General features: G+C 44.1%; 1 protein-coding gene across 2 annotated transcripts; it reads right to left on the bottom strand.

Moving 5' to 3' along the window:
- Positions 1–6,645: 6,645 nt before the first annotated feature.
- Positions 6,646–99,521, bottom strand: MYOCD (myocardin). 2 transcript variants are annotated; one of them, XM_036268931.1, is made up of 14 exons: positions 99,172–99,521; positions 59,909–59,974; positions 50,866–50,921; positions 49,344–49,419; positions 47,190–47,351; positions 32,611–32,786; positions 29,580–29,705; positions 24,761–25,005; positions 22,509–22,662; positions 15,223–16,161; positions 12,637–12,780; positions 11,195–11,323; positions 9,268–9,325; positions 6,646–7,261 (listed from the first exon to the last, which is right to left on the bottom strand). In XM_036268931.1, exons 1-14 carry the CDS (start codon positions 99,224–99,226, stop codon positions 6,690–6,692), a joined length of 2,958 nt encoding a protein of 985 aa, XP_036124824.1. In that variant the 5' UTR covers positions 99,227–99,521; the 3' UTR covers positions 6,646–6,689. The 2 variants fall into 2 exon arrangements, with proteins under 2 accessions (XP_036124824.1, XP_036124825.1); XM_036268932.1 differs by lacking the exons at positions 12,637–12,780; positions 59,909–59,974; positions 99,172–99,521 and having other exon boundaries at positions 6,690–7,261; positions 50,866–50,922.
- Positions 99,522–121,896: the final 22,375 nt, after the last annotated feature.

Genomic DNA, 121,896 nt, shown 5'->3' with positions numbered 1-121,896 from the left:
CTACAACCTCCCATGTGTGGGTCTCTCGGAGTGCTGTCCAAACCATCCCGTGAAAGAACATGATTTCTACTGGTAAGACCTCTAGCTCATGGTATGCACTTCCCTCCTGGGTCAGACTATGTGTCCCTCCTGTTTACTTACTTTGGTCTCCTTCACTAGATGACAAACTTGGAAGCAGGGTTTGTGGAGAAGTCCACTGCGTGTGTATTTCAGCATCCATACTCCTTTTTGGTCATTGCTCCCTGATTTTCCCTTAGAAAATTCCACCTTCTCTGTGTCAGTCTGTGAGATTCAAATGATCCCACTCCCTGGCTCAGGGCTGAATAGGGAAGCCAGACCGTGTGAATGAATTGAATGAATGTTTACCTCCTTCCCATGGCCACAGGGAGGGTCATGACTGCCCCCACTCCAGACCACTGAGAAACAGCCATGAGATTCCTATTGGAACTCAGGAATGAGGAGCCCTCCTTTGGTTGGAATTGTTAACTTGGCAGGATCCACATTCTTGGCTGCTGGCAACCTGCTACCTTCTTGCTTCTATGTGGGGAGAGCGCACCAGAAAGTAAAGCCGAAGCAGGAAGGCAGAGCCATGGCATGAGATCAATTCTAGCCCAAGCCGGGCTCTTCTCACAGTACCTCAGTTCTCCCCAGTGTTTGATAGAATCATGGAGGAGACAATGACAGGACTATACTTAGGGGAGAAAAGCAGGTAAAAACTGGGTCTTCAGAAACACGGAAGTAGGGTACAGACTGACAACCCTCAGAAAAGAGGGTGGTGGGGGTGGGAAGAGACAAACCACAGAACTTATATGCATGTACGCAGAACCAATGGACATGGACAACAAAGCCGGGGACGGGGCAGGGGGGGCATGGGAAGGAGGGTGTCAATGGGGTAAAAAAGGAGAAACATCTGTAACAAAAATAAAATTTAAAAAAACAACAACAAAAAACTGGGTCTTACTTAGGGAGCCTCTACCTCTCTTATAGGTCATCATGAAGCCCTATTCTCTATTACTCAGCTCGCTTAGTTGCTAAACTGAGGAAAATGTTGGGTTAGCTGCACGGTGTGCGTGCACAGATTTTAATAGGCAGATGTACACCTCAAGAGACAGTGCTTTTTGTGAAAGTCCTCGCTTTACTCGTAGGACCAGTAGTAAGTGCAGGCGAGATGTGGAGTATTGAGGGTTGGGGGCTTTGACGATGAGCAAAGTTTGCCTACTGGCTCTGCCCTTTTAGGTGTGTAACTTTAACCAACTTACTTAGTTTCCTTGCAACTTAGTTTTCTTGCATGTAAACTAGGAATAATAGTTTCTTGGCACCCTGGTGAGGGTAAGATGAAATAACACACTTAAAGGGCATAGCACAGTGCCTGGTACATAATAGAGTCAAGAAAAAACGCTCACATCTCTTTTTAAAATAAACATTTTATTTAAAAATATATATATATATATTTAAAAAGAACACATGCCAACTTTGGTATTTTAGCCATTGCTTCTTTTCTCTTCCTGGTAACCCACATTTCTTTCTGGTTATGTCTACTTGAGCAAAGGAGACCAACATGAAAACAACACCTCACAGGGTCCCCATAGAGAATGTATGCTTGGTCTTTTGATTTCTTTGCAGAGCACCTCATTGTGTTTCATCAGGGAGGGTTTTAAACACCCAGCATGGCTTTGCCCTCTTTCCACAATGGAGAGGAACACTGGGGGGCAGTGTGGCTTCCCTTCCTTTGGAAAACATTAGAATAGCATCCAGGATCCCCATTGTTATGCTCCCTTTCCATAAACACTCAGAAGTTGTTAACCCATTTATAGAAAACTCATATTACCAGCAGGTGGTTAAAATAAGCACAAAAGACTTTCAGAAGTTCTTCTTAATTCGCAGGGGGAAATTGCAGAATCCTAGAATCAGAAGGAACTTACTGGCATGTTATTGAACTCAATAAATCCTATTACAATTTCCCTGGAAGATGATAGAAAAAATATCCCAAGATCTTTTCCTGTCTTAAAATCATCTTTTCATGCATAGTCTCAACCTAGCCTGGAGTCCTCTGAAAATGTGGATTCTCAAATCAAACCCAGCTCCTTAAAACAACCTGAGCAACTCTTGGGGCTATAGGACCATCTTTTTCCAGGACCTGGGTTCTGAGTGTCTATGAATATTGTCTTTCTAATAAAGAACTAGCGATATCAGCACCTGTTATACTGGATTTATAGGAAAACAAAGACCCCAGACTCTTTTTACTCCAAGTTTTCTCAAATCTGATAGGAAACGGCATGCCAGCGTTGGTGGGCTTCCCCTTGTGAGGGGCACAGCAAAGCTCCAAGGAGGGAGCCCAGGTGCCCCCACCTGCTGCAGCTTTTCTGCTACAGGACAGAGACTCGCCTTGAACACCCTTCCCCTCCAGTAAGTGTCCCTGTTTTCTAGAGGGCTTGTTATACAGATTGAGGATACGCGGTAGGGGAACAAAATGTTTTCTCCCATCCTTGATTTTTAAGGGGCTCTGTTTCTGGAGGTAAAACTCTCACAAATGTTGGAAGTTTTGAGAGATACTGTAAGATTTCCAAGTGATATACTGCTGCTGTTTGATCCTCGAGAAAGAGGCAAGAAAAGAATGTTAGTGTGGGGGATAGCTCTTAGCTAAAAAGGAGCCCTCTGCTCTCCCTTCTGGAAAAATAAAGACCTCCCCCCTTTTTTTTTTCATCATGGCTAAAGGATTCTGGTTTAAGGACTGGGAGATTCCCTGTGTTCTTGGAGCTGCAACTCCCTGGTCACTCAAACTCTGAACCATCTGTAGGGAGTCAGCTTGGTGTTGATACCTGAGGATTTGTGTGTTTCACACAGGTTAGACATCAGATGGTTAGCCACTGGATGAGTGAATCTGATGCAGGGGTTGTCAGCCAGATCATGATCTAGTTCTAGGAGAGCTGACAGAATTTAAATAATTTCTGAAAAGGACTGTCTCAAATGCTTGGGATGGTTTTCGATCGATTCTTTTTTTCAGATTGGAAATGCTTTGAATGGCAGTCTCCAGTTCCCAGACCCTTGACTATTCAGGTGGAGACTCTCTTGGTTTCTTCATTTATGGTGCAATCATTGCATTTTTCCACTGAGCCAAACCGGCCAGGGCAATCATTGCATTTTTAAAGACTTTCTCATCTAAAAATCTGTGGCTCACTTTTCATCCTGCAATGTCTTAGTTGAACTGAGAGATTCATAGATCAGGAAGTTGGGACCTTTCTCCTCCCCTGGCTCGCTCGCTCCCTCCCTCCCTCCCTCCTTCCTTCCTCCCTCCCTTCCTTTTTCCCTCTTCCTTCTTTCCCTCTTCCCTATTTCTCCTTTAGACTAGAATATGTGTGTCACATTAATAACATTGTTAGAAGCAGGGCTACTACTAATGAGCACTGGCTTAATGAAAACATTTGCACAAATGAATTTTCTGACTCGGTTGGATAAGTATGAACCTAAGGGACTATAACAGCATTTAAATGGCTGCAGATGTCTGCAGGTCTGCTTAGCCATGGGGTTCCTAGAGTGTTAAGAACACCACAGGTAGTTATTTTCAGGCTCTAAGAGCACTAAGAAACATGAGCGTGGCCATCTTTACAAGTCTCTGTACATCTTTTCATCAGGCCCAATTTGTCACCCAAACAGATGACAAACTAAGAGTTTAAGAACTTAAAATTAAAATCCCCAATAGGAGAGAGATGTATTAACATGAATTACCTAATCTGTGGGGAGAAGCCAATTTCATCAATTTTCTCCCAATTGTCCCTGGTTTTATCCCACAAATACTCGATCTGAGCTATGAAGAGACAGAGTGAATACATGTGTGGAGACTGTGGAATGAGGCTGAGACCAATAGCACAGGGTCTGCTTTGTGTTCAGTGTATTGGTTGCAGCAGCAAATAGGATCCATTTTTTGTCCATGGTGAGGCATGTATATCAGTACAAGGTAATATCCTAAAAAGATCCCCAAAGATACAGAAACTTATGAAGTACAGAGGCCTCCTAACCAAGCCTCAGAGAGAAATACCCAAAGGCAAAAAATAATGAACACTCAACCTGCAGTCTCAGAGGAGGGACACTATGAGTGTGTTTTCCAAAGGAAGTAAAGGGGAAGGGATAACATACAAATCACACAATGTAACACATGAAAAATGTACTGACCAGCAAGCTTTGTTAAGATCCAAATAGAATTTCAACATCTGAGGAATAAACAAATGTGAGGAATGTGTTCATAAGGGTTTCTTCCCCATGCTTCATCTTCAAAGAAAAGACGGGTCATTTTTCCTTCTTTTGGTTTTGACGACTGACATGACACAATGAAACATTTACCATGTGGATCTTCTAAAGCACAATGCAGATCAGGGAATGTAAAACGACTTTTATGTTCCTTTTATGCTCTTCTATGAGAGACTGTACTGCCATTTCCAGCTACTAAGGGTGAAGCTATTCTGTCTTTCACATCCACATTCATTGTCAAGATGAGTTCGTCCACGGTAAGCAAGTGGCTGTGAGTCATCAGGCTGAAGCCATTAGTCATACACAGAGAGGCAACGTGTAGTCTGGTTGGTTAATTAGAAACTCGTCGTGAGAAAGGCCAAGTATCACTTCACAGCAGATTGAGGCTTAAAGGTTTTTGGTATAGAACTCTGTAACACTGCTTTTCAAGGTACATACACATACACATTCACATATGTGTATGGATATATCCATATGTATGTATATGTGTGTACATATACACACACATACATATATATCCATACACATATGCATGTGTGTGTGTGCGTGTGTGTGTGTACATATACATATCCCCCACCCCAATAAGATCTGGCAGCTTATAGAGTAGCAGTCACCAAAAACACTCTGTTCACACAAGTTTACAAGTTAACAATGGAATGACTTCTAAATCTTTCATTTATCAAAAAGAGAACTTCTAAAATCACAACATTTTTGGTTATTTTCTCCATAAGTGCACAGTGAACAACATTTTTTACAAAATAAGAAAACAGTGCCTTAGTGATTTAAATTAAAACAACAACAAGAACAACAGCAATAGCTACTTTCTACAGCATGCAACACTATAAAAATGGTGAGTTGCAGCCACAGTGAGCCTTAGGGGGACCGTCCCAACATCTGAGTTTTTCAACTCCGAGCACAAGCATGAGAGGTAACAAGGATGCACATGGAACCATGGTCTTTCCTTCCTTCCATCGTTTTCGATGTGCAACTGTTCTCTTTCAGAAATCCACACCTAAAATACTCTCTCCTTATAAATGTATCTCATATTTATCTTTACAATACAATGATTTCCAATTTCCCCAGAGCAATCTCTGTAAATCAAATGAGGGTACAATGAGCTTTGTGACTGATGGGCTAAGTCACCAGTTTCTTCCTAAGGACATTCTCTCAACTTCCTTTTGCAGCAAGTTATGCATATGGAGAATGAGTTTTCCAGGGAAACCTGGAGTGTTAGCTTTTTGAAATATGGCTTTATTAGGAGTATGGCAGATTGTTAGATCTAAGAAGTCCTCTTCTCCCAGGGTTGGGGCAGAAAAATAAAGATATGCAAAAGAGAAGCAAGGATTGGTATGTTGAAAGAAAGGTAGAATGGAAGAAAAATAAACTGAGGACCACACCCATTCCAGAAAAAGAGGTTACAAATACTCTTGTTATAGTAACCCTTGGTCCTTATTTCCATGATAATGTGAAACAGTGTTCTCTAGGGCTGCCTGAATTATCCCTGATATGGCTTCCTGAGGCTAGAGAGATCCTTTCATCTGCTTAGGTGGTCATCACTCGTCTTTGGAAGGAAAGAGGGCTGTGTTGGAGAACCTTCCAAGGCAGGGGTTCCTTGCCTGTTTCACATGCTTCTCACCATAGAGAGAGTGGTGATTTGGCTAACTGGTTGAGAAAGAGGGGAGTTCCAGGTGGAGTTCTCTGCAACAAATGCTGGTCAGTTTCTATCAGCGACTACACAGAGTCCTGGGTAGAAGACTGGAAACCACTCCAACGGGGTGGCTTTGTGGCCAAGGGACACTGAGTTGATTATTTTTCCCTGGGAATGAATTGGTTCTATCTCTATTCTGCCTCAAGAACTCCATAACTGAAACTGGGCCTTTTTTGTAATTTGAAAGACAGGTAATGGAGAGATGAGAATCAGCCTCCATCACAGGTAAACCTTCTATACCTTTTGATGCATTGACTTCCCTGTACTCCCAAGAGTTTACGTTTTCTTTCCACCATCTGTCCAATAAAGTCATGAGAAAAGCTTACAACGTGAGATTCTGCCCCTAACAATGCCTTCATTAAAATTATGGGCTAGAAAAAATATTGGTGTTTGGAAAGGTAGTGAAAGAAATTTTTTGGCATTCTTGATCTGAGAAAGCACATTTTTAAGTGCATTGCTGAAATCAATAACAGTCATCGAATGTTGGTCAATATTACTATATATATAAAAAAGGACTCCTATTGTGCTTGTTGATTGTCATGGAAGTCTCCATTGCTTCTTTTTAATCTCCTCCTTCTCCTCCTCCTCCTCCTCCTTCTCCTCCTCCTCCTCCTTCTCCTCCGCCTCCTCCTTCTCCTTCTCCTCCTCTTTCTCCTGCTTCTCCTTTTGGATAATACAAGTATTTATGGTTGTGGAATTCCTACTGGTCTTCCTTAGCACTTTGGCATCAGGCATTTTACCACTGCTGTAAGTGAAGGTCCATGGGGGAATTCAAATTAAGATCCGTGACATCCAGAAAATCAATGTTGAAGATGCTGGGGCCACTGGTGGTGAGCGAGCTAAAGCTTGGTGTGGAACTTGGTGGAGTGAGATCCAACCACTCCATGGTTTCCCAGGGAGATTCAGTGAAGCTTAACTGCAACCCATTGCTGTCCACAGAAGAAGGTGAAAACTGAGTGTGCATTGGGGAGAGGGGGCCTGGTAACATCTCGTGTGCACTGAAGAGGTCTTCTGCAGCCTTCCCAGAGAATCCATCCATTATGCCGTCGAAAGAAGGTTCCTCACTCCCCATTTTTAGAAGGGCAACATCGCCCACCTTTCCTAAGGGGCTCTGGGAATTTAATAAGACTTCAAGGTGCTCATCACTGTCTGTGCCATAGTGATCGAATGAGAGCTGGCCTCCTGAAGATGCTTGTTCAAAGGAAGCCGAAGGCTTGGGGAGGGCAGCAGTAGGGCTCCGGGAAGACCTGGGCATCTTTGGGATTTTTTGAAGACATGAATGATCCTCTCTGGCATCAGCTGGCATTTCTGTTGTTAAAACACAGTGGAAATTGTCAAGTCACTTCAAATAGAGCAACGTGGACCTTTGGAATGAATGAGTTACATTTAGATGCAGGAGGTAGCTATGCTTCTCTGGTCACTACTCATCACCCGGTCTCATCCCTAGACTGCGCTACACATCCTCAATCCTTCTTCCCCCTCGTCTCTCCCTAAATCCTTTCTTTCTGCAAAGTTCACTCTGTGTTTATCAAATTCTCAAAGCAGGTTTCTTTACCTGCTCCTTCACTGACATCTTGCTGTTCCCTGAGGACACTGCATCCTCTGTTACACCCTCAGTGTGAGCTACCACCCTCTGAATGGTACTTCCTCACCTTCTTACAACTGCTGGTTTTAAGGGTCACGCTGCTCTCCCCACCATCCCACCTACACCAGCCTCCTGGCCACTCCTCCTCATCCACTGAAAACTCCATTCTCTGGTTCATCGCCACTTCACCTCTTGAACTCTTGTCATTCTGTGTAATTATTTCAGCATCTCAGAAGTAACCCATTGCCCGCTAGCCTCTCGGTTCCTTGACACTGCCATCACCCTCAATTTTAGTGATTTCTTCATTCTTACTCTGTGGGACACACCCTGGACCTTGCCATTTCCAAAGACTGCATCCCTCTGTAAGCTCAGTTTCAAGCACAACTTCCCACCCTTAACCCATCCCCTCCCATTCCTCCAGTTCACCCAACGACAACAATTTCTCAGCCACTTGGAGTCACTCCAATTTACTGACTCCATTATTTTATCACCACCCATTAGCCCCTTCTGGTTTTCATTTCTTTCCTGTCGAGTCCACATTCTCTGGCCCACCATAATTGTTATTCTCTTATAGATATCCCCAATGTCTTCGGTCTCTTCTCCTTCCGCTATCCTCCCCTGGCAAACTCCACACCTGGGTAAATCGTACCGTCTGTATTTTCTGAGCCTACCATAGATCAGCTGGTCATTGTAAGAGAAAAATTACACAATGAAGCTGACGCGTTTCCCTTTAAATTCATGATTTTGAACCTACAATTGGCACTTAATGATGCCTAGCAATCCTCCTGCGTTTCTCCAGAAAACAATTTATTCATGATTGATTCATAACTTCCCTTCTTTCCTCGAATCTCCTAGCCACCCCCCTTCCTGCACACTTACTCTCCGCTGACCTTGCCACAGACTCTATTTAAAATATAGAAATGTCTGATATGAACCTTGTCATCATCTTTCCATCATACAACTTATAAAGATACATACATCTGTGCCATCTTTTCCTTCTTCTCTCTTGTTACAATGGAGGGACTACCTGCTCACGATCTCCCTCAGCAGACTGCACACTGCACAAAGGTGGCGACTTGGGGTCCAGTGCAGCCTTGGGCCTACTGCCTGGACACTCTTTCTCTGAAATTTTAGGTGTTGTTACTTCAGGGCTCAGACCTGAGTTTTTTCTTTCTATCTACACCTTCTCCTTAGGTGAGCTATTCATTTGCATAGTTTCAAATTCTAAGCACCTACTATGCAATTAAAAGTCAGTCAATCAATTACATAAAAGGGACAAAAGGAATATGTTGATCATTTGTATTGCTAGCTTGAATGGCATTTAAGCATGAATGGACCACCCAATGGGAGACTACTAACTGAATTTCGTTTTGAGTAGGTAATGCAAAACTTGCTTCACCTGCTCTGTTCTTACAGTGAAGAAGATAAGGACATTGGGGTTAGAAAGAGAAATAGCACTGCAAGCGAAAGTTAGGGGGAAGGGACTGAATTGAAACATGAAAACTGTTAAAATGATTGGGGAAAATGTTCCTGGGACAAAGGGACAATGGCAGTGAGGACTCACCACAATGCCTTCCTTCTCTGCTCCAAAGTGAGCATGAAGCCCAGCTGGAGTAACCACTGTACCCACAGACTTTTTGGTCCCATTTACAGTGAACAGCTGTGTTCACACCCTAGAGTACACGCAGGTGCAGAGTATCCTGATGGGCAGGACACAAGGCAGTCTTACCTCCACTTTCAATGAGGACATCCAGGAGTTCGTCCATCTGCTGACTGCGAGTCATTTGCTATTATAAATTAACCAAAGGAGGACAAGAAATCATTAGAAGCAGCATCACTGGTGTTTGAACTAGGTTTGGTTAGTTATATTGTTCATTGTGGTGAAAGACACAGAACATAAAGTATGCCATCTTAACCATTTCTAAGTGTATGGCTCAGTGGCATTGAGTACATTCACACTGTTGTGCAACCATCACCACTATCCATCTCTAGAATTTTTCATCTGGCCAAAGTGAAACTCTGTCCCCATTAATCAGCAACTCCTCATTCCCTTCTCCTCCCAGCCCCTGGCAACCACCGTTCTACTTTCTGTCCCTACAAATTTGACTGCTCTGGATACCTTACACAGTGAATTCCTATATGGCATTTTTCCTCTGGTAACTGGCTTATTTCACTTAGCATAATGTGTTCAAGGTTCATCCATGTCAGAATTTCCTTCCTCATTAAGGCTGAAAAATATTCATTTCATGTATAGACCATGTTTTGTTTATCTATTCACCCATCGATGGACAGTGGTTTGCTTCCAGCGGTTGGCTTTTGTGAGTAATGCTGCTATGAACATGCGTGTAACTGGTTTTTGGCCCTTTATTTCACTTTGTAGTAAATATGACCCAAGAATGTGGCTCATTTTCCCTAGTTCCTCATTGCAATAGTTTGTGGGACCAATCAACACCTGCCAGCACTTGTAGGGAATAAACCCCCCTGCCTTCAGCTCATCGGAGTTAAGTCAAGTCTTATTTATGGAAGTCCACTTTGCTTGGTCATTTTCTTTTTCTTTTTTCTTTTGAAACTGTGAAGTATCAGTTGATGCTTACATATACTAGAGGAAGAAAATGGGGAGAACTAAGACATGTATCGATCTTACTCCTCTGAGAGCCCAGTCCCAGTGAACACTGGCACTAATAATCAATACCAATGGGAGCACTGCTCCAAGAGCGAGCCCTTTGCCAGTCCAGAAGGTGTTAGACACCTGCAGGGTCTGGCAGGTAGTGGCAGCGGTCCAAGTGTAGAACAAGAGAGAAGGGGAAAGTGGATAACCTGCACTGTGGTTCAAGGAGGCAGTGGGCACTGTGTTTCAGACGACTGTTTTCTGGCAGAAATGTGGCCTCAGTGTAGCCAGATCCCCTAATTTTTCAGAAGTGAGAAAGCCCGCTTTTTGCACCAAATCTCCTAATATTTAAAATGCTCTCTAAGCCACATGAAACCTAACTGCAGGCTGACATGACCTGCGGAAGACCAGTGTGCAGGAAGAGATGTCCGGACTGAGCACATATGAAGGGCTAGCTGATCCTCTGCCCAGACTCAAGCCACATGGAATATGGTCATTAACTGCTTTTTTTTTTTTTTTTACCTTATATTGTGAAAATTTTCAAACATAAATGAGAGTAGAGGATATAACAAACCTCCATTATTATCCAGATCAATATATTGCCAGGAACGGTGAATTTTGAAGCTGGGAAGAACCTTAGAAAGTGTCACCAGACAACTGCTCTCATATATTGGAGTGCCTATCCTGTGCCTGGACAAGGTGGGAAGTACCACATTATCTAGAATCATTACAAAGGAGATTCAGCCCATTTCGTATAAGAGAAGCTGAGGACTTGCCCAGCCTCAGAGGCAGTGGCATCTGTCTGGTGGCCCAGCTGGCACTGTGACCAGTCATCTGGGTACTCGGACACACTTCTCTCTCTTGGCCTTACACAGCTTTCGTTCACATCAGCATCTTTCTACAGTTAGCATCTCAACACCATTTCCATTCTGGTGGGAAGCACCAGACACACGCAACACCAGAACCCACACGCCTGCAGCTGAACCCTGTAAAACAAAGTCCAATTCAGCCAGTCTATTCTTCTATAAAGAAAAAACCATGCGGTTACCTGCTTCACTGCATCTTCGTAGGATGGAGGCTGTGTTATCTCTGCAACTGCTGAAGTTGACTTAGAAAATGTTGGGGATGGAATTGAAAACTTTGGCCCTGCCTTATCAGAAGCATGCAAACCAGCCATCTGTGTGAGCAAAACACAGAAACAGACCATCAATTCACGTGTTCGATGTGGTGCTCCTTCCAGATTAGCAACTACAGGCTACATTTTGGAAAAATTGATTTAAGGGGTAAAAAAAAGCAGCCAGGGCTTAGAAAACAAATCCAGTGTATTAACAATAGTGTGCATCACTACGGACTTATTGCTGAAGGCATTTTAGGATGGGAACCTCACAAACTCATTTCTCTTCCCAAGGTGCACCCTCTTCTGTTAGGAGAAAGCAAGATGAGAAAAGGAAATAAAGTAAAAGAGCCCAGTCCAGTACAAAGATGCTGATCAACCCTGGAGTTTCCAGAGTGATGTATCTCCCAGGCTGTTTCATTCTTAGCTGGTGTATTTGCAGAGAGTTGGAGGCACGGCTGAGGAAATCTCTTCAGGAGCCAGCTGTGGGCACGGCAAGTGTGGTCTGTGGAGCGCCTGGGCCACTTCAGGGTCTCTGTCTTCAAAGGATGCCTGGCCCTGATTTCATTTCTGTCGCACTTCTTTATCATGGCCGTCTTCTGTTGGCGCCTTCTTAGCACCTCTTCACTGCTCTCGGAACTCCCCATGCCCCAGGTCCTTCACACCCCTGACTCTTCACCTCCTGATATGTACCATCTCTTCTGTTTTTCTGCGGAGAAATTGCACTGTGACCCCGACTTTCTGGATCCCTTCAATTCTTTCCACAGATCCATGTACTTCCTTCTTTCTCCAGCATTCTTTTTTTTTTTTTTGGTTAATTGTCACCAGAGGGTATTTTTCCATTGATTTTTTAGAAAGAGTGAAAGGGAGGGAGGGGAGAGAGAGAGAGAGAGAGAGAGAGAGAGAGAGAAACATTGATGCAACAGAGACACATCAATTGGTTGCCTCCCACATAACTCCGACCAGGGCCAGGGATTGAACCTGCAACTCAGGTACATGCCCTTGACAGGGATCAAATCCGAGACCCTTTAGTCTGCAGGCTGATGCTCTAACCGCTGAGCAAAACTGCCAGGGTTCCAGCAGTATTTTTCCATGTGCCCCTATTTCAACCTTCAACTTCACTGAAACTGGTTTGTTTGCCATGTTGTTTCACAAACATACCATGGTCATTTCAGTCATCATGACTTCTGGAATGACCCCAGGAAATGACTCCTTGGAGTACCTCCTAACTTATATCTGTCCATCCATTTCAGACCTTTTCTGTCTAAAATGTCTTTTATTTCTGCCTGTGAACCTCATAACTGGGAGGACAAGGGCCACAGATGAGAGAAGAGGTTACGTCAACCCCAAGCTGAGACCTTTTTCCAGGTGCCTACCTTTTGCTGTACACCTGGGCTTTTGGGACAAGGGTTGCCCCCAGCACCATGACTGCTGTCTGTCTGGGCTCCAGAGAAAGGGGGGTGAAGGCTGGAATGCTGTGGGGAGAAGCTGGGAGGATGGCCCTCGTGTGCCCCTGAGTTCTGTAGAAACAGAGAAGCACCAAGTTAAATAGCCGGCAGTGGTACACTGAGTGCAGCCTTTGCTGCGGCTGCGGCCCTGGTGTCTTATCAGAAATTCCATCACCAAAGTCTCAGTTCTGGTTTTGTATGTGTCACCTACTGCGCAAAAACATTCAGTGGCTCCTGCGTATCCACAGCATAGGGTCCAGACTTTACACAGCCAAGGATCAGTTTCTCCTGCGAGTTTAAATTCCACTAAAGCCCTCTGTGCGTTCTTCCTCCGGCATGCCCCATACACTCTACCTCCCTAGCTTTCTCGTGGAATGCCTTTTCCTGACTCTCCTTTTTCTAAACTTTATACTTCTTTCAAAGTCCAATGCCTTCCCAAAGCCTTCCTGGACTTTTCTAGCCCTTCATGATCAATCTGCCACTTCTATCCCCACCACAATGTCGTAAACACAGGTCAGTAACGTTATCCTGCACTGCTCAGTCTCTCTCTATCATGCCATCATTCCTGTCTTCAGAGAGTTCTTTGTACCCCATAAATCACTGTCAAATGTTGGTTCTTCTCGAGGGCATTGATATCATTAGACTTGAATGTCCAGAGCTATGTAAAAAGGTCTGTTTACCTTTGTTGCCCAGGACACAATTCATTCAATAAATGATGCTCATGTTATCAATGATGATAACAATGCATTTAAGTCCCAACTCCTCCCAGAGTGCCAACTCAGGGGTGGGCGCCATTCATTTGAATGGGTTGTTCCACTAGGCTTGTAAAAATGTATTCGCATCACCTATGGCCACACCTCAGAGAGAACATTCAATGTAAAAAGCATGTACTTTAGAATCAGATAATCCCAGGCCGCTGTGATCCTGGGCAACTGGTTTAACCTCCTTGAGCCACATTTTCCTCAGAGGCAAACGAAGAATATTAAGTCGGAGCCCCAAAGGTTGCTGTGACAATGAACAAGATCACTCATACCCATGCCTTGTCTATGCATACATGGCAGGAATGCATGTAATTTGAGTTTTCTTCTTATTCCCTTTCTAATGACATAGAGCTCAGAACCTTTTCATACTGTGGTTTTTGTTTTTTGTTTTTCTTACATAGACTTAAATAAATGTTCCTAATACTTCTTTGGCTTCATAGGCAAAGTAAAGTATTTGAAGATCACCTTGATCTGGTTGGTCTGTGAAACAGTTATCCTCTGAGCCCTCTCCCACAATTCTGCTCTCATTCTGCTCCAGCCACACTGGCTTTCTAACTGATGCTTGAACATTCCATGCATGCCCACCTCAGGGCCTTTGCACTTGCTGTTCCTCCTTTGCCTGAAATGCTTTTGCCCCAAAGATTCACCAGGCTTTCTCCTTTACTTCTTTCAAAGCTTTGCTCAAATGTCCCTGGCCCTTTTACTTAAGGTGGTAAACTTCCAAACTCCTCCCCCTCCTTCTCTTTCTTCCCATAAGATGTATCATCTCCTAATACATTATATATTTTACTTATTTTTAAAATATGTTTTTATTGATTTCAGAGAGAAAGGAAGGAAGAGGGAGAGAGAGAGAAACATCAATCAGCTGCCTCCTGCACGGCCCTTACGGGGGATCAAGCCCGCAACCCAGGCATGTGCCCTGATGAGGAATCAACCAGGAACCTCTCTGTGCACAGGATAACACCCAACCAACTGAGCCACATCAGCCAGGGTTATTTTACTTATTTTTAAAATTTGCTCTCTGTCTTCTCATGAAAATAGGGATTTATTTATTTGGCTAAGTCAACACTACTCCCCAGAGACTAGGTGCTGGGTAAATATTTGCACTCTGCAGATCACCACACAGAGACCAGTGAAGTCCAGTAGCTCCCCCTTTGGTTATGAATGGGTCTGGCCTATGGTAAGGCTTGATGCCAAGGAATCCTGAAAACAGGGATTGGCAATCAATAGTCCTGTGAGCCAAACCTGTGTTTGTAAATAAAGTTTTATTGGAACACAGCCACGTGCATTTGTTTATAAGTTGTCTAGGGCTGTTTTCGTGAGACAAGATAGAGTTAAGTAGCTGTGATAGAGACCACAGTGCTCACAAAGCCAACAATATTTATTATCTCGCTTTTTTGGGGGTACGTGCTCCTAGTAGCAACCGAACCCGGGACTCTCTGGTCTGCAGACCAATGCTCCAACTGCTGAGCCAAACTGGCCAGGGCTTATCTGGCTTTTTACCGAGCAAGTGTGCCCTAGCCCTGGCCGGTTTGCTCAGTGGTTAGAGCATTGGCCTGCAGACCAGACAGAGCAAGCATGCCCAGAGAAGCAAGTTGGTTTACTCCAAAGGCCTGAGCATCTTGGTGTCTGGGAGTCTGCTTGGACTTTTGGTAAACCCTTCCCATGGAAAGTTCCAGCATCAGCTCTTTAGCATTGCCAATCCACATTCCAGGAAGAGGGGTGTACTGGGCGTGGGGCAAGGAGTTCGTACCTGTGCAGTACCCACCTGGGTGCCCACAGGTGAGGAGACCCCATGCCCTTCTCCTCGGGCGCCTGAAGACGAAGGTAGGAAGTAATGGTTGTTTGGTGAAGGGGGCAAACTGATATGCTGCGGGCTTTTCACAGCCCCGAGCGGCGAATGCTGCGGGGAGCACTGCGGGCTGAGAAAGGTGGAGGAGAGCACGTGGCTTTGACCTGAGGACTCCGCGCAGTGACTGCTCCCGAGGGGCAGGAGGTGAGCGGCTCCGCACGCCTGCACTTGGCTGTCCGAGCCGCTGCTTTGTCTTTTCACAGATGCTTGCTGGGCTGCAAACGGGCAGCTGGAGACGGCGTCCTCCTGCTTGATGGGGGCGCCCAGGAAAGGCGGCGGCTTCTTCTCGGCGCACTTGCTGCGTTTCTGCTTCTGCAGCTGCATGCGCAGCTCCTCCACGTGCCTCTGCTCCTGCTGCAGCTTCCAGGTGAGCTCGTTGATCACCTTCTGCTTCTCCACCAGCATCTTGTCCTTCTCGGAGTCCAGCCCGTCCAGCTCGGGAGGAACGTTGCCCCCGTTCAGACTGCCCACGAGGCTCTCTTCGGGGCAGAGGTGAACGGGGGACGGGTGGAGGCCGAAGGAGGGGGACGCGTCGTTGAAGGTGTCTGGCAGGGACCCGGCCATCGACAGGTCGGACGAGGCGGGTGAGATGGGGGGGCTGGAGCTGGTGCTGCCGAAGTGGTAGAAGCCGTTGGACAGGGCGCTGGTGGACGGGGAGGACTGGTAATTGGGCAGTGTGCTGGTGGGCGTAACAGGAAAAGTGACAGTCGTTATGTCCCCGAAGTTGGGCACAGGGTTCCCCGAACAGTCCTGGAAGGGCCGCAGCCTGTCCATGAGGGCCGTCTTGGTGCCTGACACCGGCAGGCCTCGTATCCGAAGCTGCTGCCTTAATTCAGAGACCTGAAGAAACCAGGGCAGCGTCAGTGTGCTGTTAAATACGATGCCTAAAGAAGTGTGCTTGTTATTGCATGAACTGTAAAATATCAGAAAAGGGTTTTGCAATGACTGCTCCTCTTTTTATTACTTCCATCAGACTTCCTCCCCAGCACCTGATATCAATCGGCTTTGCACAGTTTTATTTTTATTTTTATTTCTGAAACAAACTGGCCAGGGCCCCAAATTGTTTTTTTTTTTTTTAAATTAATTAATTAATTTATTTTTGTTACATATGTTTCTCTCCCCTCCCCCCCACTGATTCCCTACAGTTTTAAAAATGCTCTTAAAATTTGTCACATAGCATGTTTCCATGGTTTCAGAATCATAGACACATCCTGGAAATGCAGAGCTCAAACGAACCATACAGGTGCTTAGAGTGCTGCCTGCCAACCCCATCCTGGTTCTTGTCCCCATTTCACAGATGAGAAAACTGATACCTGCCTAAGTTCAGACATCAGCCAGCAACCAATCATCATGAAGCATGCTGACATTCCCATGCTGCCTGCTACCCTCTGACATGTCCTTTCTATGGGCGATTCTCAAACCTGAGCAAGCACCAGGACCACTGACCTGCGGGTTACTGCAGAGGTAGCTGGGCCCCAGCACCCAGTTTCTGACTCAGTATTCAGGGGTAGGGGCCGAGATTGTACATTTCTGACAAGTTCCCAGGGGCCTTGACGCTGCTGGTCCTGAACCAGTTTTTGAGAACCACAATTGTACTTTAACATCTTGTCCTAAGTTTAACAACTGGCTGGATAATAGTGCTGTGTTAAGAGAGAGTATGTGTGACGATGAGACCATCAGTTAAAATACCGGCCTGCCACTTACTAGTTCAGTGGTCATCCTGTGCCTCGGTTCTGCTCTGTCAAATGGAGATAATCGTATCTACCTTACATAATTTTGTGAAGATTAAAATAGTTTGAAATGTGGAACACTTGGAATAGTGCCTTGTAAATGGTTAGTGCAGTGTAAGGGTTTGTTATTATTATTATGTTGACACACATATAATGATTCCATCCCTGCTTTTCCATAATGTTCATGAATTTTAACCATCAGATAGCTAAAAATATGGAAACTAAATAAATAATAGTGGGTACAAATGATGGAATACTTTAGATCTATTAAAACTGATGCTATAAATATTTGTTGATATTAATGATAGTTTATGGTATATTATTACATTAAAAAGTTGAATTACTTTATTTTTCTAAGAGTTATATAAAAATGTGTGTGTGTACATATAATACATATGTATATATATATTTAAACCTGTGCTTTAAGAGGAAAATAACTGGTTAAAGGCGTGCTAAACTGTTAGCAATGGTTCTCTTTACTTGTATTTCCTTAGTATTTTCCATAAGCATATTACTTTTATAATTAAAATAGGAACCAATAATTCCATAAAACAGCTAGAAGAATATATAGGGAAATATTCTTTCAATATTCTGTAAAGATCTTTTTTTTTATCCTTACCCGAGGACATTTTTCGATATTTTGTTCAGATAGAGTGGGAAGGAGAGAGAGGAAGAGAGAGAGAGAAACAGCGATGTGAAAGGGACACATCGAGTAGTTGCCACCCACACGACCCAACCAGGGCCGGGGACAAACTGCAACTGAGGTACGTGCCCTTAGCGGGAACCAAACCTGGGTCTCTCCGGACCGCAGGTCGACACTCTAACTGCTGAGCCAAACTGGCCAGGGCGAGAAAGATCTTTTTGAACATGAAAGCAAAGAAACTAAACATAAAAGTTGACAACAAAAGTTGAAAATTCCTATCAGTCAGTTAAAAGAAGATGCATATGCAAATAGAATTTTAAGAAAATATTGTTGCAGGAAAAATAATAAAATATTAGTATGCTCAATGTGTCAAGTGTGTTTAACAACCCAAAAGATAAAGATGGACCCAATACAAAAACAGGCAATGGACATCATCCAGTAGAAGAATGCTAACTCAGTGGTGAAGTGATATGCTGCTATTAAAAATATAAAAATTATTGATGATTAAGAGTTACAAAAGTATCCATATGTTAAATAAGAAAAGCATGCCAGAAGGTTATGCTCACATGATTATTTCAAAACAAAATATGTCCATATGCATTTCAAATCTAGAAGGAAATAGAATCTGTAATGCTATTTGTGAGTCTTTTAAAATACTCTTCACTTTTGCATGCCGCCCCCCACTGGGGATTTGGCCCACAACCTGGGCATGTGCCCTGACAGGGAATCGATCCTCTTGGTGCATGGGTCGACGCTCAGCCACTGATCCACACCAGCCAGGCAGCTCAAAGTTACTTTAAAAGGACTGCAACAACTTCCACAGCTGCAAGCAGTAAATATGTTATCCCCCTCCCCCAGTCTCACTGGCATTGTTTTTATTAATTTCTTTTAGATTTGCTGGTTTGAAAAAGTGCAAAGTGGCAACTCATTGTTTTAATTTTGAATTACTTAAAATTAATGAGTTCTACATTTATTCTTAGACTCTGTCTGGCACTGAATAATTTCAACTATATTATTAAATAATGCAGCTCATATTCTAAAATAAAATGAGTGCTCATTGAGTTCATTTACCTTAAATTTCAGAAAATTACGCTGTGTGGGCGTGCCTGGGACAAAGTTTTGTACACACACCTCTGTCCTGCATTCACTGGTGTTTCAATCACTGATAACTTTTATACCATTTACTATGGAAAATTTCAAACGTGCACCAACGTAGGTAGAAAAGGATAATGAACCCCATACACCTGTGAACCGGCTTCAACAGTTATCATCTCATGCCCAATCTTTTTCATTGACACCCAAACCACTTCTTCCCCTACGTTTTCTGAAGTATGTGGCAGCAAATCATAGAATTTAATCTGTATTTTGGTATCTACTTCTACAAGATAAGAACTTTTTATAAAACACAGATGCAATACCATTATCACATCTAAACAATATGAACCATTATTTCTTAATATCCACCAAATGTCCCAGTTTTTAGACTTCCCACTCACGTTCACATCCTCATTCTCTTTCTTCTTCCTGTTTGTTAGCAAATGGATACAGCCCGGCTGGTGTGGCTCAGAGTATTGAGAGTCGTCCCATGGACTGAGAGGTCCTGGTTCAATTCCTGGTCAGAGCACATGCCCAGGTTTTGGGCTTGATCCCTAGTAGGGGGTGTGTAGGAGGCAGCTGATTGATGTTTCTCTCTCACATTGATGTCTCTCTCTCTCTCCCTTCCTCTCTCTCTAAAAAAAATCAATAAAAAACATTTTAAAAAAAACTGGGTACAAGAACAAAAAATGGACTGTGATATTACGACTTGTAAGTTTTTAATGAGAAATGAAATTCAAGTCTCTATTTCTATGTAGTAAAACATGAGCATTTATGGAGAATATCACCTCATTGCCTTTCTGGTTACTTTTTTAATAATATGTTTTTATTGATTTCAGAGAGAGAGGAAGGGAGAGGGAGAGAGAGAAACATCATGTGAGAGAGAAGCATCTTATGCACCCCAACTGGGGATTGAACCTGCAACCTGGGCATGTGCCCTGACCAGGAATAGAACCAGTGACCTTTCCGTGCACGGGAAGACTGGGAAGATGCTCAACCAACTGAGCCACACTGATCAGGGCTCTGACTGCTTTTTTGGAGGGCCATTTCACCAATCCCTCTTATCTCTCCCTCTCCCAAAGTGTGATTACATCGTCTGCTTCCCTGTTCTTCATCTCTCCTCCCTTTTCTCCCTGCTCCATCCTTCCCTCCCACATTTTCCATTTCACTCTCCTTCTATCCCATTCACTCTTCTGGTTTCAACCCTTCCTCCTCTGAAAACAATCCCCACATTTTTGTTCCTGTTCCTGACGACACAGCTGAGTCCAAGAAGGTTGGTGTATTTCTAACAGATGGAAACTAGAGGGACCTTTTCTCTTTGCTGTCCTGCTGGTACCTGCAACTTAGCTTTCCCAGACTGAATGAACATGCCAGTGTCCCTTCAAATCAGCTCCCCAAGCTTCCCTCCCGGATTCTGCCACTGGTGTAGCTCTCCCAGGGGCACCCAGTTAAGGTCTCTTCTGCTCCCCTCTGCTACACGCAGTGGTCACGTCCAGTTAAGGTGTCTTCTGTCTTTCCCTCCCGTTCTTTCCATTCTCATCCGAAGAGCAAAGCCTTTGAAACCAGTCACTCAAGTTCAAGTCCCGGTTTTTTCATTTATTATTTAACCTCGTTAAGATTTTGATTTTCATGTTCACATCTACAACTTATCTTGCAGGGTAAAAATGAAAGCAAATCTACAAGAATGGCTGACTGAGAGTTTAGATTCAAAAATGGTAGTTTCCACTATCATCACCTAATACCTATGCTCACTGTTCTGACTGTAACCAGCCGATGATCCTGAGAACACGGCCTTGGGGGTTCTGACAGCTGGCAGGCCATATTTGACTGTGCTTTCTCTGGGGCCAAGGCATCTCCAGTCCTGCTGGACCCGGCTCCCATCCAGGGATCGACTACTTTAAGAAGAAATCATTTTTATTATGGTAAAAGACAATAACATAAAATTTACCATTTAATCATTTTAAGCATACAATTCAGTGGCATTAGTACATTAACAGTGTTGTGCAAATATCACCACCATCCATCTCTAGAAGCTTTTCATGATCTCAAACCGAACCCCTGCACCCATTAAACACTAATTCCCCAGTCTCACCTTCCCTGGTTCCTGGTAGCCACCATTCCGCTTTCCGTCTCTATGAATTTGACTACTTCTAGGTGCCTCATAGAAATGGACTCATACAAGATTTGTCTCTGTGTCTGGCTTATTTCACTTAGCGTAATGTTTTCAGAGAGAGAGAGAGAGAGAGCCTGCTTTTGTCTCTATGGACTTATGACCTGGGGAGTGGACGATGGTAACCGGCTGCTTTGGGGGGCCTCAGCATACGCTTGGCATCCTCTTCCAGGTCTATGGATGCCAAACTAAAACCTAAGCACTTGTGTTCCAAGTGGAAGGAATAGAGGAACCTTTGATATTAGGACCCAAGATACATTTATGTACCAGTGCTGGCGCTTGAAAGCCATAGAATTTCCTTTAATATGCAGTAATGCAGTCCTACCCACCCAGCCACCAAGAAGATAATGACCAGGACAGAGAACAGGAATGAGGGTGGCAAGTGAGGACTGAGAAAGGGCCATGATACTGGCACAGTGAAGACCAGGGGGACTTCTACGAATTGTCTCTTGGGGAAATGTAAGAGTGCTGGCGCGTGCACAGGTGGTCACTGACAGTGGGCGAGGCACTGGAGGCAGCAGGTGTACGTGCACAGAGCGAAGCTGAAGGCACTGTGTTCACCTGTTCCAGGTCTGGGACCACGGGTGGATACGTATGCAGTCTTGAGGATTGCTCTGGAACACACTAAGTCCAACCCAAAGCTCAGGCTCACTTTAGTGAACTGAGGTCCATGTGGTCTGTGATCCACAGTAAATTGCTAGCACATACATATCATGTAACAAGTTACTGCTACATTTCATAAGGTCTCAGATTGGGGATTTCACAGAATACATTGTTTTAAATTATATAATGGACATAGAGTTACCAACATTTTACTTTATTTTTTAGAGAGAGAGAGACATCCATGTGAGAGAGAAACATCAGCTGCCTCCTGTGTGCCCCCTTCCCCAATGGAGATCGAGCCCACAACCCAGGCATGTGCCCTGACCAGGAATCGAACTGGGGCCTCTCAGTCCATGGGCTGACAACTCAATCCACTGAGCCACACTGGCTGGGACATTTTATCTTTTTAAATAATGTCTAAGCCCTGGCTATTGTGACTCAGTTGGCTGCATATTGTCCCGTGACCAAATGGTTGCTGGTTTGATTCCCAGTCAGGGCACATGCCAGGGTTGCAGGCTTCACCCACAGTGAGTGTGTGTGTGTGTGTGTGGCAGTGATTGAGGCTATTTCTCTTTCTCTCTCCCTCTCCCTTCCTCTCTCTCTAAAAATCAATAAAAATGTTTAAAAAAATAATAATGGCTAATATTCTTATTTAATAATGTTCCTTTTAATAAAAGAAACTCTTTGTGCTAAGTTCTATCATGTATGTATGATTCCATTTATTTTCATGATAAAACATTTATTCAAATGAGGAATCTGAGATGCTAAAAAATTAAGAAACTTTCCCCCGGCTGCACAGCCAGCTGAAGAGCTGAGTTGGGCATTCAACCCCAGCAGTTAATATTCTGCTTGAAATCAGTTGGTGAAACTGTTATTTAAAATATACTGATCTATTTGTTTAACAAAAAAAAAGAAAGAAAAAGAAAAAACATGCCAAACCCTGTACCTTCAGATCATCTAGGTTTGATGGGAGCGGGCCTGGTTTGAGAGAAGAGACACCAGTCTGTCCAGAAAAACTGTTTTTGACAGGAGACAAAGGGGTATTGCTTAGTGGTGTTGAAGAAGAGTTTGGATTTCTGACCATCTGCTCGTTTGGTTCCCTGAAAAACAAACAAAAAGGAGGCACTTGTAGTAAGGTGTCATCTGTGTATGGAGGTGTGATACTGTGATTATAACAGATACATATTTGGTCTTCATATGGTTTCCGGTTCACAGCTCCTACAACCCTGGAATTCCCTCAATGGGGAGAGTGATGTTGATGAGGTGACTTGTGGACTCCAGGGCGGGATGCTGCTTTCCAAGAGAATCCATCCTGTGATTATGTGATTAGAGGGTTCACACTTTCTGTCCCACCCCTGGACCTCCGGGCAGGGGGGGCGAGGGACTGGAGAATGAATTCACCAATGGCCAATGATGTGATCAGTCATCCCTTTGTAATGAAGCTTCTGAAAAAACCAAAAGGCTGGGGGTGGGAAAGTTTCTGGGTTGGTGAACAGGTGGAGGAGCTGGGAGAGTGGCTGGCTTGGGGGTAGCTCCACCCCCTTTCCCTACACCTTGCCCCACACCTTGCCCCAGGCATCTCTTCCATCTGGCTGTTCCTCAGTTCTATTCTTCCATAATAAACCAGTGATCTAGTGAGTAAAAGGTTTCTCTGAGTTCTGTGAGCCACTCTAGCAAGTTGATCAAACCCAACGAGGAAGTTGTGGGAACCTCCTAACTACAGTTGGTTGACCAGAAGCCCAGGTGAAATTTCTGGACTTGCAATTGGCATCTTAAGTAGGTGAGGGAGGCAGTCTCGTGGGACTGAGCCCTTAACCTGCAGACTCTATGTTATTTCCTGGTAGCTAGTGTCAGAATTAACGTTGAGTTGTTGGACACCAGGCTGGTGTCAGAGAATCGCTTGGTGATGTGGGGAAACCTCCCCCTCATATTGGAATCGGGTGACCAGAACCCTTAGGGGGTGACTTGTGTTTAGATTAGGTCACCAGCTAATTGTCTACAAGGATCAGACAAGTAATACGTCAGCAGTAGAACATGGTGAGGAAAACCACAGCAGGCTAGATGGCAAGTGGTAAGAGACCCTCAGGCTGAGTTTGGGGGAGGCAAGAGGGAGTGGTGGAGATTTTGGCATGTGGGTGGGGCATATCCACTCATGATTCAGCAGATTCAGTCCCTTGGAGGCAGAAGCTCACCTGGGATGCTTGGCTGCATCAGCATAATTGCCAGGGTCACCCCCAGCTGAACAGGGGACAGCTGAACCCACAGCCCAACTTTAGAGTTGCAGAGACTGGCCATTGCAAAGGAGACCTGGCCATGAAGTCACACTCCTGGGCTCAGGAGTCTATCTCTTTCTCCTCATTATAAAAGTAATACATCTTTAGTTTAGAAAATTTATGGAGGAAAGAAAAAGATTTTAAGTAGCAAAAACTCCAACAACCCTCAAATCCTCATAATTTCACTAGCCAGAAGTAACTAGTGTTAGTGTTTTATGCATTTTTTTTCTGAGTTTGTGTATTTTTTGTTGTTGTTCAGATAGAGTGGGAAGGAGAGAGAGAAAGAGAGAAACATTGATGTGAAAGGGACACATAAAGTGGTTGCCACACGCACGACCCAACCAGGGCTGGGGACAAACTGCAACCAAGGTACATGCCCTTAGCGGGAACCGAACCAGGTCTCGCTGGACCGCAGGCCGACGCTCTAACCGCTGAGCCAAACTGGCCAGGGCATCGAGTTTGTGTATTTTTAAATTAAATGTATTGCGGTAACACTGGTTAACAGCATTATATAAATGTCAGGTGTGCAACATTATAATACAAAGGAAAAGGGAAGTCAGTCTTTGAGGTTGTCAAACGAGTGCTGAGCCTGTTGAAGGAGTGTGCCCTGGGCTGGAATGCTCCCAAAGCCGACATGCATTCTGAGGTGGCTTCTCCTCTGCTCCACAACCCAGTCTCAAAGTGATGCCACCGCCCTTTTCCCAAGGAGGCCTCTTACCAGGGGCACTGATTTCCTTGCTACCCCTCCCCCCTTGTGTTCCTGCAAAGGTGTGCCCAGTTGAGGACACACATGTCTAGACAAACATGTCAGATGAGGACATGATGCAATCTGGGATTCGCTGGGTCCCAGGTGCTGGCCCAGGGTGCCCCAGACAGAGAGGAGCCACCCCAACCCGAGGCGCAGCCCCGGGCTCTCCCGACTCACTTGAGCTGCGCGCGGTGGATGCCGGGGTAGCTGAAGCGCTGCTGCTGCTGCTGGCTGAGGATCTGCAGCTGCAGGAACAGCTGCTGCTGCTGGAGCAGCCGGGCGTAGGCCGAGTCCATGGGCGGGGGCGACTTCTCCGCCTTCTGGTCTGGGGGGATGTACTGGTGATATTTGAGCTTCTTCACCTTGGGCTTGGGGTCCTTGGGCTTTTTGTGGCGGTTCTTGCTGTCGTTCAAGGACTTGGACTGCAAGAGGATGGAGACGTGCCTGAGATTTAGGTGATGGAGGGAATGAATGGGAGTCATGGGTACATTGGGAGGACGTTGTCCGAGAGACGTTCTCGAATCTCAGAAATACACTACGGCAAAGGCACGGTGTGCAAAGGGATCCTGGGGCTTAGGCGGGGAATCTTGAACCTTAGAAGTGGCTCCCCGAGTGTTTCCTTCCCCGAGTAGAGTGAGATCAAGTCTGTTTCAGTGAGAACACTTTCCTCACCTCAAACCAACCAGCGGCCTAATAAAGGAAACATTCTCACCTTGGGATTGATTCATAGGAAAGTTCTTTCATGTGTATACATGACATCACAATTAGTTACGCACTTGGTAAACTGACTTAGTAATGACATAAACGTAGATGAAATTAACCTTGTCTTTGAAAGTTCAGGATGTGACATTTTGTTGCTTCAGGCTGAAGAGTAAGAGAGACTGTCCCTCCCACCACTCTCCCCAATCCTGAAATGAAGTGAGGAAGTGGTGCCTGGCCGGTGTGGCTCACTGGTTGATCCATGCACGAAGAGTTCGATTCCCAGTCAGGGCACATGCCCAGGTTTGGGGCCTGATCCCAGAAGGGGGCACACAGGAGGCAGCCAGTCGATGTTCTCTCTCATTGATGTTTCTATCTCTCTCTCCCTCTCCCTTTCTCTCTCTCTCTAAATCAATTAAAAATAAATAAATAAATAAAAGTAAAGTGAGGAAGTGGTACCCTCGGAACTAATGATACTGTAATTATTATGGGAAGGGTCAGCCATGCCCTGGGACCCTTCCAGAAGTCACCCTTTGTAGAGCAGGATTTGGACACATTGAAAGAAGTTAAGGGTATAGGCTAGGAACTTAAGAGGAATTTTGAATGTGGTACAATTGTTACCACATCTTAGCTACTCCAACTGAAAGTTGGGGAAAATATTCTCTACTTCCTGTCTCATTGATCAATATAAGAGTGGTAGAAGATAATACTGAAATAGAGGACAATGGAAGATAATACTGAAGTCTCAGAGGACAGTGTGATTGTATCTATAACCTGCTCCTAAAATGAAAAGGCCTGCATATGTTAGGAAGCCATAGGTGCATACTGTGATCAAATGAAAAATCTAAATTTCAAATCGCGATTTTATTCCAGAAGGTTGAAACAAAGAACAGGGTTGTCCTGACAGAAGAACCTTGAGAATTTGGGGGAAAGGGTGGAGGGAAAGTGCAGTACCAGCAGTTCCCAGAAGAGGGGGCTCCTGAATAGCTGGCAGGCATGCTCTGATGGGGCAGAGTCCCATCCCAACCACAAAAACCTCACGGAACCTGGTCTAGCCAAAAAAGGTGGCCGCTTGCTTTCCTCTGACTCAGCGCATCCCACCACCGGGGCCCTTTTTTTGTTTTCTTAAGGTTTCTTCTTGGAGACTAATGAATCATGAGCACAAGTATTTCTCCCTGCTCATTGATTGATTAGCAGTCTTCTGCCCTTGGGGGAATCTCTGCGGGGCCTGGGAGTCAGCTCTGCCCTGTTTTGCTGCAGCCCAGCTTCTGTCCCCAGCTCATCCCAGGACTTGCTTGTCCTGGGGAGCTGCAGGCCTGGGTCTAGCTAAGGAGTTTTCTCTCCATGTTGCCTGAGCACAGGGACTGAGCCATCCAGAGTGCACTAAATTCAAACCTCTTTCTCTGCACAGTGAGGGCAAAGACTACTAACACGCGGAGCTCTGAGTTCATGGACCGGTGTGGCTTCACACTCTTTTTGAGACCAGAGGCTACTGAAGTTGTGGATTTGTTTTTCTGTTTCCTACCCAGAACTGCATGGCCCACCTAAGGAAAGAACATTCATCTTTCCAAAGCAGAGCTCCAGCCGAGGGCCAGTGGCTTAAGACCCAGGCGTGAAGGTGTAAAGCAGGTTAATGGAACTCGATAGGGAGCGGTGTAGCCATGGCCTGAAGGCTTCCTCACTCTAACCTGCGTGCACACGCTGGGCCAGCTCCCTGCCGTAGTCAGTCCTGTCCTGAGAGATGAAGTCCAAACTCATGTCTGCCAAAGCAGGCTGGTCACCAACTGCCCACACCCCATCTCCAGCAGCTCACCCCTCCTGCCGCTGTGCCTTGCCACTTTCTACTGTTTGCAACTCCATCCTCCACTTGCTATCGGACTCCAGCTCATCCTTGGAGTCCAGCTCAAACCTCAGCTCGCCTGGGAAGCTTTTCCTAATTCAGTTATGTCTCTTACCTGCCAGTCTCATATGGCATTTTAAGGCTGACTGATAATGGTCACAGCCCCGCTGAGAAGGGAAACCTCTCTTTATATTGTGGTAAAATGCAAGTACCCCAAAATCACGATAGCGACCGTTTTAAAGTACACAGTTCAGTGGCATTTAGTGCACTCGCAATGGTGTGCACGTCATCACTGTCGAGTTCCAGAACCTTCGCATCACCCCCAAGGGAAACCCCACACTGAGTAGTCACTCCCATGCCCCCCCTCCTTCCTGCGGTCCCCAGAAGCCACGAGTCTGCTTTCTGTCTCTACAGCTTTGGCTGTTCAGGATATTTCATAGCGATGGAATCAGACAATATGGGGCCTTTTGTGTTGGGCTTTTTCACCCAGTGTAACATTTTTAAGGTTCATTCATGGTATATCACATACCAGCACTCGCTTCTCTTATTGGCTGAATGTTTATCCATTCTTTAGTTGATGGGCATTTGGGTTAGTTTTGACTTTTCACTATTGTGAATAGTATTGCCATGAATATTCGTGTACACATTTTTGTTTGAACACCTGTTTGCAGTTCTCTTGGGCGTATACCTAGGAGTGGAATTACTGGGACATACAGTAATTCTACACTTAATTTATTGAGGAGCCACGGCTGTTTTCCATCGTGGCTGCACCAGTTTACATTTCCACCGGTGATGTATGAGAGTTCAAATCTCCACATCTCATCGGCACTTACTATTTTCCGCTTTGTTTTTGTCTGTTTTTTACTCTAGCTATTCTGGTGGGTGTGATGTGGTATTTTGTTGTGGTTTTGGTTTGCATTTTCCTGATGACTAACGACATCAAGCACCTTTCAATGTGATTACTGGCAATTTCTTTATATTTGGAGAAATGTCTAGTCAAGTCCTTTGGGGCACTTGCTCAATGCCCTGTGTGAGTTAGTGGTGGCTGTGATGCCCAAGTAGACTACAGGCTCCGAGGGCAGGAATCATGCTTCATTCAGCTCTGATACACACCCTCTGGAGCCTGCACTGGGAACACCTTTCTCTGCGCAAGAGATTTTCCGGTTGTCAGAGACTGCTGTGCGATCTCTCCTTGGCCTCACACGAATCCTACAAGGTCAACAGGGCAGAGATGTTCCCCGGCTCGGTTGCCTCCTTCTTTGAGAAGCTCACTAGTATCCTCTTAATTGAGAGATGATGAATATTCAACCACTGTGAATTCACAGATTTCAGAAGGAATGTCAGCTCTTAGGTAAACAACCAGTCCTGCTGGGTCAGCTGGGTCTCAGTCCTGCTCTTTATTAACATTGACCTCTCCTCTCTCAGGGCGGGTGTCACATTCTCTTCCTGCACTGGGTCTGAAGGCTTTGCTAATCTGAATTATGACATTCAAATACTTTGGTAGAAATGTTAATAGAATTTCTTTGTCCACCACATTGGAAATAATGTGAATCATCTCCTCCTTCCACCTGCAATGAACATACTTCATCAGTAGCCGCATAATTTCAAAACTGTTGAGCTGAGCAAACTGTAAGCTGGGCTGAAGCTACTGCCGTTTGGTAGCGGAGCTTAGCGGGCAGCTGACATGCCTGCCATCCATCCGCTTTTGTGCATGCAGTGGAGGGGACTGTGGCACTGTTACTTTAAGCTTGATTCTGACTCAGGTTACAACCACCAAAAAATATTTCCTAAGAGTCATTTCCGTCTTCATCAAGGGCTGGTCCTAGAGGTGAGAAGACACGTTCCCAAGCCAATTAGAAGTTATATGGGACAAAATATTATGAAGGCTGAGTGACGACCAGGTGCTAATTGAGGAGAGAGCTACTCTGTGAACTTTTAGATATAATACCGAGAAACATAAACCAAAAATATGCTATAATGCTTATAATCATTTGCTTCCTGGGAATAACCTCCCATCCCCAGCCCGTGTCTGTATTTCCGTACAGAGACAGGCTGGAATGATAGGGGTCTTACTTGTGCAAGGCCTTCAGGTCTGCTCCCCCTGCATAAACTTCAACTCCCCTCTACTTATTTGATGGCATTGCAAATTCCACGTGTGGTACTACCTGTGTCTACCTCTAGGATGGGCTTGGGAAGTCTTTTAAGTCAGGAACATGGTAGCTGAGCTGTGAGACCAAAGCAATGCACACACATAGGCTTCCCTCTGCAGGGCAGACCCATGCCACGCTGCACGGATGACAGGATCTTGGTCCATATACACCGATGGCCCATCGCTCAGCTCCTGCTGTGCGGTGTTCCCAGTGGACTAAACCTACACAGATGGAGCACAGGAGGCTGTGCTCAGAGCCGACGCGGAGCACGGGCTCAGGCAGGCGCTTGGAGGTGGGCCGTCCCTACCTTTACAGCAGCGTGCACGGGGTTGGGGGTGCCGAGGGGGCCGAGCCCCTGCTTCCCCGTGTCTGACTGGTTGCTGGGCTGTGAGACCGAGTCATTCCTGTTATTTTCCGAGCCAGAAGCCAGATCCTGAAATCGAAATTGTAGCATTATTAGGATGTGAGGGTCAAAGCTGTGTGACATAGAAATGTTAAAGTAGAGTCCCCCTACCTACTCCCCCCCGCAACACACAGCTCTGCTGTTGTGGTTTTCTCCAATCCTCACCTGAGGGCATGTTTTCATTGAGCTTAGAGAGAGAGGAAGAAAGAGAAAGAGAAAAACGTCAATCAGTTGCGTCCCACACGCACCCAGACTGGGGATCAAACCCGAAACCTGGTATGTGTTCTGACCGGGAATTGAACCTGCAACCTTTTGGTGCGCAAGGTGACACTCCGACCCACTGAGCCACCAGCCAGGGCTAGCTCTGCTGTTTTAATGCTAGCTGCATATCCAAGTACATGTAAGACTACTTCCTCCAGGTGAAGGAGTTATATACATAACTTGTCAACCAATTGAGGACATTTTGAGGAAAGAAAGGGGTCATTATTAATAATTATTCCACAAGACTGGTATAGAATTAGCCTGTTCTTGGCAAACTGGGACATCTGGTCACCCTGTGTGTGGGTTCCTTCTATCTGTGACAAGGTCCACCTGTTGGACTTGACAGTGGGATTGGAAAAGGAGAGGGAGGAGTGGGTGTAGGAACTGTGGGAAAAGGACAACATGGACTCGATGACAGGGTGTTAGCAGATGGAGGAAAAGATGTGTGCATGCGTATGCGTATATATGTATTTCTATGTATATGTGCATATGTGTGCATGTGTTCTGTGTCTCCATGTACATGTGTATGCAATGTATATGTATGTACGTGTGTTTGTATATATATCTATGTGTGGATATGTGTATGTGCATTCAATGTATATATGTGTCTGTGTGTATATTATATGTGTTTGGTGTGTGTGTCTCAGTATACATATGTGTGTGTATGTGAATATATGTAGGTGTCTTGTGTGTATATATGTAGGTGTGTGTGTGAGCACAGTGTCAGAAAAACGCTTTGTGAGAGGCACGTTTCTGTATGCAGAGAACTTGGAAGAAAATGTAATCGTGTCCTCTCCCTTTCCTTCATTCGACAAACAGGGGCAGGGGCTGCTCAGGATCGCCCCCTGGAACTTCTCTGTCCTGCCCTGAGCCCTGGCACCTGCCCCGGTCTGTGGGATCCGTCCCCCTCGGAGCCCGGGTGTCCTCATCCTCTAAGTGGGGCTGCAGGGTAAAATGACTGGATGGTCCTCCACTTTGCCGGGCATTGTTCAGCGCTGGTTCCCCCTCCCCTCCCGTCGCGTGAAGCCGAAAAGTGCTTGTCTTCTCAAACCAATCTTCAATAAGAAGCTGAGGAATTTGCTGTCACAATAATAGTACAAACGGTCTGATGTACTGTTTGATGTTATCACAGAAGTTTGGCTGCAAAGCCCAGCTGCGGCACGCGGGGCGAGGGGAGTGCTTTGGTTGCGAACTCTTGCGCAACAGACGCATGAATGTTTGGGCTCCGCTTTTCATGTCACCCCTTCCCCTCAGTCCATTTTCTCCCAAAGCCTTAGCTCAGCCTCGATGGAGGGGAGGAGGGCCTGCCACCGAGCAGGATGGGGCGTGATTTTGGGAAACAGGGCCCGGGTGATAATCACCAAACAATCCCTGATATGTGTATGGTGCTGTACCGTGAAAAACATATTTTCCAATGTAATGTCTAATTTCAATCCATAGAATAACTGCTGTGAGGCCAGGAGGAGTCAACGCTGATTAAAGGGCAGGGTCGAAGTTCTGGAGAGTTCTCTCCAAGACTCCCAGGGCACGGCCACCCCAGTGGATCTCCTTCCTCTCACGTGTGGGCGCCCCACACCCCTCTCAGGCCTCCATCAGTACCAGTGTGCTGGCGGAGGGACCCGTTAGGCCTGGCGGCTTCTAGAGGTGGCAGCACCTGGGCTCAGGCACTCTGCAGGGTCCTGGAGACCACAGCGCTCCTGGGCCTCACGGAGCCCCGGTTCCTGCCCTGTGGGAAGGCTGGAGCCCCCAGCCTGGGCGCGGTGCAAGCAACAGCAGCTGCGTCGGAAGTGCCCCGCAGTGGCCTTTGTTAATAATCATCTTTGTTCTTTATACATGTGCTTTGAACAATATTTGCAATATACTTTCTTCACATGGTAAGACTTTGTGGATTCCTCCAAAGGGAGGTGAGTGCTGCGCTTGGTTCGAGGCCCGAAGTGGCCCTTGCTGCTGTTGGGCAGGTGGAAACCTGCCGGCAGTGGAACCAACCCGGGCCACCCTGTCTTGTAACCACAGCGCCCTCTAGTGGCTGCTCGGTGCAAGAAAAGACTGGACTCGGAAAGCAGTCCGGCTCTGGCACGTTCTGTCTGGGAGACTGTTGGCGGGTCAACTAATCTCAGAGAACCTCATTTTTACCTTGTCTGTAAAAATAGAGATAAAAGTTATCTCTGGCAGAGTAGATGCTTAAAAAGTACATCAAAGGGTGCAGACCTGGGTTTCTCCTCCAGGTGTTCTGGAGGTTTTCAGCACAGAACCCTGGACCCAATGGGTGAGAAGATGCAACAGGGTGACTGGCTGTCAAGCCGTCGTCCTGGGTCTCAAAGCGAAACTGACTGTGACAGTGTCATTTTAAGACTATGAAGAGATACTCTGGCCGGTTTGGCTCAGCGGTTTTAGCGCCAGCTCACAGACTGAAGGGTTTCGGGTTCGATTCCGGTCAAGGGAACATACCTGGGTTGCAGGTTTGATCCCTGGCTTCAGTCCATGTCATGTGGGAGGCAGCCGATCAATGTGTCTCTCTCACATGGATATTTCTCTCCCTCTCTCTCTCTCTTCTTCCTTTCCACTCCATATATTTAAAAACTAAAAAAAAATCAGTGGAAAAATATCCTTGGGTGAGGATTAACAACAGCAAAAGACCATGAAGAGATGACAGGCTGAGGTGTGGTTTGCTTACCTGGATTGTCCCCGGAGGACCTGCCAAAGGGGTCTCCGCAGCTTTTGTGTCTAGGGGGGATCTCACTGGGCCCTGGGCGTCTTCGCTTCGAGTGTGGACTGGAGAAAGCCCATCACTACTGCTGTCCTCTTCAAAGGCAAATGCATCCGCGGATTTGGAGAAACTCACCTGGTTCCCTGAGGGAGTGAAATCCAAAACAGGTCAGCGGCTTAGACACAACACAGGCCTTCTGGACATGCTTCACTCACGCCTGCTAAGGCGGCTCCTTGATCTGTCTCCAGTTCAAGGTAGCAGTGAAGATACATTTTACATTCTTCCGTTTCTCATCTATCTACTCGCATGGGAACTTGTGTTGATACAAGTGGTGTGTTTGGCAGGGAAGAATGACCTACATCATTTGTTAGGCTTTGTTTTCAGGTTATCCATTTCTGAGCATTTTCTATGTGAACTCATATCTTTTGAAACCAAATCAGGGAGGATGAAGGAAAGAAAAGGGGCAGCCAGACGCAGAATGAGGCCACTGGAGCGAACTCGGGGTGGGGGGGAGGTGCCCCCTCCCTCAGCTTCACAATGAGACACAGCTGAGATGACAGCGCGTCATCAGCATCCTCTTCAAGTGTGAAGCAGAACACACAGCACAGAATGTTTAGCGAACTAACAGGATAAGCTAGGCCAGCTACTAAGTTTAAATTCCTAATGTCAGAATTAGCTAATGTCACCAGGGTGTCCCACAGCCCCATTCAACTAAGGCATGTCTGTTTCTAGAAACCATAAGCCACAATTGTGTCTCAGCAATGGCAGGGGGATTCTTATTTGTTTGCTATTTGGATTTTCTTTGGATTCCTCATATCTCTCTGTCTATTTTGGAAATTCGTACCGGCTCACACATGCAGGGGTTCCTCCTCAGCAGCCCACATGGCCTTTGGGGGTTGGGGGGACAGATACATTAGCTTGGGGAGAGGGTTTATCAGACCAGATGGGACTGAAGGGACATGTCCCTATGTTTCTTAATTGCTGAATTTCCTCTGGTTTATTGTCCAGTGGCGCAGCACACCGTGTGCTGAGGCCACGCCGCTCATCTGACCCGATTCCAGGCACAGCTCTTCCAAAGGCATTCAGGTGTTATCAGGACGCTTCCAGCCCGGTATTTGCAATCACACTGACAAGAACTTTTGACTCCTGCTCCGTGCTGATAAGGGAAGGGAGCTCTCACCCTGCAGACTGGAAAGGCAATGGGGAGCTGGAAGTAATGGAACAAATGCGGTTTGGGGCTTGTCATCGCCACCAGCGCTGGCATCTGTCACGGCCCTCACTCAGACATCCAAGGGTCGAATCAGGAAAGAGGCCAGACAAGGACAGGGCGGGTGGAAACGCCAGTCGCTGGCCCACTGGGCAGCCTGCTAACCTGGAAAGGCTTGGGCCCATACTGCTGCTCCAGGGAGTCAAGGATCCTTCATGAAAGTCACTATTGTCGTTCCATGATTATAAAAGTAATATATACTTATCATTAACATTCATACCATAGGAAATGTCCGCAATAATCCCACTCCCCATGAATAACTTGTTTCTGCTTCTAGATTCAATTCTGTACACATACCTAGCAAGACATATGCACACACATTTAAGAAGCATTTCATCCAGACAGGACTGGGTGAAAGACACTGTTCTGAAACTAGCTGTTTCACTCTATAATGTTTCCATGTAAGCACATAGAGATTTTCCTCAATGAAAAAATTATGTTTTTTTGGTAGCAGCTGCACAGTGTTACATTGTATTAGTGGGGACTTCTACTTTTCAACTTTTATTTTCTAAAGTGTACCTTTTTCCACTACAAAAATTTGAAAAACATAGACAAGTACAGAGAATAATATAAAACTTCTGTTCATGTATCACCTGAAATAAACACATGCTATCGTTTTCTTATGTTTGCATCAGAAACCTGTTCATTTTCCCACAGGAGCATTTCACTGAGTATTTGATAAATGTCATCTTTTTCTTTGCGCTCGGGGGTCACACCCCACCCCTTTGGTACTCTGGTCTCAAATACCTCCCTCTCTCTCTTAAGAGTCCAGAATGAGCTCGCAACCTCTTCCCCCTCTCTCACAGAAGCCCTGCACTCCGCAAATCACGCTGTTTTGTCATTTTCATGCAGTGTGGAAACGTGTATATTCCCGTCTCGAGGGGAGGATTTGCTTGAGGGCTTCCCAGGAAGGTCCTTCTAGTTGCCTCCATGAACATGCTTCCCTTGTGAACTCAATCTGTAAAGCTCGTCACTTTAGGAACCATGTTTTCTTTGAAATTCCAAATCCTACGTTTATTTGTGGACTTGGAGACGTGTCCCTGTTAAAAAGGTTACATGTGTTATTGAGGGTCAGGTGGGCCTGGGAGCCGGAGGGGCGGGTGGCTGTTACACCTTCCCCACCACGGAACTCACAGCGTTTCTTTGGGGTCCGCCTGGCACACACCCTGAGCCAACACCATTCCCACCTTGCGAACCCCGCATGAGGCTGTGCCGGCCCCTTGAGGCGCTGGTCGTCTCTGCCCAACGGGCCCCCATCGGGGAGCTTCGTTATCTTCTGTTCCCTCCCCACTTCTTCAGTCTACACGAGTGGGTCTCCTCTGGGCAGATGGATACTTCAGGTGACAAAACTCCTCCCACCCCGCCCTGCCAGCCCCATCCACACCCAGAGCAGCACATCTCAAATGTACAACTAGAGGGAATGAGTCGAACGGCAGAGTTGTCCAAGGAGAGTAGTGGGTGGGTGGAAAGGCTGTGGAAAAGGGCTGGGGGCGGAGGGAAGAGAGAGAGAGAGAGCGGTTTCTCTTCTTAGCCCCCAACAGCCCCACTTTTCAAGTGGAGTGTTAGCAGATGATGGGGACAGCAGTTCACTTAACAGTGCAGCAATGACAAAAATAAACATTTGCTAGGCCGCGAATCGGACCAGTGAGTCAGAGGAGGGGACACGGTTTCTCATCTCCTGCGAGGACCAGGCCACCCAGTTGCTCAGAAGCTGGGCTGACCATGGCCAGCCTTCGCCTCAGAGCCTCCAGACGAGGGGGTGGACGATCAGTTACCTTCCCCGGCGGCTGTCAGGGGACAGTCAGACCTGCTGCTTGTTGTGAGGACGGAGCATAGAAACGGGCTGACACCTCTCCTTTTTCTGCACCTGTGTACTGAGGACAGCTCTATATTCCACAACATACTTGACTTGCGTCTTTGTGGTTTAGAGGCTGAATGGGCATCTCGATTGTGACAACAAAAAGGCAGGAGAGCCCTGGCCGGTTTGGCTCAGCGGTTAGAGCGTTGGCCTGTGGTCCCGAGAGACCCGGGTTCGGTTCCTGCTAAGGGCACGTACCTCCGTTGCAGTTTGTCCCTGGCCCTGGTTGGGTTGTGCGGGAGGCGGCCAGTTGATGTGTCCCTTTCATGTCCATGTTTCTCTCTCTCTGTCTTCCTCTCTCTCCCTCCCACTCTATCTGAACAACAACAATAACAAAAAAAAAAAAAGGAAAAATGTCCTCGGGTGAGGATACAAATAATAATAAAAAAAAGGCAGGAGACCCTGGGAAGAGGGAATCTGAGGTTTTACTGGAACTTGCCTCGGAAAAGGGTTGGCGGTTGAGGAAACCCTGTTGTTGCTACCAGTAGATCAGCATGTCCTCGGCACTTAACACTTGCTTTTTGGTGACCTCAGACGGAGGTACCGGAATGACACAGAACAGTCTAGAAGTCACGTGTCTGGAGTAGAGGAGTCAGTAATCTGCCCGATGTCCCCCGATTCCTCAGTTATTTGGCTCATTCTCAGCCTTCCCAGTGCGAGGGAAACAGAGAAGCGGGAGAACACTCACACGTGTGGGGAGAGTGGGAACCCACGAGAAGGAGGCTGTTCAGGCACTGCCGTGGGACCCAGCCGGGACACTGTCCGGGAGGGGCCGGGGAGCGCCGTGGGCGGGAGGGGGAGCCGCAGCGCTTCCCACGGACTCCGGCAGGGGGCAGGCCTAACCTGAGCCCCAAACTGTCAGTGCAGACAGGCAACAGGAGGGGTGTGGCCATAATGGGGAGAGTGGAAGGGAAGGGGCAGGGTGGTGATTAGCAGAGTTGGGTGGGAAGGGTGAGGAAGAAACTCTCCCAACCAGGGGAGAGGTTGGTTTTGGAAGCCCATTCCTGGAGAGACGCAGCTTCTAAGAGACCACTTTACCAAGTGACATCCATCATTTAGAAACGTTCCTCTGCTTAAATCAATGAAGAAACCATTAGTACATCCAACCACATACAGGGAAGTTGTTCATACCTGAATGAAAAAGACAGGGTGAAGGCCAAGGCCCCAGACATGACTTCTGTCTGGTATCTAAAAAGCAGAATGTGCCGGGTCAGAACATGTCGCAGACACGTGAGGACCACTCAAGGGCTGCCCAGACCAAAGACCCCGCCATGGGCCCGGCCCCTCACCACTCCCTTAGGGCTGGGTGGTTCGAGGTTGCGATGCCAGGGCAGAGGGTGAGGAAGGGGAAGAGAGCCCCCACACAGCCCACACTCAGCTCAGACCCTGTGGGTGGAGAAAACCCGAGAGCTGCCCCTGAGCTGATGTAGGGGGTGCTCCGCGTGGTCAGTGGGAGTTGGGTTCTGCAGTCAACAGACTTGGTTTGATTCTGTTCTACCACCTCAGTGGTCAAGCGACTGTTGGCCAGCGGTTCGACCTCAGGGAGCCTCAGTGTGCCCGTCTATGAAACGAGAGGACTAACAATAGCTACCTTTAAGGGCTCTGAGGATGAAAATACCACAACACATGTAAAGCATGGTCTATGTTATTTACATAGCCCCTGATGTGCAGTGTTCCATCATCTCTAGCTGCTGTTATTGTTAGTGTTGCTTGTGTTAGGAGCATCTGCTTGTCTCAAGTTTACCATTATCAAAACACAATAGACCACCCAGGAGGCAGTTTATCCTGTGGTCAGCTTTGCAAAGGTCAGCACAACTCCGGAGACGAAAAACTGGCTTGTCCGGAGTGGTTCCTTCTGGGAAGGCAGACGGGAGTGTCACAGGAAAGGGGTGTCACAATTACTCCCTCTCCTTCCAGGTTCAAGCCAGACTCCCGTGGAGCGGGACAAAGGTCGGCTTATCTGGCTGCCTCTGGAACAACCAAGTCTATCAGCCTTGCGCTGTGAACCTGGGCCTCTGCTCCAATCTCCCCTGCTGCTCGGCTCTCCGGGGAGTGTTGTGCACTGGCTATTGTCCCCGGAGACACTTCGGGCCATGTGATGACAAGGACCTGCTTTGGGAAGCCCTGATATCATCCCTCAGCTATGCCCACGGGGCTGGCTCTGGGCACTGGCCCCCTTGGGGATCTGGGCCTGGTGACTCTTAGCTTTCCCTCCCCCTCTTGGAAGTGATTAGATGAATGAGTCAGTTGTACTTTCCGCTGCATAAACATTTAAAATTCCAAGATTACAGTGAGATAACTGGAGTCCCAGTTACCTTTCCCCGCGGCCCACACCAGGGGCTGGAAGCCACGAAGTGGAATGTGAAAGGGACCTTGCTCGCTTATCGACATGCAGGCTTGAACCGAGCACTGTGTGAGAGCTATTTTAACTCATAGACAGACCATCTCCGAACATCCTCCTGGAAGGTACTGAAGCAAAACCCATTTCCTCAGGGAGAAGGCCACCAGGTGAAGGTAGAGGTAGTGTAAACGTGGGTCTGGCCGAAGGCAGTCAATGCACAGAAGATACCATTGTTGGCAGAAGACGGACTGCCCTGTCCCGCAAAGACAGACCTGCCCCTTTGGAAGGAGATCAGATGCCTTTATTATGGAGATAGGTGTCGGTGGACAGTTGAAGGAATAAAGACTCATTTTCCTCTGATTCCTGGCTAGAAATTTGCCTTAAATCTCTGCATGGATCCTGATCCTAGGACTACATGAATTGGGGGAAATAGTTAACTTGCTTTAAGCACTTGATTTAATGGGACCAAGATCAGCAGGGTGTGAGGACAGTTTAGCTCTGTCTCTAGATTCCTCTCTACAGGACCCCACCCTGGCACAGCTCACTCTCAGGTTTCTAGACACATCTCCCCAGCTGCAGACCCACCTGGGCATGCCCTGCCCACTCTCAAGGATGCCTGGGGTCACGTCAATGGGCAGCAAAGGCCAAGGCCAGGACAGCCGCCTTCTCTTAGAGCTAGCTAACTTTCCTTCCTGCACTGCACCCCAAGTCTACTGGCTCCCTGATTCTTTTTTCCCACCCTGTTTTCAGAACCTTCCTCAGAAAAGCATTTTTCCCATGTGCCTCAGTGTGTTATTCCCCCCCCACATCATTTGCCCTTTGAAAATTATTGCTCATGGAATGATAGATTTTGTCCACGAGAAAGTTGTACTAATGCAAACCTTTTGTTTTTATGACAAAACAAATAACTCTACCATCTGGTTTATTGTCTATTTGCCTTAAAAGTGAATGATGCCAGGCTGGTGTGGCTCAGTGGCTGAGTGTGATCCATGCACCAGGAGGGCGCAGGTTTGATTTCCGGTCAGGGCTCATGCTGGGTTTTGGGCTTGATCCCAAGTAGGGGGTGTTCAGGGAGCAGCCGATCAATGTTTCCCTCTCATTGATGTTTCTATCTCTCTCTCCCTTTCTGTCTCTGAAATAAATCATATATATGATATATGATAAGAGAGTGTCAAGACTTCCAGAGTCTCTGAAGATGACTGGATTCTTAATAAATATGATTTTTTTGTTTTGTTTCATTAAGAAGTCTGAGCCTGGGGAATGTAGGTGAGCAAAGACTAGTGTAGGATTTTTTAGAGATGCACCTGACAGTTGTGAATGGATGACTTCTGGACCAGCCCTTGTGGACTAGAAATGTTGCTTCCTGTGTTAAAGGACTCTGGTAATAAAAAGAACTTATCAGTCTTTGATAATGAGGCTGTATATTCTGAATCCCATGTTTTATATTTTTAGAAGTAGCTGAAAAGCTGACTCGGGCATTCAGGTGGGAGGCCTGGCTCAATTCAAGGAAAAGATAGGAACCTGTTGGGAGGAGGCGCTTGTCTATTGGAGCCGATCACCAGGACCTTTTGTTGTTTGAAGAGTTGGGAAAGCCAGCTGGGGTTCTGTTTTACTCAAGCAGAAGCTAGGATTCTGGACAATAAACAACTTCCTTGGGATCTAAGGGGTGCTCCGTCCCATGAAGAAAATGCTCAGACGACTAGAGAGAGAATTAACGAGCTTGGAGTAAGCTCCCAGGGCACTCCAGACTGAGGATCGCTGAGTAACAATGACCCACGCGGAAGCTGAACCAGGCCATACTACGCTCTAGCATATAATTTCTGTTCTCGTAAATCGTCACCCCTGTGAACATCATATTTGTGGTATTCAGTATTCAGAGAGAGGGTGGCTGTTAGTGGTTTTCTGGGAAAGAAAAACAGGCAGTCAGGTGCATGCTCTGAGGTGTAGCCCCTCCTGCTGTGGAAGTCAGATGGGAAAGTTCCCTGATCGTCCACATTATGTCACTCTAGTCACACAGGCCTATGTTGCCTCCAGCTGGAACCTGCAAAGTTCCGCCTGACTCAGAAAACACACTTGCAGGCTGGAAGTGGGGCTGATCGCTGGCTCCACGGAGGAGAGGCGGGTGTTTGGGAGAAAAGTTGCTGCCTGCATTGAACTGATTGCAAGAGGGCTGACATCTGGAAACGAGAAGAAAAATCCCACAGTGAGAACTGGTTCTCTGTCAAGAATATTGTGTTGGGAGCGGTTCTAGATTATTTTATCTTAGGGATGGAGAGTGGCTGGCCTTTAATGAAACCTGGAGGGAGCAAGACGATGACCGAGCATTCCGCGCAGCGCTTGGCAGAAACACAGAGACACAGCTGCAGAGAGCTGGACAATGTAAACACATCTGGAAAGGCACGTGGATGGGGCAAGGGCGGGGGTGGGGGCAGTGGATACACAGATGCCAGGAGAATGATGCACAGTAAACTTCAACCCTGAGTCACCGCTTCACCAAGAGAGATGATCTGCTCACGAGAAGTGACAGAAAGGTGGGCTGGACCCTCTTCACCATGGGAAGGGCTACTCCAAGTGCAGTCTCTACAGCTAGTCTCTGAGCAACTCCATCTTGATGACATTTCATGTGATGACATCACCCTGCCCAAAAGCACTCAGGCACACTGAAAGATCACCACTACAGAGGCTGATGCATGGGTCCATGACAGGTGCTCAGTTCCCCATTACTGGTGCCCATTTCTGGACTTTCCTTGGATTAGGTCAACTGGTAGCCTCCACCTCTTTCTGCACCATTCCTCTCTGCATTCTTCACAGAATCCCTGCCTCTACCCTAAATATTGCACGAGAACCTCCTTTTAGCTCCCTTCTTTCCTATACATTCTCCATTCTCCCCAACCACCCTCTAGTGGGCACTCTCGATTCTTTGTACCTGCACTACTTCTATTTTTTTTTTTACAGCATTTATCATCTTTTATTATGATATATAATTACTTGTTTTTGTTTATTGTCTGTCTCCCCCCTAGACTATAAGCTGATAGAGCAGAAATCTTTGTATACTTTGTTCACTGAGACATCCCAAGTGCTTAGAATAATGTCTGACACATAGAAGATGCTCCATAAATATCAAGACATAAATTAATAAAAGGGCAATCTTGTCGAGTCCATCAATGTAAATTACCATATACACCAACGTCTCTCAAGGCTATAGCTCTAGGCCAATATTTTCTTCTGAATCTTGGTTTGATAGCTCCCACTGCTTACTTCATCCCTGCCTCTGGGGTTCTTGGGAGCCTTTCAAATCCAAGAGTTAAAATAAGAATGCATCAACCCTCCCCAAATCTCCTCTTAACTCATGACACTTATCTTGATAAATGGCTGCCATTTACCCAACTGCCCCAAAGAGAAACCTACGTGTCATCATTGACTCTTCCCTTTGTCCAAATTGATATGCCCACTGATCATCTAATTGTGCAAAATCAATGACCTCTCACATCCTCTTTTTCCCACACCTGCAGCCATGACGCTTGTTCAGATTCTCATCAAACAAGCCTAGCAGCTTCCTAATACAGTTCTTGAACTCCATTCCACCTCTACTGCGTCCGTGTCACACGGCAGCCGGCAGGTCTTCCTACATGTCCAGTCCCACCTTGTTCACACACAGAGCGCAGCTCCGACTCACACCAGAGGCCCTGCCAAAGGCTCCGCACTGCTTATTATTGGTATTTGCATTTTAAGTGATGTTCCCCCTTATTGGGTAATTACGGGTGCTTATATTTATTTCCTTAAGTGATCAAAGAAGTTTGAATCTCTCTTCTGCTTTTAAGAAACAATTTAACACGCCTTTAAAACCTGACCAATACTGTTTCTTGGTCCTTATGACTCATTTCTGCCTTCTCCTTGGTTAGGCACACATGCACACTCCCACTGTGGCTTTAATCTATTTCTTGCACAGGAATCATCACAAGAAATGACAATTTTCTTCTTTCTGCCTCTTTGGTTGCTAATGTGGAAAGTCCTGGAAGTCAAAGATGAGACTAATTTGCTCACATGTGGCTAGCTAGTTCTTTACATACATTTTAAAGAAATCCACCTTGAAGAAAAGCCCCATGAGGTAGCCATCATTATTGTTGGGATTTCAGAAGGAAGAAACAGACACAGTGAGATTAAAGAACTCAGTGGCTAAGTGGCTGAAGTCATAGAGCCCGGCTTTGAAAACTAGGATCCTGCTATGCTGTCTTCAGGCAGCTTCATGTCCTGTTCATTATTATTTTTTAGATAGCCCTCATGCCTGGCCAGTGTGGCTCAGTGGTTGAGCATTGACCCATGCACCAAGAGGTTGCCGGTTTGATTCCCGGTCAGGGCACATGCTCAGGTTGTGGGCCAAATCCCTAGTGGGGGGCATGCAGGAGGGGGCCAATCGATGTTCTCTCTCATTGATGTTTCTATCTCTCTCTCCTTCTCCCTTTCTCTCTCTTTAGAATCAATAAAGAAAAAAAAGTTTTTAAAGATAAATAAATAGAAATAAATAGCCCTCATATTTGTTGCCTTCTATCTATTTCTATTGACCTTGACCATGCTCCTGTTTATCCCTCCTGACTCCTTACCTGAATGGGTGCATAGTTTAAAAAAATTTTTTTTTTCTTTATTGATTTTAGAGAGAGAGGAAGAGAGAGATGGAAACATCAATGAGAGAGGACTTCGACTGGCTGCCTCCTGCATGCCCTACCACTGGGGATTTGGCCCACAACCTGGGCATGTGCCTTGACCAGGTATCAAACCAGCAACCTCTTGGTGCATGGGTCGACACTCAGCTACTGAGCCACACAGGTTGGGCTGGGTGCATAGTTTTAACCATCCCCCTGTCTCCATCTCTTCACCTGCACATGAAGCCAATTAATATTCATAACCCTAAGCTCTCCTCATGGAGATTCTCCTGCTCCACAACCTAACTTAAAGCAAAACTAAATGAATTCAAGGAAAGACAAGAAGCCAGTACAATGTATGAACAAGTCAATGAACTGCAACTGCTTCTTTAAAATAGTAATCATTGGAACAAAAGACTTTCAGCAAGCGTAATGAAAGAGAGAAGGAAGAAGGGAAGAATACACACATTCAACATTCGCAATGAAAAACAGAGTCCAACCCCTGGTTCAGAGGCGCTCAGAACAGTTGTAAGCCAATTATTTTATACAACTTTAGGCTAACAACTTTTACATCCTGGGGGATAATGAGAATTTTTAGAAAAAGTTAAATTGTACAAATTGCCTTAAGGAGAAAATTTGAATGTACAAAGGACTATGAACAAAACTGAAGAAAAACTATGAAGGAACCACTCCTAAGAAAAGTACTGAGCCCCCGTGGTCTTCCTGAGCAATGTTTTCAAGCAAGTAATCACCGTGATCATATTAAAGTATCTCCCAAACATGGAAAAATATGCAAAGGGAATTACAACATTTTGTGAAGCACCTACCGCTTTGACGTTTAAAACAGAAATATAAAACAACAACAATATAGACCGATATTATTTATGAACGTTGTAGCAAAGAGGACTAGCTATTCATAAAAATGTATGTCCCCCCTTCCGTAGTATAGACGTATTGCTAGGAAATCTCCTTTTATCTAGGAAATAAGTTCCCCAGCCATGTGTACTATTTTCACAAAGGAATACGAGTGAACGCCATGTGTCCATTTCCAGGTTGAAACTTTTAAAATATGTGTCTGGGCCTTTTCATTCTTTCTTTCCCGTCACTTCGGAGGACGGTGGTGCTCCAGGGCACAAGTTGGCAACGTATGGCCTGGGAGCCTGCTCTGTTTTTATAGATAAAGTTTTATTAGAATGCAGCCATGTTTGTGTTTTTACTTGTTGCTATGGCTCCTTTCATGCCGCGACAGCTGAATTGAGTAGTTGTGACAGAGAGCTGCAGTAGGGTAGCTTATCTACTATCTGGCCCTTTAAGAAGTTTGTTGCCCTGCTCTGGGGATGGGGGAGCAGTAGGGCTGAAGGTGCCTTTGTGCCTGAAAGAATTCCCACTGAGAAAAACTCTGGATTGTTTGTAAATAAGACACACTTTTATTGCTAAGCTGCTGAGATGTTGTGCTTAGTTTAGCAGCTACCAGTATTCCAACTAATAATAAGAGATGCAAAATCTCAAATAAAAGACTATCAATTTCTAGAAGAAAGAACCTATGTAAGATTTTTTCCCGGACATGCAAGATAACTAGGAAAGAGCAATGGCTCATACGAGGTCTAAACAGAAAATCCACGCCATCGTCTTTTCATGCATGCTGAAAGCATTTAAAAACAGCATCCCATCTTGCAAACTATTCTTAATGGAACAGGAGAGAGAACTACTTCCTTAGCATATCTACCTGTAGCTAAAGCTAATATCATAGAGAAAGGTGAATGACTAGAGAAATTTCCATTCGTGATAGAAACAAAGCAAAAACCAATGTCATCAACAATGTAATAAAAAACATAACATGTATGTGACAGTATAATACTGCTTTTGAAGTACCAGCAATGCAGCAATAATAATAATTTTCTACTATGTACTATATTAATAGTTACTAAATTAATAATAAAATATTTTTGCACAATATAAAGTAACAAATTATATGTGCTTCATGTAATCATGCATATAATTTTACATATGCTATGCATCTACATATTATGTAAATATTTTATATACAACAAAATACATTTAACTAGATTTGTATAATACAATATATTATTCTTTATAATTTACAACTCATGCAAAATTCATATAATTTATAAATGTAAATATATAATATGTAATTTATAAATAAAACAAAGTTATGTACAATTTATGCTATAAATATACTGTATATAATTTTTAAAATTATATGAATTATATAATACATGAATAAAATCATAATGCTACTTCTCAAGTATCAACCTGTGTAGCAAGGCAGAAACAACCTGTGTAGCAAGGCAGAAACAATGAAGCAGGAGGCACAACGTCATCGTTTGCAGACAATATGACTGTGTGCCTAGACAATCTAAAGTAAACTGAGAAACTATTGAAACTATTAAGAAAACCTTCAAAGTTATAAAATAAATGTACAAAAACCAATAGTTTCCCTACATATCAGCAATAATTGATTTTACTTAAATAAAAACATATTTAGAAAAATAAAAGAAGACTCAAATAGGTAGACAGAAACTATATTTTCTTCTCAGAATTAATATAATTTAAACATATGACTTCATCATAAATTAATCTATAAATTTACTGCAGTCCCAAATGAAATTCTAGCAAGACTACAACTGGCATGTGACAAAATGATTTTAAATTTCATCCAGCATATACCTGTGAGAGCAGCCAAGAAATATTCTCAGATTAGACCAATGTAAAGAAACTTGTGAAGATAAATTGTAAAATATATTAATGAGATTGTGTAAAACTGAAGTTAGATCTTTCTCTTGAATCATGCACTTAAAAAATTTCACATTTACTAAAGATTTAAATATAAAAATAAAGTATATCAATGTTAGAAGACAGTATAGGAGAATGACTATATTCTTGAGCTAAAAATGTTTTCAGTAAATAAATTCAGAAATCATAAAGAAAAAGATTAATAGATTTAACTATATAGAAACTAAAAACTGCTAAAGGTATAATATACTCTACACACACACACACACACACACACACACACACACGCACACAGGTCAAGGACTAGCCGGTAACAGGATGTGCAATACCTAAGCCAGACTGAGGATTAGCTATTCCCCCTCTATATAAATAACTGCTACAAAGCAGTAAGGGAAGAAGATGCCCGGTAGAAAAAAGAGTAGCCACAAATTGCTAATGACACAAAATCACGTAGAAAAATATAAACCAAATCCAAAGAGTGCAAATTTAAATGAGATCTTTTGCCTATCATAAACATCAATGATAACCTTACATGCATGGACTAGAACGGTCAAAGAAGTGGTACAGGTGCCCGATGGAGATCTTTCCCTGTCCTAGACCTCATCAGAGTAAAGATGGAGGCAGTGTAGTCCGAATGCAAAGGCACAGGATAAAAAGCAGGAAGGGAGCGAGTGTCGAAGATGGTAAATCACAATGGCATGTTGAGGGGTACCGACAGGTTAGCATATTGCCTCTCCTAGAGTTGATATTTTCACATTTACAGGTTCTAGGTTCAAAATTCATGTGGCCTTCGAAGGGTTGAGAGCCAGATTTCAGAATGTGGATAACACACTTAAGGATATGTTTAATAATAAACTTAGTGTTGGATAAAATGTCTTCATACATACTTTTGGGCAGTATGTTAAAACATTTAAACGTGTATTGCTTATTAAATGTTTAATCCTTTGAGCACTTTGTGGGCATAACTGGAAGGAAGTCAGTTTGCCTGGGGGGATGGTAAGCTCTCCTTCACTCCGGCACCTCTGTGGATGGATTCAGCCTGCTTCGGCTGTTTGGCTCCATTTGCTCTCAATGGTTCAAAAAGCCGACAACATGGTTGTATACAGTTGATGATGGAATTATGATGTGTGTCTCCTCCTTAAGTATTTGTACTTTAATTTTTTTTTAGCACATCTGCGGGTCATCAAAGAGTTTTCACATGCTTCTGTCACCTGAATTTTGCTCCAAGAGCTCGGGGGTTGGGCAGGAATTGTGATCTTCACCTGAGAGGTGACGTAACTTGGGGAAAGCCCAACACACAGCGAGAGAACTGAGCCTGGAGCTCAGGCCTTGTCAGTCGGGTCCACTGCCCTCTCTGCTCTCCCAGGCCATGTCCCTCTCCGAGAGGGCGGCGAAAACCGGCCGTGACCCCTACGTGCTGGAACCTTGTAGAGCAGGTGTTTTGGGACTACGTCAGGTCAGCTTCTCTACCTGCTTAACCAGAACAAAATTCATCTCTGCTCACCTGACCTTGGAGGGAGTGGATGGGAATTTGTCGCCCCCACTATGAACTCCAGTCATGGAGAGCATGCCGGACAGCAACTCACGGCATGAATCTGGTCGAGGGAGAGGCCCTTGCCCCCAGGGACCGAGCCCCGGCTGCCCCAGATCCCAGGCCACAGAGAAACATGCCACTTGTCCCACTACCTTTGATGGCCTCCTTCACAGCAGAGTCCACGGGGAGTATGTTCTTCTCCACCAGCTCCAGCGGCCCTGGCCGGAGGGCGATCTTTTCATTGAGATCGTCTGCCAGTCGGGCTCTTTTCAGCTTCATCTGAGCAGTTGGAAGGGACCTCTCTGCAGTGGAGGCTGAGGGGTGAAAGTAAAGGATCAGCTCTTTGGTTTTTGCTTTTGTAACCCAAACATGTGTCCCTTGGTGCTCCACCATGTCAATAATTTTTCAACGCCATCGTCTTCACTTCACATGGATTAGCCGCAAAGATCGGACACTTCCAAATAAAGACACAGAGTGAGTCAGGCACCCAGAAAAGTTAGAGAAATTTGCTCTGTGAGGATTTTTTTTGGGGGGAAAAAGTACACCTTAGCGATTCTGTGAGCAAGCAGTCCATGGGGCTACACTGCTTGCTGACCTTAAGTTACGTCAGGACGCACACCCTGTGGGTATGTTCCCTGGTGCAGGCTGGCCTGCAGTAAATATCGTCTATTCTTTTTTTTTTTAATGTTTACATTATTATTTTATTTATTTTAAATGTTTTTATTGATTTTCTTAGAGAGAAAGGTAGGGAGAGGGTGAGAGAAATAGAAACATCAATGAGAGAGAGAAGCATCAACATCCATTGGCCCCTCCTGCATGCCCCTTATGGGGATGGAGCCCACAACTTGTGCCTTGACCAGGAATCGGACCAGCGACCTCTTGGTGCATATCTTGGCACTCAGACTGAGCCACACTGACTGGGCAATATTATTTATTCTTATAATTAGCTGTAGCAGATGATTTCTTAAGGTTTTTATATCTGTCAATGTGATGCTAACTGATTTAAATGTCCAGCTCAGTTGTAAAAGAAAAAAATATTCCCTTGAAACAGTGATTTAATTAAACAGAGGGATTTTAACCATTGAATTATGCAACAAGCAGTTTAGGATCATTTGGAGAGTGAGAAAGGTCTCCAACAGAGCCCTCAATCACCCCTTGTCAGCTAGGCCCTGACTTACTCCTGCGGAAAGAGAATCTGGTCAACCAGGTGTTGCTATAATGCAGAACTGTAAATTTAGATTCCTTAAGTCTGCAGCTTTACGCTCAACTTTGCAAATTTAGAAGGTGAGATATTTACAGACAAGCCTCTCCACCCCCTTGTTCTGCCATTTTCATCCCACTACCAGGACTAGTGTCTGATCCGGCACTCTATACAGCAGAGGGCTAGAGATGTCTAACTGTCGCACAGGCCAGACCCTCCCAGACGCCCTCCCTGCAAAGCACTTGATGGGAGATGGAAGCATCCAGAAACTCCCCGCTTAGAATCAATGAACAAGTGCGTGTCTCGCTTAATTATTTATATTTATTGTTAGGGCTATATTTCTCTGTTACAGAACCTGACTGTGAACACAGTTGTCTGAATTTGATGGCAAATATAGTTTTGTTTTCTGTTTTCTCCCTAAAAATCATTTGTAAGCCTTTTCTCATTAAATCATTGTTCTTCCAAAGCCTTTTTTTGTAGTGACTGCAAGGTTTTTAATCATATGGCTGATGCCTAATTCATTCAGCCCATCCCTCGGTGTTGGACTCACCGTTTGCAATGGTTCACTATCTAAAGTAATTCCATAATGAATGCCGTTGTACATACATCTTTGCATGTCTGATTATTTTCTTTGGATAAAAAAAATACAGGCATATCTTGTTTTATTGTGCTTTGCTTTATTGCACATCACAGATGATGCGTTTTTTTGCAGATCAAAGGCAAGACCTTCCACCACCAAAAAGATTACAGCTCACTTTATTTCCATTCTTGCTTCACTGTGGTGGTCTCGAACCTGAAACATCTCGGAGGTATGTTTGTACTGGAAATGTATTACTGGGCTAATGGGGAGACACATTTTAAAGGCATTTGATCTATGTTTGACATTTCCTATGTGCTCAGACAGAGTTAGGAGGTGGCACAGCTAGGATTAGAACCCAGCATGGTTGTCTCAATGGCCTAGAAACACCAGGTGACTGGTCAGAAGTGCCAACTGATAATGGCAGGGACACTTTCTAGAGGACTCAGCAACTGTAAAGAGACAAAGGACTCTGGAGAAATGGGCCAGCATTCGGGTGGGCCTCTGGTTTACGTCACGCAGCCTTACCCTGGAGTATGTGCATAGTAACCGAGTCTGCGCGGCTGGGCCTGCTTCGGACCTTGCGCTTCAGGGTGTCTTCAGTCTGCGGGCACAAGCAGAACAACACACTGTTACCAGCCACGGAGGGCTGAAACACCTGGTTTTAACTTAGAAAGAAACCTGGTTTTTCTCAAAGGGAAAAGCAGTCTTTTTATGACAAATGGAATATGCAAATGTCCCAGGTCTACGTTTTGATGCAGAAACACGTACTAAAGCCTCTTTCATGATTTTAGGGTGGGAAGACAATAAAGAGGTGAAGAGCTTGGATCCACATCAGGGCTACAGCGTTAAAGGCCAGGCAGGTACATGACGTGTTAATAAAATAGGAATGAAACTGTGATGATGTTAAGCTGCTTATGTCTTATTAACCCTATTCCCTTGCCTCTTACAATGGCCACAGAATTAACCATGGTTAGAGATGCAATGTAACCTGAGTCCATCCAGTACAGCACGACAACAGATGCCCTCCTCCTGTTGGTCACCTGCCTTCTCTCCGAGGACAGGTGAGGATGTCAGCCGTGCTGACTGCGACCCACCCTGAGCTGGAAGGACACTTAGATTATTTGCTGAGTCTCATCACCTCCTTGGCAACGGAGCTGTCTGTGGGGTGAGTTGGCTGTGGCAGGGCCACACCGGACCTCAGGGCCCTGATTTCTAGTTCTGAGTTTTCAATCCCACTATATTGGATCTCCTACTGGGCCCCTGAGAGGGGTCTGGGGACAACTCCAGTTCTGATTTAAAACAAACACAAAGGGAGTGTTCTCGAGGTAGTGGGAACCACGGCCTGTGATGGGACCTCTGCAGAGTTACAGAGCTCCACTCTGTTCTCAGTCTGACTGGTTGCAAGGTCAGGAATCGCAGGCAAAGAAATTTGGAGAAAGACACCTCCTGTGCACGTCCTTCTCATCTACAGTACGGACCCTTGCGGAGTAGTATTTACATGACTGATATGTTCAGCTGGCAGAGAGTTGCTCTGAAGCTGCAGAATACATGTCAATCCCACCCCCCCAAATGCCACAAAAACCCAGAAACAGAAAGAGAAATAAGCTCAATGCCCTTTGCCTTAAGTAACTGCAAATGAGGTTTGTGTCCACAGGCCCTACCTTACCACTGAATTGCATTAAAAAAAATCTGATTGTCGCTAAGAAAGGTCTGTAATGAAAAACAAAGCAGCTGCAAACCAACTTTAACTCTCTTTAGAGTCTCTCTGACTTCTACTGCATCCGTGCAATGAACCCTAACATCAGAAAGACTGGGGACCGTTTTAAGCAAAAAAAAAAAAAAAAAAAACATTTTCAAAACTAATATAGTTGATCGCATGTCCAGTTTTCAGTTTGGAGGAGTAAGATTCTACATGGCACGGGAGCAGGGAGCTGGCAAATTGATTGTTTCTTGTAGAAATTCTACCTGCTTTAGCCAAAGCGTAAGCATGCAGAGACCTATATCCAGGAGTCTGAGTTCAGGAAAAGGGCAGTTTGCAAGAAATTACCTTGTCACTATCCAAATGTTTTCTTTGCTCATGGAATGCAGGTGGGCTTTTCAGTGCTGAAACAGAAAGAGAAGGTGTGAGCAGGGCGGGCTGGGGGCTCGCAGCGGGGTTGCAGCATTTGCCCGTGCGCTGGCTGAGCTGTGCACAGCATGACGTGGTCGCCTTCACTACGCCACAAGCAATGGAAGGGAAAGGCCTGGGGGACACCAGCTTCCCCAGGTTACAGAGGAAGGAGGAACTGAGGCCTAACAGCAGAGGCAGATGCGACAGGAAGAGATGTGGCGGCGACAGGGCATTCCAGGTTCCTGAGGAAACGCAGGGGCCTGTGGGGAACTGGAGACAGAAGTGACTCTCTTGTTTGAGGGGGCAGGGGAGGCTGGGTAAGGGACACCCTCTTTGACTTTGCTCTGCCCTCGAGTGTAAAAGACTGGGTGAAGCTGGTCCGTAGGAAGGGGTCCCGTGTTGTAAGAAGGGATGGGTCTCTTGGGTGGTACGTGGCTGGTTGGTAGGAACATGCAACTCATGGTGTTGAGTGAGAAGCACGGAATCAGACTTTGAGGGCTGGAAGGGACCTTGGAGACAGTGAAATACAACTCTGACCTTGAGCAGAATGGAGAAACTGAGGCCCACAGAAATGGGTTGACTGGTCTAGGGTCACACAGTTCAGGCTAGAAGGCTAGGTCCTCTGACAACCTGACTTCTTTCAAGGTGTGTGTCCAAGATAACAGCAGAGGTACTGGTCAGTCGTAACACACAGCAGCTGTAACAGCCTCGGCCGAATGCCAGCCTCCACTCCTCCCCCATGTCCTGTCTTCCCCACCACCTCACAGCTCCACCTCGGGATGATTTCCTAACCTCTCCTGCCTCAGCATAGAAGTAGACCATCATTCAGCAAAACTCTCTATTTTTTATTAATTTTTCTGACCCCTGGAACAGTCTCAATTAGGAGCCACCGACAATCACTTTTCATTATAAGGGACAAGGTTGATCAGAGATTATAGAGTTGCAAATTTGAATATTTTTCTGTGTAAGTCTGAACGAGGTGACCCACAGTTCAAATATTACGCCAAAAGGTATCTACTGTTAAGCTGCAGACAATAAAATATTCTTCCCAATTTTGACCAGAATAAATAACCTGGTTTTCGGCCAGATTGGCAATTGGGACTGCGTGTGTGTGTGTGTTTGTGTGTGTGTGCACGCGCTCACACATAACACATACTTATTCAGTTCTTAAGATCATGCTAAATTTGAGTAGTTTTCAAAGGGGTGTGCTGGACACCAAGCCAACTCCTTTGGAGCCCTGGCGGCTGGTGACTGTTATCCTTACTGAGGGCGCTGCTCGGGAAGGCACTGAGCACGCTCTCTCTAATCTCCCTGCCGCGCCCCAGCATTAACAATATTACCCGAAGGAACATGCAGATTTAGCCCCAGTTGGTTGCTTTGTGCCAAGTATACTGGACAAGCCCCTTCTCCTACTTTGAGCAGATGAAGAGGTGTCCCTTCTTATAGAAAAAATAATTAAATGTGTTGCTTGAATATCGCATCTCCTACTGATCTAACACCAGTTTCTCTCGGCTGCTTTCACTCTTAGAATGGGCTTCTTTGCAAAACCGGCCATTTCAAATGGCCCCTCCCCCCATCCTTCTGTCCCTGCTCCGTGGCACTGGGAATGCAAACGTGAGGTCCTGCTGCGATGCTCATGGTTCTCTCTGCTTTGGGGCTGGTCACCGTCCTTAGTAGGGAGGCTGCATTTGATCCCAGCTGCGATATGTTGTGTGGATGGAGTTCTGAAAGCCGCTCCCATTTCTCTAGGCAACCGGATCCCCCACATCTGCTTGGAGCCCAGTGGGCCCTGGTGGAGCTATACAGTCTGAATGGAAGGTCTTCGCCCATGCGCCACACGTTGGTGTTCGTCTAAGTAGGTGTTACATGTCGGTGTGGCTTAATCACATAACCCAGAAAAGGAATTGATTATGGTGTGGCCTGATTAAGTGGTTAAAAATAACAACACATCTTTTTCCTTAAGAAAGGAACACCTAGGGGAATAGTATGAATGTGTCTTGAGCTACCTCTTACATTTCAATCTCAATTGGTTGTAACGTGGCTAAGACTTAAGAGGAATTTATCTGGTTCTCTTGTCCTTGAGACTCTTCACCCCGCCCCACCGCCAGTTCACTTTTGGGAAAACAGGTGGAGGAGCTGTATCAAATAGCAAACTTTTGTATCTAAGGGACATTGATATTTAAGATGGAAAAGGAATGTGAATTTCTAAATTAAAAAAAGTCAGTGTGATTTCAAATTAAAACATGGTCGTAAATTCCCTCAGCCACACCTCTAGCTCCCTCCCCGTGCAGGGCGAGTAGCCGCTTCTCATGGGCATGTGTGTTCTCGCCTCAGTTAGTCACGGGCGCCCCTGCCCCTGCCCCGCAGCTCCCGCGACCGACCGGCTCCGCTGTGCGCACCCACTCTCAGCGCTCAGGAGAAGGTCCCAAGGAGAGGACGGGCCCCTGCAGCCCTGCTCTGCGCTCTGACCTCGGGTCCTCAACCGGAGCCCAGAAAAAGGAGACAATAAATAGACAAACTAAGGAGCAGGGCCAGCACAGGGCAGGGGCTGGTGCTGTGGCCGCTCTGCCGGCGGAAGCAGGGCTGCGCGGGGAGCCGGACCTGCCTTCTCTCGGGGCTGCTCATGCCCGGGCTGGGAGGGGAGAACCCGGCTCCTCCGGTATTTCCCATATGGATCAAGAGGCAGAACTAAAGCGCTAGTGTCCCGGGGCAGCAACTGGAGCAGAGGTTCTCGAAGTACGGCCCCCAGACCGGCATCTTCGGCATCACCTGGAAACCTGTCAAAAATGCCAGTTCTCGGGCCCCGCCCCAGACCTACAGAATCCCCGATCCAGAGGTGTGGGACCAGGGTCTGCGCTTCAGTAACCCTTCCAGGTGATGTGGATGCGCAAGGCTGGGAACTGCTGGTCCGGGGTGTACAAGGCCAGTGGGTCCTGATCTAGGGTCCCTGGGAGTTCAAAAGGGACCCATGCTTTCAAGGGGTGATTTTCAGTGTTTCAGAAAGCTGAAGAAAAAGGCTATGTTATGTTTGCCCAGAGGACAAAAGGCTGCTTAGGCAAATGGGACTGTCACTTTTCACTGTTTGGCCCAGACTCATAGCAACTTGGTTCAGGAATGGTCGTCCTCATGAAAAGCTTTGGTTGATATGTTTATAAGCCAGGAATTAAAGACAGACATATGGGTTAATTATTCATGCTTGTAGGGTTCTTTGGGTGGAATACAAAACTAATTCAAACATCAGGTCTATGGCAGTGATGGGTATAATTAAATAACACGGGGGTGACTGATTTGGGGAACCTCCTCGTGTTCTCAGTTGCCCACTTATAAAATGGGTTTAGTAATGCTATTCCTCTCTTTGCTTCACTTTGAAAGACAAACTGGGTCATGAATATTTTTATTCCAAGCAAATGGGTCAGCTGTGCATCATCACCATGTCGTGCATAAGTGACAACACTTGGGGAATTATATTCTCTCTTCAGTTTGGCAATAAATCACGAATTCAGTACCCGAATGGTAGTCGTAGGGGTCTTCCCAACGTAGTGTTGTAATACTTAAGACCTGGCTTGCGTAGTTGATGCAACCTATGTCAAAATTTGGGAATTTCTCCGAAAAAGAGGACAAAGACAAATTCCCAAGTATGCCAGAGATAACTGGTTTACTAGTTTCTAAGAACAAGAAACCAGAAAATTGAAGGAAAAGGTGGGGGGCGGGGAGAAGGAATTTGGGATTGTTGACCCAATGGGTTTGCCACTGAAATCCAGGGCGCCTTTTCCTAGCTCTGAATCTGAGGTGTTAGAAAGAAGGGAAGAGGCAGACAGATGAAACCCTTGTGCGTGTTCTGCTCAAACAGCCAACGGTGTGTGGCAGGTGCGTAGGGATAAGCCAAGTCAAATGAATGCACCGAGAGAGGAAGAAGGCTTTGCCCGTCAACATTTCAAAACTATCATGAAGCTGCATGTGGTGTGGGGACAGGAAGTGCCCCCGTCATCCTTCTTGCTAGGCAGGAGGAGGATCACAGAACTCAGGGATTTACCAAGGCTTTGCAGTAAGTATGTGGCTGCTGTGGCTTGGATTAGTCTGCAAAACAAATAAAGGCAGCACCATTCATAGACAGCTCATCGTATCTTTCAATTCAGTTACATTAATCAGATCACGGAACCAAGCTGCCCAGACATTCGGCTCTGGCCAGCAGCGGCTTGCTCGGAGTCTGTGGAGAAGTCCCAGCCTCTCTGGGCCCCCAGTCCTCCACAATCCATTCCAGTCTCTAATCTCATGGTCTGTGTTCCAGGACAAGAAACTAAATGTTCTCTCCTCTCTCCCGATTCATATAGGTTAGCCCCACTTTTCTAGCAGTGGGAGAGAGAAAGGAAAAGTAATTGATTTCCTTCAATCCTCCCAGATGCTCACCCCCACGTACTGCTGTAATGTGTTCCAATATTGCTAATGGGACAGTGAAGTAGGGGTGGTTTGGGGCCCCTTCTAGACTGTAAGCACTTTGGAACAGAATTTATGTCCGATTCTTCCGTGCTCTGCAGGACCTCCCTCACAGCAGAGGGTCAGAGTGTTCACTGACTTGCTCTGTGATCATTTATTGTTCCTGATCCATCGCTCTGCTCCAAGGCTTCTGAGTAGTTGAATAAAATCATCATTTAAGATTCTACCCAGGAGAGCAATGCTCGAGGAAAAAAAATGTAGGTAAGACAATTTGCAGGAGAGAGGGTGAACAGCTCCATAGTCTGCAAGGGGAGGAGTCGGCTCTGTCCACAGCCATGAGAAAGCAGAGACCCTCCATGTCCTCCTGCAGCCTCGAGTCCGAAAGGGAGGGCGGTGAGGCCTTCCCCGTGAATTCTACTTGATGATGACAAAGTAGACACTTTGAAATCTCCATTTTGAGATTCAGAGATACGATTTCGGAGGTAATTCCAAACAATAAATTCTTAAATATTTCTAAGTTAACTTCAAGAAGATTATTTCACTAAAATGTTATGACTATGTTGAAAGTGTGAATTCCACAATCGATATTAAACGTAAAAGCAATCTTAGGATCTGGCTTAAGTCCATGCTCCTGGCTTGAGAACCCTTTACCACTGTTTAAGGTATTCTAGGGGTTCAGTGCTGGCCTCAGAACCCTGCCCTTCTTACTAAAACCCCAGGAACAATGCCTTTCAATTCATTTAAAGCACCTGAAGGGGAAAATCCTAACCCTATAATGCCCACAGGTAAGAAATCAGTAAATGCTAAATGAAGTGATCAAGGGGGAAGCATACGAGAGATTTTGTCCTTAGTTGATGTGGACTCTGTTACTCATTGGCAAACTCAAAACCTGCAGGATGCATGGCCAAGGTCAAGAAAGAAATTAGATTAAATCTATTTGAACTCTTTTCACTTGTTAACCGAAAATTACACATGGTTTGGTTCGCTGGAGTCAGTGGAGGAAGAAACCTTATAATTTAACCATCCATTTGGCGTGCAGTTGAGGTGAGATCGGCCATATAGCTAAGGCTGTGGAGTTTTTCCCTGTCTTGGTCGTGGTGAGGCGTAGATTATGATGGAGACCCTGGAGCCATTTCAAAATCCATCGGTTAGTCCTTGTCAAATGTATGAATTTTCTTAGCCACAAAATGCTTTATGGTAGAAACTTAAGTAAGTGCTTTAAACGTTCAAGTGATTCCTTTTGAATATTTGAAAACAAAGCCCTGTGTGGGGATCAGAAGACACAGGGTCTGGTCTCGGCTCTGCCACAAGGCACAATGTGAGGGGCTGCGTTTTCACAACGGACAGCCCTTGAGATGGAACCTGATGTAAAACTCAACATTAATTCTGCCAAGGGTAGCAAGTGTTTCTGCTGAGCAGCTAAAAACAGCAATAACAACAACAACATAAGAACAAGTAACCGTTCACATGGCCATTCGATTTCACTTTAAGCAATTTATGACATTTTAGGATTTGAGGGAAGAGGGCAAATATTTCAAATGTTATTGATAAAGTGAAATTTCTATTCATTGCATGCACTTATATTCTCACAATTCAAATTTGCAGCAATTTGAACTGCATTGGGACTGGGCTTGGGGGTATTTGTAAAAATTCTTGGGCCTCCTCAACCACAGTTTTAGGAGCATCGAAGACAACGGGACATGGGCTAGGTCTGGGGTTTTCTCACTCTGTTCTGAGGAGAACCAGCCCTCTGGGGAAGATGATTAAGGGATCTAGACAGGGCTGAGGATGGCTGAGTGAATGGGCAGGGCCCCCACCCTGTTTGAGCCAGTGCCAACATGCACATGACATCTTTAATGATGTAAAGAAATGGAAAAGTCACAGAATTAGATGATCTCTCGGGATTACCAACTTTTCTTCCCTTGTGTTACTCCCTTCCTTCCTTTTCTCTGTGTTCTGTCTCAAAAAAGTCAAGTGAAAGAATGAAGACATAAAAGCCCCCTTGTGAATGTAGCCAGCGCCACCTTGAGTTGTACTTAGGGGGGTTTCTCATCACCCTTTCTCCTAACATCTTGAGTTTCCCTGAGACTGTGCTGCTCACTGTTGTGCCCGGTGCCTGGACAGCGTCCTGCACACAGTCTGGATCAAAATGTATCGAATTCAATTTGATCAGAAAGCCCCGGGACTACTGGGTCCCCTTTTCTTTCCCCGTGGGCTGCTTACGCATGTGCCCTTAGATGCCTGCGTACACTCACTGCGGTAGATTGCATTTTCAACAAATGTCTTTTCTTTATTGATTTTTAGAGAGAGAGAGAAAAGGAGGAAGAGAGATAGAAACATCGATGAGAGAGAACATCGATTGGCTGCCTCCTGCATGCCCCCCACTGGGGATCAGGCCCTCAACCTGGGCATGTGCCCTGAACGGGAATCGAACCGGCGACCTCTTGGTGCATAGGTCGAGGCTCAACCACTGAGCCACACTGGTCAGGCTAAATTGCATTTTTAATCTCTGACTGGGCAGAAGAGGCAGGCCCTCTCCTCCCGGCCCCCAGTCTCTGATAGAGCTGAGCGGTGAGGGCTTCTCCGGGCGGGGCCTGCAGTGTGTGCTGTGCTGTGGACACTTCCCCACAGTCTACACCCTTGCCAAGCCTGGTTGAGAGGAGATGGCCGAAGACTACAACAATCTGATGATGTTTAATTAACTTTTATCATTTTGCTGATTTAAAAAGAAAATCATTTCCTTACTCATAGGATTTTTTTCAGTAATGATCTAAAGACATAGTAGACTATGGGTACAAAATTTCTGTCCAGCAGTATTTCGTGAACTTGTACATTATCTGATTCTGGAAATCCTGGCAGACAAAATATTCTATCCACACTGCACCCTACTACACAAATGACGTTTGCCTTTCCCAACTTACACAGCGGTGTTATTTTAAAATGTAACATAATGTAACATAGGGTTGATTCCTTTCTTATTAGGTATTTTTACAGATTTCCAGATATTTAATCCTATTAACCTATAAATAAACAGAATTTGTTCTCCTCCAAATGCCAGCTTCAAGACCCAAACTCAGGGAGTTTAGGCAGGTGGGTGGGTCTTTCAATCACGTGTGAACAGCTGGCATTGACCTAAAGGTCTTGGGTCTGTCCACTCCACTCACTTTTTTAGAATTAAGACAAAGAACCACCAGTGAGGGAACAGATTATTTTCACACTGTTCAAATCGGGGGCTCATCATAGATTTAAGGGTGCATGGTATATATAGACTGTGGTCCGCTGAAGGATCCTCATGGGTCTACACTTCTCTACAGTCTTTGTGAAAAATTCTTCGAGATAAAGGTGGAACAAATAGATTTCGTATGTCAGTGGTAGCATTTCTGGAAAGACTGGTCTAGTCTGCCGTGAGTGACATTGAGCTGAATGGATCTGACCTGAGTCTGCAGACCGTAGGTCTCCCCTGAGCCGAGCATGGCCAGGGGCAGCCTGCCTAAGGCACACACGCTACACGCAGTCTCGCCCCTCTGGTCTCTCATCATAGCTGTGCGTGTTGTTGAAGCAGCTTCTAAATGGCAGGGTCAGCCGTTCCTTTTGTGTTCAGCAAACTTCTAAAAAAGTTGTTCCCCTCTGAGCTCACCTGCTGTTTACTGTTGGTAGAGCTGAGCCATGAACAAAGAGCTACCTTTGAAACACGAAAGAAAAGGCCTGAAAAATTCTTAGTTCTGCTTTGGCTCCGAATCACAGTATTCTACTTAAAATGTTTAGATCTTAAATCATAGGGCTCTAATATTACTAACTGCAGGATATTTTGTCAAGGACAAACTTCCACTGGTTTCATGTTAAACTCTAAGTTCTAGCTATGACAGGAACCTGGCTTTCTGCAAGAGTCATTATGAACCTTAATTTTTAAATTTTGTGGGGGAAGGAAGTTAGAAACTATGACCTAAAGAAGCTTAAACTGTGACTTCATTCATCCAGGGCACTGTTTTTGTTGTTTCTATTTAAAAATCAAAATTGGCTTTAATTGCTCAACTGGTAGACATTTTCAAATATATCTTCTAAGAGATATGCTAACCCTTCTTCTTTGACCCAAATTATGGCCAGCAGTTCCATATTATACCATTTAGGCTAGAATGACATTGCTACTTAGTAACCCAGAAAGGAAGCGCTCGACAATATTTAATTAATTGTGGACGAACGTATCCCAAACAGAAGTGAAACCGAGGTGAGAGAAGATGATATAATTAATGCTTCTGGAAAGAATACTGATTATATCCAATTTTAAAAGTAAGAAAAGGGTGAAGGATGCCCACAGTGAATTGTGTTTACCCTAAAACCAAAACCACCACATTGAAATTTTAGGGAATCACTCACCTTGTGGGTGAGTAGTATTTGGGGCACAGCATCCCAAGTCTGGGATTTCTGGTGGTACAGATTCTGTGAACATCCACGGGCCTAGACTAAATGACCTCCGAGGTGCTTTCCAGCTCCCGGATCCCACGGTCCCCCGGCAACACCTCAGTGAACAGGAGATGCAGCTACTCACGTTGTATGACGCCTCGGTTAGCGAGCTCTTCCTGGGTCCTTCTCTGCTGAAGTCGTAACTGCAGAACTTAGAAAAGGAAGCGTTACTTTGTGAGTTAGGCCAACTGTGATCACAATCCCTTATATTTGCATCATACTGTTCTTGCATCGCTCTCATTTTATTTCAAGAGCAGTTGTGAAAGCTCGTGTAAGGCACGTCTTTATTTCTGTTGCAGACACAGAGAAAGGGACGGGAGAAGCGGTGAGCGTTGAGTGTTTTCAGGAAGTTGGTAACAACCTCGGGTCAAAACACTTGTCTCCTCTTTGAAGGGAATGTGATTTCTCACAGTACCAAGCTCCCTATTGTACCACTTGGAAGAGAAACACCGTCAGATTCTTCTGGGAATGTCCTTGTCATGTCAAAAGGGGGGACAGTAAAGAGGCATAGGCATTGGAGTCTCACGTGGGTTAAACTCCATCTCCAGCCCCATCACCGGTGAGTACCTCTGGGTAGGACCTCCCTGACCTTCAGTGTCCTCATTTGCAAGTGAGAACAAGGCCTACCGTGCAGTGTTACTACAGAGTTTGGAAAAACAGTGTTTGCAGGTTGCTGAACATAGTGTTCAGAGCAGAGTCAGTCATCGATCAATGGTGGTATTATAAGACCCTGGAATCCATTTGTAAATTCAGAGAAGAGCCACTGGTATCATGCTTTGCTTAGAGAAAATAAAACATTAAAATTGTTCAAACTATACACTATTTTATAAAAATGGATGTTGCTATCCATAACACAAATAGATTATATGTCATATATATCGTGTGTGTGTGTGTGTGTGTGTGTGTGTGTATTGCGTTGTTTGTGTTTTTTCGCTTCCTCTCACCCCTCTACCCCAAACGCATCCTATCTTTCAGCATCTCTCCTCTCCCATTTCCTCGGGGAGATTCTGAGTGTGCCAGCTTAATTCCTGGGTGCAAGGTGTTCAGAATAAGGATAGAAAGAGCAGATGTTTGCCTACACTGGAAAAGAAGGGGATTCTTCAGTGAATTAAAACTATAAGTAATCTATGAGACAGAAAAAGGAATACGGGATTGGATTAGAAAACTACATCCTAAGACATCCACAGTAATTGAAAGCTGTTCTGAGAAACCTTTTTGCCCAAAGCAGGAGGGGCACTAACAGGGCTGTTAGTTGGGGTACCAAAGCTAGAGGCCAACCTCTACCACCTTCTCCCCACATTGGACCAGGTATGGGGTATGAGACTATCTGTCTACAGGAGGCATCTTGAGAGACACAAGAATGGTCTTGCGGACTGCTGGTAATACCCAAGAGGGTCAAGAAGCCTTCACTGTTATCCTGTGCCTCTCTCCCAATTCCTGAAATCAGATCAAAATACAAGTGTCAGCAACACGCCCTTTCCCTGAAGGCTGGGCTCACCTGTGCCTCACAGAGTCTAACAGGTGTCCACAAGGGCACTGAGAGGGTGCCGCTGGGAATCACCTAACCGGGAGGAAGGTCAGAACCAGGAAAGGAAGACTGCAGACTTAACGAAAGAACGTGGACTCACGGTTGTAGTATAAACAAACACAGCAGGTCTTTCTCAGAGATAGGCAAAAGAATATTCATTAATTAAAAATAAACTAAGCCACACACATCAGGATGGCTACTGTATATACGTACAAAGAATAACAGGTGCTGGAGAAGCTGGGAGAAATTGGGACCCACGCACACTATTAGTGGGGATGCAGAATGGATAACCATATGTAAAACAGCAAGGCATGCCGCAAAAACATTAGAAATAGAACCGCTGGGTGACCCAGCATTCCCATGTCTGAGTGTATTTTCAAAAGAAACAAAGCAGAACCTTGTACATCCATGTTCATTATTCACAATAACCAAAGGGCAGAAGTAACCCAGTGTCCGTCAACGGATGCATGAATAAACAAAATGTGGTGGGCAAAAGTAGGCTTACACTCATTAATAAAGTAGGTTTACAACAATGCATAAGTGAGTAATATAAGGATAAACTGTGTTTCACGTATTCATAACTGTCAGCCTACTATTGCCCACCCCGTACATAATAGAATCTTAGCCTTAAAAAGTAAGAAAATGCTGACACGTGCTATAACATAGATGGGACTTGAAAGACATTGTGCTAAGTAAATAAACCAGTCACAAAAGGACAGATATATGAATCCACTTACATGAGGGATTTAGATTAGTCAAATTCACAGGCACAGAGAGTAGAATGCTGGCTGCATGGGGGGAGGGGCGACGAGGACTCTTGTTTAATGGGCATTGAGTTTCACACTTGCAAGGTGAAATGAGTTCTGGAGGTGTGAATATATTTTAATGCCACTAAGTTGCACACTTAAAAAGGGCTAAGATGGTAAACTTTACATTATGTGTGTTTCATAAAATTTTTAAAAATTGGAAAACACAGAGATCAAAGTAAAACTTAGTTCATTAAAATAAGTTCAAATGGACGGCTGACTATCAGAATGAACGGAGTTAAAAGTGATTTAGTAAGTGAGCTACACTGTTCTCTTAGACTGGAACACAAGAACGAAGTGGTAGAAAGCAAAATCAACGTGTACTCAATGGAGAAATGCTGGGAAGTATGGAAAAAGCCCCCAGGAAAAAAATAATACTTATTGTCAGACAAGAGAGATCTATAATTAATATGGGATTCGTGTACTTGAGGCCCTTTTCTCTACATGTGCATATGGGATCATATTATAAGTTTTCCTTTGTTAGCTGCTTTTTGTTATTTGTGACATATCACAGATATATTCCTGTGTTATTTAATAACCTTCAAAATGTGCTATTTTGGTAGCTGCCTACTCTTTTATTTTCTGGTTATTCTATAAGTTATTAAACCAGACGCCCATGATCGGATATTTAGTTTGCTTCCAGGATTTTACTATGGACAGTCTATAGCAGTGGACAGTCTTTGTAGTTAATGCTGAATCACATCCACACTATGACTCGAGATGTTCTCTCAGCAGAGGACTGGTCACATTCGAAGGGTCAGATTCGAAGGCCTGTGGTCAGAAGGCACACAGCTCTCAGAAGGCTGTTCTGATTCCCTCCTCACTAGGGAAGTGGCTGGGTTGCCCACGGCCCTTGGCCTTCCTGCCTTATCGCCAGAACGTGGCTGTCCTCCCCCGAAGCTGGTGGCTTGGCTGCCAGGCAGGGCTGCGTGCCCGCAGAGAGCGGCCAGAGAGCCAAGGCCAGGATGATCTTGGCAGTGAGTTTGTCCCTGGGTGGCTTCTTCTCCAGGTCTGGCAAAGCTCCAAGCATGAATGACCACACCTCTTTCTGCGGCTACTCCCTCCTGCCCACGGGAGAACCTGACACCAGGCAGACGCCTTGGCATGGTGGGCACACTGTCCTCAGTGATGGCCTGGCCTCCTTCCCTGACTGTCATTGTGTGCTTTGCTGAGAATACCTCTCTCTCTGCACTCAGCTTGCTGTGGCCACGTATGTCCCCAGCCCTGCTGGCAAAACTTCACTGATCCACATGGCAAACAAAACTGAGCAGAGGGTTGCTTTGTGGGCCCTGCCATCCCCCACTCACAGTTCTAACCACCTACAAGTGACAGGTATCTGCGGAGTTCCTGCCTCACTTCCTTGAGGCCATCTGGTCATCCCTGGGTGGTGAAGGAAAGGGAGTTCTTACTGCCTTTTCCACGCCGTTTCAATATGTTCTTTCGTGGCTCTGACGTTTGGGTGTCAGCCTTTGTTAGCTTCCAGAACCAATGCTTTTTTTTGTGTGTGTGATTTTATAATCTATCTTTGCATTCTTTTGTCAGAATTTTAAGTCATATGTTTGCATTCAAGTTGCCTCTTTACTCAGAAGTTCTGGGCTCTCGATGCTGACGTCCTCATCTGCCTCTGTGCGTGTTCGTACTACATCACTTCAATTGCTCTGGACTCATGATGGGTTTTCATGTCTGGTAGAGAGGATCTTACATTAGCCTTTTGTTTTAAATGAATGCTTCTCGACTATTCTGGCCTACCTCCCTACCCACTCCTCCTGCCCCCCCCCCGACAAACTTCAGGACCAGAATAGCATGTTTTACCGCCACCCCAAACACTACCTCCCCAAAGAAGAAGGGATATGTTCCTTTCATAGTTTATCACCATAAGTGCAAACCCCATTAAGTCAGAGAAGCAGCCCCCTGCTTAATAATTATTAAAGAATATATAGAAACTTCTGGACCAACTATAGTGAAGGACAAGAAGTAGGTTCCCTGCAGGCAGCTGGGGCTGGGACTGGGCACCCACCTCAAGAATGGGAGTTAGAACATCTCCACACACCACAGGGTTGCAAGCAGAACGCGTCACTTGCTGGTGCCTGGGAGAGGGAGCAGACCCACCAGGAGTGGACAAACCAGGTGCAACTTGGCAGGTCTCTTGAGCATTTCAGGTTGAAGAGGCAGGAGATAACAGGATTGATGGACACTGTCACATTTCTCCTATCACACAGACAGCCACCTCTGCCACATGCCCAGAGCTGGTGGGCAGAACTTTCTTGATGCAGAAAGCAGGCAGCATGGGGAAGCAAGGGTATTGGGAATGGACAGCACAGACCCAGTGTGAACACCCCTGAGCCTGTAGCCAAAGGCAAGTCACCCTGTCCATGAGTCCCAGCCTTCTCATCTGCATGCAGGAGCAATACTCGTATTAATCATAACTCATGGTGACAATTTAACAGGATTATTGGGAGTTAAGGAGTTAACCACTTTTTCAACTATGCAAGGCTCTCGAATACCTTTCTGTTTCATACTGATAATGGTTGCTCAGGAGAGCTCAGCATGTGGCTCTGGTTATAGAATCTGAAGAAGAAAAGGGACTTCTGAGTTGCAGTGGGACACCGATGTGTAACTTAAAGTCATTCTGCCTTAACCGTCTCTGGGGGAGGTGGTGCGCACTGGGAAAAAGAATTCGTAGGAACCTTGTGGGAAGAGGGCGCTGAGGACACAGAGTGTGTAAATGAGGTGGGAAAGGCAAAAGACAGACAAGGGCGTGAACAGAAGAAGCCGAGTCCTCCACTCATCAGCATCGCTTCTGTCATCTTCCGGGTCGCTCCTTTATTTCTTCTCCCCGTCTCTCTGGCATGGACAGGATATAAAAGCGCCAGTCTCTGGGTTTGAAGTTTTTATACAAATCATCTCCTTCAAGCCTCTCACAAATCCCACAAAAAGTATGCATGATTATTCATGTTATAGCTCTTGAGGCCCAAAGGGTGTAAATAGCTCATTCGAGGCTATAGAGTTAGAAGTGAGGGTAGCGAACTTCGAACCCATAACTCTGGACTCCAGTTTTGCCTCATGGGTGCAGATTCCTAATGGGACTAACATACCTCAAGTTTGGAAGGAACCCATGTAAGGTAGAGGTTCCTTTCATGAAAAACCAGGAGCCACCAGAACATGAGCAACATTTCATGCCACCTTCTTGTAGGTGAGTCAATATAAGGGACCCTCAGCTCAGCATCACTGACCACAGTGTCTCCATAGCAACAGTCCTGTAGGTACCATTCTCCTTCTGGCAGCTGGGTGACTGTGATGAACTGGCGTGGATACAGGCCCAGTGCAGTGTACGGGTAGGAGGAGCTCCTGACGGCTCCGGGCTCTGACGGTATCGCACTGAGCTGTTGCCATGGCTTTGGTGAGAAGTATTGCTTTTCTGAGGATTGCAAAACACTTTATGTTCCAAACCCATGCTGGCTCATTCCTGACAGAGTGGAAAATGCGTCTCCTTGGCTGAAATGTTCCCCTTGAGTCCAGCCCAAAGATGACATTTTTAGGAAAGTTTGAGAAGAATCCTGCGGCTGTTACTGAGTCACGATAGAGTGGAAATGGATCTTTTCTATTTAAAGAGTTTTGTGCTACTGTTTGAAAATGTCACATTGCTAGGGAACGGTGGAAATGGAAAACTTTCCATTTGCTATCTACAAAGAAAGATCATTACTGAATGTAAAACAGTGGAGTCGAGGAGAACTTCTGTTACCTGTCTAACCCAGGTAATAGGTTGATGGGAATGTAATTTACAATTACTGTTCTGAACAAGCTCTGTGCTCTACAGAGGGATGGCTCACCTGGAATAGAGCACCTGTAATTCTAGCTCTCGATCTGCTACTATACAGTTGTTACTTAGCTCCCAGAAACTCTCTGGATCTCAGTTTCAACATAAACCCAAAGAAGAGATTAGATTTGATTAGATTGATTAGATTAGGTTTTCTCAATTTACCTGATGAGAGTCATCTGGGGCCTGAACACAACAACCACCATTTTTGGGGTCCTTTACTTGGCGACTACAGTTCAGCAGGTATAGGGTATATTGAAAATATGTTTTAACAAACATTCTAGGAAATTTTGAGGAAAATGTAGATTTCAGAAATAGAAATAAGCAAGGATATTCTGTGCAAAAATGAGACCACATTTTAATTTTGTCTTGTGCCTTGCTTTTTTATTGGCAATATATTATCACTCTTTGTGTGGGTGTGTATCTGCAGACTCCCCCCCCCCCTTTTTGTTTTTGTTAATCCTCACCAGAGGATATTTTTCCATTGATTTTTTTAGAGAGAGTGGAAAGGAGAGAGAGAGAGAAAGAGAGAGAGATACATCAATGTGAAAGAGACACATTGATTGGTTGTCCCCCAACCAGCGCTGGGGACAGAACCTACAGCCCAGGTATGTGCCCTTGATTGGGAATCGAACCCTCGACCCTTCTGCCCACAGGTCAATGCTCTGACTGCTGAGCCAAACCAGCCAGGGCTAGACTCTCATTTTTAATGGCTACCAAGTATTTCATCACGTTCCAGTGTCTTTTTAACATATCCCCTTTCACCGCACACCTACTCTCTTTCCTCCTTCAGAAACGATGCATCCTTTTGTACTCCTACTAGGAATGCACCATTTCACTATGCCCTGTTAACAGGAGATGAAGCTGCGAGAGAGGAAAAAAGCTTTGCTCATTTAATAAGTAATAATGATATCTCAACGTAAGACTCAAAGATGTTTCCATGGATTTATTAACTATTTCTGTCTTTTCCTTTGGGAGCTGTCTGGCAACATTCTTTGCAAAAAAAATTTTTTTTTCTTTATTGATTTTTAGAGAGAGAGGAAGGGAGAGGGAGAGAGATAGACACATCAGTGAGAGAGAACATGGATTGACCGCCTCCTGCACGTCCCGCACTGGGGATCGGGCCCACAACCTGGGCATCGGACCCACAACCTGGGCATGTGCCCTGACCGGGAATCGAACTGGCGACCTCCTGATGCCTGGGTTGACACTCAACCACTGAGCCACACTAGCTGGGCAATTCTTTGCACAATTCTTCATTGAATTTTTTTTATTATGGATTTGGGAGAACTCTTTATATTTGAAGCACATTAAACACAGTCACCGAGGTTGTAAATCTCCCCCCATTTTTAGTTTGCCATTTAATTTTGTTTGTGAGAATATTTGGTATTTAACATTTTACATGGATCCTTTAAAAACATCTTTCACAATTTCTATCTTTGGTATATACATAGAAAGATCTTCTCCGTATCCAGATTATATATTCATTTAAATGCATTTATTATATTTTTATGTTTTTGGTTTTTGCACTTGACTTTGTAATGCATCTGAAATTAATTTTATATATAACATTGGAAAATACTTTACTTAGTTTTTCAGATTCTTAACTAATTATTCTAACAATTTCTATATCAAATATATTTTAGATATTTTATATGTCATAAATATATACTTATAATACCTTGAGTCTGTTTTTACTTTTTTTAATATAATCTTATCTTATATTTATTTTGTTTAGAGGCAGGCTGAGATGATACTTGACTTAAATATACACTTTATAGGATGTGGGAGTCTAATTTGAATATCCTGAACCCCTCCCCGCTCCAGTTACAAAATCCTAGTGTAGAGTCCCCGAACCAAGCCTTCAGGATGATTTCCAAATAATTCCAAAGTTTTAAGGGTCCAAAGGAAGAAAGTAGCTTCTGCCCAACAGAGGCAACATGACAAATTAAGACAGTATTTTGCCCTGGCCAGTGTGGCTCAGTTAGCTGGAGCATCTTCCCTTGCACCCAAATTTTGCAGGTTCCATTCCCAGTTGGAAAACATACTGGAGGTAACTAATCAATGTTTCTCCCTCTTCCACTCAAAAATCATTGAGCATGTCCTGGGGTGAGGATTTAAAAAAAGATAGTACTGTATTTTAATGTGCTGAAGTGTTATGTGTTTATGTGAATGTTTACGTACATCAGAAAGGGAAAGTTTCACCTGAGGAAATCTGAATATGAATCAGTTCTGAGGGTACTGAGGATTTTAGGTGGAAAGGGAACAGATAAAAGAGGAAGCAAGGTCCTGGCTGAATAGCTCCGTGGGTTGGAGCGCTGTCCTGTATACCAAAAGGTTGTGGGCTCAATCCCTGGTTGGGGTGTATATGGGAGGCAACCAACCAATGTTTCTCTCACACAGATGTTTCTCTCTCTCTCTCTTTCTGTCTCTCTCTCTTCCCCTTCCCTTCTCTCTCTCAAATCAATAAATACACCCTTGGGTGAAGATTAAAGAAAAAGAGAGAGAAAGCAAGGGTGGGGGAAGAGGTCGAAAGACGAAAAGAATGAAACTAGGTAAAATGGGTTATATGTTGTGTGTGTGTGTGTGTGTGTGTGTGTGTGTGTGTGTGTGAGATCTACTCCAGTGATGGCTATTAATTCATATGTATTTAATAGAATAGATACATTGATCCAGGGGCACACCAGGTTCTGCCCCAGGAGGGAAACAAGAAATAGGTCAAGTGTCCTGGCAAAACTCTGAATTATAATAAGGCCATACTTCCGCCCACATCATGAGCTGTCTTCCTGGGCCCAACATGAAGGTGACTCTAATTCTAAAAAAAAAAGATAAAAGAAAGAAAGAAGGAAAGAGGGAGGAAGTGAGAGAGGAAGGAAATGAAGAAAGAAGGAAGGAAAGGGCAAAGAAAGAGAGAAAGAGGAAGGAAGGAAGGAAGGAAGGAAGGAAGGAAGGAAGGAAGGAAGGAAGGAAGGAAGGAAGGAAGGAAGGAGAGAAGAGAAGAGAAGAGAAGAGAAGAGAAGAGAAGAGAAGAGAAGAGAAGAGAAGAGAAGAGAAGAGAAGAGAAGAGAAGAGAAGAGAAGAGAAACCTACTTATACACAAAAGATTTGCTCGAAGAATTTCAGAATGAATCTGGCTATTTGTTCAAAGTGTAGATAATTTGGGAGCAGCAATCTGGGGAGAAGGGTGGGGTGGCAGGACTGCTCACCTGGGCGATATACCCTGTTTTGTAAGCCCAGCCACACCTCTTATGGGCTGTACGACAAAGCTGGCAGGTCCAACTGAAACCCCGAAATCTGTCCCATTGTCACTCAAGGTGGAAGAGCTGCCTTTCCTCCCTTTGTTGCAGGAGACGTCCCAGGGCAGCAGCAACATCACTGCCCCCAAATGATGATCCTAGATATCTGAGCGGTTCCCAGTTCTCTGGTAATTGTTAGTGCTTGTTTATTGTTTTCAATCTAGACTACTGCATTTGCCCAAAAGGTTTTCTCCTCCAAAGAATCTCAAAGAAGTGACTGGAATCTGTGTGATAAGCTTCTATTTGGTTTATCCAAATAAATTACTGCTAAGAGATCATCCTTACCCATTACTTCTCCCATGTTGCCAAAATACACTTTCTTCCCAAGACCATATTATTCGTATTATTCATAGTTGATTAATTTTCTATTCTACCCTCCTTCCACTCAACTGTTTTGTTGTCCTTAACAAATCCTACATTTTTCTTAAGCAAATTCCCTTAAGCCTCACTTGGCTTGTAGGCTGTGCCACAGACTCTCCACAACCTCTACAGCCTCTAAGAATAGGCATATTTTCTGAATATGACATCAGCATGCATGGTCTAAAAAGTTATTTTTTTCTGAATGACAAACTGATGTGTATTTAAACTCTACCAGTTATAAAATAATTTATGTTTTTTATATATGTTGTAAATCATACTTTGGGGGAATAAATAGATGTAAAATGATAGAAAAACAATCACTGATAAAGAAAATAAACCATGTGTCCTTACAGTAACTATAGGTGTCCTCATATAGTCATCGCATAGGATCATCTTTCTCTTGATTTTCCACAAATCTTAGTCCCTCTAGGAACAACTCTTCCTTGATGATGTGGGAGGTGAAAATGACTCCCCAAACTCTACTAAGTGAAACTAAATGTCATTTTCCAATAATAGCACTGGAAACATTTTTTTTTTAACTGAAATATTAGATGGCAGGAAAAAGCAGTAACAAAGGGGTGAGTAATAAAAACAGAACCTCTTATAAAATGTCAAAACTCTGTGGAGCAGAGTTTGAAAATCATTAGCTTGAGTGATCCCTAAATCACATCCATCTTACATGTATAATTTAGATGTGAAAAACCTCAAACCTTCTACAAGATACTACTTAGAAGCAGATGGGGCGATTCTACCCCGGAGCAAAGGGTGGAGGGGAACTGTGCTGCCACTTGACTGACATGGCCCTGTTCTCCCAACTCATCTTCATCCTTTGAACATTTCTTGTGGGAGAGCGAGGGCTTCAGAGCACAGGAGAGTCTCTAATTCCAGCAGAGGACCCAGCCCCGGTCCCTTAGCAGCAGCAGCAGAAGGAAGTCTCCTTTAATATCAGCAAATGGTAGTGGGCTTTCAATACTTTTCCAGCTTCTTACACTGGACTCGTGGCTACTATGCAAATCTTCCCTATTCTGTCTAGCATCCAGCACCCCTTGGTAATTACAAGGGCCAGTCACTCCATCAGACCTATAATGCTGCTTGTACTCTCACTGCTTTATATTTTTTTCATGTTCTGCATATACATTAAGCCCCATGTCCAAATATAAACATTTAATAATTTATAGGTTGGATGATATGATGTCAAATTCTAGCATTTCATAGGAAGTGAAAGTGAATTGCATTTACAAAATAACCTGCGTTGCCCTGGTCAGTTTGGCTCAGTGGTTGAAGCATCAGCATGTGGATGAAAGAGTCGAAGGTTTGGTTCTGGTCAAGGGCATGTACCTTGGTTGCGGTTCAGTCCCCAGCCCCAGTCAGGGTCATGTGGGAGGCAACCAATTGATGTGTCTCTCTCACATTGATGTTTCTCTCTCTTTCTCTCTCTCTCCCTCCCCTACTCTATCTGAAGATAAATGAAAAAATATCCTCAGGTGAGGATTAAAATAAATAAATAAATAAATAAATAAATAAATAAATAAATAAATAAGTAAGTAAGTAAATAAAATAACCTGCATCTGTATTCAGTTCCTGCTTTGCACACAGGCAAAATACTTAGGAGCAGTGATTAGAAGCTCTCTCAAAGTTCTGTCTGACACAATATGTCAACAGGATGTCCCTTGAAAGTTATGCAAGGTTCAGGAGACCTGGCCTTCTTCCTCTTACTACATAGCCATGTGACCTTGATCCAGACACTTCACCTCTTCAGGCTTCAATTTCCTCCTTTGTAGAACAAGAAAGATGAACTGATGATCTCGGAGCTCTTTGGAGCACTGACATTTCATGACCCTTGGCTGCATTCTTGACCAGGCTCTTTCTGTGTACATCTCAAATTCAGGCCTCTCAGATTTTTCTTAATCTCTAGAGCTGTCCCCATGAGATTACAATATTTCTTGTAATAGGTCTCAGGATTATGTTCAAATGCTACAGAAAAGGGCTACAAGATTGCAAGGCAGTAGCCCACCAACAGTTCTAAAATGTCAGCTATGAAATGCAGGGTTCAAATAAAGGATGCACTAACTAAAATAAAGAATAATTTACAGGGAATCAATAGTAGAGTAGGAAAACCCAAGAAGCAAACCATCGAACCATCGATTTGGAATAGGGAAGCAAAGAAAAACACCTAGTCAGAACAGCAAAAAAAAAAAAAGAATCCAAGAAAATGAAGATAGTGTAAGGAGCCTCTAGGACAACTTCAAGCATGCCAACATTTGCATTATTGTGGTGTCAGAAGGAGAAGAGCGAGAACAATAAATTGAAAACCTATTTGAAACAATAATGGCAGAAAATTTCCCTAACTTGGTGAAGGAAACCGACAGCGAGTCCCAAATAAGATAAACCCGAAGTAGTCACACCAAGACACATCATCATCAAAATGCAAACGGCTAAATACAAGGAGAGAATCTCTCTCTCTCTCTCTCTCTCTCTCTTCCCATTTATTTTCAGACAGAGCAGGAGGGAGAGAGAGATGAAGAGAGACAGAGAAACATTGATGTGAGAGACACATCAAGTGTTTGTCACCCACATGGCCGGGGACAAACTGCAATCGAGGTATGTGCCCTTAGCAGGAACCAAACCTGGGACTCTTTGGTCCACAGGCCGACACTCTAACCAGTGAGCCAAACCAGCCAGGGCCAAAGAGAGAATCTTAAAAGTAGCAAGAGAAAAGCAGTTCATTACCTACAAAGAAGCTCCCATAAGACTGTCAGCTGATTTCTCAAAAGAAACTTTGCAGGCCAGAAAGGAGTGGCAAGAAATATTCAAGGTGATGAAAAGCAATGACCTACAACCAAGATTTACTCTGTCCTGCAAAGCTATCATTCAGAATCGATGGACACATCAAGAGTTTCCCAGACAAGAAAAAACTAAAGGAGTTCATCATGACCAAACCAGTACTATACAAAATGTTGAAGGGTCTTCTTGAAGGAGAAGAAGAACAAAAACATGAACAATAAAATGGTAATTAATACATATCTATCAACAATTGAATCTACAAACAAAATGAGCAAGTAGAACAGAAACACACTTGTAGTTACAGAGAACTTTTTGTTGCTTGTCAGATGGGTGGGGGCTGGGAGAATGGGTGAAAAGATGAAGGAATTGAGAATTACAAATTGGTTGTTAGACTGATGACCCTCAAAGAGAAGGGGGAGGGAGGGCGGGATGAGATAAACCAAAGAACTTCTTTGCATACATGCATAACCAATGGACGCCAACAATAGTGTGGGGAAGGCTGGAGGGGAGCAGGATTGGGGAAGGAAGGGGTCAATGGGGAAAGAAAGGGGGGAACATCTGTAACACATTCAACAATAAAGATGAGATAAAAAATAAATAAAAATACTTTATAGCCAAAAACAAACAAAACAAAACAAAAAGCAAAAGTGACCCTCTAGGAGAAAATGTGAGCTTGACTAGCTATTGCTTTTATGAATGCCTCAGAAATCTTTAGAATATTTAAGATCATTCAGCCAGTTGGTGATTGTGCATTTATCTACCAATTCAGTTTCTGGAAAAACATTTAGCAGTTTCCCGTTACTTGCGGAGGCATCTCTAGATAGTGATGATGATACAGAGTAATTGAAGACATGAATAGTCTAGTGGGGAATAGAAGACATACACATTTTCATTAGACACAGTGTTAGAAATACATGATTAAAGAATGCAATTACATAACAGGAGAACGGGACCTTTAATTTTAATTAAATTAAGAACTGGACCTTTGATTATATAGAATTGTACCTTTACATTTTCAAGTGAGACTCATATGGGTAGGATGGTTGATAAAGGGCATTCTTGACCAAAGCAAGAATGTGCATGAAAACTTGAATATAAAGTAAACATGATCTGTCCCATGCTCAGATGGGCCACGTGCTTGGTTTAGCCCTGTGCTGTCAGCATCTGAAATTTTAATCATTTTGAACAAGGAGCCTGCATTGTCATTTGGCATTGGGCCCCACAAAATATGTGATGTTCCCCCAAATATTGCCTCGGTCAAAGAAAGGGATTCTTCTGTGGAGTGGTAAAAGATAGTACTGGACAGGAAAGTGGGGTCGGTGGCAAAAAGCCTTGAATGCTATGCTGAAGTGTTTTGGACTTCCTCCTGCAGAAAGAAGACAGTGCTGGCATCTTTTGAGTGGCAGAGTAATGTGATGACATTGAGATTTTAGGATGACTAGTCTTAGGCTAACATGCATGGGGAAGATGCTGCTGGTTCGAAGACACTTGTCGTCAACCATGGGTAAGACAGGAAAGTCCGGCAGATGAGTGGATACAAACGCTGTGGTACATTTACACTGTGGAATACCATGCAGCTGTGAAAATGAAGGCACTCTTACCCTTTGCAACAGCATGGATGGATCTGGAGAGTATTACGCTAAGTAAAATAAGCCGGTCAGAGAAAGACAAGTACCATAGGATCTCATTAATATGGGGAATCTAATAAACAAAATAAACTGATGAACAAAATGGAACCGGAAGTGTGGATCCATGGGACAAACGGGATGGTGCCAAGGGGAGGGGCTGGGGTGACTGGATAAAGAAGGTGAAGGGATTAGCTAAAGAACCTACATGCATACCCCATGGACACAGACAACAGTTGGGTGAAGGCCAAGGGAGGGGGAGGTGGGGATAGGGGGAGGTGGGCAAAGAGTGAGGAAAAGGGAGACTCCTGCAATAATGTGAATGTTCAACATTTTTAATAATAAAAAAAAATCAAGAAAGTCCACTTGGACACAGTGGGAATGAAGAAGAGAGGGAAGATTTGAGAAACAAGAGGAAAAAAAAATCAGTATGTTTTGATAAATAAATTAAGGAAAGAGAGAGGAAGGAAGGAAGGAAGAAAGGAGGGAAGGAAGGAAGGGAGGGAGGGAGGGAGGGAGGGAGGAAGGAAGGAGGGAGGGAGGGAGGGGGGAGGGAGGGGGGTGGGAGGGAGGGAGGAAAGGAGGGAGAAAAAAAGAAGGAGGTAGGAAGGAAGGAAGGAGGGAGGGAGGGAGAGAAAGTCAGGGACCGCTGTCATGTCACATTTATATGACACTTTTTTAAATCAGGCTTTTGCAAAATAAATAAATAAATGAATAAATGAAACAACAGACGAAAGCATGGTTACCATGATCATGGGTAGCAGAGTTGGTAGGGCTGCCAGGAGCCTCTAAGGTCATGCTTTTATCTGGGAACTTGGCAGTGAGGTGAACACCCTGCCATCCATCCATTCAATCAATATTTCTGATCACGCATGATACTTCCAGGCACTGCCTTCGTCATGGACGACTGATGGTGAACGGAGCCGTCTGGGGCTCTGACAGCATCCGTGTTGAAATCGCGAGCGAGAGGAGGATGGTAGACAAGGACAACCGCGGGACTGTCGTGAAAGAAGGTTGCCTGTGGCTTAGGAATGACAGAGCTTTCCTGGTCCTTTCTCCCAGGAAACGTAAATGAGTAAAAGGCGTGTGAAGGCCATGGCACTTCCTTTGCTTCCTTCCAGTTCCACCAACAACAGCACATGGGTCACACGTGCACATGTAGGAGTCACTTCAGTCTCCTAAAGACGCGGTGTGCCCACGGGGGAGGGAGGTCTGACAGCAACGTCACGGGCAGAGTGAGGAATAAACAAAGGGTGAGTCGCTACCTGCTCTCTTCTCCTCAGAATGGTTTCCCACTGTGTTTACAAGGAAATGCCTGCTTGTTTTTCTCGGCAATGGATGTGGTTTCCATGTAGCTAGATGTTCCCACAGGGCTGCCTCTCTCCCTGATCAGTCTTTGTGTCAAAGACGGGCTTCCACCCAGCCCCTCGGGGCTGTCCCCAGGGATTCTGGAAATGGGACTGGGAGGGAGCATGCTCCGTCGCCATCGGGGTGGTCACTTTCAGCCGTGAGGACTGGAAAACAGCAGAGCTGGCTGACAGGGAGGGAGAAGGGCGGAGCCCGGATGGGAGCCAGGGAGCGTGGTCTGGGGTGCTCAAATTCCCACTGCCAGCTTATTTTCCCCACATCCCTACCACATTCCTGTCCCCGAGTTCCAGGACCCACCCTGCTGTTTGGTTCCCTGTTGTTTGCAGACACACAGCTCCCTTCTGACCGTGGGGAGGAGGGACATCCAGTAGTGGTGGAAAGCCGTGAGCGCAAGCACGCAAAGCTCTGAGGTCTCTGTTTAAACCCCGTTCCACCAAAGACCCCTAGGTGTGTGGACTTAGAGTCTGCAAATGTGGCCGGAACATACACACCAGAGAAAGACACTGGCACACCTGGGAACCGGGCCCAGCATGTCATGGGAAGCACCGTGGGCGGCTGGCTGTCCCCGTGCATCCTCTCTGTGAGTGCCAGGTGAACACACTAGCTCTGGACACAACCGAGCATCAGCCAGCAGAGGGCTCTTCCTTCCGAAAGGGCAGTAGTACCGGTGCATAAGTTAGTCCTTGAACTTCTTTTTGTTGAATCCTACCCTGGGTTTAGCGGGATTGACTTTCATGGACAAACCCTGACAATGACGTTGTTGCCTTCAAAGACTCCGTCAATTACAGGCCATTAAGAAGCTGTGGGCCAAGGGGTGATATACTGGAAAGTAAAGAGCAGGACCATGATGGAGGTTTCAGGCCCTTCCAGGGCCGAAAGCCGATCTGGTGGGACCTGAACTCATAGCTCTAACTGTCTTCTTCTTGCCCAAGGGTGGCCTGCCCACAACAGTCTTCCCTCTACCTGACATTACCTGACTCTGGGAAAAGTCACCCTTCCTTTGAGTAGCCCGAGTCACTCATAGGTCTGACATGCTCTTCTTTGGGGTACACAGGCATCAGACCACCTGGGAAAGAGCAGAGAGGGCGACCACTGGTCTAAAGCTGGGAGAATTGGCCTGGTCGGCCCGTTGTCTACACTGTTTTTGCCCCAATGCTGGTCACATTTCCCAAACAAGGCTGGGAAGGAGAAATTATTTTTGTGTGTAGTGCTGATATGCAAGAACATACTGCTCCTTGCCTTCTGAGTCCAGGTACCAATAATAACTGTTCCCTGGCCAAGTACCACCCTGTGTGCTGATGCCCAGCCAGAAGGTGGCCGTGACCAAGAGGGATGTGGGCCCGGCTATCTACCCATTTATTGCTGGGGACATCAGAGAAGAGGAAGCAAAATGATGGTCCGATCGCTGAAGCCCTGTGTGGTCTGGATGGAGAGGGCCTGAGGGAGCTGGCCTGGCCTCGGTGGCCCTCACAGAGGAGCAGCAGGCCTGCGAGAGCTCGGCCGGGCACACGCTGTTCCCTCTTAATCCTAAGACATGCTCTGACTCTGCTTCCTTTAGGGAGGCTGACAAACATCAGTTCAGGGCAGCTTCTGGCCTCGAGCATTTGGAGGGTAAAACCCAGGGAGGTATTCCAATCCCAAGAGCCCCAACTCGGAATTCTCTCCCCGTTACTTCAGTGACCACGCTTCACGCACAGTCTGAAGCTGTTCTAGAAGGATGCCTGTTCACACAAACACTGTGAAGCTATTCTTTCCCTAAGCACCACACTCTCAGTTTGTCAAAACATTTGAAGAAGACTAATTCATGCCTCAAAAGGAATTCTCTCTCACTCACAGCGCTGCCAGGCCTGTGAGCCGATCGCTTTCACACTACGGCACCTCGCTGGGGGGACAGCCACGCGGGCCTCGGTGGAAGCCCGTGGGCTCGCCGGGTCACGAAGGGGCAGAATTCACGACGCGTGCTTTCTGAGAGGACAGGAGGGGAAGTCGGCTGGCCCCATCCGGCTCCCGCCCGTTTGGGTACCTGTGAGAAGTAGTACAGGGCAGTAGTGGAAAACATGGGCTCTGAAGCCAGGGGTTTGTGAGTTCAAGTCCCGCATTTCCTGTGTATTAATTGTGACATTTCCTTCATGGTTAGATGCCTATGTTTCTTTTTCTAGGAAAGAGCAGAGGAACAGCTGCACCACCCTTCAGGACTGTTGTGAGGATTAAATCGGTCTCACATGCTTCGAGTGTGCCTAGCAACAGATCATTCTTGGGGTGCTCTATGGGGGCCATGGGGAACCTCCCAGCCTCGGCCTGTGTCAGGAGGACGGGCCAGCAGCAGGCCACCCTGTCATCAGAACCGCCCCCGGAGGGTAGCTGGTGAGCTGCAGACTTTTTCTTCCATCACAAACAGGTCCCTGGAGTACAGAACAGAAACTCGGCAACTGACATAAACAATTTCAAACACTAATCTCAGAAGACAAATCGCTCCATTTGGGCATCGAGATTCCTCTCCGAGGCTTCCCCGCTTGTTTATTGTTCCGTGGCGAAGGGCCACGGGTGAATTAAGTGGACAGCGTGCACAAGCTCTGAGATGGAAGGAGGGGCCTGGGGGGAGAGAACCTGCCATCTGACCTGCTTTCCTTGAAAGCTATTGCTGAGGGAGGTCCCCGAGAAAAGCGACTCTGATTTATGCCTCCTGTGTCCAGCTGCTCACTGAGAGAGGTCAGCGGCTCTGGGGCCAGGAGACCAGGTTCCAGCCCTGCTCTGCCACGTTTTCGTGTAGTGAATTCCAGCAAGTCATCAGCCCTTTCTGAGCCTCGGCTTTTCATCTCTATAAGGACAGTATCACTATAAGGTACCATAATACCCAAGTGGGTAATTGCAGAGATCAAACTAAGACTCCTTTAGCAGTGATGGATTGCTATACAAATATATATTTTTTTCTTTTTGTTAATCCTCACCTGAGGATATTTTTCCATTAATTTTTTAGAGTGGAAGGGAGGGAGAAAGAGAGAGAGAGAGAGAGAGAGAGAGACAGAAACATTGATGTGAGAGAGACACATTGATTGGTTGCCTCCCATATGACCCCTACTGGGGCTGGGGATCCATCCTGCAACCCAGTTACGTGCCCTTGACTGGGAATCGAACTCGAGACCCTCTGGTCCACTGGTCAATGCTCTAACCACTGAGAAAAACTGGCCAGGGCTTGCTATACACATATTCATAAAGTTAATGTAGGTACCCAGTGAATAACTGGATGAGAATTAGGAACAAAGGGGAATTAGAACCTGGAACAAAGGATGCATTTTACAAGGGCAAAAAAAAGAATTATCCCCAAGTTAAGAAGAAATTTTTCTTTCCACATTGCTGCAGTCCTTGAATATAGATTAAGTTATTTGAGATTCTAAATTAAGCCTGTGGTGTACTATGCTAGCATTTAGAGCACATATTGCCTTTTCTGATTATAAAGCAAATGCATGTTCACTGTACAAAATTTGGAAGACGGGCAAATGTTTCAGAATGGAAAGTGAAATTAATGGTAATTCAAGTCTGTAGGGATGACCAACACCTGCTAATACTTTGCCTTCTTTCTTCCAACTCACAAATATCTACATGTATATAAAAATATCTACTCTACAATTTCTCAGGAATTTGGATTGCATTATATATGCAATTGTGAAGACCTCCTTCTGCATGGTAAATATATTTCTACCTCAGAAGATGTTCTTTGAAAGTACCATTTTACATGCATGTTATATTCCATTTTCAATGTATTCATTATTCTTTTCTCAAACATTTTAAGTTTGTCCTTCAAATTTTATGAAGTATCTATACGACCCTTCATATGATATATATATATAGTATATATAGTATTTATATGTATATACACACACAGTAGACATATATATGAGTATATATTATACATCATACACTCACACTATTATATATTTTACTATTGTTTTACCATTAATATATACTACTACTGTATATATAAATATATTGGTATATAATATATGTGAATATATGCTTAGGGAAAGAATATATATATATATATAATATATACTTGTACTGTACTTTTACATTTTGGAAAAATAGTTAATGTACTTATATTAAAAATGTTTTGAAATGTTAGGACATAATTGTGGCTTTACTATTTTTCACAAGCTTTGAAGTAACCAAACATGACACTTAAGAACAGTTTCTGGTCCGGCCGGGGTGGCTCAGTGGATTGAGCATCATCCCATGGGCTGAGAGGTCCTGGTTCAATTCCTGGTCAGGGCACATGCCCAGGTTGTGGGCGTAATCCTTGGTGGGGACTTGCAGGAGGCAGCTGACCAATGTGTCTCTTTCACATCAATGTTTTTTTTTCTCTCTCTCCCTCCCTCTCTCTAAAATAATCAGTTAAATTATTTAAAAAAAAAAAAAAAGATCTATTTCTGGGACATGTGTAAGTGTCAGGTTCTAATCCGTGTGTGGAGAGCAGACCCTCTGCAGAGGCTGGCCGTCCAGTTAGCAAGGTTTCTGTGGCAGGTCTGGCCTCATTCTGTTCCCCTCTCCAGCCATGTGTGAACTGGGTGAGTTTTCACCTCTCCGTCTACCCGAATCCCTGCAGCCCGCAGCCGGGGCAGGTGGTCACCATGTGCAAAGGAAGCTTCACGCAGGGGCCCGCTCTGCGAGGCGGCCTGTTTCAAAGCCGGGTGTCTGCCTGCTTTTACCCGGTTGTGATTCCCCTGGACACAGAGTCCTCAGAGGACTTTGCAGTAAATTTGGTTCTGGGAGCCCAGAGACCAGAGTTCTGGTTCTAAACCTACTGAGTGACCTTGGACAAATGTCTTCATGTCCCCACCCCTCAGTCTTCTCCTCTGTATGAGCAGCTTTGCCATCTCACAGAGTTGGTGTGAAAATAAAAGCACATTAATTGATGTGATTTATTTATTTTGGTGGGAGAGGGTTTAATGCACCATAAAGATAAAATGTGTTGAAGGCGCCAGAGACATAAAAGGAGGAACTGAATTGTCTGGCATCGGGGTGAGAGCTGGAGGGACAGCTTTCTCCCAGACAGGTGCTGGCAGAGCCCTCCCTCACCGAGCTGTCAGATGGGCGCATGTCTGAGTCTCCCCCAACCTGGCTAACACTGTCACCCTGGTGATTCCCTGAGATGTGACCCCACCCAGAGCGCAAGTCCATCCAAACCATTTCTAGTGGCTTTTCAATATAAATGGCCTGTCTTGGATCTTGCTGCAAACTTTTCTAAAATCTCTCCAACAGCCAGCATCTGGGCTTGGTGTGCCCCATACCTCTTGTTAAGCGGCCCCAAGTCTGGCCCTAGCAGCAGCCAGCCTTGGTTCGAAGCATGGCCTCTTTTGAGCACCTCTAAGCCCAGCACAAGCAGCAGCCATCTGCAGAACGCTTTGTAACTCATGCCAGATGGCCCCATGCACAGGTGGCAGCTGACCTTGGCCTGAACCTCTGGGAAGGCCCCAGAGCCTGCTCACCTGGTGGACAGCTTAAGACCACAGCAAAGTACCCACTCAACCACCTCCACAACTGAAATCCTCAAAGAGCAGCCAAATCAGGCACCAGAGTCCCACTGAGCCAGTCCTGCTCCGTGGGGTGGGCCCATGCTGAGCAGATCGTCTCTGGTGGTCTCGACCAGTCCTTGAAGCCAAATGGCCTGAGGTTAAATTCCTTCCACTGAGGTGCCAACAGTAATCAAGGCTCAACTATAACAGGGTGGGGGGGGGTACACACAGCCCACACATATGGGGGTGGCACACTTGGAGCACCCAGATTGGGTGACTATGAAGGTCGGGGCCACAGGACACCTCCTACATCAGGCTACTTTACTAAGCCCAGGAGACATGGAAGCTCTACCTAATACATAGAAACAAACACAGGGAAACAGCCAAGATGAAGAGACAAAAACAAAAAAACAAGTCCAAAATGAAAAAACAGAACAAAACTCCAGAAAAATAACTAAACAAAATGGAGATCAGCAATCTACAGATGCAAAGTTCAAAACACTGGTTATAAAGATGCTCAATGACCTTAAGGGAATAGTAGATAAACTCACTGAGAATTTTAACAACGAAACAGGAAACATAAAAGTGGTGATAGAAAACATAAAGAACCAGTCAGAAATGAAGAACAATAACTAAAATGAAGAAGGCATTATAAGGAATCAACAGTGGATTAGATAAAGCAAAGGATCAAATCAGAGATATGGAAGATAAAAAGCAGAAAGCATTCAATCAGGACAGCAAAAAGAAAAAACAACAACAACAACAAAAAGTAAGGATAGTATAAGGAGGCTCTGGGACAACTTTAAGCATAACAACATTTGCATCATGGGGTTGTCACAAGGAGAAGAGGGACAGCAAGAAATTGAAAAACCTATGTGAAAAAATAATGACAAAAATGTTTTCTAACCTGAAGAAGAAAATAGACATACAAGTCCAAGAAGCACAGAACAGTCCCAAGTAAGATGAACCAAAGAGGCCTACAACAAGACACATAATTAAAATGCAAAAGGCTAGCCGTGGCCGGTTTGGCTCAGCAGTTAGAGCGTTGGCCTGCAGTCCAGAGAGACCCAGGTTCAGTTCCCGCTAAGGGCGCGTACCTCAGTTGCAGTTTGTCTCCGGTCCTGGTTGGGTTGTGCGGGTAGCAACCACTTGATATGTCCCTTTCACGTCGATGTTTCTCTCTCTCTCTCTCTCTCCCTCCCACTCTATCTGAACAAAAAATGAAAAAATGTCCTCGGGTGAGGATAAAAAAAAAATGCAAAAGATTAAAGACAAGGAGAGAATCTTAAAAGCAGCAAGGGAAAAGCAGTTTGTTACCTACAAAGGAACTCCCATAAGACTGTCAGCTGATTTCTCAACAGAAACTTTGCAGGCCAAAAGGGTTTGGCATGAAATATTTAAAGTGATAAAAAGCAAAGACCTACAACCAAAATATTCTAGCTAGCAAAGCTATCATTTAGAATAAAAGGACAGATAAAGAGCTTTCCAGATAAGAAAAAGCTAAAGGAGTTCATCACCATCAAACCAATATTACAAAAAATGTTAAAGTGTCTTCTTTAAGAAGAAAAATAAAGGCGATAAATACATATCCATCATCAATTACATTAAATATGTTTTTTATTTATTTTTTAGAGGTAGAGAGAGATGGAAACATCGATGTGAGAGAGACACATTGATCTGCTGCTTTCTGCATGCCCCCTACTGGGGATCAAGCCCACAACCCGGGCATGTGCCCTGACTGGGAATCAAACTGGGACCTCTCAGTCCATGGGATGACACTCAATCTACTGAGCCACACTGGCTAGGCTATCAGCTATTACTTTCAGTACAAATGAAGTAAATGCTTCAATCGAAAGACAAATGGTGGCTGAAATGGATAATAAAACAGGACTCATATATATTTTCTACAAGACACTCACTTCAGATTGAAAGAAACACACAAACTGAAAGTAAAGGGATGAAGAAAGACGCTTCATGAAAATTTAAACAAACAAACAAACAAACAAGCAAACAAACAAAAAAAGCTGGGGTAGCAATACTTACACCAGACAAAACTGAGTTTAAAAACAAAGGCTATAATGAGAGAGCAAGAAAGACCCAGCAATTTTTTTGGATATTTATTCAAAGAAATTCCAACCACTAAATTGAAAAGACACGTACATCCATTTGTTCATTGCTTCATTATTTACAATAGACAATATATGGAAGCAAACTAAGTGTCCATCAATAGATAAATACATAAAGAAGAAGTGGTGCATATATACAATAGATCATGACTTGGCCATAAAGGGGAATGAAATCTTGCCATCTGCAATAATGTGGATGGACCTAGAGGGCATTGTGCTGAATGAAGTGGGTCAGGCAGAGAAAGACAAATGCCAGATGATTTCACTTATAAGTGCAATCTAAAAAGCAAAATAAACAAACAAGGAGAACAGAAATAGACTCCTAGATACAGAGAACATTTTGATAGTTGCCAGATGAGAGGGGGGTTGAAGGGATGGGTGAAAAGGTGAAGGGATTAAGAAGTACAAACTGATAGTTACAGAACAGTCATGAGGATGTAAAGAACAGCATAGGAAATGTAGTCAATAATATTATAACTATATATAGGATTAGATGGGTTCTAGATTTATTGGGGTGATCACAAATCATATAAATGTCTAATCACTGGATTGTGCACCTGATGCTAATATAACATTGTAGGTCAACTGTAATTAAAAAATAAAAAAATTATTTTTAAAAATAAAAAATAAGGGGGACGGAAGAGATAAACCAAAGAATGTATATGCATATTTGCATAACCAATGGATATAGACAACAATGCCGTGAGGGAAGAGGGGTGGGATCAGGAGGCAGGTGTTAATGGGGGAAAAGATAAATAAATAAAAATAAAAATAATATACCAAAAAAAGAGAGAAAATAAATAATAAATAAATAAATAAATAAATAAATAAATAAATAAATAAGTAAAAGGTGCTACAATATAGCAGACTGCTCCACTAGCTGTCTGATCCCTAAAGTCTGTTTTCTCTGGAGAGAGTTTCCCCCTTGGCTTTAGTATTAGACAGAGCAGTATTTTCGGTGACAAGGTTACGGGATTTGGGTGTCTCACTAGAGCTACAGAAACAGCCGTGAGGCTGTGCTGATGGTGTGGCCCAGGTCACCTCGTGAGCGTCCCAGCCAAGGCCTGGGCTTGCTTCAGAGACACACAAAGACCTGAGCTGGACCACAGCCCCCTCTCTGGAGGACGAATATGGTCAAAATCCCTTCCTCAAAGGTTTTTTTGAAAGGGAGAGAATGAGTGATAATACGCATATACATCACTTTACTGGATATAGTGTAAATTCTACAACTGTAATAATTACACTCAGCACTCAGACACAGCTGGGGGTAAAAAAGAAGTGAGAATAACTAGCTGCAAATCTTAAGAGATAATCATAAAAGGCTGGTTGTTGTCAATTTAACAATATGACATCTTATAATAACATTTAAATTATTTAAAGATATTGTTCATTAACATTCTAAAGCATATTGACACACATACCAATATAATAATTAATATATAATTATATTATATTATAATTATTATATTACATGATGTCAAATATTTTTATATGCTTTTTCCCTAAAGCCTCACAGAATTTTCACGAGAAAGTACTTTTGTGTCTACATTTCCAAATGGCAAAGTGGAGGTTGGAGAACTAGAAGGGTGCACTCAAGTTCATACACCCAGGAAAGTGGGGTCAGGATTAGAACTCAGGGCATCCAGACTGCACACTAAACCACAAAATATACATTTAAAGTTCCCGTCATAAACTAATGTTAGGGGCTGAGGGTTTTCAGTCTCAGCTACGGCGCAAGTTTTCTCGGTCGAGGTTGACGATGAGCATGCGCTTGGGTTGGTGGGAATAACACCTTAACCCTCCCAAGTGCTCAGCCAACTGCAGGTTTTGTTGTTCCTCAGACAAGGGGTCTTTCATCCCCTCTGATTTCATGACAAAAATGAATAAGCAAATGAGGTTCACTGTTTACTTATTTATTACCAAAGTTATTCCTGTTTATTATAGAAGGTAATAGGAGAGACCGAATAAATCATCAAAATAAAGAATAAAGGAATATGAGAAAGAATAGAAGAAAAATTAAAGATTGCTCATACTCTCATTACTGAGAGAGAATCACTTTGACAACGTGCCTTTCTGTGCTTTTTTCTGTGTTTTAACACTTTTGGTATGTTCATGGTGTGTTTTGATCCCTAGCTTTTGAGTTTAAAATATTTGTTTTTCTCCGACTTTTATTAGCTTATTTTTGTTACAGATGTTTCTCCTTTTTCCCCCCTAAATTCCCTCCTCCCCATCCCACCCCCCCAACCGCTAGCATTGTTGTCTATGTCAATTGGTTATAAGTTCTTTGGTTCATCTCACCCACCTCTCCCCCTCCCCCACTCTGAGGTTTGTCAGTCTGAACCATACTCCTTTCTATGTCTCTGGGTCTATTTTGTTCATCAGCCCACCTTGTTCGTTATATTCCACAAATAAGTGAGATTATGTAGTATTTGTCTTTCTCTGATTGGCTTATTTCGCATGAGTTTAAAGTATTTTAACTTTAAAAGTAAAAAATAGATCTTCACAGGAATATCTAAAATTGCAAAAATAAATAAATAAATAAATAAATAAATAAATAAATAAATAAATAAATGAATGAATGAATAAATAACAAAGTATACTGTTGAGAAAATAATTGCAGAATAAAATATAGGTATCGTATTAACAAAAGAGTATTTATTTTCCTTTTTTACTGCCTTATGGTAAAGAGATGAACTTGATATTTAGAATTTATTGACATTTCTGTGTGTGTGTGTGTGTGTGTGTGTGTGTGTATGTGTTGGAAAAGGATGGTAAATTTAAAATTGTCTTCCAATGGTCTCATCATGAGAAAAGGTTTAAAATATGTAATAAAATTAACTTTATATTTATATCCCTTAAATCCTCATTTGAATTTTTGTTTACTTGATTAGACTTACAAACATATGTGTTTTTTTGTTTTTTTTTTCACTCAAGGGTATTTTTTCCATTGATTTTTAAAGAGAAAGGAAGGATGGGAGGGAGAGGGAGAGAAAGAGAAAGAAAGAAACATCTATGTGAGGCAGGCACATCAATTTGTTGCTTCCCACACATGCCCCGACTGGGGCAGGGATCAAACCTGCAACCAGGTATGTGTCCTTGACTGGAATCAAACCCACTACCCTTCTGTTCACAGACCAATGGTCTAACCACTGTACCACACTGGCCAGGGCCAGAAGTATGTTTTCTACTACTATTATAATGTCAATTTCTCTTTGTTTTTCAGACATACTTTAAAACTTTCATAGATACTTATACATTCTTATTTTAAAAGATTCAAATAGCCCTGACTAGTGTGGTTCAGCTCATTGGAGCACCATCCTGTGCACAGAAAGGCCTCTGTTTGATTCCGTCAGAGCGCATACCCAGGTTGTGGGCAGATCCCCAGTCAGGGCACATGCAAGAGGTAATGTTTCACTCTCACACTGATGTTTCTCTCTCTCCCTCTGCCTTCTTCTCTCTCTAAAATCAATAAAAGCATGTCCTTGAGTAAGGATTAAAAAAAAAAAAAATTCAAATAGTGAAGAAAAATAGGGTCTTACCCTTCTTCTCTGATCATCATTGTTTAAAATTTGACTTATGTTCTTGAAGGTTTTTCTGTGTATTTACACCTAAATAATTAAAAAAAAAACATAAATGCAAATGTGTTGCATGACTGTTTCATAATCTGATTTTTAAAAAAGTAATTTCATGTCTTGAAGACCTTTCCATACGAGTTTGTATAATATTTTATCATTTCTGTTTTGCTTTGAATTATATTTCATAGTAGGAGTGTACCATAATTTAGTTATCTATGCCCTGTTGATGAATGTTTATGTTGTTCGCACCTTTTATTTTTTTGCATGATAAACTGATGCTATGAAAATCCCTGTCCATACAAGTACTTCTTTAAATCAAATGCTTAAAGTTTTTTGGCTGATGGTGGGGCTCATTTAAAATTCAGTAGAGACTGTCGAATTGTACCCTTTCAGCCTTTACAGACGGGCTGGCCAACACGATAGATGTGCCTATTTCTCCACAGTTGGCCAATACTTAATGTTACTGATATTTCAAATTTTTAGTAATCTGAAACTTGAAAAAAAAAATTACCTTGCTCTTTTAATTTCCATTTTCTCAAATGTTAATGAGTTGTGTAAATTTCATGGGCTTATATTGACTCTAAGTTCTCCCCTTTGAATTGTATTTCTCTTAGGTTGTGTGCGTTTAATCTTATTGTTTATAAAATTCCTTTTAATAACTTTGTCTGGCATTCTCATTTCAAGTATTTTCTTTTCATCTACTGCTTGTCTTTTACATTTTGGGGCGGGATTATTTTTTCCATGTAACATTTGAAACATTTTAAGTGGCCAAATATGCCAATTTTTATTTCTACTCTAACCTTGGTGACATGCCTGGGAAGATCTGTCCCACTCCAAGGTTATAAAATTGTTCTCAGGTTTCTTCTAATATTTTATAGATTTCCTTAGCTCCTTAATCTATATGGAATTTATCTTAAGATATAAAATAGCTCAATTCATTTATTTCCAAATGGATAGTAAATTTCCCCAACAAACTTTTATCATATATTTTATTGCCAATTTGAACAGGCACCATTATTATTAAAGATTAATAATTAATTAGAGATTATATTCATTTAAATCTATGAATATGAACACACACACAATTCTGACTCACTGATAATATATTTGTCTGTTTTACTTCTAATATTAATTATTAACTATTTATTTTTTAGCTTTATTTAGGTGTGATTGACAAATAAACATGTAGCTCTGGACAGTTTTGCTTAGTGGTTAGAGTGACGGCCTTTGGACCAAAGGCTCCAGGGTTCAATTCTAGTCAAGGGCACATTCCTGGGTTGCAGGTTCCATCCCTGGCCTCAGTCGGGGTTGTGTGGGAAGCAACCAATCGATGTCTGTTTCTCTCCCTCCCTCCCTCCCTCCCTTCTTCCATTCTCTATAAAAATCAGTGAGAAAATATCCTCAGGGGAGGACTGACCAAAAAAAAAAAAAAAGGAAGTTTAACATGTTTAAAGAGTACAGCATAATGAAGCATAATGATTACATACACATTGTGTAAAGATTCCCCACCTTCAAGCTTATTAAAACACCCATCACCGCACATGTGTACTTTCTTGGGGGGAGGATGAGAACACCAATTCTAGTCTCCTAGCAAATTTCAGTGATGCAACAGTACCCACCGCATACATTAGATCCCCGGATCTCATTCATTGTATCACTGAAAGTTTGTATCCTTTGACCAATCTCTATTCCCCCACCCTCCAGGCTTTGGTAACCACTGTTCTACTATTAATAGATAAGGGGGGGGGGGGCAAAGGTAGGTTCACAGTTGTTTGAATGGAAAATAACACAATAATTAATAAATAATAATACAAGAATAAACTGTGTTTTGCATACTCATAACTGTAAACTTACTTTGCCCACCCTGTATTTCTTGAATAGTGTGTTTACTGTCTTAGGGCAAGTCTATTCTTATCATTGTTAGTTTTCAAAAATGTCTTGAATTTTTTTTTAATCAAATAAACTGAGATTGAAATAGTCAAGTTTCATGAAAAGTCCTAGGATTGGGGTGGAGAGGTACATGTATAATTTATAGGCTAATTTGTACTAGCAACAAGTGTCTTGATGAATCACTGTTTAGGAAATCACACCCAGTAATGGCAACTAAGTATATGCCCGGAGCTATAGTCCAGAATGAGATATATTAAATTCAGTGGGCCTGGTGTGTGCCTGTGAGGGGTGAGGGTGGGGGATGGGAGCAGGGAGCTTTAGGTTGTAATAAAGATGTTCTCAATGGCACAGTGAGACAAGCGGGATCAGATCTGGCCTCTGCCATCTATTGGTTATATTACTCAGACCAAGTTGTTTAACTTCTTACATCTTTGAGCCTCAGCTTCCTCATCTGTAAAAGGATGATAGTCATATATGTCTCATAGCACTTTTGAAAGGATTAAATGAGATAATAAAAGTGCCACAGATAATAGGTTCTCAATAACTCCTAGTCCTCTTCACTTCTCTTTTGATGAGTCATCAATCATACTTGGTAACAGGTGGTCCCCAACAGCAGATCACACAGAAGTTCTCAAAGTTATCAGGTTACTCTGGCTCCTTTTCCTTTTTATTCTCAACTGAAAAGGTAGAAAAGCTCACTGAACATCAGTTATCATTGGATAAGTACCCAAGATGACTCTGAGCTAGTTCTATAATAGGGTTAAGTCTTCATTGCCATATGGAAATAGAATTATGGTTAACCTTTGTGTATTTTAAGTACTCCAGAAATACTAATTACCACAATAGATCATAAAGATTAATATTTATTATCCCAACCCTTAGATGTTAACTCTACACAAAGAGTATCCTATAAAAACAACCAAAGGAAGAAAAAGGTTATGTTCATAAACATCTTCATATTAATGTTATTTATAATATGAAAATTATAATGGGCTCAATTTTCCCATGCAAGTGGGAAAGGTTTAAAAAATCACTATCTACTCACATAGTGGACTTTAACCCAGTTTCTAAAACAAGAATTATGCTGCGATGTAGCAGCTTGGAAAACTACTTACAATTTTATGCTGACTGCTAAAAAGGCTGAGCGCAAATTTATGCAAACATTCTGATATAACTTTGGGGAAATCGTTATGCACCTGGACAAATATTTCTACAAAATGGTAGAGATATTTAAAGTACTGAGGAGATTTTCTGGATTTTTGCCTTATGCTGCGCTGTCTGGAGCTTGAGAACCAAAAGTTCCATGTGGAACTGGACTTCAGACTGAGAAGCCAGCCCAACCGGTCAGGAGGAGAACAACGTTGAGTGCCTCCCTGTAGGGAGAGAGCTTCTCAAAATAGGAAAAGTCAGAACAACTTAGGGGGTATCTTCCAGTCATTTCACCCTGGGGCTACTTGACTATATTTTATGAGAAAAAAAACAAACTGATTATTATTTTTTGTACCACTTAAGAGGCTGCGGAGAAGGTGAGATTGAGGGGTGGAAAATGTATTTACATAGTAGTTCAAACTGGGGTGCCAGACAAGAGAGAGGCGCTAAGCAAGACATAGCAAGTAAGTATCTGAGAGGTTGTATATTCACTCCTATTACTATACATACCAAGTGTTGGTTACATTTCTACCCATGAGGAACCCAATAAATACATCTCACAATTTTACAGTGGCTTCATTCACTGTTTCTACTGCTAGAATTCTATTGTTTCTCTAATGATCTAAGGTGTCTTGATACAGCAGGGGTCAACTGGAGTGACTGAAATGATCAGAGAAGTACTCCAATAATGTTTGTAAGGAAATGGGAAGATTCATCTTCCCTCAATAAACAGGAGAAAAGAAATGTGTTTTTCAATGGTTCTGGAGGGCACCTTGCTGGGTTCTGTAAAAATAAAAGTCAGTAATCACCCTTATTTATTCTAAATTTGAGAAAAGAAACAATATCTTTTATTTTAACAGAATTTGGAGAGCTTGGTATTTTATCTAAGAATAATGATCTAAGTCTGGTGAAGTAATGCCTGACTTACTAGCTATTCTGGATGATCTCAGAATAGAAGTTAGTGCAAATTCCTGACTTAAAAACAAGCAAACACTACCTGCTTAATAAAGTTGAAAATCAAAGTCCTAAAATTGTAAGGCTGCAAAACTATAATTTGGCTAATGGTTTTTTTTTGTTTTTTTTTTTTTAATTCTATTTATGTCCATCCATACTTCTCTCTTGCACAATCACATGCCACTAAGTCAGGTGGTCCCTTCCCACATGGGGAACGGGGACTTCTGTCTGTAAAAGAAACCCTCAGTGATTCTAGGAAGATCTTTCCCTCACAAATAGCAGGAATCACTGTTATGGCAACAAAGGCCCTGTGAGCTGAGTGGACTTTCCCGAGGTCGTGGAGTCGCAGAGTGGGTGTGATCAGGTCTCAGGGTTGGCCTGTCTACAGGAGATCAGGAATGAGACCCACCAGGCAGGTACCTATGACCTATGAAAGACACTTGCTGGCTCCTCCCTCCTCCTCTGGACAGAGATACAAGATTAACAGCTGGTCACCCTGCTAGATGACCAGCAAGATCTTGCTGAGAAGATGGAAAAGGGCTCTAGCAACCCCTGTTCGGGTTTGGCTGTTTTGAAGTATGTGAAATTCTAATCCTGGGCTCGAGCACCCCTGCTTCTGCCAGGAACTGTGATTCTCCAGTGTAATCCTATTTGATTAGAACCCATGCGATTTGGCTTAATCCAATTAAAAAATCTTACTGACTGTGTCTGTCATACACTGTAGCAGATAAAAGGTAAGTGCCACTCTTTCTGGCCTTAAAAACGTAATTTTTTAAAGTACCCTAGATACACAAAAGTAGATTAATCATAATTCTTGGTCCATGTTGCACCATCCCACTATCATTATGGTCGATGAATGAGTATTGTGTAATTAAATTGCCAAAGACTGAGCATACGTGTGACTACTGCCTGACCTACCAGCGCCACCAAGAGCCTTTTCTTGACCTTGGCCACACTCCCTTTCTCATCTTGCCCCTCCCACTCTAGAGGTAGCTACTCCAGAGTTTTGTATTTATATTCACTCCACCCTTTTCTGTTACAGTTTTAATGCCTAAACATGTATACAAATATATCTTGTTTATTTTTTACTGATTTTGAATATCCTTTGGGCACAAAATAAAATATATTAATTCAACACACATTAAATGGTGCTCTCTGTCTCTGCTAATCACTGTTTTAGGAGCTAAGAAGTAAAGCAATAAAAATGAAAAAAAACAAAAATTTCTACACTCATGGACAAATAGAAAACAAATAACCAAGTAAAATGTCTAGTATGCCCAATAATGAAAAGAGCTATGGATAAAAATAAGACACACAATGGAATACTATGCAGCTGTAAGAAAGAAAGATCTTTTATCCTTTGAGATGACATAGAGAGACCTGGAGAGTATTATGCCAAGTGAAACAAGCCAATCAGAGAAAGACAAATATCACATGATCTCACCTATTTGTGGAATACAATGAACAAAACAAGCTGATGAATATAATAGACCCAGAGACATAGAGGTAGGGTTCAGACTGAGAAACCTCAGAAGAGTGGGACAGGGAGAGGGAAGAGATCAACCACAGAATTTATATGCTGGACGCATAACCATGGACATAGACAACAATGCTGGGGACCAGGCGGGGTGGGGGGGTCGGGAGGAAGGAGTCAATAAGGAAAAAGGAAAACATCTGTAACAAAAATAAATACATAAATAAATAAATTAAAAATTGAAAAAAAAAAAAAAAGAACCCACAAAAACCAAGACGGGGAAAGTTTAGGGTAAGGTTAAAGCTGCTGCGAAGTAATGACGAGAGTGGGAGGGCCACCTGGTATACCAGTACATCTAATACCGGAGGACCTGAGGCGGCAGCAATGTGCTCAAGCAGGAGGCCTGAGGCAGACTCCGAAGGCTTCTTTGCCTTTAAAACAAAACATTTTGAATTTCCACTTAAGACTTAAAATACACATTTAAGTCCAGCTAAGTGGGCCCCAGCGTGGCCTTCTGGAGGCAGTTTGCAGGAAGCATGCCCAGGGTACTGGCGAGTCCGCTCCAAGGTCCCATGCAAGGACAAAGAGTGTCTTTTCTGCTCCTCAGCTGTATCCCCAGCTCCTAGCACAGTCTCCACGACAAGGGGACCATGAAAGAAACGTGTTGAATGAATGAATGAATAAATATATAACTCTCATGCTGCACTTTTCAGATTGCCTGTGAGCTCCTTGACGACAGGGAGTAGACTCCAATGATGGAAATCCTTGGGGTGGGGTATTGATCCTGACACCAATAAACAACAGGTGTGAGGAGTGAAGGGTGAGCCAGATATAAATAAGCAGCCAGGAAGGAAACCATCAGAGTTCTTACCTGGGTGGGTGGAGAGAGCTTGCCTGCAACATACCTATAGAGATTAACCCCATTAAATAAATCAGTGCTGGGAACTGAGGCTTTCTCTGCTTGGAGCAGAATTTTCCACCATGCGTTTGTCCAGCTAAACGTGCCCTCTGCGCTGCCAGGTGAATGAAGTACATGTTTGGGAACCCCTGCCTTTTAGAAGTCCATAATACATACTAGAAATTACATATTAAAGCTTTGGGGAAATCCTGAAGTTAACAAATGCAGTTTAATTTTTCACTATATTCTGCTCTCTCTTTTAGAAATATTTCCTGCTAAACAGCTGCTAACATCCTGTGGAATTAGTCTCCTATGGCTCACCCTGGAGAAAACACTGGGATCCATACACTGAGAAAAGTTCTGCAGAACAAGGTCTGCAGGAGGCCCTGTGGAGCTGTGCAAGTTGGGAATGCCGCATTGAAAGTGCTGTCATAGGCAGTGCAATGCCCCTCCCCCACTCCAAAGATACCCATGTCTTTTTTTTTATCCTCACCCGAGGATATTTTTCCATTTTTTGTTCAGACAAAGTGGGAGGGAGAGAGAGAGAGAGAAACATTGATGTGAAAGGGACACATTGAATGGCTGCCAGTCGCATGACCAACCAGGGCCGGGGATAAACTGCAACCGAGGTACGTGCCCTTAGTGGGAAAAGAACCCGGGTCTCTCTGGACCGCAGGCCGACGCTCTAACTGCTGAGCCAAACTGGCCAGGGCCAAAGATACTCATGTCTTAATCCCTGGAACCTATAATACATCACCTTATGTGGTCCTATGGACTGAATTGTGTGCCCCACCCCGATTCATGTTGAAGCCCTCACCGCCAGTGTATTTGGCGATGGGACTTTGGGAAGGGATTGGTTTAGGTGAGGTCTGGAGGGGTGGGGCCCTGGTGATGGAATTAGTCCCTTAGGAGAAGAGACACCAGAGATGATCCCCCTCTGAGTTTCTCTCTCGATGCCATGTGAGGACACAGCAAGAAGGGGGCCTACATGCCAAGTGGAGGGCTCTCCCCAGAGCCTGACCCTGCGGGCACCCTGACCTTGGACTTCCAGCCTCCAGAACCGTGAGGAAACCAGCACCTACTGCTTTGCTGCCAGGCTGTGGCGTTTTGTCAGAGCAGCAGGTGCTGACTAAGCCACGTGGCACCTGGGGTTTGGTGGGTGCGGATGGAATTAAGGTGGCTAACCAGCTGACCTCAAAAAGGAAGATGACCCTGGATGAGCCCAATGGACTCACAGGGTCTTGAATGTGGACGACAGAGGCAGAGAGTCGAAGTCAGAGACTCTGAAGCTGCTGCGCTGCTGCCTTAGAAGAGGCAGAAGAAGCCGGGAGCCGAAGGGCAGGGCGGCCTCCACGGCCGGGACGGATGCCCAGGTTCTCCCCTCAGGCCCCCAGCAGAACGCAGCCCTGCCAGACCTTGGCGTGAGACCCTGGGCAGACTCCTGACCCAGTGACTGGAAGACAATACCTCTGTGCTGTTTTCAGCCACCAAGTGTGCAGTAACTCGCTGTAGCCGAGAGAGAAAACTCGTGTCATTGCTGAGAAGGGCATTCGAGGTTGTCAGCAAAGGCGGGAGGAGAAGTTCAGCTACGGAAAGTCTGTACCCAAGTCCAGAGTGACAGTTTGTGCTTCGCATCCTCCTGTTCTGATTGCGTCTCATAGAAATTCCTGAAAGATTTCGATGGAACAAGTTTTCCCAAACTTTAGAAATATTCTCCCGGTCATTTCCATACAAGATAGAATGGGGGGCACGTTAAGACCCTGGTGCTTCAGGTGGCTTCACACGCCAAAGCCGTCAATGACTTTTAGGAAAGAAGACTAAGCATATGAAACAATGGAAATGATTTTCTTGAGTACTACTGTGTTAATATGAAAATGGTAGGTGTGAATTATTCATTCATTCATTCAAGAAATATATGTCAAGTTTCCTGAGAATACAACAGCAGAAACAGTAATACTTTTATAAAGCTTATAGTCTTCAAAACTTTACAAAAATACTTAGGGCCATTCACTTGGGAAAATACTAAATGTATGGAAAGTGACTTCAGAGATGAACCAGTTAAATCCTCTATTTTGTAGATGACAAAAATGAGGCCTAAAGAGGCAATTAAATTAGGTAAAGAAAAAAAAATTTATATCCATATATCTATACCTATATCTTTATATAGTTAGTTTTATAGCCTGAGACAAATAATTTAATCTATTAGAGTGCCTTTTCGATAATACATAACAAGGCACTAGGTTAAAATGAATTAAATGATGAAGATAGGGCCAGAGCCTGAACTTCTCTTGAGATCATGGTGGACATTTCTTTAATAGTGTCCATATGGTAAAACCTCTGGACCAACCTCTCAGTCCAGTCTCCTCAATTCATAGAAAAAAGATGCAGTCTCAGAGATGTTAAAGATCTAGCGTAAAGTAGAAATCAGCAGCCCTTTTCCGTGATCTGAAGGATGGTAGACAGAATTCACAGAGAGGGCGACCTGTGGAGTCCTGAGATGCCCCTTGCATTCTCTGTAAGGACAAAGAACACTTGCAGACTCTGGAGGCCCACCCCTGGATGGTGAAGAATGAGGTGCCAGTGTGCTCCAGCACCCCCACTGAGCTGAGGTCGGCCACTGCATCTCTGGGCCTGCTCTGTGTGTTCCTTAGCTTCTTTCAGTTGTGGTGCCAAGTCCGGGACCGCCGGACCTCAGCAGCCTGTCTACTGAGCTTGTCTTCTTCCTCCCCTTAATCCATATGCTGACCCCAGCCCAGGAGACCCAGAATTCCTGCTCACGGCATCCCCTCCTCATTGGGCCTCTGCTTTCATGTCTAAAATGCGAGGTTTGCATTTTGGGAAGTCTTTGGGCACCAGAATCTCAAGAGCCTGATCGGCTATGGGACAGGAAGCAGAGAGTGTTGATTACAGACTGCTCAGACTGTAGGTAGGTTTCCCAGAAAAAAATACAGGATGCCTGGATTTCTGATAAAAGTATGCCCTCAATGTTACAGTAGGCTAAAATAATCATCGTTTAATTGAAATTCAAATTTAAGTGGGGCTCCTGTATTTTTATTTGCTAAATTTGACAACCCAAAATTTGTGGGGGTTAGAAGCAAGGTCATGGCAGGTACCAGAATCTGCCATTGTGTGAGCTTTTTGAATGAGAGAAGGAGAAAAAGAGAAAGAAACAAATAAAACACAACAGTTCTTTAGAAGCAAAATCTATTCATGGCCCTTTCCCTCTCCTTCTGATCTTTGTGCATGATGTGTGCATGCGTGCGTGTGTGTGTGTGTGTGTACACATACATATAAGTCCTTGTGTTTTGTTGACAGAAGAATCATGATATTGAAGAAAATTGTTGATAGTGATAACTTGATTACAGATATTGACAAAACAAGTGTGAGATTAAAAACAGTAAAAATGTAGTAAGTTCAAAAATAATACTACTTGTTGCATTTATGTGGGCTGCCTACTACGTATGCCCAACTGCCACAAGGCCGGATGACAATTTTGTCCGTTCCGTCTTTATGCATTTTCAGAGATCCATACAATGTTACTAACGGGTCTGAGAAATCACCTAGTCCAACCTTGACATTTACAGATTAAATAACCAAGACTCAGAGAGAAAGTGATCAATATAGAATCTGGCTGCCTAATAATATTAATAATAAAACAATATTTTTTGAAGGCTTACTAAGTGCCAGGCATTTTCCTTTGTGGTCAAATTCTATAATCACATTTAATCATCACAACAACCCTACAATTCTTCTCATTATTGAGATGAGGCAAACTGAGGCAGAGAGAATTCTGTGGTTTATCTACAATTCTAGGTTGCATAGCTAATAAGTAGAGCTGCTCACTAAAATCATAGCTAGTTTGGTTTTAGACCCATACAATCAACCTGAAGCTGTGTGGCCTTTCAGATAAGATGAGTTTATATCATTAAACATGTTCAGACATGTAAACTTTCACAGTTTACTGCTCCCATGGCATGATTTTGTACTTAACAACAAGGTCACTTGACTATAGCTTGCAGGAAGCCGCTGGGCACTGTGGCCATACTTGTGAACTTCAGAGTCAAAGCAGTTACCTCTTCACTTATAAACAAGCCCTGTAATACAGGGAGTCTTCTACGATCAGACAGCAATTTATTTTTTGAAATATTTTTAATGAAATATGTAACACCAGGGTCTACTATCATAGCAAACATTAGCAGCCAGAGTTTCCATTTTGAGTAGCTCATGAAAGAAAAGGATGAAAAGAGAGAGAGCGATAGAGAGAGAGAGAGAGAGAGAAATCAAAACGGAAAAAAGCTTCCGAATCCATTGTCAGTCACAAAATAAACCAGGTTCTCTTAGGAAGAAGCAGCCCTTTGGTAAGCCCGCTGCCAGCCAGACTTCTGCGTTGGTGCAGCTATCATAGTTATATCCAGAAAGAATAATCACTGGCTTCAATATTACATTTACTTAGTTTTACATTCTGCTAGTTTTTCTTCTCCGCCTTTCAGATGATCAGCCCTTTGCATCTCAAATGATCAATCCCCTTGGTCCATTTCCAGACCCTAGTTTCCCTGTTCACCGTGTTTCCTGAAGCTACCCTTCTGTGACACAAAGCCCTGTCCAAGCTTTAAGAAAAAAATGAGGCCACAGTTGGAATTCTCAGGAACTCCAGGGTCTACCTGGGATTCACCAGGACTTTACCAGTCCACTAAGACAGGAATTAGGAGCCGTGCAAACATTGTCTTCCCTCTGGTCTGCACTTTAGGAAGGAAGGATTTGTTTGATAAATCTCTTTTGCAATCCTATCCAGTACCTCACCGAATCCTTTGAGAGACGAACCAGTCCCACCCCTCCCCCTCCACATCAACTGGCAAGGGTGCATTTGAAAGGAATGTAGCTTTTTGCAAAACAAATCTGCATCCTCTTTTCTTCAGAAAGGTGGCAGTGTTGCCTTGCGGTTTTGACCAAATTACAAAGCAGTGGCAAGGTCTCTAGTGGATTAACAGACCAAGCACCTCACCTCACCATGGGAAGGAAAGGAAGGATGTAACCACCGCTGAACCCAATGGCTGGCAGACTCGCCCCACAGCTTCAGGGCACTTAGTATTATGGCCGGCTCATCACTTGAGTTTTCATCTTGTTTCAACAATACAGAGACAAGAAAATCTCCAATGGACCCTGTAGACATCTGAAAGCCAGGAGCATCCAAAGAAGCCACAGATCACCCTTATTTTCTATCATCCACTCTTCTCATTGTTGAAACATCCATCCCAAGCGAAACAATGAGCGGTCCTATTTAGAAGGGCTAAGGAAAACCTAGCAGACTGGGCCAACATCCTTTTAACACCTGCTCTAAACAATGGAGTTTTCATAAAACAATTAGTCTTCAATGTAAAAGTTCTGCCATTAATTGAGTGGCTTATTCCTGCTTTTATAAAATCAATTTTATACACAGAATTGTGGAGAAAGAACTTAAGGAGGCAAGTGTCTCTGTGTCTAAACGTGGAACCCCACGCACTCATACCTTCCATGGGTGCCTATACCAACCCTTCTCCCACTCACCTCCACTCAGCGTCCTTTGAGTAGTTTCTCTATGCGTTATACTAACACAGAAATTTGGGGGAAAATTCTCCATTTATAAATATCAGATGGTTTGGGAAAAAATATTTGTGGCACTGGACTTTTTTTTTCTCTACAGTGATGTCATTTGAAATACTTGTTGTGCTCCAAATTGGCTATTTTTACTTCCCCCAAGTGACTTTTTTGGGAAATACATTTGTTTGGATTAGCTACATTTTAAGTGACCCTTGTAATCTAATACACAGCATCAGGCTCATCTTCTCAGCAATTATAATATCATGCAGATCACAAACTTGAAATCTCCTGATTGTTCATTTTCAAACCTGTTCCTTTTGGATGTACCTCCACATTTTCTATTCACAGATACAGATAAAATAAAATAAAATAAAATGAAAAGATTGGCCTTTTCACAAACAAAAACCACACTCAGCAACTCAAAGTCCTTAAAATGAAAGACATTAAAGGCCCCCAAGTTCACATAAAAATTTCACTTCCAAAATGTGCTTTTAGGGAACAAGGTTGAAGCAGCCACGGCGGGCTCGGAGACATTGGTTGGAAAGCCGTCTAGAGGTGAGAAGTGCAGAATAGGAAAGTTTAGGAAGGAATGCTAGATGCCTCAGCCCTACCTGATCTGAACTTGCTCCTAATCAGCAAAGAGTGCTCAGCCCCCAGGAGGGTCATGTTGAGTTTCAGCGAGCCGCTGGTCCCTTGGCCAGACGCCCCCTGTTTTCCACCAGGAACAGGCTCCCGGGAGCCCAGCTGAGCGCAGTTAACAACCCAGAATTCATCCAACTCTCCGGGAGCTCCCCTGGGTAGGAGTACAGTGGCAGCCAGTGACCGAAACCAGTGTCCCCAGAACACTGGTGGCTCCCCCCTCGCTGTGCGGGGCTGATTAACTCTTAGCCAGCGGGACCCTCCTCCTCCTGCGTCTGGCCAGGAGCAGCGGCATCCCAGGCGTTCTTGGCTGATGTCATAGGCTGCCAGCGATTGCGGAGTATCACCACCACGCCTTTATGAAGGTCCCAAGTTTGCTATCTGATACTTTTTTACTACTGACAGGAGCTCAGCCAATCAGAAGCGGCGAGAGGGGACTAGGGACTTGGAGCAGCGAGAGGCGTCTCGAGAGCCAGAGCCGGGTCTTAACTCTTTGCAGCTGGCCGAGCGGACGCGGAGGCGCAAGGGCGGGAGGCAAGACCCGGGTCGGGCACTGGCGAGGGGCAGAGTTAAGGAGCCAGCAGGACAGAAAGGAGGGCTGCAAAGCGCCTGGGCTCGCACGTGGTGAACGGAGAGGGCCTGGGCCGCCGTGGGTGGGAGCCGCGGGGCTTCCCCGCCGCTGGGCTGCTGCCGGGAGGCGGGCGCGGCGGGGATCTCCTGCCCGGGAGGGGACGCGCGCCTGCGGGACTCGCTGCGCACCGCGCTGCTCAGATAAGCTGGACTACTTGCAGATAAACAGAGCTCCCAGCAGACTGAAGTCCCTACAGTCTCTCTCGGTTTGAGGGTCACAGGTACAGACTTTATATATCTCGCAGCTCAAGTATCAGAGTTGGATACACGTCCACGGAGAAATTGAAAAGGTTTTTATTTTTTCTGGGATCTGCACTTTCTGGACAAACCTAACTCCGTGTCTCTGCACATCCCGCGGGACAGTGCTCTCCCTCCGCGGAAGGCGCACGAGTTGAACGCCCCTTTGTGCACTCAGTAGGGTGAGATTGGAGGAGGGTATCTGGAGCAGGGAGCGTGTCAAGCTGGGGTTGGGCTTAGCGTGGAAAAAAAGGCTCAAGGGCTTTTCCTAGGAGTGAGTCCCTCCTTAGGGCAAAATCCATTCCAAATCAAAGAGGAATTATTGCGCATCCAGAAGGTGCCAGGTGTTACAGGCTCATCAATAAACAAAACAAAGACCCTGTTCCCAAGAAGCTGCTTAATAGTTGGCAGCACCAAAAACAAAAGCCAAAACAGACTATACACGTACATAAAGGTGGGTTGAATTTATTTGCAAACTTAATGCACGTGGCCCTCCGGGTATCATCTGTTGCATACACGCCTGCTTATGTCTCAGGAGATCCCTAATCCCTTAAAAGATCAGTTGGTGACAGATGAAGACCTGATATGACAATAACTCATGGTACGTTTTATGAGCCGACTTTGGGCCTCTGCCCGAATTCTCTGATTCTTGAGTCCTCTCTTTGGATCTGACCAGTCGTTTGTGTAAATAAGGTCCTGGGACAGACCACTAATCCTTGGTGTGTCAGAAAGGAGGCAGAGCAAGCCCACCCGTGTTCTGTTTGAGAGCAGTAGCCTGGCCACGGAGCCTGTGTAGAGGCCGGTGATATGTGCACAAGCATTTCAGTGATTATGCAACATCCCCATATAGAGCGTATTACTTTCTGAGTCCTGCTGCAACAGGCCAGGTGGCTCAAAACAGTACGAATTTATTATTCTGCACTTTGGAGGTCGGAAGTCTGAAGTGGGTCTCAGGGGCTAGAATCAAGGTGTTTGCAGGACTGTTTCCCTTCTGGAGGATCTAGAAGAAAGTTGTTTTCTTGCCCTTTCCAGCTTCTAGAGTTCATCTGTGTTTTCCGGCTTGTTGCCCCTTCCTCCAGCTTCAAAGCCAGCAGCAGTGGGTTAAGTTCTTACCATGTGATATGGCTCTGACCTCTCCCCTTCAACCACCCCCCACATTGAAGGAGCCCTGTGCTTCCATTGGGCCCACCTGGATAAACCCTGGAGCAAGGCCCGCTGGTTATCAACCTGTTACCTGAGTGCCCTTTGCCATGTACCGATTGCATTGTCATGCCCTTTGCATAGGTACCGATTCCGGGGACAAAGATGTAAACATGGGAGGAGGGGGCTTTATTCTGCCTTCGACTCAGCATTACCTGTCTTTCTACAAGCCTGTTCTTGTCCTTAGTGGGTCGAGCCCCAGGCTCCTGGTTGCCCATGAAAACAGGTGAAGCGGAGGGAGGTGTGGCAATGGGGATGCAGAGGAGCTGGGAGGAAGCCTGGGCAGCTTGGAGATGCCCGCGGCGGGGAGGTGCCCCGTGCCAGAGACTGGTGGAGTAAGGAACATTGCTGAATTATCTGAGTAGAGAAAAAACTATTCGGAGCAACTTCAAAAACAAAAGGAAGCCAAACAGATTTTTATCCTGAGGATTGTGGAGCTGAGAAGAAGGCAACTTGGCAGAGAATTGTTGTCTTAGTGAAAGTTGTGATAAAAACAGCTGAAGCCAGCGTTGAACGTAAGGGTCTGCGTGACCTAGATGAGTTGGACAGGAGTAAACTGTTTTTCCTCTGCAGGCGTGTGTGTGTGTGTGTGTGTGTGTGTGTGTGAGTAGGCATAGTTTCTTTTTTGAGTGCGTTTGGGAAATGCTGGTAACCATAGCCCTCCTCAGTTTTCCCATCATACTGTGGAGCTGCCCTGTGGGATTTATACCCCCTGTGGTGTGGAATAGCCATGGGTATAAATATGCTCGCACAGAAGCTCATCCTTCTCCCTCTCTATGCAAGCTTTTTTTAGTGGAAAAAAAAAAAAATTAGTGAAATTTGATGAGGACGGTCCCAGGAGAACAGCATTGCCCCCCTGTTTGGGAGCAGCAGGCTAGCTCAGCGGCATGCCACCAGGCTCTGTGGGTCACCCCGTGCTCACCCAGCAGCACTGTGCCTTGCTGCCCTCGGCTTTCTCTCCTGAGGCCTGGAGCGAGCCTGGCAGGTGACGCAAAGGAGACACAGGAGCTTCTCACATCGGGGCGAGCTTCATTCGAACCCAGACTGCCCCTGTGACTGGGAGAGTTACTGAAGTCCTGTGGAACACTCGGCATCTTCATGCAAAACGGAGTTAGAAGTGCTGGCGGGAAGAGTGGGAAAGTTTAAATGAATGAATACATTGGGAGTGCCCAGAACAATTCTTCCTGGCGTGTTTTAAGCTCCTCTCTATACCCTCTCTTCACCTCCTACTATTCTTGCTGAGTCCAAGCAATCCTGACACCTTCTTTTTTGTTATGACTTTTCTTTGCCATCAGTCATCTGTGGCTGGCTAACAAATTGCCAGCTTCAAACAGCACACACTTTGATTCCCTCATAGTTCCCGTGGGTCAGGATCTGGGCCCGACTGAGCTGGTCCTCTGCTCAGCATCTCACTAGGCCGCAGTCAAGGCGTTGGGATGGGGGGGCAGTGTCCTCTTCCAGGCTCACTGGTTGTTGGTAGAACTGAGTTCCTTACAGCTCTGCAGCTCATCATGGCATGCTTCTTCCAGGCCTGCAGGAGGACCTCTCTTTGTAAAGGGCTCATCGGATTAGTCAGACCCACCAGGGTTAGTTTCCTTTTGATTAACTCAAAATCATACTAATTAAGAACCCTAATGCTAGCTGCAAATCTCTTCAGTCCTGTAATGCAACCCAGTCCTGCATGTGCTGTCACCTCACCAGCCTTCCCATGCTGAAGGATTGGAGAAAGGTGTCTTTGGGTTCCTTTAGGACTCTGCCTTCCACAGCTGTGATCCTTGGCCTTCTAGCCACTGGAAGTGATTGTGTCTGTAGGTGTGTCTGCAGCACAGTTCAGGGTTGTCAACTCGAACTCTGACCCCTTATGGACTTCCTTATGGGTCAGCCACTAGGTCACAGAGCAGGAGGTGGCGATAGCTCTCCTGTGTTGGCCTCAGGACCTCCAGTTCTCCCCTTCTTAGACCCAGCCTCTCACCCCCACCCCCAAGGTCATCACTGTCTTCTTGGGTCTTATCCTCTTGTCCTAAGTGCCTGTTCCTGGTATCACCTCTTGTTTGTTTTCTCTCTTTTTTCCCCCCATGTTCAGGGGAGCATCTGTTCCTCTTTCATCCATTCATTGCAAATGCACCTAGGGATATTTGCAAGTCACCTGTGCAAGTGCCCTGGTAGACATACAGTAAAAAGACAGGTTTGCAAGCTCAGACGATAGGACCAGGGGTAAGAGAAGAAGTGGTGGGGAGAGGTGTAGGCAGCGAGCTCGCCAGCTCATGCTTGTCCCAATGGGCAGCCATGACCCAGCTCTAGTTGACTATAGCCATTTGGGAGGGACAATGGACACGTGTTGCCATTTCCAGTTGTTCAAATGACTGGGAAATCAAGTTATAATGTTCAGTGTATTGATTTTTAATAATATGGGCAACTATCCATAATTTTATTTTATTTACTTTTTATTATTTAAATTTTTTTCTTTTTTATTGATTTTAGAGAGAGAGAGGGAGAGAGAGGGAGAGAGAGAGAGAGAGAGAGAGAGGGAGAGAGAGTGAGAGACAGAAACATCGATGAGCAAGAACATCTATTGGCTGCCTCAGGCATGCCCCCAGTGGGGATCGGGCCCACAACCTGGGCATGTACCCTGACTGGGAATCAAACTGGTGACCTTTTGGTGCATGGGTTGACACTCAACCACTGAGCCATGCTGGCTGGGCATTATCCATAATTTTAAAGTAAGTTTTAAAACACAGTATGAGTCAACCAGGGGCAGATCTCAGTTGTGGAACCTGAGCCTCATACAATTTGGAGGCCTTTTAAAAAACAGTGCAGCCCTGGCCGGTTTGGCTCAGCAGTTAGAGTGTTGGCCTGTGGTCCAGAGAGACCCAGGTTTGGTTCCCGCTAAGGGTGCGTACCTTGGTTGCAGTTTGGCCCTGGCCCTGGTTGGTCGTGCGGGTGGTAGCCACTCAATGTGTCTCTTTCACATTGATGTTTCTCTCTCTCTCTCTCTCTCTCTCTCTCTCTCTCTCTTTCTCTTTCTCTCTTCCTTGCTCTCCCTCCCACTCGATCTGAAAAAATGGAAAAATGTCCTCAGGTAAGGATAAAAAAAATAAAAATAAAAAATAAAAAACAGTGCAAAATTAGAAATGTGATGGGAGTGTTAAGTGTGCTATTGACTTAGGTTGATCAATGGAGTTACAACAAACTGGAGCATGTACCATTCATTTCCTTTCTCATTAGATCCTTCAGTCAACTGACCAGAAATGATCATGTAGAAATGCTCCCCAATTGCATCCTGGCTTCCTCCTTCCACCTGGAACTTGCTAGAACTCCCAGCACCACAGTGCTGGTGGAGTGGGGGGCCCCGAAGCTTCAGCTTCATTAACTTCACAGTATTAAATCCATCTTCGAGGCTAAGAAAACGTGTGTGCGAGCTGAGACCCATACAGCACTGTTTTGTGGCCTCTGCTATGAAATCTGTGCTCTGATCTCCAAAAAGCTTCATCCAGACCCCAGGGGGAGGGTGAAATATGTGCTCCCAGGTCACTCGTTTAAGGAATTACCTATTTAGGGAATGCAGCCTCAGCCTATCAATTTGTCTCAACCAGAAATATTTATTAACCCCAGAATGTGTTCTAGCACTGTGGGGCTTACAAAGATAAAGAAGTTATGATCCTGGACCTCCGGGGGCTAAGATTATAGTGACAGAGCATCGTCAAACTCCCAGCCAACCAGAAATCCGATGTCATCATTCCCTGGCAAAGCAACGAATCCCACATGGCTCTCTTGTGGGCCACCCTAATACAACCGGTTTCTTTTTTTTCCAAATGACACTGAATATAAAAGGACTTTTGCTTAATTTAAACAAAGACTAAACTTAAACAAATGCAAAGAACATAGTTTCAGTTAAAAGCGTCTGTCACAGCCCGTCTTCCCCTGCCTGCCAGCAGCGACTCGCACCCTTCCCTCCTCTCTGCACTCCCAGGTCTCACTCCTGCTCGAGAAAAGAGAAGACAAATGGATAATTCTGATCTAAAGCCATTGGGGTGGGTCACACATGCCAGAGGGCAGGGTCACTGTGTTAAAAAGTCAGGCATCCAAGTATTGCCTCTGGCTTCCTTCCGTGTCCTCGCTGCTCCTGCAGCGTGGGGAGGAGCACAGATCGGAAGCGAAGAACGTGCACTCTGACAGTGTCCGGTCAGTTGCACTAGTTGTCCAGCTCCATTCCCGCCTTTCTCTGTCTAGAGATTTCCTGCTTGTACTTCAAAACTCAACTCGGACTTCACCTTATTCAGAAAAGCTTCTTTGGCAGCCCCAGGCAGAGGTCATCACGGTCCCCTGGCTTCCTACTTTCATAGCTCGAAGGTACTCCTGTTATTGCCTTTGTTAAGGGGTATTATCAATGACTTTTAAAGAGATTAAAGTTAAAAACATTTTTTTTTTCTTTATTGATTTTTTTAGAGAGAAAGGAAGGGAGAGGGACAGAGACATAGGAACATCGATGAGAGAGGACACGGATTGGCTGCCTCCTGCATGCCCCCCCCTGGGGATTGGGCCCACAACCTGGGCATGTGCCCTGACTTGGACTAGAACTGACGACCTCATGGTGCACAGGTCGATGCTCAACCAGTGAGCCACACCGGCCGGCTAGCAATGACTTTTTAACATGAAAATCCTTCCATTAGTTTATAGGACACAGGGGGACAAACATTGTTGTCATCTATGTCTATACCTCATTCTCTTTCCTTTAAATTTTATTTTGCTAATTTTCTGTATTACTCACCGTATAATTAGCTGCCTTTTGACATAACTTGTGTTCAAATTATTATATATCAAAGAGTTTTGGATCTTTTCTTCTGCAAATAGAACATAAACTTCTTGAGGGCTTTGGTTACATCTTACATTCTATCTACTGAGGCATCTTGTATCTACTAGGCTTCCAAAGAGGAGTTGCCACAGGGGTTGTTGAGTGGTGCCTGGGGTGTAGGGACTGGTTTGTTCAGATTCATTCCATTCAGGGCCTGACACAACATTATACACTTTTCAGAGATGATGATGAAACCACTTCTAGTTCATAAAGTGTGAGCTGACCTGGGAGTTTGCTTTCTCTTCCAAATCTGTGTGTGTGTGTGTGTGTGTGTGTGTGTGCATGCGCGAAACTGGTCACATTCTGTTTCCTAACTGCTCCCTTCGCTCAGCACGCCTGCCATCTCCCCCGCTCCCCAGAAAACAGAATGGAGGCCCATAAATCCCTGACCTGCTTCAGGTGACCTTACAAATCATTCGTGCCTTGTCTCATTAACCCAGGCCGCCTATTATGGCTAAGGAATGGCGAAGCGCTTCCCCGGCGCGCAGTGGGGGTGGGGCGGGTGGGGGAGGGCTACCCGGACCTCTTCGTGGACCACAATTGCTCAAGAGCTTTCCAGACCTCCTCTTCACCTCACCCCACCTTTCCAAGGCTGTGCGTCAGGGAGGAGAGCGCGTAGTTCTAGAGGACGCTGTCTGGGGAGAGTATTTCTCTGTCTCCGAAGACAACATGGCCCACTCAGGGAATTAGAACAGTTTAGCTAAAAGCGACATCTGACTATTAAAATTAGTACATTCCAAGTGAGAATGTCTGAAAAGGGAGAATTCCAAGTGCTATTAAAACCAGCTATGATAACAGTAAAGAAAAATCACGGTGGGAGGTTTGTTAACCAACACACTCTCAGCTGTCTCTGGAACCCAGTGTTCAGCAAAAGGTGACTTAAAAAATAATCCTTCAGTTCAGTGAGTGGCAAGGCCGTTCAGACCCACTGACTGTGCAGCAGAATCCCTTTTCAGGAATATGAGCTGAGCCGATAGACCAGCTTTATAGAAATCGACCCAGCTCCTCTCAGCTTAAACCGACGGGACTCTAGGGCAGAGGTCGCAACCTTTGGTATGCCTCTTCTCATAAGATTTGTGTTTAGGAAGATTTTTTTTAGACCAGTTTTAGGTTCACAGCGAAATTGAGAGGAAGGACAGAGAGTTCCACATAACCCCGGCTCCACACGTGCCCAGCTTACCCATTTATGATCATCTCCCCGGAGAGGTGCGCCCGTCACACCTGTGAGCCTACGCGGACGCATCACAATCTCTCCAATCCATGGTTTACAGCAGGCTCAGGGCTCGTTCTAGGGGTTGAACATTCTCTGGGTTTGGATAAATGTCTAATGACACGGATCTGTCGTCATAGTATACAGAGTAATTTCACTGCTGGAAACATCCTCTGGGCTCCACTTACTCACTCCCCCCCCCCCCCGCCCCCCATGAGATTTTCTTGTTCCACAACTGCGTGGTTTTTAGGCTTCTTTTCTCCGATGGCGTGTGTCCTTTGATCTTTTCAAGTCCCGCTGTGCGTGTTTTCCACTGTGAACCTCAGAGCAATCCTGTGAGGTATTTGAGACCCCTTTCCACAGCGGAAGTCACGGATTCATTGGAAATTGTCCCTCTAGGGAGAGGCAAGCCCAGGCGTCGGGTCTCAGGGCTTCCGTGGGACTCTTCTTTTCAGGAGCTCAAGCAGCCTCTCACTTGACAGGTGACTCAGAGGCCTGCTCAGGTTTCCCTCTCTGGGCAGACGCTGCCTTTGACAGGTGTTTTTTTATCCCCCTGGGTGGTCAGTATTCATGTCAGGGAAAATTTAAACATCTCCATGCTGCTTCCCGGCACACGCAGTATTTTCTTACACTGCATTGCCAATTTCTGTCTTTCTTCTGGAAAGTTCTTTATTACGAACTGACCTTGGTACTGACCCATGCCATAAAAAATAAAATAAAATAAAACCACAAAAACCAGGATTTTGTTACATTATTATTTAAAGCGAAAGAATGGTAACTGGGTGTCTGAAGCTTTCAAGACATGAAACTGGCGTAATGTCCAGTGTGTTTGAGAGAAAGTGTATTAAAAATGTTAAAAATGACCAAAGGAGAAGCGTAGAACATCCAATAAAATTTACATGTCAGCAGATGGGTTGGGTTTGGAAAGAAGGTGACTGAAACATGGAGCTGGTGGTGTAATTCTTCCTTTCGTGTACGGGGTGAGTAGTAGCATGCTGGCTATGGCAAAGGATGGGGGTTCTGGAGCCCGTGCCTGAATCCGATTCCTTGGCCCCACCTTCCATTACCTGTGTGATCCTGGGCAAGTTACTTAACTGCTCTGTTCTTTGTGTGCCTATTTCCTCAACTGTTAGAAGAGGATATCTAGGTCATAAAGGTCTAGAGAGAACTCAGTGAGTAAAGAGATACATGGAAAGCACTCAGGACAGAGTCTGGTACCTGGGAAGTTCCCATCAAAGGAGATCCATGGTGATGATGATCACTGCAGTGGTGCATAGCGACAAGGTTGATTGTGCATCCCCTGACCAACCCATTTACAGGCAGTGCTCAAGTGCAGAGAAGCACCTTGTATATTTTCAAGTGCTCTACAAATGGTACATAGTAGAGTCCTCTGGGAAGTGACTGTTGTCTGCAGTGGAAACAGTCCGGGCAATTCCAAAGCAGTTTTGAAAAACTCAGCATCCTTTCAACAGCCTCCAGTTGCCTCAGACCTGGTTGCCCTCCTGTGAAATCACTGCCTGGAGGCTGGGCGTGGTGCTGCAGCTGGGGAACAACAGCAGGGATGCCACCCGCAGACCTCTGCATTCCAGCCCTGGGTTGGCTGGCATCTGGGTTTCTTCTGAAGATTCCCCTGGGAATATGCACATGGAATGATCCATGTTTAAGTCCATCATAATAATGAAACAGTGATGTTTGGTTTTGAGGCATTTAGACTCTGTAAGTTTTGTTTTTGCCTTATTTGAAGAGAAAACACCCTGTAAACTAATATTTATTTGGAAAGAACCTTGTGAAGTTTTTTTTTTTTTTTGCTTGTTTGTTTTTGCTATGTTGAGTTTGATGATTAACGATTTTGAAGACAGAGAATAGAACCAAGTGTTAAATGCTGTGACATACATCTATCATCAAAAAATCTTCTGGATTGTTCAGCCAGTGTGGCTCAGTGGTTGAATGTCGACCCATGCACCAAGAGGTCCCTGGTTCGATTCCTGCCCAGGTTGTGGGCCCAATCCCCAGTAGGGGGCATGCAGGAGGCGGCCAATCAATGTTCTCTCTCATCGATGTTTCCATCTCTCTCTTTTCCTCCCTTCCACTCTCTCTAAAATCAATAAAGAAGAAAAAAAAAGAAAAAAAAAATTCCTGAATCTGGGCTGCAACACACATATTAATGTGTATGTATTTGTACATACATTCCTGTATGCAACAACATTAGCTGATATTAAGTGAATGCTTACCATAGGCTAGAGATCAGAGTGGTTTTATCATCTCATTTAATACTCAACAATAGCCTTAGGAAGTGGATACAATTTCATTCCCTTCTTACAGACAGGGAACTGAGGTTTAGAGAAAGTGTCATCCTTAGACCAGGGGTTCTACCTCAGATGCCTCCTCTCAGGGACCTCCTGTGCTTTGGAGTGCCTTTCTTGAAATTTTCTAAGTCTTCTTGTGATACTTGGGAATTGTGGAGGCCAGACCTATTATCTGGGCTAGGTGCTCTGAGCCCAAGTCAGACAGGGTGGGACCCACTTCTTGATCTTTGTTTCTCCCTCTTGGGTTGTTCTCTAACACTCTGGCTGTGGTGGGGTTGACCAGATGTCCAAAGGAGCTCCAGAACTAGAGCCTAACGGATTATCCTGGAGCCTCATGAGAGCACTGGTTCCAGGAGGGCAGCCTGGTGAGCTGGTAATGGCATCTGACGGGTGTTATTGAGCAGCCAGAATGGTGCCTACATAATGATTTTGAGTTACTCAATTATTTACATAGGAAGGAGTCCTGCAAAAAATAATTTCCCAAAGCCCCTGCTCTCAGCAGCCCCGTTTGGAGAGGTGAAGCAGTTTGATCGAGATCAGCCAGCTGGTAAGTGGCAGGACTGCTATGTTACCTGACCTCAGGTGTGTGTAAAGTTCTCATATATTTGTTCTTTATTTTTAAAGTACTAGATGTTGTCATCCTTGTACATACATTTTTGCAAAATAATCAATTCCCTGAATGACATTTACTAAGTGTCATTGTGCAGAATGATCACACAGCTCTTCCACAATTTTGTTTGCTGTGTGACCACCTTCCACGCTTACCTTAGATAAGAATATGGAGTTCATAGTCTACCCAGGTGTATTTATGGGACACCGGAACCTCCCAGGATTGAAGTAATGCTTGGGGATTGGTATATTGAAACCTGCCTTTAAGCTTCTCATTAGTGGGGTAGCCTGATCCTTGAAGATATCTTGGTGGATTTTTAGAAATAGCCTTCAACATGTTAGTTGGAGATGATAGCGCATTTGGGAACACAGCAAAAACGTTTCTGATGCCTGACAGAAGTATCACCAAAGGGAGAGAGAGAAAAACAACAATCTACAAACATTCATGACTGTGGAATTTAACAATTACTGACGTTATTTGTTTATTAAAGATTATAACTCACTTCAACATCACAAAGAATGAAACCCCTTTAACCAGATAACAAGCACAGCATGTTCTTTATGATAATGCCAACAATAAAACTAGAAGACTTTACTATTTGTTATTTATCGGGTTGACTGGACAAATCATTTTTCTACATGCAAGGCTTGAAAAATTCTTTATTTTCTCTTTCCATCTTATAAATAAAAACAGCACAGAGATGATAAATTTTCCTCAATGCATTTTGCACCGTAAAAGCAACATTAGTTGGTGGTGGATCTGAGTTTTCAGAGTCTGCAGCATTGACATTCTTATTTTCCATTAGGTTTGTAGAAGGGATTTTTTAGCTCATGGCAATGACAGAACTTAAAATTTTTTCCCAAGAAGGTCTTAAATTCATGTATTCTTCTGTATCTTCAGCCACAGCAACATGCATGTCTTACCTATTGGTGTAATAACCTCCTAAATATTCACTCTTGCACCTCTAAAGTCCATTCTCTACACAGAAGCCAGATGGACTTTTGTGACATGAATTAGTTTAAAGGACTCCCTTGCTCAAAACTCTCAAGAGGCTTGCCAAGGCCCTCAGAATGAAACCAAACACTTTATCCTGGCTGCTCTGGATATCTCCTGATAGTCTCTCTCCTCTCCTTCTCCTTCCTCTGTGCTACCCTTCCCTGAGGAGGTCTGGGGGTGTGGGAGGTTGGCCAATGTGGCCAGCATTAATAGGTTCCGTTGTCCTTGGACTTTTGGGTATGTTCAGCCAATGGGGAGCTCTGGCATGGATCAGAGGGAGGTGAGAGAGCGAGGCCAGGGCATTTGTTTTCCAGGGTCCCCTGGGCCCAGTTCAATCCCATGTGAAGGCAAGGCTCTCACCACACAGACTTCCCCATTCGGCTCCCACCCTGTGGGTCCTGACTGCTCCCTCCCCTGCCTTCTGGACTGGGAGCGATCGGGGTGTCCTGCTGTTTCTGGCCCCCGAGGTATTGTATTATGCTTTGTGGTTTTTCTACCCCAACTACATCTTTGTAAATATTACTCCTAGGAAAATTTCAATTTGGTCAATTTCCCTGTGCCATCTGCTCCTTGCTGGGCTTCAAGTTCCCCAAGTCTGACACCTGCCTCCCCAGGCTCTCCTTGTTTCCTGTCCTCCAGTCTCTCTGAGCTCCTCCCCGGCCCCACACACCCCTCCTCAGCTCATGTGCTGCCTCGCTGCCTGGAAGAGCCTTCTCCCAGGCCTTTGCACCCCTGGACTCCTTTCACAAAGTACCAGCTTCACAGAAAAGCCTTCTCTGACATTCTTAGCATGGGTACCCCACTCCTCCCAAACACTTTTGATCAATTTCTATGTTTTATTTTTTTAAAGTCCCTTATCATTAGCAGAATTTATTTCATTGATCTATCTACTTGTCTTTTTTTTTTTTTTTTGGCTCCATGACTGAAATGTGAGCTGGGATCTTGACTCTCCTGTGTTCCTCTTTAACCCCAGAGCCCAGAACTGTGCCTTGATTATATGCGGTGCTCAATAAGAGGTTGCTAAGTGTTTGTCCAATGAGTCAGTTGGGCCGTCTCACTTTATAGATGAGGAAGCTGAGATCTATGGAAATGGACCCTGTCGAGGTCCTCACACAGGGACTTGCACCAAGGGTCCTATAACCCAGGGCTGTCTTTCCCAGTTTTCAAGTTTCTGTCTTATTTGTAGAAAGGGGCCTCTCTTCCTTACTATTTATTTGCTGAATATGTATTTTTAACATAATGAGTAATTTCTTCAAAAGCATGGACTTTCTAACCTGCATTTCTCCCAATCTCTCTTTCTTTTTCATTTACATATCTTACCTCCATGCTTTCTTGTAATCATGAACAAAGGTGTAATGCTTAAATAATGACTTGGAAGAAACCATGTTAATATTGGAGAGCAATTGGGGAAATCAAGACCTGAGATCTTTGAGGAAGTCAGGGCATCTGTACTACAAAGAGCAAAAATAATAATTAAGTAAAATAATAATTAGGTTACTACGTTCAATTGATGAGTACTAACTCTAGACCAAACACTATGTTAGTATGGGCCACTTTTCATGCAATTCATATGAATTCTTATATATTCTTCATGGCAATTCTGTGACCCATATGTCTTCCTCTTATTTTAGGGGGTTAGGAATCTGCCTAAGGCACAGGAAAGGGGCATAGATTCTGACACAGGTCTCACTCACCCTAAACCTAGGACACTACCTCCTTCAAATCTGTTAAGGCTCCTGGTAAGTGGGGGTAGGGAGCTGCGGGTTATTCAGCTCCCAAAGTAAGGAGTGAGACAGAATTAAGACCCTGATTGGGAGTTCAGTCAGAGTTTGAAAAGTTGGATATGGGTGAAGGAATGAAATGAAAGGAATAGAGAGCACAAAAGAGCCAATTTAAAGCTAAGCTCAGGCATTAGATCTTGAGCACCGAAGTCAGAGACTGAGGTCAAAGCTTATCGAAAATATGGTGCTTTCTGATCCTTTGATGTTCTGGCATCTTCTCTGTGCCTTTAAGAGCGTTCTTTGGAAATGACATGGAAAAAACACCTGATATTCAAGGAGGGTCTTTCTCCCTGACTCAGTGATAAGAAGAGATACTGGCTGGACACTTTATAGTGCAGAGATAAGTTGTGCCTGAAACGCGGAGACCAGCTTTTGAGACAGAATACAGCAGCAACAGAGAAAGAACAGAGGGAAAAGCATTCAGAAGTTCAGAGTATCTGATAAAAACAGAGGAGGCCAAGCTGAGGGCTTGGTGGTCTTCGATTGCCAAACAAGAGACTTCAGACCACCAAATGTCAATTCTTACTTGCAGCCCAATATTCAGTATTAAATGTATTTCCTTGATGGAAGCCACCTGCAAATGCCCACTCTCTGCCCTGGGAGAGTTTCTCTCCATTTCAGAAATGGAATTAGTGGCCAAAGGAATGGTTAGGCTGGTCTACGAAGGAGACCAAAGTTCAGGTCGAGGCAGTGTCTAGCCATGAATATTAATCTCTAGGCTTCAAGCATCCCCCCCAAAACTCATTAATTTATTACCATGCAGGGGCTATTGTGCAATTGACACTAAGAAAAAAAATATTTCTGCACTTTACTAAGTCTACTTTTGAGCTGCCCAATGTTTTCATCATAATATTTACTTCTGGGTAAATAGGCTAAATTCTCTGATTCTGATACAAAACAGAAAGATCAGAGAATGAAAATAAATAGATGACATGGCTGTTTAAAGATCACGTAAAATGTTTTCTAGAAGCATAAATATTTGATTGTAAAACTTTCAATATGTTGTGTCTATTAACTAGTAATGTACAATATTTAAATAATTCAGCCAGCCGAAGTGGGCCAGGGTCATAGGGGAGGACGGAGTGAAGGCCCAGCCTGGAGAGATGCCAACTTGCAGTCATAACACAACCCTGGGGCTGACCCCAGATACTATTCATTCCATCTGGAGCTCATTGGTCAGGACCAAGCCACAGACAAGAGCAGAGGGTTAAATGGGACATGCAGGGACATTTAGAATCCCTGTCACTTTCCATGGCTAATTTGGTTTGCACAGAAGCTTTTATGTATCTTTTATATTTGGACCTTTAGATGTTCCATTCAGTCAGTAGTCTTTGGCATACTTCTTTAATTTTTGTGTTTGGAGTTGGGGGAGCGGAGTGATGTTTCTGGAAGACCATCCAGGACTTATGTAGAATTACTCTGAAATTCCATCCAGCCTGTTAAAATCCCCGACTCTACATGTGTAATCTGCAAAAAACATTGGATTTATAGTGAAGAGGACTGAATCTGGAAGACCTTTCTCGACATTTGAATGTGGGCAGTTCTCTGCGTCTCTCTGGGCCTCACTTTCATCAGCTGTAAAATGGGACCGATATGTTTCCTGGCTATTATACTGGGTGCTGGTGAGGATCAACATGAAAACAAGATGGAACAATTAAACATGTAAAAGTCTTGTAGGAGACTATTCTAACTGAAGGGAGGATTGCATTCACTTCACTTTGTGTACGTTCCAACGTCTAACATCATAAATCTCTTTACAAGCTTGTTGACTGAATGAATGGGCGCCATTGGCAACCCAAGTGTTTCTCTCCTCTCAGTTCTCCAAAGAGTCACAGAGGAGACCACAGTGGGCCCTTGGGATTCTCAAGGGATACATCCTGCAATCTCAAGACTCCTCAACTTCCTGAATAACGTCGAGGAGAAGGGCAAAGCTGCACCGAGATGCAGACACAGTGTGGCAGACTGCTCACGCCTGGCTTGGTGACTCTCTTTTGCCCGGCAACATCCCAATGGGTAGAATTCTTAGGAAAAGGGCAAATTTCTAGACATCATGGATTCTAAGGTGTCTCATAAACAGTAAAACCAGAAATCGTCAATCAACAAATGACAAAGATCTGTAGGTTTGTTATTGTAAATAACTGGAAAGAAAGTAAGTTTATAAAGCAGCGTAAACAATGCATTAATTATAATCCTCCGTGTTTACTTGTTTCACTGGGAGAATACCTGAGACAGCTCTCGGTCGCATCTACGTGTCAGGATGCTTCCTTCCACACTTTCTGAACATTCCCCTCATTGATGAGGTAGCGTAAAGGCATTCACATTGAGAGGCTGATACATAAGGAGTTTTAGCAGACTGTATATTCTCCTGTGTTTGAATTTAGAACTGACTTTATTATGCTATGTGCACCCTTCTTTTACTTATCCCTTCACTTACTGAATATTTAGAGTGCTTACTATATGCAAAATAGAAAAAAAAGCTACCTACTATGGGAAATAAAGTATGAGACATTCATTTATACCTTTAAATACCTTACCATCCTTTTGGAGGAGCAGGGGAATGGCAGGGGCCGGGGCCAGGGCAATAAAAGGCATGTGTGTACAGAGTATAAACTAGAATATAACTGATTTGTCAGTACTGGTATTGTTTGGCGATACTAACTGTACAGTGCTGAGCATATGATAGGTAATAAAGAAACATTTATTGAATGAATTAATAAATGAATGAATGAATGAATGTATGAAACACCTACTGTATTTTATTGATCCTAAGATGGACATCTTTCCATCTTTTCTATCAAACAATGAAATGTCACATTGTAATTGGCAAGTTATTTTCTTTCTTAGTGGTGCACAAAATAATGCTTTGTCTTTTGATCAACACTCAAATTTGATGGAATTCGATAAACAATGAAACAGTGGAGGATTTATTTAAGTATTAGAATAAGCACCTAATTCCTTGAACATCAGAAGAGGAAGGTTTATTTTTGTGTGGAGCAAGGTAGACTACATTTAAAGAGGAGAAAGGAAGATATTTTGGGGACTAAGGGTGGGAGCAGAAGTAACAGTCAAAATGGAAATAGGGGGAAGGAGGCTTCATGTGTGAACAAAGAGAGACAGACTGACAGACAGTAATTAAATCACATTTTAGGGCTATCAAAAAGTAGACACTCGTGGAATGAAAAGTTCATATTGAGAGTAGTCCAGCATAAGCCTGTAAATAAAGGTAGGATCATGACATTTTGTAGAGGCTTTGAATAACATGCTGGGAAGTTTGGATTTCATTTTGCATATAAATGTTGAGCCAAAGAGTAACATGCTAAAAATAGTGCTCTAAAAGGATTAATCTGTGCAGGGTGGATTGAAGTGTGTAAAACAGAGAGAGCAGTTAGGGGATTATTTTGTAACCCAACAGAAATGTAATGAGAGACCGCATGAGGATTGTAGAAATGAGAATGGAGAGCAAAGGCGGGATATGAGAGCAATTATGATGAATTGGTCAATGATGTCTCTTAAGTTTTATATAACTATCAGTTAATTTAACTCTTTCTATGTGCCAGACAGCATTGTGCTAAGTACTTTTTAGAATCATCTCACTTCATATTCAAACAGGAATTCTTACTTTTTCCATTATTTTCTCACTATCTCTAATTATTTCCTTTTTTTTATAGCTGAGGAAACAGTAATAGATACATGAATTTTGTGTCATTAAAACACTTTTTGCCTTGAATCCTTTTTTGTTTAATGCCAGTATTACTATCCCTGTATTTTTTGTTTGCTTCTGCAAGTTACATCTTTGTATATCATTTTATTTTAATATTTTCATGTCTTTTGTTTCTAATGAAAAAAATACAATTTAGATCTTCAATCTGATTTCCAGAATTTTTGAATGGGAGAGGTTTAACCCATTAACATTTATTGTGGTAAATTATTTGGTTAGTATTACTTCTTTCATCTTCTTTTGTTTTCTGCTTCTCTATATTTTATAGTTCTTAATTTTCTCATTCTATTTTTCTTGCCTATAGTGATTTTCAAATTCTATATCTTATTTGTAGGCTTTTAATGTTACCTTCCCTCTTTTAAAACAATTTATTTTATTTTATATTTTTAACTTATCTTTATTGTTGAATGTATTACAGATGTTCCCCCATTTCCCCCATTGATCCCCTCCTCCCCAATCCCACCCCCCTCCTGCCTTTCCCATACTATTGTTTGTGTCTATTAGTTATGCTTATATGCATAGAAGTTCTTTGGTTTATCTCTTCCTTCCCTTTCTCCCCCCTTCCCTTTGAGGTTCACCAGTCTAACAACCAATTTGTACTTCTTAATTCCTTCATCTTTTCACCCATCCTCCAGCCCCCTCCCATCTGGCAAGCAACAAAAAGTTCTCTGTATCTATGAGTCTGTTTCTGTTCTGCTTGCTCGTTTTGTTTGTAGATTCAATTGTTGATAGATATGTATTTATTGCCATTTTATTGTTCATATATTTTTGTTGTCTTCTCCTTCAAGAAGACCCTTCAACATTTCATATAATACTGGTTTGGTGGCGATGAACTACTTCAGCTTTTTCTTGCCTGGAAAACTCTTGATATGTTCATCGATTCTAAATGATAGCTTTGCAGGATAGAGTAATCTTGGTTGTAGGTTGCTGCTTTTCATCACTTTGAATATCTCTTGCCACTCCTTTCTGGCCTGCAAAGTTTCTTTTGAGAAATCAACTGACAGTCTTATTGGGAACTCACTTGTGGGTAACTAACTTGTCTTCCTCTTTCTGCTTTTAAGATTCTCTCTTTGTGTTTAACCTTTGGCATTTTGATGATGATGTGTCTTGGTGTGGACCTCTTCAAGTTCATCTTGTTTGGGACTCTCTGTGCTTCCTGGACTTGTATGTCTCTTTCCTTCACCAAGTTAGGGAAGTTTTCTGTCATTGTTTCAAATAGGTTTTCAATTTCTTGCTCTTTCTCTTCTCCTTCTGGCACCTCCATGATGCCAATGTTGGAAAGCTTGAAATTGTCCCAGAGGCTCCTTACACTGTCCTCACTTTTTTTCGATTTTTTTTTTTTTTTCTTTTTGCTGTTCTGATTGGGTGATTTTTGCTTCCTTATATTCCAAATAAATGGTTTGCTTCTTGGATTCACCTACTCTAATATTGATTCCCAGTAAATTATTCTTTATTTCAGTTAGTGCATCCTTCATTTCTGACTGGTCCTTTTTTATCCGCCACACGTGGGTGTGGGACCTGTCCATCTGCGCCTCCACCCCTCCTACCAGTCTCGGTGTGGCGGCTTCTTTTATCTCATAGTTGTAGGACTTCCATTCAGCTCGACCTCAGGTGGTTCTGAATAATGTTTGTTCTGCAGTTTAGCTGTAATTTTGATGTGGTTGTGGGAGGAGGTGAGACCACATTTACCTACGTGCCATCTTGACCGGAAGTCCTCTTTTAAAACAATTTGAATGTACACTTTTTTATTAACACCATGATCTTTCATTTATGTGTTTCCTCTGTTAGGAACAATATTCTCCTTCTCATCACCAAGACATTCTCCAGAACTTAGTTAGCTGACTCTCCTGGAAATCCTTCTCTGATTCTTTCAAACTAGAGTATAGTTTAATCTCTGTATTATTCTTCTAGTTTTTTGTTGAAATGATCAAGAATATTCAATACAAGAATATATGTACCCCTATGTTCATAGCAGCTCTATTTACAATAGCTAAGATCTGGAAACAACCCAAGTGTCCATCAGTTAGATGAGTGGATAAAAAAGCTATAGTACATGTACACAATGGAATACTATGCAGCTGTAAGAAAGAAAGATCTTTTATCCTTTGAGATGGCATGGAAGGACCCAGAGAGTATTATGCTAAGTGAAACAAGCCAAGCAGAGAAAGACAACTATCTCATGATCTTACTTATTTGTGAAATGTAATGAACTAAACAAACTGATGAACAAAATTAACCCAGAGACACAGAGGTAGGGTATAGACTGACAAACCTCAGGAGGGGCAGGGTTGGGGGGGAAGAGATAAACCACAGAACTTACATACATATATGCATGATCAATGAACATAGACAACAAAGATGGGGATGGGGTGGGGAGGAGGGGGACAATGGGGAAAAAATGAGAAACATCTGTAACAAAAACAAATAATAAAAAAAGAATATTAAATACAAGATTTAATAATACTTAAATAATTTGTTTTCATTACATAGTATTTTTGACAAAAATAATTCTTGCATTTGCATTGTTTCAAAATCATTTTTACCAAAAGTATGAAACTTAACTCTAGTCAAAATATTACTTAACTCTATTACAAAATATTATTATTAATCACCACCATTCATTCTTTTTTAGTGTATTATCTCTTTCAATTTTATGTACTTACTTTTGTGAAATCAATTCCTCTGATCTATTTTGCAGGAATAAGTGTACTAGTGCAGTTTTAATATTCTTTTCCCTTTATTAATTTTAGAGAGAGAGGAAGGAGAGATAGAAACATCAGTGAAAGAGAATGTCAGTTGGCCACCTCCTGCACGCCCCCGACTGGGGATTGGGCCCACAGCCTGGGCATGTGCCCTAATCAGGAATGAACCGGCGACTTCTTGATAAATGAGTTGACGCTCAACCACTGAGCCACACCAGCTGGGCATACTGGTGCAGTTTTAAAGTCTGCATGTTGAAGAGCATTTCTATTTGTTACAATATTTTCTCCTCTAAAATCTGTTGATTTGACTTCCACTTTCTAATGTTGCAAAGAAGTTTGATGTAGAATTGACTTGTTAATTGTGTGGGTAATTTAAAAAAATCTTTGGATCCATAAGAGATTTCCCTTTCCCGATATTTGAATTTAAAAAAAAAATGCAAACAAGCCTGGCTAGTATGGCTCAGTGGTTGAGCGTCGACCCATGAACCAAGAGGTCGCTGGTTCGATTTCCCGGTCAGGACACATGTGCAGGTTTTGGGCCTGATCCCCAGTGGGGGGCATGTGAGAGGTGGCCAATCAATGTTCTCTCTCATCCATGTTTCTGTCTCTCTCTCCCTCTCCCTTCCTCTTTCTCTAAAATCAAGAAAGAAAAAAAATTTTTTTTAAATGCAAACAAGACATGACTTGTAGTGTCTCAGTTGTTTAATGGATGTGATACATGGTGGAAAGACTCATGACATTTTTTTAGTTCAGAAATAATTTTACTTTAATACTTTTATTATTATATCTTTGAATACTCTGATCTCTTTCTGGAATTTTTATTCTACAAAAGTACTAGACCTCTTGGATCATTCTTCCCATGCTTCTCATCTTTTTCATACTTCATGATTTTTATCTCTTATACTCAAAGTTATGGAAAAATTTCTTGAACTTGTACTGTAATTAAATTATTCAGTTTTTATACAGAATCCTTTAGCTATGTACTGCAGTTATTGCAATTAAAAAGATATCTATCATTTTTAAAATCACTAATAAATATTTTCAGATGTCAGATTGCTTTCTTTCCAGGATCAGCTTCATAAATGTAAAATCCTCCTGAAGAACATTTAAAAATGCATATTCAAGATCAGGTTGCCTCTGATTATTTCAATAATGGGGGCATCTACTTTGATTATCAAATCAGTTCCTTTTTAAAAAGATTGTTTAATATATTCACATTTCTACTGCTTTCCCCCCAGGATCACTCTTACAAAATGATTTACCCAATACATAGATTTGATATGGTTTTATCTAGAAGTTTTGTGTATTCATACTAAAATATTTCAAGTCTGGGTGAAAGGAAAAGGGAAATGCTTAGGTTTTCAGATCTTCAGTTTGCCAGGTTAGAAATCCAATAGCTTGCAGGGAGTACGGAGGAACTTCAAACCAGAGACAGCTATGGCAAGAAGGAATCTGGCCAGGACAATACGGCATCACTGTACCTTCCCATTGTTTGCGGGTATGGTGGAGCCAGCTAATGCTGGCTCTTGAGGTTTGATTGTTTGAATCTCATCCCAACTCCATGTTAGTGACACCACAGTGCTACCCAAAATAGATCAGTTTTTCTCAACCTTCCTAATGCCGGACCCTTTAATACAGTTCCTCATGTTGTGTGTGGGCAGGTCTGCATGTGGGCGGACCCCCTGGAGACAGAGGAGCTGTGTCTCAGTTCCTAAGACCATCGGAAATATGTTTTCCGATGGTCTTAGGTGACTCCTGTGAAAGGGTTGTTTGACCCCCAAATGGGTCGTGACCTACAGGTTGAGAACTGCTGAAATAAATGGTGGAGATATTTACACTACAGAAATCGGCAAACACAATAAAGCATGGCTTTCTCCCTCCCTGACAGATGATTGTTAAACACTTATCAGTACAAAGGACTCTTAGTAAACATATTTAGTTTTTCATTCTCCTGGCCACAATGTCTCAATATTTCTTGAGAAAATTTGTGAATATAAAAGTTCATTTTGGTGCTTTTACACATTCCTCCTGTTATAGGCTGAATTGCATCTTCCCCAAATTCATGTGTTGAAGCCTTTATCCTCAGTACTTCAGAATGTGATTGCCTTTAGAGACAGGGCCTTTAAAGAGGTGATTAAATTAAAACAAGGCCATGGAAGTAGGGTACAGACTGACAAATCTCAGAAAAGGGGCCTGAGGGGTAGGGAAGAGATAAACCCCAGAATTTATATGCATGTATGTGTAACTATGGACATAGACAACCATGCTGGGGACAGGGGGCGGATTGGGAGGAGAGTGTCAATGGGGGGGAGGGGGCAGAAACATCTGTAACAAAAATAAAAAATAAATTCATAAAAAAATTAAAAAGGAAAAATAAAATAAATTAAAACAAGGCCATTGTACTGAACCTTCAATTCAGTCTTACTGAAGCCCCGATGAGGAGAGATGAGAACAC

Source organism: Molossus molossus, unplaced genomic scaffold (genome assembly GCF_014108415.1).
Source record: "Molossus molossus isolate mMolMol1 unplaced genomic scaffold, mMolMol1.p scaffold_m16_p_19, whole genome shotgun sequence".
NCBI lineage: Eukaryota > Metazoa > Chordata > Mammalia > Chiroptera > Molossidae > Molossus > Molossus molossus.
This window is presented reverse-complemented; position numbering and strand designations above follow the sequence as displayed.

Bases quoted from the DNA above. Each gene is read 5' to 3' on its own strand.
- MYOCD (XM_036268931.1), bottom strand. From the start codon at position 99,226: ATGACCCTCCTGGGGGCTGAGCACTCTTTGCTGATTAGGAGCAAGTTC. The intron at 25,006-29,579 runs GTAGGGACGGCC...ATCCTCTTGCAG, and splicing joins CCGTGCACGCTGCTGTAAAG to TCCAAGTCCTTGAACGACAG. The intron at 16,162-22,508 runs GTACAGGGTTTG...TGGTTTCTTCAG, and splicing joins CAAACCTAGATGATCTGAAG to GTCTCTGAATTAAGGCAGCA.